Below are 116,093 nucleotides of genomic sequence, written 5' to 3'. Positions count from 1 at the left end.
AACAAGAAGCTTTCATGCTTTGGTTGTTAAGTTACAGCCAAAACTCAAGAGGTATCACAAATTAGAAACCAGCGTATTTAGCCAAGTGTGAACACATGAAATTAATTTAACTCAGGTGCAAATTGCCCTTTAAACTCCCCCCAAAAATAACTGAGGACTGATGCAAAAAGACATTCAGTGAAAATGGACAACGGAGATATGTACAATAAAAATAAAATATAGCCTACATACAGGTTGGATTAAGAAATATAGGCCCATATTGATACAAACCAATACATTGCCTTTACAAGACTAGAGTCTCTGTTTAAATAGAAGAAGAATAAAAACATATTTCAGATGAGAACTCAAACAATAATAACATATTTAAAAACAGTGTAACGTCACAAAACCAACTTTACATTTTTACAAGAATGAAAGACTAATACTTTTACAAATACATATTCAGATATAAAATAATACTGTTGTTACTTTTTAGTCCTTTCAGTTTGAGATGAAAGTAATAGTCCTAGTTTTAATCATTTGTTTGTGATGCATTCATCACCAGGTGGAAGGAGGAGTGAACAGGCGACAACAAGGCCTACACTGCCTCCAAGTGGCCAGTTTGAGGTATTGAATTAGAAGTACATTTGTAAATGTAAAGTACAGTTGAGTGAGATCTTAAAACAATCCAGGCAAGTCCACAAGGTTTCACAATAAATAATATTTAATATTATGCTTAAACATATAGCCTATTGTTCCCAAAACGAGAATGGACCATTATTTTATTCTAAGTTACATCACTCAACAGCCTGGAACAATCATGCAAGTGGATTGGAAAAATCTAGGTTGGACTTTAACCTGAATTGCCGTTGAATTTGACCCGTACTGACCCCATTAACAGCCAGTCAGCGTGCAGTAGCTGGGTCTGTTGGGACTTCGGTTGGGAACCAAACGGTAGCAGATTCATGTCCCAGTATGGACCAGATGTGGAGTTTGTGGAATGTGGCATTTTACTCCCCAAATACCTCTAAAGTGCACTTGAACAAGGCACTGAACCCCCAACTACTCTGGGTGCCAGTCCCTGAGCACCCCCCTCACTCTGACATATCTCCCTTATTGTCTATAGGTCATGATGTGCTTTCAGGCTGATGTGTGTGAAGCGTGTCTCACAATAACAGTAAAAAGTCTGATTTCCTTCAGGATTAATAAAATATACACATATAAAATTAAATTAAATTAAAAAATGCAAAAACAAATTGTTTGTAAGGACTGTGGTTGAAAATAAATTCACCCAAATAGAAAAAAAGAAAAACAAAGACAAATTGATTTAGGTCGCAAGTCGTGTGGCTATCAAAAACTGCTACCCTAATGTATCAGATTTTATATGACTGTTTCCAAAAACATATAGTGTGGACCATCATGGCTGGTAGTTGCATTTCAAGTCCAAAGAACTATAGACTAAAAAAAACAGCAGTAAAAGTGTCTTCTACTGAAGCTGAAGAAACTGAGCCGGCCTCTGCACTTGGTCTGAATTGATCATTTTAACTGGTAAAAATGCTGACAGCTGAAAAATGTCTGTTCACATATCTGCATCATCAGCCCCAGCTACGCTAGTTATGATTGTCATAACTCAGGATTAAATCAGAGAGGCAAGCGCCCACTCGATGAATAACAACACTCAGTCACTCAGATGGACTTATTAAGGCAATGAAGGATTGTTGCTCCAGCTAATCTGACAAACAGTTTCCATTTGCATAAGACAGACTTGAGAAGAGGCCAGTATAGGAGAGCCGCAGAAACTCGAGTCATTGATGTGCAGCACATTTTTTAATCACGTTAGATACGTGGTTTCCAATCTCTTCTTCTGTCAGATAACTCCCCACAGCCCTCGAGAAGAGTCTAACAACCCCTCCATGGATATCATCGATCATGTTCTGAATATGATCATTTTACCATAGATTTGACCTGGATCTCCTATCTCCACTGTTTTAAGGATATGTTTTAAACTGCAATCTACTTTCAGCTTTGTTGTTCAACAAATTCTCCATAACTTTTAGAATCAGTCATTGCTATGCCTATCATTTTGACCACCATACCACCACTCTTGCTGTTTTCACTGTTTATCTTTCATTTTAGCTCTGCTAACCGTTTATCATTAGCGTAATTCTAGGTCACATTCCAACCTTTTTTCTATTTTCTTTTGCACACTGTGCTAACCATTTAGCCGATCAAATAATGTGAGCTTTTTCAGCAGTTTATCCTCAACTTTTGTCAAATTTGTAAAAGCCTTTCTGCACCATTCTCAAGCATTTATCCTTTACCACTGTTAACCATTTATCCATTTCTTTTGGCTTTGTCTATTATTAACCTAACAATTATACTGTTATCATCTATTTTAAGTATTAATCTACATTTGTTCAAATACTTCTCCTTTAAAACTTGGCTAACTATTTCAACCAGTTTCACATTATAAAACTAGGCCAACAAAGTATCCATTACTTTCAACAAACCATTTAGCCTAATTATCAGCTACCTATTACAACTATTCATTAATTCCATCTAGTTGACTTGTTTAACCATTTAACCATTACTCTTTTTTCTTTTTTAATATTTTTTTGGCATGGGAATGCCGGCAGGAGACAGTGAGGGAACCCAATGCTGCTGCAATGAGGACTATAGCCTCTGTACATGGGGCACGCAACATAACCACTAGGCTATTGGTGCCCCCATTTCTCCATTACTCTTCATTTTTTTAACAATGTCTATTCATTTGAAGGTTCTTTATTATTAATATTAATCAATTCATTAATTCCTTTTAGCTAACTAGTTCACCTATATTACATTTAGAAATACACTTCCATTACTTCCTACTATTTTTAGTAGCTAGTAGTTCCATTACTATTCTACTATGTTTTAACGTCTGAAATAGTTTTTCATGTATGCCCAAATATACAAGGTAGAACTAACTCAATATGTGGCTAATGCTAAAAATCATATTTTGGAAATCTCCTCTAATGCTAATTTGTAAAAAAAATAAAAAAAATAATCCATGCACTCTTTATAGGAACTCCCTATCAAATAAAGCTGTACCTCCAAGAGAATTAGCTGTATCCCAGAGAATAACTGATTCACATGATAATCTATACAGCATGTGTAATGAGCACATAATAGGAAGGTCAGTGAAACCGAACCACCACAGCATGTTGTTGTCAAATGACACAGTTCAGATCTGGAGAGGGAAAATGTGTAGCCACAGCTACTAAATAGTGATTTGAAATGTGTTTGATAAAATAATCTGCATAATGTATCCAAGCTGTTGTGAAAGATTTGGGAAAAAACAAAACTTTGAAAACAGGAAGAGTTTCAGATGAATAAACTGCTCAATACGTACACGGCAGTGAGCTGCAAAAATGGGTCAAGCACCGATTTGGGCATGACACTAAACCATTAGCTAAGGAGTCATTATGAAACATTAATGCAATGTTCTATGCAGCACTGGGTTACTTTCTTGTTTTGCTTTTCCATCTTCATCATTAGTTCCCCAATAAGGTTATAAAAAAAAACTTACTCGTGAGTAAAGGTGCCATCTAATTCGATTTCCCCCAAATGACCTATAACCTCAGCTGTACAAAACTTTCACATGTTCCTCTGATCATAAGTCTATTATTGTTTTACATTTCATGTTTAACTTTGTGCTTAGTTGTGTGACTTGGCTATGGTGCTTAGGTCTACCTTGAAAACATCAAGCACACATCAACTTTTGTCTCTTGTCGTTGTCACACTTTATAGCCCTGTGGCCCGTCAGCTTATCCACCATTCACTGTGAGGCGTACTACCTGGTCACTGTGAGCCTTTTGTCCACTACTGAGTCAGATTAGACGTTTTTGCATTTTACCATTACATTGATAACATGTCTCTGAATGTCCTATTCCAGTGTCCTGTGTAAGTGAAAGGGAATTTCACTCAGCCTAAGAACAGATTCCTCTAGAGCAGGGAACTAAAATGCTTATGTCATTGGAAGAAAAATGATCTCGCAAGGTTGAGATGTTTTTGTAGGAGAAAGTTATTTTGGCAGGTACCTTTTGGTTTTTCACATTTTGTTCCAGATGGATTTCTCACAAATGTATCGAGAAGGTGTTCTGTTTATGAACAAACCCCAGAGAACTTAATGATCCAGAATCCTATTGCGTCATGATTTAAATGCAATGTGGATATTATACATTCATTACTGATAATATATTGATCACAAAGGTCAAACTATCAGCTCAATAAGATCCCACAAAAACAAACAGGGCAGTTTAGTTAAAATGGCCAAGGACTTGAGGCATGTAGCCTTTCAATACATTTATTAGAATAACACCAGTTCAGTTAAAAACATAACATTTAGGCTATATGTTTAAAGAGAAAAGGAAACAGGTCTGCACACTGTTGATCTACAATATGCAATATTATTCAACCAGGGTAATGTTTTTCTCACCCCCCCTCCACATTTAAAGAGAACCAACGTCTTTTTAACCATTTAACTTTGGAATATAACTGTATAATTGCTGGTAAGTGCAATGCAACACCCTTGCCCATATTTAAAAGGAGGCCTGTCTTCATGTTGTACTCTACCTGCTTTGCATATCTGCTACATGACATTTAAATCATATCTGCGAACACCTTCTGTCATTGCTTTACAGCAGAAGCAGTCGTAGGAGACACAGAGGAGACCGTTTTGACCATGAACATGCTGAAACCTTTACTTCTGGCTCTTTTAATAACGTGTTTTTTGCCTTTCATGACAGCTTCAGTTGTTCAAGACTTTAATCACGTAGAGAGATGCAAGGACTCCCTCTACATGGGGACGCCACCGAGGGGGATCAGCAAAAGTGGACTGAGGAAGATCTGCCAGCGTTACGCGGACAAGCCTCGGTATGTGACCCTGTACGACCCCGAGGACAGGATTCCAGTTTATTCAGCGTACACCTTCAAGAAAACAGAGGGGGACAGACGTGTAGACTACCCTTGGATGTATGAGCCACAGGTCAGAGACAGATCTTTGAGTTGTATCGAGCAGTTTTTCAAAATGATAAATGATCAAGTTCTCAGATAATGAATTTGTGTATGAGTAACCATTGTTTAACATTGTTGAATGTAAAATCTCATAGATGATAATGTCTTTGTGTTAAACTACTGTAAGAGTGAGTCTTTGTCTCAACAGCTGGCAGAAATTGATGGAAATGGAAACATGATGCCCTTCCCCACTGGTTACCTGCACATGAAGTTTGAAGACAGCCAGGCAGTCCTGGATGACTATTCAGATGTGGTTCTGTACGAGAGAGGCCACCTGAACCCAGACCAGCACCAGTCCACCCCACACGACCGCGCTGCCACCTACACTTTGACCAACGTGGTCCCCGAGATAAGAGAGTTCAACATCGGGCCTTGGCGCGAGTACGAGGAGCGGATCAGGGTTCGCCTCAACAACTTCTGCAGGGGCACAGCCTTCATCGTCACCGGCGTGACCACCAAAGGCAACATGATCCGCCGACACAACCAGATGCGCGTGGGCATCCCAGAAGACGTGTGGTCCGCCTACTGTTGCACTGACTACGACCGCAACTCGCCCCACGATGTTCGCATCCTCTTCCCGTCCCACGCAGCCGTGGCCAAAAACGCCAAAGAGGGAAACAGCGTCACCGAGATGCCTGTCCAGGAACTTGAGGCCCTCCTGAAATTCAGCATGAACTACGGCGAGAACCTTCAGATCTTCTACGACAATTGTATCTCTCCCTCACCCCTTCCATCTTACCTCCAACATACCATCTGAAAGCTAGAGCTTCAATGTGCACGTTGGTGTCTTCTTACTTTCAAGATGAAATAGATAATATTAATAGATTGTTTTTTCTTGCTCAAAAGGAGTAAGAAATATTGTGTTTATTCTCTGTAATGCTAATTTCCCTCCCAGCTAAGGGAGGAAGGGGGAGGCTTAGTTGTGCTTTTAGAAACTAAACAGTTCTTTCTTTAATAAGATGTTTTTGAGGGATGATTTATTTCATTATCTCCTCTCTTACAAAAACAAATTAAGCAACAAAAAAAAACAGCTACTTTATCTGGAAGGGTGACAATTGAACTGTAATGTGTGTGGGAGTTGATGCTAATTGGCTAATTCAATAAAACATCATCATTTACTGGTCTTGGAGTTATCATTTGTACAGGACCAACACATCTGTAAACTAGCTCATTCTGTAGAGGGAGTGAACATTGTAGTGTCTTTGAACATATTACGTCCACATTTATAATTAAATACATGATGAATTATTGTGAATCTTCAATGTAAGGCTGCAGCACACTAAGAAAATTGCCTTCTTTCATCACAGATGAACATGAGCATATGTGAGTGAATGTTTGGTGAGTTATAAAAATTTGATTTGACTTTTATGGCCGACTCAGGGGTTTCAGTGTCTTTAATCATTCAGCTTATCTACTGGTTGTGAATTCTTTTGAATATAGGATTAATGAAAGCTGCATGGACAGTCATACATTTGTTTTAAAGCTCAAACTCGAATGGCCTAATAAATGATATCTTTCAGAGACGGTGCAAAACTATTTGAACATTATCTGTAGAATTACAAACATTCAAATACTGCTTATCACTCATGTGGCTTTACATAGGCTACTCTAAACTGTGGTAGGCCGTTTCTTTTATTTCTACGCAGAAAGACGGCCTATGTCATATGAGAGGCTGGTTTAGTCTGGTGGGAAGAAGTCATGTCAGGCCCTATTCTATATATTATAGTAGCACACTGCCACCTAGTGGGAAGTATGGGGGATTTTCTTTGGCCACTGCCTAAAGGTAAACAAACCAACAGTGAGGGATTATCTGCAGAGGTAATTGGGTTGAGCACAAAAGAGAAACGCAATGACACTACAGTAAGAATCAGTCATCTAAACAACTGAGCAATCTATTTATGATGTGATTTTGATCTATAAAGTTCATATCAACCATCACAGTTAATAGACCCAGTGGGGTTTTAATAATGTCCTTGTTATTGCAGCAATATTTCAAGATGATTGTTTGGAACCAAAATAAGGATTTGTTATTCCAGATGTAAAAAAAACTTTCAAACTTTATATAAGTTGTATATAAGTAGAATGTTGTTATTTGTTCAAGGTCAGAGTAGACTTTCCCCTTTCTCATTTAAGGAACACTTTCTTATATAATAAAGAAACTACTTGCAATGCAGCTGTAGGTGAGGTTTACTTATTGAAATGATCTATCTCCATTGTTTAGCCTAAAGTCTGCTTGTGATATTTATAATGCAAAACATGTAAGAGCTGAAAATGTGACTTTGGGGGTGTAAAGAAAGGTACAGTGTAGTATAAAAAAGGCTTATTCACCAGTGATAGCAGAAAGAAACACACAAAAAATGTGTTCAGTTATTTCCACATCAGGGTTTTAAAACAATGGAAAGTCCACATTAGCATGCATATCCAACAGGACCAGCATCAGTCTGCTAAAGGAGGCCTATATTTGCTGTAATATTGATTCATTGTGTGCAGCAGCTGAATAAACACGGATCAGAGGACGGGTCCCTTCATAAAGCTGGTGCTGCTGTTATTTTAGGCTCTGAAATTCAAACCCTTTAGATAGAGCACATACAAAGAAACAGACTTCAATTTGTGGATTTATTTATGGGAATCTAAGAATCAGGGCGATACTGAGGTGTCTGGAATAATGCAATACCCCCCCACAGTTACTAGACTGGACGATGGTAATGAGGCATATATTTATCAAATGTTCTATGTTTGTCTTATCCTTTGTAGTAGCTCTTCTCTCGCTTAACATCCACATCAATTTGCTTTTCATCTAAAAAGGAACAAAAGATAAAACAGCACGTCTTAAAAGCTCCAAAAAGGTAGATTTTTAATGTTTTTTTGTTGTATCTAATGAGGAGTCTTTCATAGTGACCTCACTTGCCAACTAGATGTTTTTATCAGTTTTACTGGTTCTGACAATTACCTGTAAATATGAAGGTTCTGACTCCCCGTTTGCAACCATTTCTGACTGTAGCCGTCAGCAATATACAGAACAAGACAGAAAAACGTGTTATCCAATGTGAATGCTAACAAATTGCTTACCGGTTAGCTATTTCAACAGAAATGGAGGTATCCACCTCACCTTCTCTGACAGTAGTTATGAGGACTATTTGTTCAGAAACAGTCTCCACCTTGTATTTCTTTTTTTAGAATCAGTCATGACCTTACTTGGACAAGAGGATGGAGCTGGAGAGTAGAAAAGGTTAGCATATGGTAAGCTGTTAGCTAATGCTAGTGCTAGCTTGGTGAGCAAGGCACACCCACAGCTTTTCACTAGTTCGGAAAAAAACAGACACAAATTAAATCTGACTTGTTGGAGTGACTTTGATAACAATTGTACAACCATATGCAAAAAATATATATATTTCATGTCCCTAACAACTTAACAAGGACACAGCTCCCTTTAACTAGCCCTTTTGTTATACAGTAGGCTACTCTACATGGACGGATTTGCTAAATAAACGTGCTGTTCAAAGAGAAAACTTCTTGCTAGAAATTGATATAAAACTCACAAGTTAAATATTATTAAATTAATTCTCATGGATTTCAACACAATCTGGGTTATTTTTTGCAACAAGTTCATTTTTTAGACATAAAGGCAATGTGCACACTTTATAAACAAAATGTGATTATACTGTATAAGGTGTGACAAGTTTTAGGGATTGTTGTGGGGATTGTTTTTTCTCAAGTGTTGAAAAAATATAATACGTTTAAATATTACACCCCTGACATGTGAAAGGAAACTACAAAGAATTTGTTTAAGAATATCTTTTAATGTTTTCCAGTTCATATACACAACATACAGTGTGTAATAGCCTCTATTTGAAATAGAAATATTAACTTTAATTCTTCAACCCCTTCTGATCATTATGCTCTCTCACAGTATCTTGAGCTTCAAGCAGGTTACTGAATCAGACTAAATGAAACAGACAAACAGGTGCAAGCCTTCACTTAACCATTCCAGGAATAAATGTTGTACTAAGAAGATACTTGGAATCTTTGTAATGCTTTTTTTCTTCTTCTTTTTTTCTCTGACCTCCAGCCAACATCAAAACTGTAGTGTAAACATGTAAACTTGGTGAGTGTGCTTCCATTACCTGTTGGCTGTCCAAACCCTTGTTTCGAAAAAAAAAAAAGAAAAAAAAACACAAGCAAAAAATCTTAGTAATGCTGTTCCTAGAAGCGTGGGCAACTCAAACTCACACCAAACAGCTGGGTCAACAGTCCCCAAAACAGAATGTGCAGACAAATATGCAAAAGGTAGCAAAACAACCATCACAATAAGAGTCTGAAATAAGACGGAAGAGTACAAAGGACTCTTCTACCTCCCAATTAAGGGTAACACTGTATGACGATGCTCAAGACAACGTGAGACACTGACAAATAGCATCATAAGAAAACAATCCTTGATTTGTGGTTTGTTTTGAGCACATTTCAAACACCTGTCCTATCTCTTGTTTTTTCTGGTGTTATCTTGAACAGATTTATTTGACCTGTCAGTCATATGTTCTATGCAGCTGTTCTTTGGCTTTTTAACCAATGAAAGAACTCATTTCACTCCGAAGCTGCCTTCATGACTGAAAGAATAAGGACAAGGTGTGGATATTCTGCTTTAAACAGCCATCCCTGCAGTCAGAACATGTTTACCACCACAAGCTACCCTGAGCCTTACGCGTTCCTTTTTTAGTTTCTAACTCAACCTAAACCATGCTGTGTTTTTTTCTTTTTTTAAATGACTACTGTATGCAAACAGGTGTATTCATGTTGTCAATTACCTGTTGGAACTTGCCCTTGAGATCTAGGAAATAAAGGAGAATCAAACATGAGTGCTAAACAAATCATGTACGTCGTCGAAACTTGCACCTGTTGTCACAAAGAAAAGATCCGGCCAATCACTCAAACCAAACGACAAACATAATATTTACAAATTCCAGTTTGTTCTCTTACACTTAAAAAATGTACAGTTTGTTTCATGTGTTGGTTTTTAGTTGGTTTAGTCCTTGCGCACGCTCCAGTCCAGTGTGTGGGATGGCAGTCTGGATCCAGAGTGTCGCTATCCTAAGCAGACAGGATACAGAGCATTGCAAGGAGGGCAGATGAAATCCCACTCGCCTTGTTTTTGTGGTATGTGGTGTACAAGTAATGTCTGTCAATAAAGATTTTTTTTTTTTTAAATCAGGTTTTTAGAATGCATCCTCTGTTCACTGACAGATCAGCTGACGAGATATGTCATCAGCATTTGTCCAGTGTTGTCCTAATGCCACTGTTTTTTTTTTTTTTTGTTCAGAATTGTCCAGAGTGTGACCCATCTCTGTGTTCAGTTGTGCGAAAGATGTGAAACGCGCATACAAGGCTATCTCACCTTTTGACCATCATAAATATCTTATCCTATCCCCCCCCACCCCCGCGTTGCTGTGGGGGGGAGAATCATGAAACAACAAAAGAGCAGACGTAAAGATAAAACCGTCAGGCAGTCTCCCAACACTTGAAGCTTGTGGTTAATGTCAGTCACAGACAAAAACCTTATTTAGACTATTCATGTAAAGTAGTTGTTTCTTTTTTTTTCTTCTCCTTGTAACTCAAAAAAGTGCTATCTTCAAGTGAGATTGAGATACAGTGACTGTAGACTTGACAGTTGCAAAAGATAGAGAAACAGAGCGAAAAGAGGGCGCAAAGAAAAAAAGTCTTTCATCAGTCTCTGGTAGTGTTGCGGCACAGCCTCAGTGTTAGGAAATGAAAAAAATAAAGAGGAAATATTTACTCTTTGTTATAATCATAGTTTTACACAATAGTTATCTCTTAATACTTTAATACCCTTTTCCAAGTACCACAAAGTGCAGCTGATATTAAAATAAAAAATAAAAATGATTTTCCAAAAAGAAAACAAATGAAGAAAAAAAAAGGCAAATCATCAAATGACAAACATACTTCTCCGTCCACACTCTTTAAAATAAAAAAATAATCATGCAAATATCCCACACAGCAAAGAAGTTAATAAAAATGTATATTATTATTTTTTTTTTAAACAAGGATATATTGAATCTGATTTCCCTTTAAAGAAGAGACCAGCCACAGTGCAACATTGAGTGTAGTAAAAACAAACTGAAGTGTGTGGATCAAACAGAAAGATGAAGGGGTTGGCACTTTTTATGATGGTATTTCCTTTTGTAAGATAGAGTCAGGATGGACCTCTCCAGGCGCTCCACTGGACGCCAGTGAAAGAGGAACTTGATCACAGTACTTGGCACCAAGAATGCTGGTAAAAACGAGATATCAGAATATCTTTTTTTTTTTCATTCATATCCTTACAATTTATTAATAATACATCATTTACATTTGTGTTTTTTTTTTCTTGTATAAAAGACTCCAAAAGGAAAAGAGAGTCTAGAAGTGATTGCGAGTAAAAGGAGAGAAGTGAAGATGGAAGTGGATGATGTCGATGGTTGAATTAAAAAGAGCTACAAGGGCAGATGTGGAGAGGAAAAAGGGCGGAAAAGAGAGAGGTGGTTAAATGGGCTGAAATAGGGACACAGACAGAGAGATAATGAGCGAGGAACAAATAAAGTAATGAATGCGATTACTGCCGAGATGCAGTGAGTTCTAATGGGCAGCCTGGATTCCAGGTTGCATCCCACAGACTGACAATGATTCAGGTATTTCCTGTATTGCCCAACACTTGAAGCCCCAATCTGGAAATGTCTCAAATGCAATACTTCATTTTTAATCTTCGATGGCATATGGAACGCTACAGAACTAAAAACAGGTACGTAAATTCACAGAAAATACTCTTTTAAATTTCCAAAAACCTAATACTTGAATGTCAAATAGATCCTCCTTGTACTTCTGGTGCTGTTGATTTACTTCACACTAAACAAATATCTCCAAAATCCAAACAAAGAGACAGCTGTTGGGACACTGCTCAACACTGGGTGCCAAGTTCCACTTCCAGATTGGGCCTTTAAAGCTGCAATTTGTAAGTTTCAAGAAATCACCGCTTTATGACAGACAGCTTGAGGGGGCATATGTTGCCTCATACAAAGCTGCTCGCTACTGTATTATCTTTCCACTAAATGAATGAGAATGGATTTATGCAGCTATGTCAAACATAGTTTTACACTGACCCAACAACACATGCGCAAAAAACAACCAAGCTACACAGAAGATTACTGACTGATTGTGTAAAGGGGGTTAAGATGCATTTGGTGGCTCTCATGAGCAAGACAACCTTAGTTGAGCAAAGCAGTATAAACCTTTAATGATAGGCTTTTGGCAAAGGAGCTTTTTCAATCAACTCCCCCTTGATTTATGCTTACATTTTTAGAGGTATTCCACCGCTTACAATCTTACAAACTGCAGCTTTATTTGAGGGCTGAATGAAAAAAGACAAAGGTAAAGTGAAGACGAAAGGGGAGGCGAGGGTGGCGATTGTATGGAGCAGTTTGTGCGGTTGTGCCTGGTCCTATACACGGGTGGTGGAGTGTTGGTGTGGCAGGGCATTGTTGCTGTGGCTGGGGACGGGTGTAGTGGACGGGGCTGGGACAGGGGGGTAAGTGTTGAAGGGGTGGAGGGGCTGCATGCCGCTGATGGTGCTCGGGATCATGGTGAGGGTGTTGGCTGTCATCAGTGGCACGTCCTCCGGTGCTCGCCGCAGGGCCAGCGTGTAGTCGGGCGGACACACCGGGGGCCGCAAGGGTTCCAAGTCGCCGTGGAGAGCGCGGGAAGGGAGCGGGGTGCCGTGCTCCAGCTCCACTCTCTGCTGCTTCATCTGCAACGACATGAGCTCTTCCTCCTGACTCAGCGCCAGGTCGTTGTGAGGAGGGGACCCGACCACGCCCATGCCGACTCCCATGCCCATGGTGGTGCCACGCTGTGGGGACAGTCGGCGGTGGCGTCTCTGCATGAGTTCATGGCGTTTATCTCGTTTGTAGTACAGCGCGGCAAATGCCAGCACATTCAGGAAAAGAAGCGAAGCGCCCACGGCCACCGTCACACTCAGCTCGGTGGAGTAGTCCCTCGTCTCGCTGGGGAAGGGGGAATAGCGGGGTCTTTCTGAGCTGTCGGGGTCAGGATCTGGCGGTGCGGGTGTGGAATGGCCGCCAGGGCGTTGGGTGGCCTTCCAGCGGTTGGTTCCTCCGGGCGGCAGTCGAGTGGTGATGGAGCTGATGATCTCCTTGTGGAGGCTGTGCAGATGAGGCACCAGCTCCAGCCAGAAGGCCACCTTGTTGGCGCGGTAGTTGTCCCTGACACGAGGCTTCAGGCCGATATGTAAATACTGCTTGTCTTTGGAGCTGAACTTTGTCCAGATGACCTCCTCAAAGCGGTTTGGCTTGGTGTGGATGAACGTGGTGTCTTGAGGAACAGGTAGGTTGGGATCCCTGGAGGAGAGAAATAAAAAAGTTATTAATCACTTCTAAGTTGAGCTTTAACTGTGCGGTTAATACTGCACTTTATTATACTGAAACACACACTGAGATATTGAGACTGCTCACTGGTGTGCTATTGATTTGAACATTAGGACAAAGAACAACTCAAGACAGAGCAGAAGCTGTGTTTGTTGTTTTCACACAGTCTCAACCATGGCTGGACAACACGGCCAAAATATGACCATGATCCATTTTCAACCACGACAGACGATAACATGCTAACAGGCTAACACGCTAACAGGCTATTTACTTTCATCAAGCTGAGATGCTCATTAGCTTAACTTTAGATTATGATTCTGCTCAAGTTGTTAACCTGTTCTTAAGTAGTCCATCTTAACAAAACCAGATAAATCAAAGGCAGCAAGCCAAACCGGCACTCACTTTAGCTCAGCTTGTTTCATTTTAGACTTCCAATGACTGAAATCCATTCAATTAAATTATATTATTTAAAATGAACCAGATCTACAAACTGTTTTGGATTGTCTTGTCTTGTTTTGCACGGAAAAATAAAGCATGGCTTTGACAAATGACAGAGGTACGATTCAAAACTAAACAAACAGAAAGACTGGCTGTTCACGTTTGTTTTCGGATCTATCAACGTAGAGTAGAAAACCAGCAAAGGTTACCACCATTATAATAAAAATCAATGAAATCCCTGCTCTGCATCGGTATTGTTTTACTTCCCGGCCCTACTTCAACCCAAATGTTAAGACCCACTATATCTTCAAAAGCTCAAAAAACTGTTTTATTTGAATTATAACTTCACATAATTTCTGACTTCAGTATACTTCAGTAGACGATCAGTATTCCCAGGATGAAAGAAAATCATCCAAATATGACTTTAAGAACAAAAAGGTGAAATCACTGCTGAGTTACAGTATGAGCTTGTGAATACAGTATACTCAGTGTATTACTTTATATTAAATAAGATAAACGCACTTCGTATCGGATCATCAAACTAACCCCGTCTTTGCAAAGTTGGTCCAGTAAGTCATGACCACGGCGCTGAGCATCACGTCGTTCTTGGAGAAGTTACAGGGAAACAGGTCAGTGGCTCCCACCATGGGGATACCAAACACGTAAGGGATCTCGTCTCCATGGGCCGCGTCCGCCCACTCGGGCCTGGCCTCGGTCTGACAGTGGTGGTGGAAGGTGTAGAAAAAGACAGGCGACTGGAACTCTGCGTGCAACTTGGCCGTGGCGACAGCGGGGGCCACCCACTGATGGTCCGTGAACAGAGCCAGGAGGGTCTTCCTACGCATGTCAGTGTTGTCTCTGTCCGCCCAGTCTGTATACATGAACTTTATAGTCTCCCTCAGGATGTCTTTACCTTGGAAAAACAGAAGTTCATATAAGTATGGATGCAGAGTCCCCTCCAATCAAACATACATTTAACTATTGGACATCTAGAATAATGGATTTAAATCTTCCAACCTCTGTTGTCATGGCTTTACAGGACTTAGGTATTGGTAATGACTAGGTATTTGGACTTTTTTTGTATCTTTGAATTTGTATTATCTTAATTTATTAATCAATTTATCTCCACCGAAATGGAACATGTATATGCTTTTTCCTTAGCTAATTATGATATTGTCAGTTTCCTGTTTGCCTTCATTGTTGTTTTACATTTGCTTTGTCGCGCTGTCTTTGTTATAGTCATGAATTACGGTAATGAACATAAGATGTGAATTTTTGTATATTCATTTAGTCTTCTCCTGTCTAGATGGTGCTCTTCAGTCAGACTATGCTATTGGAGAAGTACGGTCACCAGAAGTTGGTATGTTTTTTTATTAGACTATAGTTTGCAATTCTATCATCTGCTACAAAATGGTGTTGTTAATACGGCACATAAATGAAGTTAAAATAGTTCAATCAAGGACATCTTTTACAGTAGCATTCTGATCATTTCTCCAGTGTTTCAGTGCTACTTTTATTCAGGTAAGTGGACATGTACATCTGAATTGGCTCTGTTTTAGTTACAGTATCATTTTAAGTACATACCACCACCGTAGAGTTCAACAACATATGCCAAAAAAGATGTGAGTTTCAATCTAAAGAGTTATATTTAGGTAAAAAGGGTAGGATCTGACCATCAGGGTATCCATATAGATTGTCCACAAAGTTGGAGATTGTATAGTCAAACGATGCAGCAGATATTCCATCTTCTCCTTCACTGTCATCCACAAACTTCAGACCCTCTCCTTGGTTGACACCGAGCAGGATGTCGTAGTTCAGGAACTCTCCCTGGAGTCATGAAGAAAAAAAACACGCAGCATGAAGTGACAGCACTGAAAACATTCACACACACACACACACACACACACACACACACAGACACACACACAAACTGACTGATCAGCTCCGACCTGCTGCATGAGGATCTCAGGGTCGTCAGGCACCACGTCTCCGTCTACCACCGGCCCGAAGGCGATGTGGTAGCGTGCGGGCTGGATGTCTTGGTCCACCAGCTCCCGGAAATTTTTCCTCCGCAGGCAGTCCACCAAGGCGGCCATGTCCCCCAGAGTGCAGCCGACCTTTCTCGCAAGGATCTTGGTATACATGACGGGTCTGTAGTTGACCGCCCAGCTGGAGATGGCTGAGCCACTCTGTGCGATGGCTCTCTGGAACAAACCTGCACATACAAAGCAGAAACATCTTCAGATGGGAGATAGATGATCACTTTTTCTCTTGAAGTGTAGCTTTTTTTCTTCCTCTGACACACTTTTGCCAGCAGCTGACGGGGCCTTCAAGGCCTTATAGTGTGCATGCTTTAAATAATGCATATGTTGGAGGAGGAGCGATTGTAGAGAATTACATATGAAGCAAGATGAAGTAGATATCCTGCTGCTTTTTATAGCCAGAGCAAATCTTTATGAACATTAGGGAAAGGGAAATTAATCGCTTCCATTACATACAAGGAGAGACAGGAGCAAGAAAAATGGTGACAACTCCACACACGGCAGTAGTCTTGATGGCCGTGTTGGGGAAAGCGAGAGAGACAGAATGAGAGAGAGAGAGAGGGAGAGAATGAAAACTGCTCGCACTGTTGCACCGCTGCACTGTTATGTAAAGTGGCTTGCTGTCCCTCTGTTTTATCTGCAGATTCTGTCATTAATAATTAAGCCCCCCCATATTCTGCATGTGCCCCACCCCCGCTCCTCTCCCTGTGAAATCAATTAAGAAGCCTCTCAGCTGCAGCCCCAGCTCTGCTCCTCATCTCATCTCTGCTCTGTACATGCATGCACGCACACACACACACACACACACACACACACACACACACACACACACACACACACACACACACTCTGGCGCACAGTATCTTAAACTGTTCACCCACCAACTTTTCCTTCACTACGTGGTGTTACAGCCTGGCTTATAAATGGAGTAGAAGAAGATCCTTTGCAACAAATCTCTGCACACTGACCCATAATAATAATGCTGATGTTTTCTTTTCTTTCTTGCATTACACAAACTGTTAACATGAGCGAAAACACGCCATAATCTGGCCTAAAGTACACGACATTAACTAAAGACAATAAGCCAAACAGATCTCATTCCTGCAGTATTTTAAAGTAAAACATTGAAGCAAACCCAGAGAGTAATTCAGAGAGAGAAAAAGCTGCAGTCAGAGGTCAAATGTCAGTTGATGGTGAAGACGTAGGTGTGGTGTCAGCAGCATATTGTGTGGATTATGTTCACATGAAAATATGAGCTAGAACCAATAGTGAGAACCTGAATATGTGGTCAAATGGAACTGACCACAGATTTTCACTGACCATTCAGATTTTGTATGTATTTATCAGATTATTTGTCAGGGACATTACATTTAGACATTCTTACATACAATTAAAGTGCAAGAGGAAAAATGCGGTTTTTCATAGAAAACCTAAAAAAAGAAAGTGTATTTTTCAACATAAATGAAAGAACTGTATTTATCAAACTAGCATACTTGAGTTATTTTCATATGTGCACAAACAGAAAGCTGCTGGAGTGATTAAGAACAGGCCTCTATACATTTCAGTCTGTACTCCTGATTTAAAGCTTTACTCAGAAACCCTTATTGAACCAGGAGGAGTAGGGTGGGTTTATTATGACATGGTAAAATAATCCTGTGAAGGCTGTCATTGTTGGAAAAAAGTTTTGTAACAACTAGTAAAGTCAATTTCATGTTTGTTTTTTTTAACCCTTAAATTGAGTTCTGAACTCGTGGCACTTTTCATTGAAATGAGAGAATCAGACGAGAATGGATTCAGTATTTTCACTGTTGGAAGAACTAAAGATTATTGATTAAGAAGGATTTTTTAAACTGCCCATCTAGTAATTTAAGGGATTAGTTTGAAATGCATCTTTCAAAGACCAACAATCATCAGTGACACACGTTTATTTTGTGTCTGCTTTGAACCAATCAGCATGCTCAAAAACAACATTTAAAAATATCAGATTTAATGAAACCTGAAAAACATGATACTGTATATACATATATACTATAAACGTATATATATATATATATACACATATACTGTATATACTGTGTATATATTTGTATCCACTGAACAAAACCAGACAATGCTCTTCATTTGGAGCCCAAGAGGGAGATTTAAAAGTAGGTTAAATATAAATAGCATCTTTTCCTGATGCGTTGTCTGGACAGGATTAGTTTTAACAGAGAGGGACTATTTTGTCACTGTAGCTCCATGATCGTAGTCCCTGGTGGAATTACCTTTTTTTGGGAGGGATTATTACAGGCTTGTGTCCCAAGGTGAGTAATGGTTTTATTAAAACAACCTACTGCTTTCATCCATCTGTCGACTCCAGAACTGACCAGAATGACTTTTTTTTCTTTTTCTTTGAAATTGAATGACCCTTTTGTGTTTTCTATGTTTATTGAAAATATATGTAGAATCTTTACTGCTGTAAACAGTGGATGACTCATCCCCAAATATTGCCTCCTTTCGCTTTGGGGGGATGATATTGTGGTACATTTTGATGTGGTTGAGGTTGTTCATTGAAATTACTAACATGCTCTGGAGAGAGATACACTGCCCACACTGTCCTGATGTGTTAATCCCCTTTGAGCAGGGTATATGACTGCTAATGTGACCATGACAGTGAAATAAACTCACCCTCAGAGTGGTGGGAGAGGATGAGGAGGTTCACACAGGTGGCACCAGCTCCCGAACCAAAAATGGTGATTCTCTCTGGGTCTCCTCCAAAGTGGCCGATGTTTTCATTGAGCCAGCGCAGGGCCTGGATCTGGTCCAACAGGCCATAGTTCCCCTTTGCAGACTGGTCCCCTGTGCTGAGAAAACCTGCAGGGTAAATGAGAACAGACGCAGAGAGGAAAGGAGGAAGAAAATACTGATTATCTGTTAAAGATGGAGCAGGGATGAAATTCAAGGCCACAAAATAACACAATCCTGTGTTTTCATTATATCCCACATAAACAGAAGATGGCATCCTGTCATTGTCAGGTACGTCTTGTCTGAAACTCTCTGCATGTCTGAGGAGATTTCACACACAAAGCTTGTGCCAAATTACTCATTTTTTAATACCCACGCTGGAAGTACAAGACAGTTAAGAGAACTTGTCAGCAGAGAGAGGAGGAGAGCAACAGACGGCATGTTTCACCTACTTCCAGGACACACATTTAAAAAGTAGGTGCACACCCACAACAAGACCAAATAAACAGAACAAAAATGTCACAAACAGAATCCTTTGTTCTTATGATATTATAATTACAGCATGTGTTACAAGCAGTTTAACTGTGAAACCAGAGCAGCTCTTCAAATTTGGACTGTTCTCTTTTTACTTAAATACCAAGAGAACTAAAATATTAAAACAACAACACACTCCATATAGATGAGTGGTTGAGTACTTATTACCAAAAAAAAAAAGGGGGGGGGGGGCATGAGCATAAAAGTGTCATATCTGTCGATGAATTTCCAGATATGAATGGCTGTCCTCAGTAAACATTCTTATTATATTTTTCTGTCCGAAATGGACGCACATTAAAAAATAAATACGATCTCATGTTATACAAACATCTACAAACTAGCCCAAACTGAAATTTGAAGACAGTCAAGGTAATATAAAATGTGGAAATATTTGAAATGTGATGAACCTGTTAAATATCTTTTTACCAGCCATTATGTGTAACTTCAATTTCTACATTGGAAAACAACTTTCCTTTTTTCTTTCCAGGGTCTTTGGAAGCACGAACAACAAAATCCACCAACTCTTTCTTTATTTAGAAGACTTACTTAAATAGAAACTAGATGAAAGACAATACTGAACATTTATGGCTTTACACAGTGAACACATGGCACATAAACTGTCTTCTAAATAAGTATGGTAAATAGTAAATGTTTACCTTGCGTGAATATTGAAAGAGATTCTTGTTTAGTGAGTTTCCTTGTGTGAAGAAAATAGTATGGAGGTGCAGTGAAGGCTGTTTGGTGAATGGACGGCCATAAAGCTCAGTATAGGGAGTACACAGAGACAGATGGTATAAGAGGACAGGCAGCATGTTCTCAAGTGTGTTGAACAGCAAATTAAGTTTAATTGTTGATGATTATAATGTCAGCCGTGTTGATGATGATGATGGTGATGATAACCTGCCAAATTGACCTCTCTTCAACACTCTGTGTTACACACACATACACACACACAAACACACACACACACACATGTCTCACCGCACACTCTTCACTGTACTTACACTACAGTCAACAACACTCGGAATCTGGAGTGTTTTTGTTGGATTCCCCTGGTTTGGATATGATTCACTGGACAGAGCGCTGTCCAAATTCTATGCTGACTATAAAGCCAAACAGCGCTCATTTTTATTTATTCAATTTATTTTAGATTTTTTTGTCTTTGGTTTATATTTGGGAAGAAACATGGGATGGCTATGATTTGGATGTCCTCCTTATTTTTGTATTTATTTAAATGTGGCACGGAAGGAAAATGTGAAATGCCTTGGTGTCTTATTTCTGTTCATTTGAAAAGAGAAGGTTAAGAATCCTGGGTACATTTGGTCAAATATTTTTTAACCATAATTCTTTTTTCATTACATGCATTACACACTAAGGGAAATAAACACTTATGGGCCTCCAATAAATAACAACCTTGGAAACCAAGCCTACATCCCACAATGGGGACATTATGTATCTGACCTTCATAAACAAACTGCCTGAGTATTTTTTGTATCAACCGCCATTATTAAATCTTCTGTAGATTAAGGTCGACCTCTGCTAAAATGTTCACTAACTGTGTTTTTATCTAAATGCCCCCGAAGGGATGAAAGCACCTGGAAAATAAACATGTTTTCATGTTGGTGCACAGATTCAGTGACCTGGAAGTTGTACTTAAACAGCTAAAACACAGATGATAATTACAGCCATGTTTCACTTACGTTCTTCTTAGTTATCACTGGACAACCTTGAAGTCTTCAGAAAATGAATGTGTGTGTTTGTAGGTCTAATAGCAGCACCGTATGCCACCAGATGATTTTGTGAAAAGAAAATACTATAATCTTTTTGCTTTTTGATAATGAGATAATAATCATGAGAAACCATTGCTTGATTAAATTGAGATTAAATAAATCATAGGATAACCATTTTTTAAGTAACAGCATTAGCTCTCCCATAGTGCAGCGGTAAGTGTTGTATGGATAATTAAATACACAGAAATCTTGTTAGCAGAAGTATTAGCTTGAATGGGTGACTCCGATTAATCAAGACACACTCTGCATGTTTGCTGTGTAATTGTATTATCCTTAGATCATCGCCGCTGTTAGCCTGATGTGACTCTGACCTGGTAACGTATCAGCGCTGACCTGTGCCGCTCATCAGAACCAAAGGCATGTGAAGTGTGTCTGCTCCGCGGCTGCCCAGTTGAGTGCTAAGCCTCCCGCCACTGTTGCCTGGCAACTGTCCAGAGCTTCAGGCAAAATGATATGGAAAGACACTCACAAAAGCACTTGCATACACACAATCAAGCACTTCCATATTCAAGTACACAAACAGCTGCATGCAACACAAAGTCAGCGTCGAGTGTAGCATGCTAGCATGAGCTAGTGCCTCCTGGTGCAAGAGCAACATGAAGAGAGGAAATCTGGTTGATCTTCCACCATGAATGATAAGTCAAACACGTTCTCTCTTCTCCTCTCTTTCAGTTTAAGTTTTCTTTCTGATCCCCCCATCTGCTGAGTTGGTCTTCCTACTGACTTTAGCGCTGAGAGCAGCAGTTTATGAGGCTGAACTCATGCATATTCAACACTTGCTGTAGGTAACGGCCAAGGAACTGTGAGGAGAGTCATCAACCTCTAAGTAAAGATACAGGCTGAGGACATGAATGGATGAGAGAAAATAGACAGATAGTGAGCGACTAGTGGAGGGAAATGTAAAGTAGAAATATTGACTTAATATTGTGTCAGTTTCTCAACACAATTGATAATAACTGCTGCTTCTGCTGATAAATCTAGCCTGTCATGATTCAGAACACCTTCAAAACAGTGTATCTTTATCATAAAAGCATAATGAATGCTACCAAGGAGTGGAAATACAATATAAGAGCTCTTCTCTTATGTACACTGACGGGATGAGTCATAGCAAAAGCCATTATCCTATAATGATATCTTATTGCATTTGCAACAGAGGGACATGTTGCTACAGAGAGCAGACCAAAGACTTTATATAAAAAGTGGACGTAGCCTCTTGGTATCAAAAGTGAAGTCAAAGCTTTCTTAAGGCCAAGAGGGGGAGACTTACCTGGTTGGACAAGAAGTAGGACTGAATGAAACAGACAGAAAATGAGCTACCTGTGCTTCATTTAGCTGTGAGTAAACATTTTCCCAAACAGTCACAATTGCCCGTTTAAGTCTATATCAATCCAGCATGATGGTCATTTGTAAATTATGGTTCCATGTATTCTGAAATATAGAGCACGGTATAATTTAAGGTGCGGTGACCTGTGAGTGATTCGTTTTATTCACCATATTCACACAGCAGCCATTTCCCTCTGAAAGCCCCTGTCAGGGTGAGAAGCTAACAAGCTCTCATGTTGTTCTGGGGAACATCAGTGTTAGTCAAAAATATTGTGTGCCCGACATTCATATTATTTTGATACATATTTCGATGAATAAACCAATGAAAATACAGTCGACAGAGAAAATGTGGAGGGAACTCTGGACATATTTAAAAGTAAAAAAACACATTTGCACACGCATAAGCTACCTTTAGACTTCAGCTAATGCTAGCATTCAACTACTACTACCCACAGACATTATGTTGGCTACAAATGTAAACCTCTCCTTATTTATCCTGTAAAGCAACTGTCAATATTAAATTTCAACTACTCCCCTACAGCTGGCAGTAATATTATCTTAGAGGTTGCTGGATGCTAACGCAAGCTGTTATTTGACCAATATGAATGGATTATTCAAGATTTTTTATCTTAAAATATACCCAGATTTTATTTTCAGTTTGTCACTTTATATGGTATTTTAACTTTAAAAGAAATATGAATCATATCAGTGCCATATTATAGCAGCATTTGAGCTTCTAACCTGGGCATGACATAAAATAAAATGGCTGCCATGGAAATAGTAAATGGACTTGAGCTTGTGTAGCGCTTTTCTAGTCTTCTGACTACTCAAAGCAGTTTTACACCTCGGGTCACATTTACTCATTTACACTCATTCAGACACTGATAGGCTGCTATGTAAGTGTCCATCAGTATTAACTAATACTGTTCATACACATTCAGAAACTTGGGGTTAAGTGTCTTGCCCAAGGACACATCGACATGTGGCTGGGTTAGAGTTATTGGGATTGAACCCCGACCTTTTGGATGAGAGACGACTGATTCTACCACTGAGCCACAGCCGGCGATGTAATTAAGGTTCATAGTGATCTCGCAATCAGGATAGAGATGTTACAATGTGTATCCACCCTGTAGTCCACACATGGAGGAGACTCAAGATGTCATACTTTAGGCTTCAATGGAGGGTTATGGACCAGTGGTTAATGTCCACTTCTCATAGAAACAGACGTTTATCAAAAAGATTCCTTCTTTAAATAATGAGAGGTGCATTGTACAAACTACAGGAAGCAGCTCCACATCAAGTTTTCAAACTCACTCACAGTATATTAAGTGTTTTATTCAGTACAACTACAATTTCTGTAAAAGTCAACACCATTCACAAACCCACAGTCCAGAACTGAAGTGCGGTCAGTCGACTCTTTGACTACTGAGACGGGAACATACATCTGCAGAGTAATTTTTAGGACTGAACAGAGTGACTGCAGTGGGTCACTGAACACATTTCTGTGCACAAAGACAAAAAAAAAAGAAGGACGGGAGAGGCGGGGAGGGAGTCGGAAAAGAGAAGTGGATAAAAAAAGAACCCACAGACATAAGACAGGTATTAAACCAAAATATTGCCCAAAGCTAATGTCGTTGAAGGACATATTATATAATCCCAGCGTGACGTCAGACAGGAGATGATGAAGGATGTCAAAAAATCAGAGCGAAGATAATGTCTTTTTATACACGTAGACAAGGTGATTGAAGAGAGAAAACAAGGCGATGTTTGTGTGTGTTCAGAGTCACGAAATTAATCAAGCAAAAGTAGATGCACTGTTTCAGAAAAGAAGAAAAAAAAAACATTAGCAGATGGTGAATGTCTCCTGCACACTGAAGAATCTGTTTGGATGATTGGAATAAAGTGGATTTGCACATTCAGTGTAGTGGGTTCAACCTTGAGGCTTATCTTTTGTGTATGAAGGTAACTGTGAACACAACCTTTCTCTAAACTGTATTTAGTGTGCACTTATACCAGAACATCTTATTTTATTGATCTCTATTTACCTTCCCTAAAAGGCAGTTTAATATCTTACACAAGTTTCAATCTATGTTTAAAGGGTTGTTTTAATGATGCAGTGTTTATATTACTGTGAATAAATATGATGGTTTTAAATGATTTATTTCTGTATATGATGACACTTAAGCAGAAGCTTAACAACCATTGAAAAGATCTGTAACTTTAGGTCCCTCTTAAACATTCTTAAACTTGGATTATCAACCTTTTTACACAGCTCTCCTTGTTGGCAGGATAAAATATATCAGTCTGTATAAATTAGTAGATACAAAAACACAAGACAATTCTTTTGTAATACCGGTAGGTCTTCCTCCTGCTGAACTAATGTCATTTCAGTCCTTCGCAGATGGGCTTCCAGTGTCATTGTATTTATTAGCTTACTTATCGCACTCATTTTTTACCCTCAAAGGTCCATTCAAAGGCACCAAGCTGTGCAATAAAACCAGGCTGTCATGCACATTTGAAAAGTAATGCTTCAACTTCAAACTTCACACTGCACACTAAGACCTTTCAAAGCCGTTCAAAGAAAGTTTCATTTCACAAACTACTGATCCATGATGAAAATGTCAGACGATTTGAAAACTGATCAAAATATATGAATTAAAACTTCAAACAGAGCCTCGTTTGCTGCCAGAACATTTAGTCACAAAGATAATAGTATATACTGTACATGAATCTGCTTGAATGAATTACTGTAAAACCTGGAATACAAGTCGCACCGGTATATAAGACACAGTATGATTTTTTTTTTCTTTTTTGGGGAGGGCGGTTCCTCTGAGAGAAAAAAGGTTTAAACTGGCTTCCTGCTGCTGACAATTTATTTTGTGTTCTGCGAGGTCTAAAAAGTGCAGTTTCTGTACAGCTGTGTAGCTCTTTTCATCTGTTTTCTCTTTGTAGAGTTTGAACTCCTACTAGCTACAGTACGGTAGATGAGCTCTCAACCGATGCCGCTGGTCAATATTTAACTTTAACATAGGAGTCTTATACATCAGATTTTACGGTATGTGCTATTATAATAGTTTAATTTAAGTCAAAGTCTTCATAAAGCACCATCAAACAGGTTACAAAGGGATGTACGTCTCATGTAACATTTCATGTTATAATGTGTATTTTCTCTTAACAAGGACTAATCTGACTGTACTTTTTGTTTTTAAATGTTATGTTGTATTTACTGACTAACTAGTTATCTGTGAGTCATAAGAAGGATATTACACTGTGCAGAATTGATGAATGGTGGATAATTGAGCCTTGTTGTTTAGCTTGTTTGTGTACATTTTGGTGAATTGGCACCATTGAAAAAAATGCAGATTAAGATTAAAATAATACACCGCAAAGAAAATAAAAAATAATAATTCCTGTAAAAATACCCTGGATTACTTCAAAACTAAAAAAAAAAAGCTTTTCAATGGAATATTCTCAACAAAGTTCTGCAGTTATAAGGAGAGCCTTTATTCCATAATTTGAAAGTGTATTTATGGATTTTTATTTACAAGAAACTTCTATGATGATATCTGGTTAAAAGTCACTCTTAAATATTTGTCTCAAGTGTCTTGAGATCTGAATGTGTCATCAGTCCTAAAGGAGTAAGAATGTGACTCAAATTGAGGCATTCCCATCAAGCAATATCTTTGTATCCTCAACTCTTGGCTCAAAGTATTATACTTTGAAAATAGTCCTATTTCCATCTGATATGATAAATGTGTATACGGTGGTCTAGAGCAGTACACTGTGGTCTTGAAGGTACACTTGATATTTAAGGTTCTACAGAGACCTTGAGAGTTAAAATCTGATTTTGAAACATGTGGCGTGTAAGATGTTGAGTCTCAGGTATGACTAGCTGCATTAATTATCTCCTTGTATTTGATTGGTCCAGCTGTGCTGCTGGCTGCCAGCCTGGGAGGCAGATTGGTGTCAGTCTTGGTCTATGTACCCATAAGTCATTACTGTTCAATGTGAACTTTCCCTGTACGATGGAAGCAATCCTTCTATTACTTCTTTTAAAACCTTGAAGCCTCCAACACATCACAATGAAATTATACACAATCACATTAGCAATAAGGTCCCTGATAGGAAATGCCTTTTTTCTTTTTTAAAGCATAAGGCAGCCTTTTCTGCAAAGGGGAATACATAACTTCTAGTTTTAATGTTTGAATTGAATTTGTTGGTCCAAATTTGCGTGAACCTCGTCACAATCAGAATGACACGCAAGCAAAAATGATTATGTTTCCCCTGTGCTGTCAACACAGTCAGTGCACTCACTGTAGGCAAAATGTGGAGAGAGAAGTGTTAATGATTGCTTACGGAGTGGGAAGATTGGGTCCCTGAGCAGGGAGTGGGAGGTGTGTTTCATTTGTATTTAGGGACGGCTGAGTTGTGACAAGGCGGCAGGCTGAAATGAATTGACAGCAAAATGTGTGCTGGCTAAAAATACTGTCCATGTCACATTTTTTAAGGGGTGTATTTGAGAACAACAGACGACACAATTTGAACAGATGCCCAAAATTCACTGAGCTAAGTAGTATTCGTGGATGCAGTGACACTGTTTGATTTGACTCATGCTTAAAATGATTTCAAGAGCATGAGCCAGTAAAATCATATTTATTAGGTTACATATAAAATGGTGTTTACTGGTGCGTCACAAAGAGGGTACATGAGGACAATATTTTTTGCACACATCATTTATTCTTAATCGATCTGTGCTTGACAACGAGCCAAAAATCAACCTATCATAGTAATAGTAGAAGAAATAATAGTATAATAGAGTCAGCATATAAGATAACCAAAGGCAGGATATGTACAGCTTTCAAGAAAAGAACGACGAAACTTCAGCAGATGTTCTCTAAAACTCAAAACTGAAATTCCTTCATTAAAAGAATTATATGGCAATGTAATCTTTATCCTGAGACATACTATGATCTAAATATGTCTCTCCTTATTTTAGTAACAGGTTTTTCGGATACATGTCATCAGCCAAGCTTTGCCAAATCACTTATTCTTGTGAAAAAAAAATACATGAATAGGGTAATAAACAAGACGCCAGCCTCACAGCTGCTCTGATCGATACTTTCAACAATAATGGATGGAATTACTGAGCACTGTGGGGTAGTTATTGTCTGTTTTGGTTTTATTGTCCAAGAGTTTTTCTTTTGCCATGTTATATGTAAACTTCCAAAAAGTGTCGATGGTTAGCGTCAACTGCGGCATTCAATTCTTCTGTGCATGCTAAAAAAAAAATCAAGAAAGATGAGTTCTCTTGCTTAAAGAGACGCTCTGACTGTGCTTTCATTTACCAGGATGAATTGTGCATTTGCAGCTCCTACATTGGAATTGCTCCTCTGCCAGTTCATTGCAGTAAAATGTGTCCTGTGAACATCCTCACCACTCATACTTTGGAGAGCCATTCTTTGGTGTAGCTTTGCAGTTAGCTTGCAATTAAATTGAATCTGGAGAAATTAATCTGTTATCAATTATGATTCTTTCTTTGCAGCACTTTTTTTTTTATTTAGTCGCAAACTGGTGAACATATTGGAGCATTAGACGTTACAGTGCCAGGTATTTTGCACATGGTTTGGGTTCGATCGAATTGGTGCTTTAACAGAGACTACAAATTGGAAATCAATTTCTAAGATGGTCATAAACATGAGCAATGATTTGTGTTGTGAATGCTAATGTTGCTTTGTGAATAGAAGCTCATCCAAATGAATGTTAATGTTACTTTGCTGGATGTGTGAGGGGGCAGCTGTTTGCTAACACTACACATCATTTCAACTTTAATCGGTGATAATACGTCAGTGTTGTGTTTACAGCTTGTTGCACCTCTCCCAAGCGATTACTAAATCTCATAAATAAACCAAACAGAGCAGAACTGATCTATTTTGGTGTTAGCATTTACAAAACGTGTAATTTTCAAAACATTGATGGCAAAATAAATTGCTTTTGATGACTTCTAAAACATGCTTTTACCTAACTGAAACAGAAGGAAATTGAGTTGTGTCAAGTCACCGCTTGGACACCAAGCATAACATTGCACAGTATTAAACAGTAAAAGAACATTTTGGGCAGGATGAAACTAAACAAATGTTACATTTATAGCTGCTTTGTGTCAGTGTAAAAGATGGGGCGCTGTTTTAGAAGCAAGAAGCTGAAGCTGGGCAGAGAGTCCAGAGAAACGTTTCCAGAAGAAGCGTTTCATCTCTCTTCCTGAGGTGAAAAATGTTCTCACTCTGCGAGCCCACGATGGTGGGCCTTTCCCCAGAGTTCATTAATTAGTTAATTAGTTAATTAGTCTGAACAGATGGCTATGCAACACAAATCAGAAGGCTCTTTGGAGCCGGGAGCAGGAGGAAGGTAGGAGAAGGTGAGCCGAGTAACAATCTGGTATCTCAACTGTCACCAAACCTCTGAACCAGGCCGTGTTCAGCAGACATTTTCTTCTCATTCACCCATTTTACTCCATGACGACGGAGGGGGTTATCATAAATTTAGAAGAGCGCCCAAACAGTATATAACTTGCTGAAAAATGACACCAGGACACGTTGTAATGAAGGGAGAGCAGAAGGCATTAGACCATATGTAGGGTTGCTGTGGTCACACTGCAGGAGCATTCATTAGAATGAATACTTTGCATCAGTGCCGATTTTAAAAAGCATTTCTGACGGTTTATTTTTAGCCTGCTCCCATCTCCCCCCTTCTGTTTCCTTTCCCCTCACTGTCTCTCTGTGAGTCTTCCTCTGCTCATCTGTCTCTACTCCCTGCTCTCTCTTCCTCCTCTCTTTCTCCTGACTCCCCGTCACTCTGTTAAAGGCACAGGCATTGAATGAAATGAGCTTGGCATGTGTAAGCTCCTGTGTGTGTGTAAGTACAGGATAATACCATAGATTAGAACATAAAACTATTAAAAAGACGGTATGCTTGTGTTTCTCACTTTGACTCAAATTCAGCGTCAGAGAAGAGGAGCGCCATTAAAAATTCAGATGGATGGTGCATTATTCATATATATGTTTTACGCACGGCACGCAACCAAGTTGTGTGCACACACACACACACACACACACCAGCGCCGTTACAAATACAGATACTTGTGTGCAAACATGCATGTTTATGTTACACAAACATACAAGGATAATCTGCTTAGTACAGTAACCCATTTAAAGCATATCAGAGAGAGAGAGAGAGAGAGAGAGAGAGGGAGGGAGAGAGGGAGAGCACACATTCGCCCACATAACAAAATTTTCAACAATGTTCAAGGAATCGAGGACACTGCGTCATCCCTCATAATCACTCAGCAGGATCGCTCTCCACCTCTATGTGCATATATTTTATGTGTATTTTAGTGATTGTGTGCGGAGGATGAGGGAAATAAACATACTGGAGGATGCATGAATGTATTGCAGACATCTCTAATCGTAATTTAAAAATCATAAATGGACCAGGTTACAGGTTTGGTACAAGGTAGAGAGGTCTTTTAAGGAAGCATGCAAAGATACAGCTGCAATCAGCTCTAATTGAATACTGCATTTGAACTACAAGACCATTTGGTTATATACAAGGCACTCTATCTTCTCTGATCATCTATTCTCAGCCTTCTATCCATACCCCTCTCAAATTGCAAAACAAGGTGATCGTGCCTTTGCTTTTCAAGTCTAAACCCTCTGGAATCATCGTTCACAATAACTAAAATCCGCTGAGACTTTGAACGTTTTTTGTTACGAAACGCTGTTTCTTGTTATGCTTTGTAAGGCGTGATCTTTTTTTTTCGCTCTCCACTTCTCTGTGTATGTATTTTCTAGGAATTTTAATGGACGTTTGGTTCAATAAACACACTCTGCGATGCATGAGTTCACCTCAGACATCTCCCACACGAATCACAGCAACATGGTAATGTACATGAGCCAGGGTACGGTGTAGAAACATGGAGTAGATGTCTGGAGAGGAAACGAGGATACCATGACGAGGGCATTAAAAATTGTGTCAGTTGACAGTCATCAATTCTTGTTTTATGTTGTAACAAAGTCCAAACCTCCTGTTTAGAAAAATGAAGCCAATGTCAAAGTGCAAATTAAAAAAAAAAAAAAATCAGTTCCTTCAGTCTCCACATGAGGCTGGCTCCAAAAAGCCAAGGAAGTAGAAATGGTCACGTATACAGGCGCGTTAAAAAACTTGTACGGGGATTCATATTTTGTATCTCATGTTTTGAATATATTAAAGCTAGGAGTTTTGCAGAAATGTGCATACATCTGAGCATGGCTGATTTAACTGACGGATGGGTGTGTTTGTTGTAGCAGTTTGCCATGATGCTTAAGGCCCAGCTCAGCTCCAGCTCTGTCTATGTTACTGGATTGACTGATATGTAGGTAGAGTTGATGACATCGCGTAGAGACAATGAGACTAATTCCATGTTTAATAGAGTCTATGGTTGTAACTCACCCTTCCCTCTTTGGATGTGTGTAGCGTTACCTCATGCCTATGTGTTTCCCAGAGTGAGTGATTGGCCCAATCCCAATCTCCACACTCACGGACTCACAGACCTTGAAGTGCGTTCCTGGTAAGTGTGTGAGTGCTGTCTTGTCAGATCATTATATGCATGAAGGCTCTGATGGGGACTTTACAATGCCAAATAACACACTTTCCATGAGTCCACATTTCTATACACTATCCTGTGAGGCTGACTCAGATTTGGAAGATGACATATAGGATGTGATTGTCCAGCCCCCGAGTAAATGTTAACTAATTTTACAACATTTAAACATTTTTTTTTATAGGTAAGCATGGATGCAATGGGAAAACTGCAAATAAGTTTCTCTGTAAGTGAAAGGTAGTGAATGATCTTTGTGGTTATTTACAGAGTTGTAGATATAAGAGTTGTTTATGTGTTTCAGTAAGAAATTCACAAATGACCATCATTGATGGCTTTTTTTTTATCAAATGAAAGACATACAAAAACACACTGAAGATTGCCTTTTTCATTGTGCGTCTTGTTTCCAGGCAACATGTGATGTCATTATAGTTAAGACTATGAGAGTTGATTGTTAAGGTTCATGGTGGACATATGGAATGAACCACTGTGTGCTATGGGGGGAACAAATCCAGTGTTCCCTCTTCCATTAATTTGAAGCAGCCCAAATATTTTTTTTCTCTGAAAGCATCAATACCTTTGAATATTGTTCACTTAATTTACAGTCCAATCATGGTTACAGCAGGTAGGCTCAGCAAAATGCCGACCTATTGTATTGTAAACTATCTCAAAAATGTTATATTATTTTTAGCTCTAAAAAGTAACACAACAGATGTTGTGAAACATTAAAATCTTCTGAGCCTAATTTTCTAAAGACCAAATAAGAAGATAAACGTCTGATGGCACAATTTAAAATACTAACCAAAAGAACTGTGGATCCAGTGGATCTTGGATCCAGTGAACTGTGGGTTTTTGTTTCAGGTTAGTGAATGTGCTTGTAGCAGAAAGCTGGTGAGGTAATCTTTGAATAATGTTAGCCTCTTAGCATTAGCCGTGGTTAGCTGACACACTGCTGTACTTTAGTCCATTTATCTGTTTGCAGAGCTGTTGCTGTGTGTGGGTACTAGTACGGTAGCCGCTGTACCCAGTGTATTCACGGTGTATTCACGGTGTATTCACGGTGTATTCACAGTGTATTCACAGTGTATTCACGGTGTATTCACGGTGTATTCACAGTGTATTCACAGTGTATTCACGGTGTATTCACGGTGTATTCACGGTGTATTCACAGTGTATTCACGGTGTATTCACAGTGTATTCACGGTGTATTCACGGTGTATTCACGGTGTATTCACGGTGTATTCACGTGTATTCACGTGTATTCACGGTGTATTCACAGTGTTGATAAGTGTTTACTCAGCCGCTCTGAGCGCTACTACTAAAACATCTCATCCCTTACTGTTCAGCAAGTTGCTCAATGTCATTGCTCTAGGCAGCAAATTAAATACTGTATGGGGCAGTGGTGGGCTGTCAGGGCCAGCAAAACCTTCTCTGCTGGCCTAAACACGTTCAAAATCACAAACTTATATTTCATATATATATATATTTTTTCTATTAATACTATAAGTTTGTTTGTATTGTTGATTGTCAGAATTGCTCCCATTAGTTCATCCTAGTTTCATAGCTTCTCGCCTCCTCAGTTGCACTGCTTCCACTGCAGCCCCTTTTGATGACAGCATTTAATCCAATCAGATTTCACCTCGGTGTTGTCTCCAGGTCAAAAATCTGCCCTGAGGCCTTCAGAATTTCAAGTGATGGTACTACTCATTCCAGTAATGAGGACAATATTGTAGATTGTCAAATTAATCTACCAATCAGATTTTGAGTTCAACATATGTGTATTATCTGACATGCCCTCTAGCTTGCCTTGCCGAGTCTGGCAGAATTAAGTGCGGCTTGATTGTTCAGTGGGCCAGGGTAAGGTTTGTGAAACTAGCTCGCTTCACATCATGGAAGGAGAAGTTAAGGTAATTGTGAGTTGTTGTAATTTTTTTTTTTTTTTTTTTTTTTTTAAAGATTTATTTTTCGGCTTTTATTGTACAGATAGGACAGTGGATAGAGTCAGAAATCAGGGAGAGAGAGAGTGGGGAATGACATGCGGGAAGGAAGCCACAGGTGGGAAGTGAACCCGGGCCGCCTGCTTGAGACGACAGCCTCCATACATGGGGCGTGCGCACTGATCACTGCGCCACCAGCGCCCCGAGTTGTTGTAATTTTGGTAAAGTTTAGATTTGAAGCACTATCCAGGCCAACATGGAGTGGCACTATTTTTTTTTTTGTATAAAAAGATAGATTGTTTAAGATAGTTCAGTTTATTTAAACACACAAGGAGAAGAAACAAGGTTGTAATGGATTTACTAGCAAATCCTTTTTATATTATATTAAGAAGGACGTTTCAAGAGAAGCTGGACATCCTGAAAAAGGGTTCACCAACCCCACAGCTAGCACCCCTGACCCAGCCAGTGACAGGTTTTGTGCCTGTTGAGTGTGTGGTGGCATGTGTGTTTTAGCGCACCAGGAGGCTTGTTGAAATCAGATTTTTAGGTTTTATGGCATTGTTACCTATTTGTCTGTCATGGAGTAAATGTGACTGGTTGTTGTGAATGTATTCTTGTTTTTTGTTATATAGGGTGGTAGGTGTACAAGCCTGGTGCTAGCTTGTTCAACTTGGCCGGGACCAGATATTTGTGATCGATGTGACGCAGATAGGACACACCTTATAATGCTAACATCATACTAACCGTAAGGTCAGTAAGCAGTATGCAGTATATACTGTTTGAGCATGTAGAGGGCAGTAAGTTAGTATGTGGTTTGAGACACAGCCTGTCTTCACCGGTTTATATGCAAGATCGTATTCAAACTTTGTTTATAGGGCTGAGGTCATCCTCATGTTATTCTCTGGATACTGTGGTTTTCTTGTGTAAGTTTTTTGTCCAATGGAGAGCATTTTGCCTCCTCTTTGTTAAAACCAAGCCTGATGCTTTAAACTGGAAGTATTGTACATTTTCTGAACAGTCACGATTTCTCTGAAAACTGTGAAAGAGGCCATTTAATGAGCTGAATAGGAGCAGGATAAAGCTGCAGGTCCAAGGTTCCCCATTTCACTAACTCTCAGTTTGTCCTTGTCCCTGTGCCTCTCCATTGGCATGGTCAATAACAGTCTGGATCATGTTACCCTCTGTTAACGCTCGCTGCAACTCTTGGACGGCATCCTAAACATCTCCCATTTCTCTGTTTATCATTATTCTGAAATGTTGAAACAGCCGTGATGCAATAAACAAGATCTGATTACCCAACCTGGCAACCGCAGTGACAGTCACAGATAGTGTGTGTGCAAACACCTCCAAAAAGATGACTGAGAATGTAAATACTTGACTCCACTGATATCCAGCAGCAAAAGGGCTGGATACACACACACACACACACACACACACACACACACACACACACACACACACACACACACACACACACACACACACACACACACACACACACACACACACACACACACACACATGCACACACTCAGCCCACACTAACAGGCCAGGCAAGCACAGCAAAGCTCCACCAGAATGGACAAATAGAATAACCCTTAATCCAAAAATACACTGACAGCAACAGACACATTACAATGGCTGAATGTACACCAAAGGCAGTAAGTGGTCGCTCGTTTCTCTGAAGTACAGTGAGTCAGGTCCTGGCTGTTTTTCCAGCAGACCTGCATATTATTGCAACAAATAATTGATGAAAATAAATGTCATTTTCAGGATAAGTGACCACAGTAAATACACCTGTGTGTACTTTATTGTGAAATTCCTGCTGCATGGATTTAACAGTGAACGATCCAGGAACAAGTGGTCTGGTCTGAACAACATTGGAAGCGAAGTGACAGATAAGGATTAAAAAGGCATCACTGTGCTTGATTTTTGCATACAGTTTGCACAAAAGCAGTTTGCATGATTGAGCATTTCTAAGTCACAGAGCAGTAGTGAATTAAAGTTTTGTACAGTCTGTATTGTCTTGTGTGGACCGGATCCTTAAACTGTTACTGTTACTGACATATGTGGGTTTAGGTTGGGTTTTGTTGACACAGCATTGTTAAGAGTAAGATTGTTTTTTTAATTTAATGAGACATATAAAGTCATCCCATTCTCTCTGACTCATTTTTGTCGAGGTCTTCTACTTTGCAACTAGATGCCCTTTGGAAGAAGAAAAGAGACAGGAAGAAGCCAATGCGTAGAATTAGCCTCGCAAGCTAACAGTGTTGTGATGGTATAAAGCCAATATAATATGATATAGTAAAATATTGCTCTGAGTCGCAGGTCGGATTCTGGTCTTAAAGTGAGGAGCACTTATAAGTGTTAAAGATGTCTGGACAGGCTCAGGCCCAATTTCCCAGGAGGGTCTTAAAGACTAACTTTACCAAGGTCCACTTTTTTGAGTTGAACAAAGTTTCATATCAGTAATAAAGTTACAGTCACTTTATTTAGTGATTTATTGATCCTGGTGCCGCTGTGTCAATTGCAACAGTATTTAGTTTCCTTTCTTCAGAGAAATTCCAATTATTCAATTCTCTACAGACCCTAAATCTTTGAAAATCTTAAACGCGATGCCCCAAACGACTACAAAACAAGTTTCAGGTGTTTTGAGTCTATTGTTGCAGTAACAAGTATTAATTAGCTGTTTTGCCAGAGTTCATGACATGTTTATATCCCTTGGCAACAATATGCATCTTTCCTGTAGTTGGTGTTGCACTTCTATAGTCGGTTATGTTGAAGCATATGCAGCTTGTTTTTCTTGGTTCCTTTTTCGTAGAGCTTTATATTCTGACCGACGTGCATTTGTAGTCAAAATATATGAAGATGTTTTCTTGATTTTCTTTCTTATTTTGCTCTGAAAGGCCAAGAACATCACAAACTCCATTTTACAAGGTGTTCTAATCTAATAAGGTGTTTCCTTAGATGCAACCTGTTTCTACTGTTGTTGCCTATAGTTAATAGTTAAAACCCTAGGGGAGCTCTGTTAAGTGAACTTTGATGTTAAATGACTTCTATCCAGCAGAAAACTGGAATTTGTACAGTGTCAAAAGCACATTGATACAAATTGATTTCAAGTATAACATGCCGTATTTAATATTCAGAAACGCACCAATTACAAACAGTCAATTACACCACATTACTTTAAAGTGTATTACAAATGTCAGTTAATGTTAAGAAACCCCAAAGGCCGCCCGGCACTTCTCCCTTAACTCATAAATCTCTCCTCACTTTTAATGGGGGGTTTGGGAAAACACATTTAAGGACTTAAGAGCATTTGTGGAAAACTCTGGGACCCCCCCCCACCCACCCATGTCTTGTATCGAATCTGCAACAGTGGCACACAACAAACCACTTGTAATTTCATTCTTATGAGAGGGTTTTTAACACATTATATGTTGTACTTCTCTTCTTACTTCATTACATTTTAGAAGGTAATGTACATGTGTTTAAGTAAGATACTTATTTTTTTTACAAATTATTATTGCACTGCTGTGTTAAATACTTGATTGTGATTGGCCAATTAGCATAGCAACAGTCTGATATACACCGTTGTCGAGAAGAATTAACCCTTGCTAAGAAATGCAGACGGTTGCTAGGGACACTGCTCTTCTCACAGACTCTGGAGGACTAACTGTAATGATATCAATCTGTGGAAAGAAATCTGGTTTATTTGATGTTGGTCTGTTTACTCTGAGGGAAAAGAGAAAGGAGAGGATAATAACCAGAAGAGAGAGGTTAAAAGACGCAAATACTGCAGGCTTTGACGGAGAAATCTACAGAATTGAAGACGGCACATAAAGTGAACATGGGACGTTTACGTGGTATGAGATATGGAGGTGGTTGAAGACTGGTGAATGGAACAGAAAATGCCAACAGACGTCCACGGTGACGAGGCAGACACACTCATTCGAGTTGTTTCATTTCACCATCAGTGCAAATGTCAGTTTCATGTGAGTAATGAAAGCTAGGTTAGCTAACTTTAAGAAGGCTTTAGTTATACCAGTGCTATGACTGGATCTCTAACTGTGGATTCCAACTGATTAATGGTTTAGCAGGAGAAAATAAATAGTCTCGTCTCAGGGTCCTCACCCTGTCGGGGGTTCCATTGCACAACAACAACCTGCTCACCAGACATTTTCCCTTACATACACAATGATCAAGTACAATGTTTCCTGCTTTTGTTAGGATTTAAAAAAAAAATCTTTGGATGGGATATCGTCTCATATCAGCTCCCTTAAAGTCACGGTTTATAACCGTCTGTTTCTATGTGCATTCTGCCTGCACTTTCTCTGACATGTTCTCTAAGCAGCAGCATGTCAACAATGCTCAAATTATTTATGGTGAGTGGATGCTTCATGACAAAAACTCAAAAAGCATTTTTACAGAGTATGTTATTACAGGCACTTGGGATACTTTCATATAGAGGACAATATGAGACTTAGTAGGAGCCTGCATGTGGAGCTTTAATTTCCTTTCCTGTACATAGTTTGTCCTCAGTGATGTATGAGGGGACATGAATCATAATGCCTTCAAAAATGTTCTGTGTGCTATTTTTTATACATCGACCTCTGTGTGTGTACATATTTTGACATCATCCCTCTGACACACATGAGCTGGTCAAGGTCAGACGAAAGATGTTAAACAAAAGTTGGAAACATTTCCATCACATACACCGGTGCTTGAAAACGTCTGCAGGATTCTGCACGCCAAAACTTACCAAGCACACCGAGGCGATAGTTCATGGTTACCACGATGACGTTTCCATAGGCGGCGAGGACGCTGCCGTCAAACAAGTTCCCTGAGCCCTCCATGTAGGAGCCCCCATGGATGAAGAGCATCACAGGCTTCTTACGACGGTCCCGAATATCTGCACGACACACATAAACAGAGGTCAGCATTTGTATTTTCATTCATCCTTTATTTGGAAGTTTGGAAGGTACTGCTGTAGCTGAGGATGGAAAGAAAACATAATTCAGCCGGTTTAAAAAGGCCGGCCAAAAATAATGGAAGAAAAGAGAAAATAATCTTAAATGTATTGTGTATGTGTATTTTTTGTACATTTTCACCACTTCACCTTTGTGTCAGACAGCATTTTGCTTTAGCGCTCTTTGTGTTTTAAGTAACTAAAACTGTTCTGTAATCATACCCTTGCAGCAGACTTCATCAGATAGGCTGTTTGTATCAGGGGTTTACTGAAAATACAACAGATACGAAGAAGAAAACCTATCGTAGAAACAGCCTCAATGTGTATCCTGCATAGGAACACTGAACTTGTTTGCTTTAGAACAGGGCTGTCTGTAGGCAAGGTAAAGCAGTGAAACTCCTAAATATATTAAGTACCGGTACTCCTTAACAGTATTTATTTGTATGGTATGGTACCTTCTCAAACCTCAATGTGGGGATCAAACACTGCATCCACTTTTGATACCCCATCTGTTATTGGTGTCTTGGTACCTATACATGCAAGTGTATGTTGCTATGGTCCCCCCCTCGCTGTATGACACCCCCCCCCCCCCCCCCCCCCCCCCCACCCTTGCGTCTGTGGTTTGGTCGGAGTGGTTGCACATGGATAAGGCTGAGAGGGCTGCCAGTGCAGCCCATTTAGGCAGAGCTTCTGCACTGTGCAGGGCCTGTGGATAATTTGTATGAAAGCCAGACGAAGTGGAAACATAAATAACAGCCACAGCATCTGTTTACCCTGATGAGCTTCAGCACTCAGAAATGGGGAGACAGAGAGATAGGAGGAGAGAGAGATAAAACGGGGAAAGACAGTGAGAGAGAGGAGATGAAAATAGGGCAGTGTGAGAGAACGTGGATGGGAGCTTCAAACCAAAAACAACATGATGGAGAGGAGGATGAAAAAAAAAAAACGATATGCGATGTTACAAAGCAAGTCATACACATAGAGTCATGCTAATGAACACTCAAATTCACACACCGTATTCATCCAGAGACACACACACACACACACACACACACACACACACACACACACACACACACACACACACACACACACAAAGTCTTGCATAGGCAGCTGCGATGTTGAGTCGCTATGGAAACTGCTTCTCGCTAATAGAACTGCACCAGCCATTCCATCGCACCGACTCACTGAATGCCTGTTGCCTTGGTAACAAATTCTACTCACGCATTTGCACACCCGCCTGCATCACCACCTGAATCTCAGGTTACACATGCACTTGGGTGCGTCACTCACAGCCCCCCCCCCCACACACACACATATATAAGTGAACACAGCAAAATGGCACATATGGCTTCACACATGCGACACAAGAAGACTGGCTAAAAATAAAAGATATTCAGTTGTACACTCCAACATGCTGCTTTTTTTCCCTTTTCCTCTCTGGTGTATTCTGAACCCGGCTGATTTCCCAGAGGATATGTAAACAAGTTCAATTATCCCGGCGTTACTGGGACAGTATGGAGGCGTGACATACTGTAGCAGGCCATCACGTAACATTCATACCATCACTTTAATCCTCAGAGGAAAGGGGCACATGCAGTAACATGTAGCTGCCGTTTACAAGCACCAACTATTGTATTTATAACATGTAAATCAATATTTCAGTGAGTTTACATAGAGTACTCATGAAAACTTACTTGATGTAAACTTACCTGTTAAAACATTAAAAAGTACTCCAATGATTAGGCATTGTGCTCTTATAATGATTTTGTAGGACTCATGGTGGATAACATTAAGACTATTGTCAAAAAGCAGGTGCATGGTGTGCTGCATGGGTGTGATTGATAGGTGTCCCTTTGGTGCTCCACATTTTGAATTATTAGCCCCTCTCACACATGAAATGCACTTGTACAAATTTCATGCCAGCCCGCAATAAATTTCCACAAGAAGTCAGGGTGAGCTGATGTGTGAGCACAGCAGGTAATATTCAGGATAATTCGCTGTGAGCAAGCAGGATGGGGTTATGACATTTGTATCATGCGACTGGTGCGCGTCCGGTACAATCGGCGTGCATGTTATGAAGCTTCTTCATACTCTTTTCTTCTCACCCCTGCTTCTTTTTCCAGTCTTTTATTAATACTATGTATTAATGAATGAAAGTTTGTCCAATTACATTGATATAAAGGAAAAAACAGTCTTCATAGAGCCAGACTTGGTTCCTTTTTTGGCCATCTTGGATATGTTCAGGTTCAGGTTACTTTATTTGTACCCATAGGTGGATTTGTTATAAACATTATGGACTTCAAAAGCACCCTTTTCACCCCACCCACCATTACGCCTGCTGTAAATTGTTCCTGTGCTGTGTGTCCCTTCTCTGTTGTCTCCTGCTCTGCCTGGGTGAAGCTACTGATTGCACAATGAGGTGCAGCTGGCCCCAGTGCTTAAACGCTCAGTGCTAAATTCGGAGGCTGAGGCATTTGAAGTTGGGACTACTGTGTTGTCACCTCTAACAGGGATTATGTGTTGTTCTATTGTGTTAGCCTTTAGTTGATCTTTATAATTTAGTTCCTTGTTTGTCTATAAATTATAAATTCCTTGGTTTTTCGGTGTTTTAAGTGCTCTATTGAGTCCCTCTGTGCATAGTTTTTGGCCCCATAGGGCCGGCTTAGGGTGGGGCGCAACAGTAAGGGTCATGTGTGAAAGGGCAACTGTGGAAAATATCAGGGGCGGGATGTTTGAAAGGCGCAACTGACACATCTGAGGCCCTTCTAGGAGTAATTATAAAAAGCCTTCATTTCTTCAAGATATCACACTCGTAATATAACATGCTTCTGACGTATTTGAGCCATTAAGACATTCATCAGGTCAATTACAAAAAGGTTGCCCAGCTGCTTCCTGTTAAGGTAAGCGGGCAGTCACATGATCAGTGTGGACAAGCAGTAGTATTACAGTAGTGCAGTATGATTAATGTAAATACTGTAGGTCAAGTTATCCAAACTTAAATGTGTTATTTGTATGATTTTACCTATTAGTCACATGGAAAGAAAATTTGTGTTTTTTAATCCAAAACATTCTTCTAGTGAAAGCATGCTACCTTCATAATCCACAATGCAACTTGACATCCTCCAGCCTAGTTAAGAATTGTGAAAAAGTTAACAATTCTACACCCTAAATTAATTACATTCTTATTAAGCCAAAAGAAACACAGGCTCAAGTGACATCACTTGAGGCATTTTATTAGACTTATGAAGACACAAAAGGGCTCTATTCCTTGTCCTACCTTGAGTTTTATAGTATATAATTGTCTCTCTGTGTGCTCTAAAGCTCTGTCAACTGACTGTGTTGTGTATCAGTGCTTTAAAAATAAAGTTAAGTTATAAAGTAGTAAGAGTTAAATGTCCAATGGTTTCTTTGGCGACTGGTTCCAGGAAGCGCCCTCTGCTCCATAAGCAATGACTAGACATTGTCTTTTCACAATGAAGCTTCATTTTGTTTTAACAAACAAACAAACAAACAATCAAAAAACAAACAAAACACGATGGTTGCTTTTATTGTCAGACAGAACTTGTGATGTTGTGGAAAACTTGATTAACATGCAATTTTAACTTTGAAAAATCAACCACTTTTGTTAGCATTTCAGAATGTCAGCTCTGACTTTCATAAAGGGACAACGTATTTCAGTTCTTATCCTCTTATATATCAAGGTCAGCACTGTTTGACGTAGATAACTATCTAAGTCAATTCCAAATGGGAACTCCTTTACGTTGAAAAATTGTGAAACTGTGAATTAAAAAAGGGAGGAAAACTATTTTTTTCTAATAACCTAGATCCAGCAAGACTTCTGAAAACATATTAAAGTTGTAACTCAATCATTTACTAAGCTCAAGAAGTAAAGGAGTAGAAATAAAAATCCAATCATTTTGGACTGGAAGATAAAAAGCTCATGCATACCTACAATGCTTTAATGAAAGGTAGTCTAAGGGTCTAAGTCATGAAGAAGAGGAAAACCTTTTTGGCTGTCTTTTCCCATCACTTCTGACAACATTTGTGGGGCTTTAGACTTTTATCAGGTAAGCTTGAACAGAACATTTGGCTAGTTTATTTCATCAAAACCCCGGACAGATGGCAGTATGGTGAGAAAATGTGAATCTGTCTCCGGTGAAACTAACAAGCTGAAGATACCGTAAATTGCTTGAGATTTTTAAAAGAGTCTTTGGTGTACAAAAAGAAGAAGAAGAAGAAGAAGAAGAAGAAGACGAGTAGTGGTTTGATGGGATGAAAGTTGTACCATGTTGTTAAGGGGCTCAGCACAAACAGAGGGGTGTTTAGGGGTGCAGGGTCGCAGGGTGAAAGTGTCTCACTCAGCCCAAATCTGAGGCCAACAAGGAGCTCACTGTCTCTCCTGCCTGCTGGCCTCAAAAACACTGGCACATTATCCACTCCTCTCTTCTCTACCTAACCTGCTATCCTCAAAATCCACCTCTCCCTTAAATATATTCTCAAAGTAATGCCTTACCTCCCAATGGAAACTGCTTATTTTTCCATTAGTCTGCTCCTCTCTAATATATTTTCTTATGGAAATCTCAATTGATTTAGGCGTAAAACTTTCGCCCTGCATTATGTTTGCGTCCAAGACCAAGCAATTGAGTTTCTTTCTTTCCAAAACAAGACACCAATAATAGTATTTTACAAAAATATTTGGAAACCTGTTTCCCTTCCACACCCGAGCAATTAAGCAAGGAATTCAAGCCCTACCCGAGCCCTCCCGATCCTGTCAAAATCCATCAGGTGTCGGCATAAATGTCAAGCTCCACCAGTCTCCTACTCATCCACCCTCTCAATCTCCCTTTCCCTACATCTCTCTCACTTTCAAAGCTCTATAAATGTCATTTCATCATGCACTTGTCTTCATTATGACTATTCCCCCCCCCCCCCCACCCCCTTACTCTTTCTCTCTCTCTCACTCTCTCTCTCTCTCTCTCTCTCTCTCTCCCCCTCATTGCCCTCCCTGGTGCTCTCACAGGGCTCAGTCTTTTTTCCTTTTCTTTCATCTCTATTCTATCATTCTGCTCCTCTCCTAGGCAATCCTGCATGAATCCTTCCTTCTGTTTTCACCGTTAAGAAACCACACAATTGGATTAGCTACATCTGTCTCTTTTTAAACCATAGCAATTAGAGATGCAAGGGAGAGAGAATTCAATACCTAAATAGCACAGAGCCTGAAATACAAAAAAAAAAAAAAAAATAGAGGAAAAAACCACACACACTGGCACAAATTAGAGCATATGCACTCAGGCATACACTTGCACATGCGCTGAGTTTGAGTAGACCTACATGCACAAATGCAAATGCAATGCAATCTATGTGTGCATAATGCTATGTAATATACAGTACGCCGAGGCACGTGTACAGGAACAGATGCACACAGTGTCTACACGGATTCAGAGAGGGTAATGAGAGTGTCTCCTTTTGAATGCTGTGAACTTGAAAATGAAGAGCAAAGGCAGAAATAAGCCGAGAAGAAGAAGAAGAATTGGAGGATGCCCAATAACATTATGAAGGACAACAATTTAGAAGATCGTTTCAGTAAAGACTTAGTACAAGTATAATAGCAAAGGTGAAAAAGGACAGAATATTGATTTTCAGTGGTGCATTACACAGGATGGTCAGGACGTCAGCGTGTGGTTGATCAACCACATAGCAACCGAGAGAGGAAGTGAATTAGCTCGGTGCACGAAAGGCTGCGTTTGGAATGAAAAACAAGTATTTTTTATACGGAAGTCTAAATAGGATTTAGCTAAAAGGAATGATAGATTTGCGTTCAAAAGGAGGGGTTAACCCGAAGACGTTATAATGTGCACACAGAGTGATGAGTCTTAGATGATTATTATTATTATTAATACAGATACAAACACAAAATTCCCCACAGAGTTTGAAAAATGGAGCACAAGAAAGGAAAGAAAAAAACCATGCATTTTAAGTACCTTCATCCCGTGGTCTGTTCATCGTAGACTCATCTTGTTTTTTTGTGAGCGGCCCTAAAGGTGAAGAAGAAGAAGAAGGAGGAAAATTCAAAAAAAGGTGGCATTTACAGAAAAACGATAGAGCAAAACACGGACAGATTCAAAGAGAAAAGTAGGCAAGAGATGAGATCTTTTAGTGGCCAAATGTTCAAAAGGATTACATTCTGTTTCCTCAAAAGATAACCCCCAAACTCATCTGTTCTAACTGCTTAGGATCTAGTCACGGACTGCCTCGTAAATGACCCCAGGGGCCACTTCTCCTCAACCCCTTCTCCCCAATCAGTCCTGACACTCTGCTACTTTGTAAAGAAAAATCAATGAGCAGAATCAAGCCATCACTCTTTTCAGTCAGGAAAAGCAAAGGAATGCCAAGACTGTGTGTGTGTGTGTATCCTGCTTGTGCTCAGGACGGTGCTGCAGTCCTCCGGCTAACAGTCCCCTGCAATATCCAGAGAGACTCTACACTGTCAAAACACACCACTGAAGACACACAAACACACACAGACAAGCACACACACTCATCCTGAAAACATGTGACAAGTACCTTCATTGAGCACAGAGAAATAAGCCTGGAATATTTTTTTTTCACAAATTTGTAAAATAGAGGCATCTGTTCTTAATAATTAGAGGGCCAGTGAAGCCTTGTGACAGGATTCCCCTCATCAAGGTCAAAGAGGGGCCCTACAATGAGCTGTAATGGCAAAGCCAGTTAAATGCTCCACAAGGCACAGCCAATAACAAGCATTCATCACAGTGACCAAGAGACGCCCCGGCACGTCAACCTCTGTAAGTCTTAACTGATAAGGATCCCATTAATTTGTTTTCTCTTGGTTTCTGTCAGTGGAGCTTTCCATCAGCCCGCAATTACCTCTGCTTTTCTTCCTCCACATCGTTCGAAGCACTGTCTACAAGCGCACGTCTTAGACACACATTAAACGTCTACATGCTACTCAAGGCATGCTAACAGTGTCCTTATCATCTATTGCTGTCCTCCTTAAACCCACCCAGCAGCACATTCCCTGCTCTCCAGCGGCGAGGCGTCACTCTCTCACATTTTAAAGAAAACTCTACGTGTGGTTGCCATGGGGTTTTATCACTCTGCCAGTGTGACGCTGACATGTCTGTTTCATCCATTCTGCAGGAAACCTCAAAAAGAAGAGACAGTGTAGACCTTTTCTCTTCTTTTTTTTTTTAAAGTCTAATGACAAAGGAGACAGAGAACATTATTGCACTCCACCATCATAATGCTGCTTTCTCACCCTCCATGAATATGGTTTCCTGCTATAAAATGTTTATCTAAAGTCTAAATGGAAAAGGATCAATGCTGAATAGATTTTCAGCATCCTTAGAGTAGCACCATGCAGGCGCCGGATCCACAGAGAACCTCCTTCCATGGAGGGAGATGGCACAGTGTTTGGTCCTGAGATACAGAGCTAACAGGTAGGCAGACCGGTAATGGATAAAAAGGAACATTAGTCTCCCGTCTTGTCAGCACTTCCCAACTACTCAGCACCACTCTAAAACCATACCTCGCCGCTTAATGGAGACTACTCTGATTTCATTCCTTTTCTAATGCCTAATAAAGACAGAACCTACACGAGAATAAAATGGGCCCGACAGATAGCCTAGTCGCATGCTTTGAAACAGGCCATCACACCTGAGACTTCATGTGGACAGAACCTGAAAATAAGTACTGGAGTGTTTAGAAAGTCAAAACATTGTTGAAAGGTAAATCACAGTTTCCTTAACACGAGATGAAAAATTAAGAGTCCAACAGGGTCTCCTCAGCCCATAAACATCTCTATGCTAAATGCTAGCAATGGCATGCTAACATGTTCACAATGGGATTTTCATTATAGATCTAACGATACTGCAAGCAAGGCTACAAGGTGTTCAATTTGAAAAGATATTAAAGGGAGAAAAGCAAATGCTTTACATATACGAAAAGAGCTTGGTCAATGACTTTTATCATTTTTCAATAGCTATTGTTCCATTGACTACAGTAATGTTTAAATCACTTTAGGACAATCTGTTACTGTAGCATTTTTTGGTTAACTTAGAGCTTGCACTTCTCTAGAGATGTTCAGCTTGGCTAGATTCTAAATATTTAGGAGTTCATTACCAAAAAAACTATATAAGGAATTTATCAGACTAAATTATTTCTTTGAAACCCATGTAGGTCAGGACTAGGACTTCTGACACTGAATTCAGACTTTTGAAGAATTATTACAATGAGTGAGACACAAATTAGGAAATAGCCAAAGGGAAAAACACTTAGGTTCAGAACATCTTTCCCATCTGTCCTGTTAGAGTAGCCTGCCGGTAAGTTGGCTGTCACATGCTGTAATGGGCCACTGGTCAGTGAAATTCATTGGCCTAAACAGCAACATTTAGCTCGGGTTGTCCCAGTACTGTGTGACCTAACGCGTATCCATCTCTCAGTCAACAGTGTTTCTGTTCGGTTCAGTGAGCTGGTGGCCAGAGCGCAAGCTGTCTCCCGTCCCTGTCCATTTCCTCAGCACAGTAAACGGGATGAAGCTGCAGTATGTCAAGTCTATGGTGGCCTGTCTGCTTGACAAGGTGTCAGACACAGCTTTGGTTCAACCCTCCTGCATGCAGGCGGCTTCCAGCACATGCAGTCCTTTCCTCACGCTCTCCATCTTTTCTACCATGCACCCCCTGCCCCCAGCTCCGTGGCTGCCTCCACTGTCCTGCCTCCTGAAATATGGTTTTTAATAAAGAGCACTGTAAATGGCTGCTCTAGCGGCAATAAAAATGAAGGATCTTAGGCCCTTGGCTGAGGAGTGTCTTGAGGAAATAGGAATGCGGTGAGACATTGCTCTGGCCACAAAGGAGAGTCAGGGAGGAAGAGTCACTGTAGGAGGGGGCGAGGGAAAGAGAACAGGCGAGTTTAAAAATGATTCCTAAATTCTCAAGAACATTTGCTTTATTGATAATACTGTACAACTTATTTGAGTTAATTTGAGTTCAAAAAGTAGCAGGCTACATAGTGGCCTGGTGAGAAAGGGCAAAAAACCTATTTGCATTCAGAACAGTGACCCCTTCTACCGCCATCTGCATAAAGATGGAGGAGAGGAGAGAGGAGACGAGGCAGGGATGATTTCAGGGAGGAGAGAGCAGAAGGGTTGAACAGATGCAGAAAGAAAAGAGAGCAATGAATTTTCTTTTGTCCAAAGAATAAAGCTGAGAACATGTTCAGTAGGAGTTTTTTCGGCTCGGAAACCGATCATATCAGACACGGGCCTGACTTAAGGTAGAAAGAGAGGGTAATAGGATAATACATAATGTACTTTTGAGATTAAATGTGTTGAAATTAAGTTTCACAGGCCAGATTTGGCTCCAAAACATTTTGATCTGGGCTGCATATGATTCTGTGCTGCCAATTCATTTTGGCCCACCTACATTCACCAAGAGTGGGGATGCAGCTGCTGGCTGCCAAACACAGCACAAGTTAGCACTGACAAGCTCCCTTTGAACATGACAGGCCTCATTCATTGGTACAGGGCTAGCAAGCTAACCTGCAGGCTAAACAGCTGTAGCGCCAGAGTCTATAGCCAACCATACAGTCTAAGAGGCTGAACATAGGCACAGTGGTGCTTTGTGCAATGGCATGTGCATCAGCATGCTAAAAGTCACTCACTGTCAGCGGTAACATTTGCTAACGTGTATTAAAGAAAGTAAATGCTTACAACCTACAACATCTGAGTTGATGGCAGTAACTATTTAGCACTGAACAGGATGTAGAAACTGCTTCAGCTGTCATTAGTTTGCAGGTTTTTGTTTTTTGAGGCATATTGGACTGCTCTTCATTTTGACCAGAAGGTAATGCTTAGTGAAAAGTAAAAAAAAAAAAAAAAAAAGACCAAAAGGGACATGGATCGCTTTAGATAAACGAATGTAAAAATATCCACAAACCACGATATCATCTGATTGTGCAGTGGTTGATTTGACTGAGGAGGTCAATGGTCATCAAAGTGATTGAGATACACAGTCGTACAGCTGGCCAATATGAATTATGGTCGTCCATTTGATCAAGGAAGTCAGAAATTCCGAGTTGCCACTCTGATACTTCATCTGGAACGTTCCCTGAAGTAGGAATCCTGAACTTCAGTAGCCCGAGTAAATATCCAACATGGCTGCTTTGAGCATCAACAGTGCATTGTAAGCTACGGTTGACTGACAACTAAGTAGTGTTTTAGTGTAATTCAATCGATCACACTGATAGTATTGTGACAATTCTATCAGGGGACATGTTGTTATGCTTCTTCTGCCAGAAAACTTGCCCATTGTGTGTTGTCATCGCCTTGTATTAGCGAACACAACAAAGGTAGTCCTTGACGCTTCATGTAGCTTGTTCAACTTGTTGCCAACTCGTAATTGAACGCAGTCAACCCGGGTTTGACGTCATTCCCAGCTCTGACATCCAACTTCTGAGGTAAATGGAATACACCATTAAAAGCAACTAAACAACTACAAGACGACACATCCGAGTTAGGATGTTGTCCCTTTTTTAAGATGCTTATGATATCTGCTTTTAAACAGCTACATTTGGTTTTTCCTGTCCAGCTCACCATCACACACTTCTACCACTTGTTTTTATGCATCTGTTTGAGACGCTGGAAAAACAAAACCTTCTGCTACTGAACATGCCACAAACTTACAAACACTTTACAGCAGACAACTTTGGCATGGATTCACATGATTCAAATTTGGCAAATTTCCGACAACTGAAGAGAAAGTTTTGTTGGAACAAACTTTTACTGGCCCTGATGCTGCCATTTTTAATTAAAATTTCAACCTTACCTGAAGAAAAAAGTTGCATTGGGATGGAAGTTTCTCAGAAACGTTTCATCTTTAAACACAGCCCTTGACCATGAATCTGTTTCTACTGATTGAAGAAAAAAAAAAAGGGTTTATTATGAAGCACTTGGTATGAAGTGTGGTGAAAGGATATTACCAACGTATTAGGAACTTAACCTCTGGGGATTATCAATGAATTTTCAAAAATTGGTGTTAAATCATTTAACAGTTGCTGAGATATTTCACAAAGGAAGTTCTCATGCACATGTCTGGCGCTAACCTTGAATGTCTATTAAAGTTGCAGGGATGTTTCAGTCTGGACATTACCATCCTGAGAGATGTTTGCTAGTTTTGCTAAAACATAAAGCTGTGCTGAAGGCAGACTATTTAAAGACACATTGGGGACAAAATACTTAAAATGTTTCACACTGTGCTGACAGTTCAAGATATTTGAAAAGACAGCCAGTCTTATATCAAACAAGGGGACAGTGTTGATTCTGACTTCGATATTTTGTGTGTCATCTTTAAGCTTAAAATGTGCTTATAAATGAGTAGAAGACACTCTCACAGTTCTGATTGTGTCTGGTACCTCATATAACAATACTTTAAGGAGCCTTTCTCCTGAACTCTAACTTCCTTGTTCATTTAGTCATGCACATTGAACGACATAACAAAATACTTAAAATTTGGAACAAAGTTTACAAGGCTTGAAGCTGGTACTTCTTACATATTCACAAGTCTAACATCATGTAAAATATTTGCAGGACTGTGACAGCAGTTACAAGCTAAAATGTAGTGTGTGTGTTTGATTTCAGGGGCACTTTACTCTCTTTCAGTCTCGAGTTCTCTCTCACACACAAGGCAAAACACGTCCTTGGGGACGGCATCAGCCTTGTGTAAGCAGTGACCCTTGACAATAAGTGACAGATTCTGACAAGCAGACAGGGCTACATGTAAAATCAGTCTCACTCATTTGCACACCTTCTCCTTTGGGAATGACACAGGAGACTGTACGTCCTGTCTGTGAGAATGTGATATATGTGTACAACACTGCGTGCATACTGTAACCAGAGAGCGTAGTCGACTCGCGTTAGTACACATTCCTTTCTTTTTAGGGCGGTTTAATTTATTTGACTTTTTTTGTTCCCTTATCTCTTGTTCAAAGCATCTCTGGTGCTCTGATTTTAATTCATACTACAATAACATTTGATATTTTCCCACAGCAATTAATCTGTCTCCATCTTTTTGTTGGCCCATGGAGGAACAATAAGCAACGATTCTCCTCACTGACACAGTCTAACTAAGTAGGTTATGCTTTCAGCTTCAGAGTTAAAATACAACAATGACTTTGTTAAGAAGCAGCCCTAATGCATAAACATGTGTTTTCTTGTGTACTCTCAGGTAACTCTCAGGTGAGCCCATTAATCGTAGACTTTTTAACATTTAATCATTAACCTTGCTCACTATCATCAGCAGCATATGCTTTGGCTCCAAACTTACACTTTGATCCTGTCTTTTTTACCTGCCCATCTGCTTTCTCAAAAGCTTTCAACTGGATCATTAATGCAAGAAGTAAACCCAGGCAACCCATGAAGAGCTGCAGGTTTAGCTTCATAGTGATCTTCTATTTTTGACTAATTTTACCTCAGGCGGAGGGCCAAAGAATACTCTCTATACAGTTATATTTGCTGTTTTTTTGTCAGTAACTACAGTGCCACATCCATGCAATGCAGTCCATGTAACCAGTGTGTGAATCTTCTTAATTTAGTCACATGTCAACATGACCAAAAGCTAAATTACTACTTTTCTTTGTTGATCCAAAACGCAGCCTGGTTGAGACAGTTTGTAAGTAGGGTCAGGACAAAATATCCATACGGTGAATTTATCATCATCCTAAATACAATTATTCTATCACTGGTGCCATATAGCGATACTTTAGTTTTAAAAAAACAAGCTATGAGTTTCCCCTGCCAATTTGTTTCACCAATTCACTACTTCAGGACTCCTTACTGTGGAGCTTATGACATAAATGAGGCAAATTGAATGGAAGTTAATTGGCTGAAAAGGAAGTAACAGCAGATAAAAGAAGAAGAAAAGACAGTGGGATACTGTTGGATATCGCTGAAAAGAAGCTAAGAGACGAAGCATGACAGGAGGTGAAACTAGCATCAAATTACAGTGAACAACTACACTATTCTGCACTCTCCTACCTTTTTAGAGGAATTTTGTACTTTGCAGTTAATCAGAGATTGTGGTGGTGTATCATCATATAATTGTCCTGCGATGGATTAATTATCGCAGAAGAGCCGTATCATTTTGGGTATCATATGTTATTGTGAGTTACCTATGATTCTCAGCACTATTGTAGCTAAAATAAAGTCAGTTCGTCACAAGAGGGTTCATCCGTTTGTTCAACAATAATGCAATATCAGAAAAGGTGAATGTCATTTCTTACTGAAATAATAAAAATAGTGCAGGTTAGTTGAGTATATTTGTTGGCAATAAAATGTATGCAATGACATTTTTAATATACTCTAAAACAAAAAGAAAAAGCTAGTCCAACAGCTAATGTGCTAATCTACTAGCATGATTTTTTGCTAACAGTTTTGAGCAGCACTTTCTCAGATATTTGACATTTCTGTAGAAATGTTGTACAAAGTTATTAGAAGTCATGAGCTAGGGAGGGCAAGACCAGCTGAATATTAAACTATAAAATAAAAATAGGCGGCCAATTTATACGAAAGGGATTCTTTAATGTAGCAGTGGATGGATGCTGGTTGCAGTATTTTTTTTGTTTTTCCAATGGAATTATTTACATGGATACATTTTTGCTTAATTTACGTTCAGATAAATATTTGAACAGATTTCCATCCAGGGCAGTTTATATGCAGTTCTTATCTAATGTTTAAAGGTCTTTACAGTAGAAATCACAAGTCAGCAACTCTCTTGAAAAAACATGACTTCATGACTGGCACAATCACTGAATTAATAAGCAGTGAAACAGTCCACTGATTGTTGCAGTCATGTCACCATCTGCCTTGTTAGCTACTTACTGTATAGGCTTTCTATACAACACTTCTGTTTTGTCACATTAAACTATGACAATCAGTATTTTAAGATATAATGTTAATGCTTGGTTTAAACATGTCAGGACAAAAGGTAGCACGTGTCTATGCAGCTAATTGGTACAAAATCTGCTTAAATTTAAAATGAATTGAATGAGAGCAATACAGTACGTGTAGGAGATTAAGCATAAGAAAGATTGTCTCTGTGACTTTGCCGCAGTATGTATATCCAGAAAATTATTAGACTCTTTAACAAATAATCATTAAGACTGACATTAATACAAGCCCAGGAGATTAACACAGAATATATTCCTCAGTAATCTCCTGGGCGTCTTTTTGCTCACCATAAGGGCTCTTCTTCTACTGGATATAATTGAGTCAAACTGGTACTGCAGAAGTGACAATACATGAAATTGATAAAAAAAAAAGTACCAAATGTTAATAAAGTGTTTTATCCAACATAGAGGCTAATTTAGTATTTTACTCTTACTGTATGTTGACATTTCTCTGGGCCGTTAAGTCCATCTCTTCCTATGTTTAGTATAAAAGGTGCGTCTAACTCACCATCTTCAGTAGGTATGTAGATGTTGAGGTAAAGGCAGTCTTCGCTCTGGTTCTGGACATAAGTCGCTGCCGCATCCAGGTTGTCTGTGAACCACACGGGTAGCATGATCTCAGGTAAAACCCCGTGCACATTCTGGGGACACACTGGGGCAAACTGGGTGGCGTTGCGGATCTCTTGCCAGGATCCTGGAGCCTCAGGAGGCTGGAAGCGACGCTCCCCGATAGGTGCAGTGGCATATGGCACACCTAAGAACTGTTCCACAGGACCCAGGATCTCATTGTTCAGCTCCTTTCTGATCCCACGGACTTTCCCGTAGCCTGTGGATACTATGGGGTGCTTCAGGTCGACTCGTTGACATGTGGAAAGAGTGAGGTGTAAAACCAGTCCCAGTAGCCACAGCAGACAGTGATTGGCGACCTGCTGTGATGTATAATGACGCTTTCCACCATAGCCCTGGTGGCTGGCAGCATTGAGAGGAAAAAACAACATGTCCAAAATAAAAGCTCTCTTAGTCATTTCACTTCAGGAGTGGTGTAGAGAGGGACCACAAACTCAGAGGTTTACTGGGGATAACGAAGGAAAAAAGAGGATTTGTGGATGGGGACAGGTTAACAGTTCTCCTATAGTGACATGGTGAGGCAATTGGACAGGTAGCATTCTCAGGTAGACACTGTGGTCTCATCCGTCTTCCTCTTTGGATCTCCTGATGGGTCCAGAGCTGCAGTCAGGAAGCCAATTACACCTGAAAGACACACAAAAGTAGCAGGGTTTCAGTCAGTGTGTGTGTGTGTGTGAACAGGTGTGCTCTTTAAGACCCGTCAGTGTGTTAAAAAAGGCACAAGAGGACAACATGATTTTACCAAAGATGAAGTGTCTGCTCAGTAAAAAAGGAAGTGATAATGATACTTGACTGCAGAAGTCTCCTTTGTGGAACGTTCAAATTATCCCCAGGCTAAATCTAGGTAATCTGTCGACTACAACAGACACCAAGAGTTATATCTGTAATATGATTTGATTAAGTGCTCTTCTACATAATTGATTTAACCTGGCAATATTGATGTCAGTGAGAATGTAACCTCCTAGGATGAAGTTCACTTAAATCTAATTCTGTTGTGTCACAGTACCGCTAATGCAACAGAACTAGTAGTTCATCTGCATGGACCCCGACGGTGCAGACTCCATCCATGGAGTAGCAGTGAACAAACAAAGCATCATGTCTCAACCTTTGAGTGAACACTGCTGTGTGTCCTCAGGGCTAACTCATTTGTTGTTGTTTTCTGTTGTGCAGTCTTGCATCTTATTTTTTAAATGTTTATAACGTATAATTCCAATGCTATCTCTACGCTTAAAGACAGGTAAACTTGCCATGCTCACAGTTGGCTCTATAGCAATGTGAGTTTAGGCCGACCAGTTGACTGAAATGTTGCCGATGCTAATAAGCTCCAACTAACCCATGCTATGCTATAGGTTTTCTTGCTGATAAGCTAATAATTTCAGAATGCTAACATGCTAATTTAAGATGGTGAATACGTTGAACTACATCATTATTTTTATTGTGAGCACTTTAGCATGCTGATGTTAGCATTTAGCTTAAAGCACATCTGTGTCTCCACAGAGCTATGAGCATTGTATAGAGACTCTTGGTTGAATGCATTCTGAATCATGACACATTAATTGAGTAACTTCTTGTTAGCCTGGCAGGCTATACCCTTTGTGTCATTAAGGATCTTTTCAAATGGTGTCTTATCAAAATTGTGTTTACTGAGAGAAAGACATAAATATATGGGATTTTGAATGATCAGAAGTAAAATAAAGAAGGTTACTAGTGCCCATGATATTCTGTTTTGTAGCAAAAACCTTTATTTGCACTCCAAAGGAACACTTTTTAATGACCATGTTGTATTGTGGCTGCTGCTCTCTATTCCTCGCTCAGGTAGTTACAGCTCTTTGCAGAGTAACAACACTTGTCTTGAAATCAACTTGAATCCACAGAGAACACACAATAAATCAAAGCCTCTTCACACATTAATCTGAGGATTGAACAAGAAAAACCCTGATGGCCCTGCGCCCCTTTCAGCCATCTACACTGTGTCAGAGCTAGCTTTTCCCTCTCAACTCAGTTCAGGTTGGGTCTTGCTTCCACATCATTACAGATGAATGGGCAGTGCTTATCTCACTCCGGCTTTGGGAGACAGAGCCGTTTAGGTGTGATAAAGGCTTTATGTGGCTGTAACTGTTGGTTGAATGCCACCTCATCCCTCGCACCTCTACCCTGCAATATCCACACTCCACTTAAAGACTGCAGACACAAGAAATGACAGGAAATGTAGCAAAAAGATGGCATGCAGCATTGCCGGATGTTCAGAGTAAGTGATGTGAGTGCTCCTCTGCTTCATAAGGATAAAACAAGAACAAGTTGTCTGGAAAAATACTCAGTTCATTAAAGCCCTCGGAGTGAGTCCATCTTAAGACGCTTTGTGAGGAGGAGGTGAGAAGTGTAAGGACACCCTGAGTCCTCATCAAACAAAAGTTAGTGTGCATGCATAGTCTAGCTGAAAATACAATTTAAGATTAATGAGAATTATACACAGTGCATGATTCTTGTTGCCCTGATGAGCTGTTGTAAATGACTCATTGTGAGGGGGTGAAGATTTTTTGATCTAGAGAAGCCACATCATTTTATTTATTTATTTATACAACAAAGTAGACTTAAAGGCAGGGTTGGTCATTTAAAAAAAAACTAGCATGATTTTGAAGGTAGCATTCCCTCAGTGCTCTGTCTGCACCCACCCCCTCCCCTCTGTGCTCCCTCAAAAGCCACGCCCCTCAGTTACATGCACAAGCGCCGTTGGTACAGAAGCGGACCTCAGCTCATCGCTTTGAGTGTGGACTCGTGCATGTATGGGGTCGATAACGAGCAGGGAGACAGGGAGGCTGTGATTGGTTCATCAGATTGGCACCTCGTGGCAGACATTGGTCAAAGTTTTTACAGGCTTACAAACTGCTACAGATGACGGATTTTCTTTGTTCCTTCTTTCTGAGTTATTAATGTCTGTCAGGACCTAAAGACATTCAACCAAAATCTTAAAAAGTGTATCTGGAGAAAATTAACCTTTAAGCCTTTAAAGGAATAGTTTGATATTTTAAACAGGGTTATGTCTTTCCTGCTGAGATTTAAAGGGAGTATGGTGATACAAAACATGATGCATTTATGCTAAAGATTCAAAAACAGCAAGCTTAGCTTAGCATAGCATAAAAACCAAAACCATGGGTAAACGTCTGGCCTGGCTCCATGGCACTATTTGAAAAAAGTATCTGCTTTTGTTTAATTCTAACTGAAGTTAACTGATTATTTAAAGGAAGTTTGGTGTGGTACTGATCGTTGGCTGGGGTTGTCACCAACGTGAGAAGGCGGGGCAACCAACCAAGTCCATGTCTGTAGCCGAGGAGAGTCCAACCCGAAAAACTCTTTTAAACTTCAGACTGTCTTCTGTGTCCTCAGTCTACACGTTTATCTGATTAATCAAACAACATATAAAGCTTGAAAAAGTGAGCTTTGCATGCAAGCAGGTTTGCAAGATGTTTCCCCCAATCATCTGTCTTTATTCTAAGGTAAGCTAGCGAGCAGCTGGCTGTGGGTTCATAGGCTATTTGCATGACAAATATGGGAGTTATACGACTTCCGAGCTTCAAATTAAATACCATTAATAATAAAAATAAAAGGCATGTATGAAAAGTTGGTAAGCTCCCAAAGAAGACAATATAATTCAGACACAACATAAATGTTGAAAGTGAATCCCAATCGACCTATATGGCTTTTGTTTTAATTGCCATCAGCTACTAAATCCTCTTTTTTCCCATCAATTCTATTAAGGCTGTGGTTCCAAACACTGTTAGAATGATATAACACAGATCTGCTGTCACTGCTCACTGCTTACATTTCAATAGTTACATTCTCATGTTGATTTTAAAGCAGCCAGCGGTGCCTTTATTCTGCCTGTAAATGTGACTGAACACAACACAAAGGTCAGAGCACCTTCAGTAGGCACAGCATTTAGTAGTTCATTTCCTGGGATGCACACAATCCTTGCCGACTTGGATACTATAGGTGTGATTTAAGTGTCTGCAGCCTGTCAGATTGTGCTCTGCAATGCTTGCCTGACTGCATGTACAAGCACTGATGTTCACACACATGCATAAAACCCAGTGAGGCATCAGATGTTGCATGTGAGTAAAGATACGACGATTTGTACTCAATTTGTTCTCGACCTCTCACATGTGACTTATAAACGGTAGTAACCTAACATCCCTAACATCTGTTCACAGCAACCATCCGTGGCTGAGTACACATGGAGCATGTATCTTCTCACATAAAAAGGATACACTCGTGCACAAATCACCACGCTGATTCCACCTGCTCTCTATCGTCTTCTATATAAAATGCAGACCTGTCAGCTCGAGCTGTTTTAGACGGTTATGTCTCTGAGTTGTATGGGTATTTTTTAAAAACTGGTACGGTCAGGGTAGTTTGAGAAAACTTTTGCAGAATGGTGGTGTTGGGGAAAATGCCCGCCCTGGGATTTTCTATTGCATTGTCTTCGCTTTGACTGTTAAAAAATACATGCACTACTTCAGCTGTCAAGACGCTCTCCTCTGCTAGTCAACATCTGGAGATGACAAGAGGCTTAGCAAGTCAGAAACAGCGTGCTGAGTTTTTCACTCATCTTGAGCATCTGCTAAGTTCTGTTAAAGTGCTTAGAAAGAAAGGACCATTTAATTAAAAATAAAACAAAGCTCTAAAGGTTTTTGTTGTATTCTTCTGCAACAAAGTAGACTTTCTTTATCAGTTTTTGTCTCCATGCATTGTCGTTTTTTAAGCAAGATAATTTTGAAAACGACATTGGCATTTAGAGTTATTAAGCATTGTCATTAAGGGCAACTCTCACCTTTTTTTTTTTTATAACCGTGGATACATTTTCTGTTTATCTCTTTCACTGAACCAGCATCTGTCCAAGGTATGCTGGCCTTACAACAAACAACTTTTCCAATGATTTCAACGTCACAGAGAAATTTCAAGTCAGAATAAAATCACAAGAGTTTGGCTAGAGCTGGGACAAGCTTCTGTGATCTCGGGTCATTTGGTTTAAGGTGGTCATAAAACTCAATCCAAGCTGTTTTAAGCAGTCTTTTTCTCGCCTTGGTGTTAAAATCAAATCAAACATGACAGGCACCTGAGAGCGGAAGTTGGCTGTGCAGGCGGTATCCTGTTGGTTGTATGTTTAATATTTTGAAGGTATTTAGTCTGGTTTTAGGCAATTTGTGTTGTTCAATGATGTGACCACTGTCAACAACCAAAATGACCTGGAGGCAAAATGGACCAAATCCAGAGAATAATAATGATTGAGTTCTTATACATGGTCAGAACCGGGGATGTCATCAGGGATCTCGAGGGATGAAATCCCAGATGAGGACCAAAGATTTCCCAGGTGAGTATGCTACAGTATGGCTAGCTAACTAGCTAGCTATAGCATACTCACAGAAAGCAAAAGCAAAAGCAAAAGCCACAGCAATTTCTGTCCACCTTTTTATCCTTGTCCACTCTATCAGGGTACAAGGAAGAGGGCACTTGAAAAGGCAATCTTATGCTCTTCTTAGCTCCACCAGGTTCTCCTCCTTTTCCACAGTCTAGGAGAGCTGCATGTTCCTTTGCTTGTGCTTTTAATAGAAATCAGAAAAATGTTGATTTGATACATTTGAATTACAATTTAAAACTAAACGAGTCAAGATGCCACAGTCATGGCAATGGTTGCTCAATGAGATGTAAAATAGTCTGTAAAGATGTGGACAGTATAGAGATTTAGAAGACTGAGGCTGTGTTACTTCTATCAGGTATGGTAAGAAAGACTCCTGCTGTTTAATTGAAAGAGCTGTTTAGAAGCCTTAATGTTCCCTTAAAACTTTAATGAACTGGGCAAGATGAATAAGTTCTCCTGTTGATGAAGCGAGAGGCGAACAGAAGAAGTGAGGCTAAGATTAGACTTGTGAGGCTGCATATGTAGGCCTCATACTTTTTTCACACTAGACATAGAAGCCATCCAGAGTGCGCTCGATTGCCTCCATGTGCAGTCTGCCAGGGTGCACTGGGTGATAAAGGAATAGGCGATGAGGGAAGAAATGGCTACTACTCTGGGAAGTGCTGCATGATATCTGAATTCAAGAGCCAGCGATAGAAAAGTCGGCTTCTCCTTTTTGTTATGAGTAATAACAGTATGAGGAAAAGGATCTGACAGTCCTTCAGTACTTGGAAAATTAATTTGTGAAACGTCTTTACAGACAGGGCAGTTTCAGCCTTTTCTAATTAGGATCACGGCTGATTTTTCTGCATTTACTCCCCAACAAGTCACCTCAAATAAAAGCCATTTTGTGCTGTCATAACAAGCTACTTCTGTCAACTTTTTTATAATAATATGGCGAACAGTTCAACTGTTTTACAAAAGTGCCTTTTCTATTTTCTACCATATGACACTTCACATAACGAAGACTGAAGCCCTCGAAGACAAGGGGAGAGCAGCAGAGAGAGATTCTACAGACTTTATGTCAATCGAGCTTTAAACCATATTAGGATTATTGTAATAGGATCACTGGAACATCAGACGAGAAACATATTTATCTTGTGGTTAAAGCTTTATCTTCATGTAGCTGATAAGACTTTGACTTAATATTCAGACAGGTTGATGAGAAATTCTAGTCTAAACTAGCCATGAGGGAACGTTTAAAGATCCCCATGACAGAAACATGATGTATGTTTTGTTCTTCTTCATAGCAACAAATGTTGTTTTTAGAGCTTAATATTAGCTTCAGTAAATGAGTGTTTGGACTTGAGTATCCCGGTTTTTTAATGTATACGGCACGTATACACCTTGACGACTACCTGTGCAGCCGTGGCCTCAGCCAAGTGATGTATCAGCGAAACAAACGTGGCAATGAGAGCGTCTTCTTTGTGGAGCAACAAAAGCATTGAGTTTTGTCTTTCGGTTGTGAAAAACTTAAATATAATTGAAAGTTTAGATGGTAAAAAACATAGACATTTTTTTTTTTTTAAAGATTTATTTTTGGGCTTTTGTGCTTTTATTTGAGAGATAGGACAGTGGGTAAAGTCAGAAATCAGGGAGAGAGCGAGTGGGGAACGACATGCAGGAAAGGAGCTACAGGTTGGATTTGAACCTTGGCCGCCTGCTTGGAAGACTAACCACTGCGCCACCAGCGCCCCAAAACATTTTGACCTATTCCAGTCTGTGGTGAGCAGGCTACAGGACGCCAGTTTCCCAACACGTATGGTGTAGCAAGACAGGCACCTGCACGAATAATCTGAAACCAGAATACTAGCATTTATCATGTATACAGGGATATGATTTAACCAAGTTTCTATCTGTGTTCTTACTAACGTCACATCCTGGATTAATCAAACCTGGACAAGGCTCATAACCTGGATTCTCAAGTCCATGTAAACACACTCAATATCTTAGGTCAGGTTGTCACTCAGCATTGAAATGTTCAGTTTGTTGATCTGGATTGATTTGGTGGATTTATTTGTTGGTCAAAATCATCAGCTTTTATGGACTAATCGCTGAAATAAGGATATTGTTGTATAGGTTTAATGTATTTTGTGAATTTACCTCCTAAAGTCATCATCAGTCTGATAAATCCCGTATCTGTCTGGACATTACTTTTGACTACGGCCCAGCAGTGACGTGGAAAACATTACCAACGTTCAGAAAATCCCTGGTTGTATTAAGAAAGTTTGAAAAAGAAAATACATCTGTAAAAAAGTAAATACATTCAAAAATATGCAGCTTAAATAAAGTAATGTTAGAACTAGACAACAACTTAACTGAGCAGTGAGCACAGACATTTATTTTAATAATCACAGTTCAGAACGTTTAGACAGATGGCTAGCTAGCATTAGCTCGACTGCAGTTAATAATATACTGAATTAAGCTAAATTTAGTTATGTCCTGCAACTTCAACTCTCATAATCCCATTATGTTCCACAATACAAACTGATTGTGCATATCAGGGCGAAAAGCCCAATGTCCCTTTAATACATGCATCTATTTGATGCTTTGGTGTAACGCCAGGAAAATCTAGCTTTGTTCATAGGAGGAGCACCTATATAACAAACTATGATGCAGATTGAAGATCATTTTTAAGATCAGATCATCTAAACTCCCTTATAAATATATATATATATATGCTATCTTAGTGTAGCGAAAGAAAACCATGTTTTCTGGATTCCTGATTCATCAAAACCACAGACTATAAATATTAATGGACGAAGCCTGAGTGTCGTCAGCCATCTGTTAGGGCAGGGGGGCTCCGGAGGCTCATCGGCAGCAGCGGCCATGCTGGAAATCATTTCTTAATCTAACTTTCTGTCAAACTAACGACAGGCTTAGAGCCAAAACTGAGGCGGGTTTTAAGCCTCTTGACGAACCGTTACATCGCGTCCACCTGTCAATCATGCCAGCTACGAGATAACACATATCATTTTCAAAATCAAAACAAACAGTGTGTGCCAGTGATGACAGACCTATTTCGTTTTTTGTACCAGGCTGTAAACTTGTTTGTTTCTGCTGTAAAAACTTATTTTTTGCCTGTTGTGTAAATGTGACTTCCGGTGTTCCTGGAGCCCGCCTCATGCGGACACTCGACAAACTACAGGATTTTGCACTTTCGCATTGGCTTCATTTTTCAAGACCGGAGGTCACCGCTTGATCAAACTCCACAATCCCCTCAACAGCAGATGTAGGCCTGTGTGCACCCTCAAACGCCCACAACCCCCTTTCTCTTCCTGTCTGGATGGGAAGAGATAAACATCAACTCTCTGGTTTAAATCTTATTGGGATTACCTTGATGGTCTTCAGAGAAACAATGGATCCTTGTTTATATTTTTTCTTTTCTTTTATAAATGTTGTTAACTCAAGAAAGAGACCTGTCAGCCTCAATGCCTCTATCTTGAAGACAAACTGGATTTCTTATCTGCACAGACCCATTAACACCCAGACACTTGCTTGCAGAGACTGCTTTCACTCACACCACGGGAATGAAGCTTCAAAGGGCTCAGAGACCTGAAAAATACCTAAAGCTCAAATGCCTTGGTTTCAGACAAATATACCACCACCATTAAAACATATATCTCATGATGTTACGATTCAAATGATACGTTTTTTTGGAAACGGTGCAATGTAGAATCAAGGAATTCTCCTTGATTTTAATAGAGGAGGCATTCATTTGGATTTCATCTACGGAGCAAGCTTGCCCCTTTGGGCCACAGTGTTCAACAGCTTATATGAATTAAAAAATGTAATTTATAGAATTGTTTTGTGTAATAAGATGATTCCCTTTATATTTGGAATAAGAGACGCATGTTTATTTTACTATTACTTTAACTTGTATGCCACACGTGGTGTTGTTTTTTTGGTTTAATCGATATCTAAACCAGTCTGAGGATGGAATGTTATCCTTTTAATGCACAACTGTGTTGATGCAATATGTGATGATCTGCCTATATAATGTTCTGCTTCTCATTATCAATTGTTTCTGCAAAAGTTTTGAACCCAGGGTTCATTTCAAACAGTCCAGGTGTGAATGCAACTTTAGTGTTTATTAAACATATCTTCACACAATGAAGAATACATTCATTTGAATGCTTTTATAAATATAATAAATCACATTGCACTTTTCTAGCCCTGCAGAGTTTCTAAAGTTTCTTTACACATGTAGCCTTTGTATAGCTGATGTGTAATTTAGAATACATTTTATAGGAGATGAGGGAAGAAATGGTCATAAAACACATTGGCACAGAGCCAGAAATCAGCATGAGCCAGCAGAAAAGAAGTGAGGAGAAGGGTGTTGCTCGTTATGTTAGATCCTTTGTCGTTATGTTTGTCTTTTGTCTCGATATCTGCGCGCAGGAATTATTTCGTCTTCAAGTTTTTTTCTAAAGTTCCAACCGCTTATTTTATCTCGGTGTAAACCATTCGCCTGTTATTTTACCCTTTAATTGACTTTCTGAATGAAGGCAGATTGTTTATGGTAAGTTATTTTTGTAAGCTCCAAGGCCCAACAGAGCCTTCTTCTATCAGCCTCGACGCAGCAAATCTGAACATAATTTAATAATTTTTTCTCTTACGGGCAGCTCAGAGACAGCCTGACTCCAGACTTTCCACCTTGTCCACCACAGTGGACATTGGGTTAGAAAATCGACCCTTTCAAAGTGCCTTTCAGATAGGACGCGATGGGTGCTGCGTCGGGTCCATTGATTGTCTATTGTGTTGCTCTGTGCAAGAGAATATCTCCTCGCCCCCTGAGTTAAGCACAGCGCAGGGTCGTGCTCGCCGTACATTTGCTGCCTGAGCGCAGCGCTCAATGACGTCACCTCCCCGCGTCCAATAGGAGGGTACCTCAGATCACAACAAACAGTGTCTCACTTTCCTGAGCTCTAGTTTAAAGACCTACCGGGACATTGGCAAGAAAGCTCTTGTTTGGAGGGATATGTCCAACAGTTTGTAATAAATATTCTCCTCAGATCAGGTACTTTGTTGGTGTCTATGACGGAGAAATTTCTGACTTTGACATGATTGCTCATTTATTCTTTGATTTTATGTTTTAAGCTTAGTTTTTAAACTAAGTAAGTACATAATATATTATAATCTGTTGATGACAGAACATCGACTGGTGCACCACTTGTTAAAACTAGGAACAATTATGAAACATAACTTATTTTTGCCACTCATAGCTACACTTTATCGTATTGTTTTTATAATCTTCCATACAGCAGCCTGCAGCCACAACGCCAACAGTATACAAATACCAAGCTCATCACACCTACAAACAGGTACCACTTATATTTGCTTTCCTTCATTATAGCTTGTTATAAACCCTTTATTACATCTCTGTATGCTGCTAATAAATGCTAAATAGGGGACTGTTATCCGTCAGAGAAAATAAACAGTGTCAGTTGTAAGTACTTGTCACAGTGTTAATTTCATGGTGACCCCATAATTGCAGAGAGCCACTATGCTGTTAGTGCTGATGAAGGCCGCAAGCTTCATCCCTCAATTTATTCTATTCGCCATAAGCTCTCCAGACTCAAAGAGCAGCTCAATCAGATACCATGGCTGCTCCATCTGCCACTGCTTCCCCATCCTCATCACACTGCAGCCAGAGAAGTGTGGGAATATCCACCAGGAAATAGCTCTTTACACTTATTATACAGTGATTTCAACTGACCTCAGAAATTACTGTAAACATCTCACCTCAAAGGGGAGATTCTGACTGAACAGAAGAGGTCTATAGCTTAAAGTATGACACATGTAAAAACCATTGACACCCATTGGTTTTATGACTGCCCTGTATCTACTTCAGTGTGGCACTTTAGATGTATATGTTGTTTTTGGAGTCAGAGGCAATATCAATGTTGTAAAGTCTATGCCCATGGCTAATTCAAAAGATTAAGTTAGTTATCCTTTATCTTTCCAAGTGAATATATTTATATTTGTAGTGATGATTAACTGGAGCTGTTTATTTAAAACACTAAAAATGCTAAGAGAGCATGCAATGCCGTTCGCTTACAAACTTCTAGGTTCGGGGTTACTATGGGGTAAGGGTTCACTGACATGAGGAGGGTTACTCATCACTGAAGATGTCTTCTCTGTCAACACCAATCCAGACTCCTATGCATGGGTCGACACCTAAATGTACGAGAAACACTGAACAAGCTAAAGCGCCAGGTATTTGGATTGACAACGATATGTGTGATATGTGTATGCTTACATTTCAAAATAAAAGAGAGATTCCCCCTAACCTAAACTGGACCACTTTTTGTCCCACACTGTTAATGTTTTTAATTTGGCAGTGAAGTTGGGCATTTTAATATAGGGCTAAATGGGGATTGACTCCTTTTTTGAATCCACCTCAAGTGGACACAAGTGGAACTGCAGTTTTCTTCACTCCACTTGTGATTTTGGCTTAAATTTCAGCCCCAGAGGTTGCAGCTGTGTTAAAAATAACAGGTCAATGTCTGTATTGCTGTTTTCTTTACTCCACCGCTTCATGAGTTCACCCTTTATAATTAAAACATGAAAAAACAAGTGAAGATTGAAAAAGGTTCAAGGAGAAGTCAATTAAAGGATCCCTAATGAAGCATAAGTGCAGGTTATTAAAGGAGCAGCAGGGAGCATAAAGCAGCAGGCAGCAGGGGCAGATAGGACATGTTAGACAAAAGGCCCTCTGTCACAGCTGGACCAGAAAATCAATATGTTGCTGTTTGTTACCACTGTTCTCTGTGCTTAACACCTGTAGATCACACGGAAAACCACTTTATCTTAGGGCTCTCCTGCCCAGCACACGAACAGTGGAAGATATCCCAGCAGCTACTGGCCACACACTCTGAAGATTCAGAATAGATGAACATGTCTGCCTCTAGGGGGATGTTACTTACTATTTAGCTGTGTTTTTTTTTTTTTTTTTTACGTGTTTGGGTAGTTGTGAGTGTAAAAATGTGTCATAGCGAAACCGAGTAGTGTGTGCAATCTGGTGACATACTAATTAGCGATGATCTAGGTGAAATGCTAGCTGTGTTAACGTGTGTCTAGGTGTCTGTGGGCAATACACACAGTTTGAGGGAGCAGTCTGACAGCTGCTTTGCCTCAAGCTTAAAGCTAATTTAAGAATAAAATGGCCCACTAAGTTAAATGGGGAAGGCAGTTTAGCCATGTTTACATGAATGCCCCGGCTCACTGATATACTGTTGAACGTAAAATCTCATACAATAATAATGATGCTGATTATTATCCCTTTTTCAAATCTACAATGCGAGACCGAAGCAGAAAATGTGGATGCAAAGATGAAAACAATACTTAAAAGCACATCCAGAGGGGTTCAATTTTAAAGGAGATTTGCTGGATAACATTGAATTAACTAGCTCACGTTCCTCAGGCAGGCACGATCAGCGCTAAGCACCACCCCCTCCAGCGAGACGCAATCAGCTTTATTCTTGACTCTGCGAGAGAGTCAAAGGAGCGCGAGGACCTCAGGCTGACAGGAAACTCCAAAGTCAGACTGTAGCCACGGGCCTGATGCTGCTGCAGCCTGTTATAAATGTGATCATTGAGGAGTGATGACACCGAGCCAGAGCCACACAATATCGCACAAAGTTTGCATCATCTCTTAGCCTCCAGTTAGAAGGACTGGTGCACTGGTGGACAAACCCCACCCAGCTCAGTGCTTCCTAAAGTTTGCATGTGTCTGAGGACTGCCAGTAATGTACTGTCAATGTGCGTCTCATGTTGTTGATGTGGATGGGTTACGAACGTCTCGCTGGCAATGTGCAAGTCTGACTAATTCATTACAGTGTGACAGACACATCCGCCTGACAAGCACATCCTCTGCCTTTTCTATAGAGGACGTCTGGATAGGACGTGTAGGAAGTTGGTGTAATGCAACGCCATAAAAGCCATCACACAAATCACTAATAAGACATTATCACAATAACACCACGAGGAAAAACTTACTACTCAGTGAAGAACTGTAAACAGTCATTTTCAGACTCTGAGGGAGTCAAATATCAGAGAACCACAGTGATCAATTAAATAACCACTTTTAACTTCTGCCTTCAGGGAAAGAAAGGTACAGAGTCCCCTTAGCAAAAAAAAACAACAACAACAACAAAAAAATGTTTTGACCTAGTTGCTATAAATATCTTAATCAGTAAGGACAATTTAAAGTCAGCTTGTTTCCTCATATTGCACATGACACCTTATATCACAATGTGTGTTACATACTGATATCAAATTGAACGTAGATCTATTGTGTCTATTTTTCATTTGTATACGTTGTTTTAACCAGTGTTTTTTTTTTCTTTTTTTTCTAGGGTGTCACTTTGTGTAAATGTGTTACCTAAGACTTGAACGCACTGATCAAAGCAAAAAAAAAAAACATCTGCATGTTTCATGCCAAAAGTAGATTATGATGTCGTTTTTTTATTCTCTTCTTGGCCAGTTTTACAGGACTTGTAGAAATAGAATGAGTAAACAGTTTTAGATTTCACTTTACTGTATGCCCTACGGTTTAACATGATTGTGTAGCGCTGCTGTGAAGAACATCACGGCTAATATGAAGCTACAAACATGAAATCAATCGAAGGTCATTTGATTAGAGAAAACAAGTTGATAGAGCCCCCGATTATAAACCTGAAATACCCCAGTACACAAGCAGCCATGGTTCAAGTTTTATTTTTTGGAGAATTAATTTGTAGTCTTTGTGGGGATTTACTTCAAATTTAACTTTCATTTTTGATCATTACCTCAACATAGTTTTGTACACATTTTAAAATCTCTAATTTCCTGAACTGGAAGCAGCGAATCAAGTCTGTACTTTCGAAAGAAGTATCAGACTGATTTTTGGATCATTTATTTAATTTTTCACTGTATGTATATGGTCTATATAAATGTCTACATTCTCATGTAATCATTTTATATGTGCTTTTCGTTGTTCAGATGCGAAACCTGCCTGCACCAAAACACTGAAGCTGGATTCTGTTTGAAGGAAGGAGGAGACTGTGTGCAGCTGTGAGGGAGTATGACACGAGCCAAAGGTCACGATGAGGATGAAGAGGAGGACGGCTTAAAAAAGGAGAGGAGGGGGTAGACCAAAGACAAGAAACGCAGAGGAGAAGCTGCCACGGCTGAAACAGAGGCAGGTGCAGGTAGCAGGGGTGACATGCGTGGTTAAGTGGTTTTGCTGAATGTCAAGTTACAGCTCATCCCGTAATCCCCTCTCTTAACATGGCAGCTGTAAAATGCACGGTATGTGTGTCATATGTGGACCAATGCATGTTGGATTGTACGAAATTTGACACTCATTCAATGCAGCTGAAGGATATATTTTTATATTTATATTTACGGCCTGTGCAAAGAAATTAGCACATTAGGGGAAAAAAACACCACATCAGACGATTTCCATCAAATAATCAAATATATAAATCATTTTAAGTACAACACGCTGCGTGAAATAGATTTTTCACAGTATTAATTTGACATTGGATTTTGTGGATTCATTGATCCGACCTAACTGCTAGGCCATCTGCGCCCCTGTTTTAATGTTGCGTCGTATTTTTAGGAACAAGTGGTGTTGGGCTTTATTCAGGGCCTTTCCCCCTCAGTCTGGTCTGACAGGAGTGTAGCCCCTTGTAAAACTGCTCACTGCTTGACTTGTTTCAGTGTTTCTGATCGATGTCCTGCTCATTGTTCTACAGTCGGGATATTTAGAGCGATGAGAGACCCTGTCCACAGAGCAGATAGTCTCCTCTAACCTTCATAGCATTTGTTTCATCTCACATGAAATGTGCTGGAGCACAATCAAACCACGCCACTGTCCCAATACATTCCTGCTGCCGCTGTGCAATTTCTCCAACAGCCGCTCCGCCATCGAGTGCCCCCGCGCAGCTCATTTCAAACTCATTCAATTTCAGTCATGTCAAATACAACCAGCTTGGCTGTTTACTAAGCCACATTCGACAGAGAGAACATCTGAATCAAGGCAAACACTATTTTACCAAGCACTTCTTTTTTATTTACATTTACACATTTACTGCAGGGCTTTATTGGACTTAATAAGCACCTCGTCAGGTGAACTAGTTTTTCAGGTTTTAACAGAAAAAGAGAGACAAAGTTATTCATTCAGAATCAAAGGAAAGTCAAAATATAACCCATTTTGTTAGGCACACCCCATCTCCTGCCAGCAGTGTGTTACATAATGAAGCTATTTTCAGTCAATTAATCATCAACATTGATTTTAGGGCAAATTGACAGCCCTACATGACAGTGAGTATATTTATGTCTGCACTAATAGCCATGTGTACTAATTGAGACATTAATCTGGTTGTTGCTCTTGTTACCTGAACATATATATTTTTTTAATCTCAACGCGAGGGATGTGAGAACAGCCTGATTTCAGCTCCTTATTTTCTTTCTTTCTTTCTTATGTGCTGTTGTTTTGTAAGGGACACTGAGGGATTTGGAGTGTTTGTTTACAGAGGGGACGGAAAGGTGAGCCGGGGACAAAAGCCCACATTTTGAAGTGAATGTTTTGAGCTAACAATGGGAATAATGACGCTTTTATCAACATGTACAAATGGGGGTGCGGAGGAAAACATGGCTATTCTTCCTTCTTTTTTCACTGATACCTTGTGCCAACTCTCTCTCTCTCTCTCTCTCTCCATGCTAACCATCCTCAATGTAATCAAACCTACCCCTGCTGTGTGAAATCATTTTAATTTTAACTGTGCATATGCTTAATTGAACTATTACTGCTATGGCTGTTGTCATAGCAACAAGCATACCTATCATTGCTCCTGTCATGTAATAACAACTAAAACTAAGTCCTGCCTGTTGTGTTAAAATACACAATGTGATGAAAAGGGGGAATTTATTAGCATTAGCAAGCTACATCATTTGGATGTTTTGAACTTTTTTTTTTTTCCCCCCTATTATAAGCGTGAAAGTGGAATAATGATTATCCTGAGGGTGGTTGGCTGGGAGACACATGTTAGCCACATAGGTGCCTCTCTCTTAAAAAAGATCAGATGAGTACATAACGTCCTTGTTTTGAAAGAACACACATGGTCAGCCCATTTACACAGAAAAACTTAATGTAACAGAAGAGTGCAGTCAGAGGGGATACAAAAAGAAGCAGTTGCGGTCCGGATACTGCACCAGTGTGTGCAGATAAGATGTGGTGTGAGATTTAAGATGAAGTGACAAGAGCTGAAGCTGAAAGGTGTGAATAAGGCTGAGCTCAGACTGCAGGAGTTTTTTTTTTCTTCTTTTTTTTCTCTACCAATTTATACTTGATTCCCCCTTCCTGACATTTGGAGGAGAAATCTGGTTTGAGATCTTGGTGCTGATGTTAGGCCTAGATAATGTGTGAGAGTGAGGGCTTTAAAGATTCTGGGCCCTATCACAAATCCCGCGCAAAGAATCTTGGCTTGTCTTTCCTTTTTTCCTCCTGACGCAGTTGTCATTTTAACGCCCAGGTTTTAGCGCTCAGGTTGATTTAACAGCAAACGAACCTGCGCTCTCATCAGCACCCAGGGTGTTTTTTGATTTTTTGTAAACGAGATGAGCTCAGGTGAAATGCTGGCGCGTTCCTATATTGACGATGCAAAAAAATGACTGCGCCTTCCACCACCAAAAAAAAACATGTGCAGTATGTTCCTTATATTAAAAGAGTACAATACACACAAAAGCACATGCAGAGGCACATACACTCACACGCTCCCGTACAACAGTGAGTTGGATTCATAATAAATCTCATACATGAGTGCCACCGACAATACATCCCACAGATATTAATACAGATGGTCCAGTGTCCACTGAAAACAGAGAAGTTAAATGGGCCGGCTAGGGTTCGGTCTATCTGAGAAAAAGCTGAAATCTGCTGTGTAAATAGCTACGCAGTATCAGATGGCACACTTACACTAGGCAATCCTTAACATGCCTAAGCACGCTTCACCCCCTAAAGTCCAGTTGGTTTGACTAGCCACTTGGAAGAGGTGTGCTTTAGCGCGGTACAGTTCATGCACGAGCACAAGCACGGGAACACAACGTTGACAGTCTTCATTATTGAGAAATCTCTGAGTGTTACGGCTGTATCTGACTAAAATGACTTAAAATTAGCCACAAAATCAGTTAAGTAGCTGTGATGGTCTCTGTGTTGTACTCCCATGTGCGGACGAGAACTCGACCACGCGTCCCTTTTATTTATTTATTTATTTTGAGTCTGCCTGTCTTGTAAACTGAGCATGTTTCATAATTACGTAAAGCCATGCATGTGTTGTATTACAACGCTGTGTACAAGAGGTGGCTCAGACCCGGTTAGTCCTGGAGCAGTGTGAGTGCAGGCCAGTGGGGGGAATGGGGAGGGGGGACAATCATGCCTAAACACGGTATGGAACAACTTTGCCTTAGTGCGCCCTATAAGGGAATGAGAGCTGACACACCCAAACTCACCTATGTATGATCAAGCCAAATAATCCATCCTCTCTATGCTCTGCGTCTGGCTCTGCGCACAGATGGTTCGGCATGTAAATACCAAAATATAGTCAGACTTGCCCCAAATCACTGTGTGCCACACACTTTAGAGAACACGCTTTATGATGTCAAAATACAATGTTTTAAAGAAAATTCCAGTAATCTAAATCATAAAAATGCTCTGGTCTCCCTCCTCTAAAAGTGAACAACTGCTTTTAATAAATGAAATGCTTAATTGTCCAATTTGAAAGATATCGTGCATGAGAGCGTTAAAAGGTACAATGACTGAGCTCCACTGGGGTGAATGAATTGTGAGGGGATGTGGAAAGTGATTAATTTCAGCCTTATTAATTCTGTTTCTTGATTTCTTTTTTTTTGTGCTATAATAACAAAAACAAAACATTCATGTAATGCAGATCCCTATTTCAGCATCTTCCCTGCTGGCAAGCTGCTGTGGTGACGGCTGTAGTCCAGCTTTGTTCTGACTTTCCAAACAAATGAATAATTTAAATGTTTTCAGCAGTTCTGGGATAACCTGCATAGTGTTTTTTCCACTTCGGCAACACAGCACCCTTTAGCACTGAAAATAAACCAGAGTAGCTCTATATGTGTAAATGCAGTTACTCTCAAAGGATCGACAGGGGATTCCAAGAATTTGTTGTTTTCTCTTTTCTAACTGTTGTTTGTTTGAAAAAGTGGGAAGTGGCGCGTTCAATTACTGTCAGACGACCACACACAAAAAAATCTGTTCAGTAAAAATCCGTCTGACATTTTGATACACTTTAGAATGACTGAGGAACGTTGAGACTTGAGACTTAAGATTTAAGGACACATCTATGGTGAGAGAAAATGGCCTTTTTATTAACCTGAGCTCAGCTCAAGTCTTTCTCCTTTATTAAATAAAAACTACCTTTTGTGTTTCGCCTCAATGTACATAAAACATAGTGGAAGGCCAAATGTTGGTTTCAGATTAAGAAAGTAGTAACTACATACGTATTCAAATTTTTGGCAATTATTGCAATTCTATTGATGTTGAACTCCTTTAGACCAGCCTCTTGTACTGTCATCTGGTAAACTATTTAATGGCATTAATACAAGGCCATTGTTAGGATTTAGCATCACATGTGAATTGCCAGTATGCTATTTTTTTCAAAATGATTGTAATCTAACTTTTCAAGTAGCTTAAGTTTACCAAACTCGATTTCTTTCTGGAGAAGTAGAGCTTTAGCTCATCTTCTCAGTGTGAAATAATTGGGAGCATGAAAAGCTATGCTTTCAAAGTAGCATCTCAACATTGGATAATCCTTAAGTACATTTTTAGATTTGGACAAATTTAGAACTATAAGTCTTCAGCTATTCATAGGAAACTTTTTTGTCTTTGTGTGTTTAGTGCAAAAGCCACTTGTGGGTCTGAAACTTCATATATGGTTTCAGATTCCCAATTTACTCAACATGGGTACACTATACACAGGTATGTGCATTTGCCACTGCACATTGCTGCATAAAACAAAATGCAGCTTTTATTGTGAAGACGCCGTAGGACATTTTTGTATTTTTCAACAGAGTTAGCACTGATGGCATTTATTAATCTAAAATATGTCTGCGAGTCATTTTAAGACTGCAGTTCAGTTGTTAATATTACAGGGAGTAAGAGTCCTGTGAGGAGCAGCTACAGAAAGATGAGCTACAGACCGCTGGCTGCACTTCTCAGTCAAACCTCTATGTGATTTTTAGCATTATGTGATAATAGAAAAAACCCAATCACTGGCTGACTTCTTTTTCAAACCTCATGGCTGTTAACAGGTCTGTTTTTCTTTGGATGTTTTCCTTATAACATCACTAGCTAAGACCCATATTAGATTGAAATTGCTTCTACCAAGAATGCTATGGGTTAAGTTGGCACTGAAATCTGGATTACAATTTTTAAGTTTTATGGTTGAAAATCAAGCAGGGGAATGTGTGATACTGCTGTAGATGTAACTCATAATGTGTATTATTACACTCAGGCTTTAATCAATGGATACACAGGACAAATCAGCATTATAATGGTTTTCCTGATCATAGTAAGGGCCTTTAACCTCATAGAGGTGGGGACATTGTAGAGACCAGCTGGGGAAGGAGCTGTAGTTGTTATTTAATTTAAATCAAATTTTAAATAGAGTATAAATCCCAAATGGAAATCCCAAAAATAATTTGCCAGATGTGTGGGGAGATAGCAGGTGCACTATGTTTGACCAATCATAATAATGGCTAATACAATCTTCTCCGAGCCATACAGCTGGTCCAACAGCTCCACACTGCTCTTCTGTTCAGGGACGGCAAAGCAAACTGGCTTCTTTTTGTTGACAGAAAGAGTTCAGCTACAGCATTGTGAAACATAAGCACCCTGTATTGTCTCACACTGGGGGGAATTTTGACTCAGGATCATCATTCATTTGAGTAAATACATGCAGTTTACTTTGCAATGCTAGTCAAGCTGCCACAACACAAACGGCTGCTCGAATTTAAATGATGTTGCCTTAACCGGCACGTTCTAAGGAAAGCGTACCTTGACAGATGGGCCGGCTGCACTGACGATGTGTAAGTTAGCTTAAGTCAAGCGCTGAGACTCGCTGTATGTGATGTATGCTGCCGAGATGATTTGTATGCCCGAACGTGTCGAGAGGCCTCCTGTACTCCAAAGGAACTGCTCTCAGGTCAGCTGAATAAAAGATGGGGAATGGGTTTCAGTGCAAGAACTGACTTTTAAAAACGGACAAATCATTCAAAAAACATTCAGGACTTTGTAGCTTGCAGAAAATTTTGATACCTATATTAATATGTATGATTTCTCCTTTTCACTGTTTACTTTGAATTTTATCTGCGCTCCTCTGTTCTTTTTAGAAATCCTTTTTTGAAAGGACAAAACAATGAGTGGTTGAAAATATTTCAATAAAAAGTAGACGGCAACATTAATTAGCACCAATTGTTCATCAATAAAAGCTGGCACTGAATCCTCAAAGGTAAATTGGACGTCATGTAGCTTCATTAAAGCTGATGACTTAATATAAAGAGTTCAAAACTAAAGGGGGGTGGGGATGTTAATTAATTGCCAGAACATTAATTGTTTCACCTTTGTGTTCAGGAGTTTAAACGATGGACTTCTGTTTGATGTTTTAAATGAAGTGTCTTGTTTTTTTTAGTCAGGGCACTGGGCTCCATCAGCTGATCACTATCATCATCACTCTCACTATCAGATTAAAACAAGGTATTTAGGTGTTGTCAATATCTGACAAGCTCACACTCTCCCTCCTGTGATCATTCATGTCACAGTCTCTCTCTCTCATGCTGCTCTGAGCGCTGTCAAATGCAGAGCGTTTACCTCCAAGTGCATCAGTTTCGAGGTCTATTTGCAATAAATCGTCCCGAGTCCTTTGATGTAAGCGTCTGCCTGAACTGCCTGACATTTTGCAAAAGCACTGCGCAGTGTAATGGTCTTTGTAGTCCACAATGTAACCCCTTCTATTTGCTCATATATTGACCTGGTATAAAAGACAGCACTTCAACTGACTTTGATGTTCAACAAGTTCAAGTGATTTGACCATGAACTATATAAACAGATGGACAACATTACAGCTCTCAAAAAGTGAAGCCCAAACATTTGGAGCACCCCCTGTTGACTGTCTGCAAGATAGGTCATAAAGCTCGCCTCCTCCATGTTGACAGATGAGAAATGGGGTATATGAACGAGATCTTAGATTGGCCCCAAAAAATCCAGCCCGACGTAACCCTGTGCACATTCTCTAAAGGCCCTGACACACCAAGCAGACGGCAAAGAACTAGTGGAGACGAAGGCCGCCTTTGTCTTGGCCAAAAAGTTGTACTAGAACACACCGCAAAGACTACAGCTGACGGCCAATCACCACGTACGTTCTGAGCATGGGTGAGAGGCAATAACTCTCCATGCCAGCAGGCGGCGGTAGTCTGTAATCGTCATTCCGAAAAGGGGAAACCGGAAGAGGACGAGGAAAAACGCGGATAAATAAAACGTTGTGATACGAGAAGACAAATTTCAACATGTGGAATCTGCCAAAAAAAAAAAAAGGCCAACTGGGGCCGACGGGTAGCGACAGAGCTGGACACTGCAGAAAATAGGGCAACGACCACTCACCGACGGCCGACAGTCGACTAACTCCTTTATAAGTTGGCTTCTATAATTAAAGTTTTTAAGTTGTTTGAATGTAAGGAATCTGTTCAGATAAGATCTTAATGAGCGCCTCACAGAAGCCTGTATTATATAAAAAACAGCATATTTCCACAATTTCCCAGTTTGGGATCAATAAAGTAATTCTATATTTATAAGGATCCTTTAAAACACAGATTAAAACAAACTATTTTTACAAACTGTCTGCTCGTCTCCAGGATTTTGCCATTTCTAAGCGATGTTCTATTGGTGTGAGTGTACCTGTCCACTGTGGATCCCCGGGGTTCTGTGTCTCTGCATGTTTTGTTGTGCTTGGTCTCGAGCTTTTCTGCCCACCGTCTGGCTTTCCAACCCTCCGTCTGGTTCTGATCTGCCTTCCCCTTTTGTATTGTTTGCTAATAAGGACTGCTTCCCTGTTCCTGAACGCTTCGCTTCAGGGATCACGTCCCCTTGTCAGCTACACAGTTTCCTTGTGTTGAATTTTGTGTGTGATCGTGTATGTGTTACTCCCGCTCCTCGCTCTTCTGTTTCTGGGTTGGACCAGCCAAAAGGACCAAAATGGAAGATGCAATTACACTTTATGAGCTATTGCTCCATTACATCCCTTTAATATATGTATAAACTGCTCAACAAGGACTTGTTTACACTAAGATTTGACAAAGACGTCAATGGAAACAATGAGGGCTGGGAATCTTTGGGTGTCTCACAATTCGCTTAGATTTTGATTTCGATTCTTGGGGTCCTGATTTGATTAGGAATCTATTTTCGATTCAGAATCTATTCTGGATTAATGGATCCATTTTCCGCACCCCTAGAAACAGTTATTTCATTTTTGAATTAACTGTGTGACTGTACTTTCTGTAAGCTAGCTTCCAAGATTGCTTATTAATTTAAGTAAAAGAAAAAATGTCTTGCTTCTAGCTTTTAGAAGTGTCACCTCTACTTCGCAAACAGAGAATACATATCCGACACTAAGCAATGCTGTAAATGTTGTATAAACCATTTGAAGTGCAGTAACTGAACAGTCCTTTCTTGGCTGGTTTGTGCGTTAATGCTTCCCAACTGCCACAGTACCAACTGGGCATAAGAGAGCAAGTAGTCACGTCATCACCAAGCTTTTTAGAACAAAATCTCTGTAAAGACAGATTCACTGTGAGGCTTTCTGACTTTTCAGAATCTAAAATATGTATTTCACTATGACACCTCAGCTGCAATGTTCCTAAATGAAGTGTGTCCTGTTCTGTCTTTGAACTTCTCAGGATCAGCGGAGCTTTCTTTACTTCAGAATTTCAATTTTACTTAAAGATAATTAAGACTAATTAAGTCTTAAAACTGATGACTTAAATGATAATTTAGCAGGATTAAATGTTGATTAAGTCATTTATTAAGATTGGATTGTAGTAAGCTGTATTGTTCTGTCTTGTTTAAAGATGACAGATTTAACTGATACATTCTATTTTTCATACAATCCATTGTCATAATGCACAAATCTTGTGCTACTTCCCTGATATAATGACCTAAAACACATTTCATACTAATTTGTAATCCATTTTCAAAAGCATAGCAATTTTGTCAAATAAATCATGATGAAGTGGTAAGGCCTTATCTTTTAAGATGATTTGGGACCAAGTGTCCCCTCTCTTATTATTTTCCTTCTACATCAGATTTAAAATCTACATTGCTTAGCTCAGTTTATATTGATCAACTTGCACCATCCCAGTGAATTTACACAAAGCTTACTCACATAAACGTTTTTGCCCTGAAACTGTAGGTTATCCCTTTTGAGAGTAGAAGAAAGCCGCTTCTTGCTTGTTTATTTTTTAGCATTAAAAACATACTATGATTAGGGGAGATTTGAACCGCAAACGGGAAAAGGCTTGGTTATCCTCAAGCACTAAAAAAAAAAAAGGTGAAATGTTGTATAGCTTTTTAGGGCCAGACAGTTCAGCGTGGGCACCAAATGTCCAAATCAAGAGAAAACACAAGGTTAAACCACAATGATGTTGTGAGAATGTGGATGAAGAAAACTGAAAAACCACCAAAAAGAGGTCACTTTAATTGAATTAAAGTCTCTTGTTTACCATTTAAATCCTTTATCTAGTGATCTGAGTTACAAACAGGAGCCATGTAAGAGACCTGTTGTCTGCAGGAGGGCTTTAACAGAGCAGCAGGTTTAACATCTTAGTCATTTAGAGGTCAAGTAGAGTACCTTGTTTTATTTGAAACAATAAACACTTTTATCAGCTCAAAACAATAAAAAAAAAAAGGGTTATTTTCATTTTGAAACAGGTTTCACACTCAAGGTTTTTCGTGTCTCCATTCGTAGGAGTGACATAACTCACTGTTGTTGTTGTTGTTTTGTTAATACTATTAAACGATCTCACAATTATGTGACATTTTAAAGTAAACCATATGATGAATGTTAAGGCATGACTTTGACTCTAGTTGGGAGATCCATTTCTCTACTGCAGAGCACAGGATTACATATCATCATTACATGTGTTGAATATGTTCTTCTATGTTGGGCATGTTTTTAATGGAACCTTTATGATGGTTTGACACAAGTGCTTTAAGAAAATATTCTTTAACCAAAAATATAACTCTTTTTTTTCAATGTCGGCTCGAAATTGTAAAGACTTTTTAGGCACCAGTATCTCTGCCAGTATGGCTCATTTCAAATACTGTCAGTGTTTGACTCAGATCAGCTGTTTGTTAGTCATGTAAACATCTTACTTTCATTTGGTTTGGTCTTCTGTGTAAAAGAAGCTGTGACTAGACGGCAGAGGCTTGGTATCTACTTGTTGTTTCAGTCATTTTCGTCCCCTATTCAGATCTTTACACTAGCCATACTGCATTTGGACAATGAATTCATGACCAGGCACCCGACAGGAACGACATACTCATTTTCCCCACCACAGCTCTACCGATAGTAAAGACTAGGTTATTAACATTTCTTTAAGCATCGTAACTCACATTTGTTCAGCCATTAAAATTCCTCAATATTCAAAGTTGCATTAGCTGACTTCATACTGCAACATTAACTAGCAACCATGTGAAAATGTAGAAACTATAACATTTAATGGGCTGCCTCCCCCGGTCCATTCTGCAGGCCACATTTCAAACTGCTTATCAGTCCCATTCATGTCACGATGCCCACACCTTTCTAAAGAGCACCAGCTGCCTGATGGTGTTCTGTGTAATAAGCAAAATGAATTATTGTCTGTGTAGTTCAAGGATACACTGCTTGAAAGAAACAGTTTTAAAAGAACACATGCTATATATAAAAGGCAGTACCAGCTTGAATATCTCTGTCTAAACATATGAGAGAGTTTAATGTTACAGCTGCTTAATGGCTCATGTCTGATGAATTGAAAGATGGAACTTTGTGATTCAGGAAAGGTCACATGTCCCGTTTTAATGGGCTTGTGTCTGTCTCTAAAATAAGACACATTAAATTACCAGATTCTTTAATGGGGTTTGGTGTGATATTCTTCTCAGACTTTACAAAATGGGATGGCACTTATCCCGGCTTATCTCTTGGATGACTGTTATGTGATATTGTTCACAGGAGGTTGCACAAGATGGTTACCATGGCATTTACACAGGCGTTTCTCCAGCTTTACTTTGCTCACAGATAATGGGTCAGGTCAAGCCACTCTGCTGCTTTCTCTCCTCCTCACTCGTGACGCGACTGAGACCCGGGTCATTTTAACCTCCCTCCACTCTGACTCGACGTCTTCACACAGAAATTAAAACCGCCTAGCTGCAATTTACAGCAGCTACATCATATTCCAGGAATACAGTGAATGATTTATTGAAAGATAATGTAGCCTGGTGAGAAAAGAGGTCGTTCAGATGGTTAGAGGATGTATGGATAGTAACAGCTGCCAAGCCTGCAAGCTGCTCAAATGTAAGGCTGGATTTTCAAGTTGTTTGGTGGCTTCAGTGCAGCTTTCCTTGCTTTATGGCAGTAGTACAAAATCTAAAAACACAGAAAAGGTCACACCTGGTGTTATGTGACTTTGTGAATGTGGTGTGTTGTGCCTTATGTGTAGCTTTATGGACATCAAGTCACTTGGGGAATGCGGATTACACCCAGTCCAGATTCTACTCTCAGTCCAACAAAAATGACAACTTTTCAAAGGATGTTTCTTGATACATCAGTGAGGGCTCAGGAAAGTTCCAAACTAGAAAAAACATTGGTGATCCCAGAGGGCTCTCGTGTGGTTTTTTTTTTTTCAGCCCTTGAAACACATTTTATTGTGAGTGCACAATCCTACAGACACTCCTTAAGGGACTGACCCACAATTCATTGTGTTAAAGAATTCATGAAAAGTAGGAGTGACACGGGAACCCCAGAAGCAACCCCAGAAATAAACACAAACAAACAAAAATGATTGAGGATGTTGGCAAAACTCATGATGGAAATGTGATATTACAGTGATACAATTGGGAGGGAGTAACATCCCATAATTATCACAGACGTTCTGATTGGACTGATAATGGTACTAGTTTTTTCATTTGAAACTGCCTTAAATGTTGCGTAAGGTATCGTCAGGAATGCCAATCAAAGTACAGATCTGATGCAATAGCATATTAGCCCCATAGAAAAAAAAGGTTTGGGTAAATAGTTATGGGACGATTAATGACAATATCAGTGCGATGCTAGCAGAGAGCGTCATTTTCAAAATGTCAGTATCTGATGGATACTTGTTATCTGACAATACAGAAGGTTTCTTATTTAAATTTCCACTAATAGCCCTTGGATCAGTAGTCCAACATTCAAATGACATTCATCAACTGCTGTAGGGTCCAATATTTCAGCCAAAGTGTGGACATCTAGATTGGAGCAGAGTTATTACAACACCCATTGGCTTAAAACACCAGAACTGACTCCACTAGAGAGGCCCATGGAGTTTAGTCAAGAACGGAAAATCTCTCTATTCTTTTCTGAGGCTGAGCCAGGATCTGCTGTTATTCATACATTGGAATCATACGGCAAAGGCCCTTTGAATACATCTGTACAATATAAGTCAATATGACTACATATAATCGGATGGGAATGGGGCCAAATATTGCACTTTTCAAGGTGAAAATGGGTAATTGCTGTCAGTCTACTTGTTTTTTTATTCAATGTGGCATCTTGATGTAATGGAAGCAAAATGATACTGTACAACTTGTAACGATTATTTTTGGAGGGAATTTTCTTGGTATAAATGCCCATAGCTTGTTTTAGCTTCCCTGGTAACATCATTGTTTGTAAAGTGTGAATTATTGTCTTCATCAGTACTGACAGCCTCATCTTAAATACTTCAGATAGCAGAAAAACAACGAGCAAACTATAAACTATGGCGTTCTAGAAAATAAAGGAGTAAAAAGGCTGAAGTAATCTATGTTGTCACAAATGGAATTAAAAAAACAGCCGCCTTTGATGAATCACTTGCAATCTACATATTTTCTTGCATCTTTCCCCCAAAGATCTCAAAACCAGCGATAGAATCTTTTAAACAAACGTTTTTCTACTCATGAGGCAACACTTAAATGAAGTAACAAATAGCACTATAGTTTACCACCATTCACAGACGAAATTTAATAAAAGAAACTTTAAGAATGAAGCCGTTTACAGCAAGCAGCCTATGTGTATTGACTTCTTTTTTTATGGAGAAATGTATCGTCATCCATGCAGCACTGAGAGCAGGATAAAAGGGCCATTTCACCAATCCAACTGCAGAATCGATACTCTTTATATGTACGCTTCAAAGGTATTACTGTGTGCAATTAATTCAACATCCATGACCTCAGCCTTGGTTAGGACAGTTATCATCAAAAATAAATGGTGCGGATGAAAGCTGACATGGCAAATATCACAGCGTTAATGAGGAAATCAAATGTTTCATTTGTTATGCTAATAATGTATTAACCCTTGGCTAAAATCAGAAACAAGAAAAATTATCTCCTTGATAAATACAAATAGCATTTACATAGCCATCAGGATACAAACATTTAGAGCAAACGTATGCCTCAACACTGCCTGAAATACAAAATATTGGAACACCATTTTATTAATGCACACCATCCATTTGCTCTCAGCATGTTAACATTTGATTTAACTGACTTAGCCCTGCATACATGGGCCAAGCGATAACAATTTTCACAGCAACTGGAATTAGAAAATTAGCTAGAAAGTTGGCCCGAGGAAGGAGATGTGAGCAAGGTAGATGAGGGATGATGAAGACGTGTGGTGAAAAGAACAACCCTTCTTCAACTTGGAATTATTTTGGGATCAAGAGAGACGACGTGTTACGAGCACAGGTATTGTGCAAACCCTGCGGCATGCATAGAATCCCAGAAGGTAAAAGCTTATATACACACTGTCATTTCTGTATACTCTGCACATCATATCGCCATGACAATATAGAACAATGTTCTATGCTGACATTAGGAGGATATAAACACTGACACTTGACATGCCAGCAGTTTGTCATGAACAGTCTATACTGTAGAATCATAGAACTAGATATGAACCATGTCCTTTAAGAGAGTTTGTATAGATCTGAAAGAATATTATATAAACCATCACTTGGCACTCACAAATCAACCAAAAACACTTCATTAGATCAAATTTTTTAAAATTGATTTTCCATTTCCATTTTCAATCACTCTTTTTCTTCCCTCTTCTAAATTCCATATCCATTTATCTCTTCCTTACGTCTCTGGGAACCTAACGACACTGCCGACCAAAATATCCGCTCTATACTGATCCTTTCCTGTAGTTTATTGGACACAGTAATCCTGGGCTCACGCAACTTATTTCTACGATATCTCTTTTTTAAGAAGCAGTTTTGAAAGTTCATGTATTGATGTTATATAATGTTGGTTTGATTACAGTAGGTGATTTAAGCCACTGCACTGCGAGCTTTGGTGTAGCTTTAAAGCTTCATCCTTGACTTTTCCACCAAATCTTGAAGGCCCACTTTCTCTAATGAGTACTTGGATCCATTTCAGAAATAGATATTCAAATTGTTCATTTGAAGGGAATACATTTTTTAAAAATTAAGTACAGATCTGAAAAGAATATTAAGTAAGGGGGTTCTACATTTCTGCCATATTTTCTCTGCTTTTTCTTTTTTAATACCATTTACTTTCCTCTTGAATTAGAATGAATTAGAAATGAACATATTTCGGCAAACGCATGGCCCATATGAAGCCCATGCAAGTCTTTTAAGTCTGCAGCAGTCTTCTGATGTATTCGAGCGAGTGTCCAAATGGCAGTATCTTCTTTGACATGATGCCGGCCTTATAAAGCAATCACAGCTATGCCAACAGTATAACACGGACAAGGGGTAACACCAAATTCTGCAAAAGTCTACAAAATGCCTTTATTGGTTTTCTGATGGATTCTAAATGTCACTGCTCGATAGCTACAGGCACTGTGTATGTGAGTAAAAGAAAAAAAAACACATTTATACCCTTAAAATGAAAATATACCATTTCTCATCTGTGACCTGTCAGAACAGAGGTCCTGTTGTCTGCCATTAACTGAGCGCTGCCCAACATCCACTGAATATTAATGGAGCCTTGAGTGTGTGCATTTAATTCACAATCCTATCTGCATCTTCTAGGGCACAGGCGCTGTGTGTGTGTGTGTGTGTGTGTGTGTGTGTGTGTGTGTGTGTGTGTGTGTGTGTGTATCTCCGAGCTTCTGTGGGTTTGTTCATTAGAGAGGACATCTTTTGAGTTCAAGGCCTGTCACACACTCTGCTTGAGATTAGTCCTTTTGCTGCATGTGTGTCTTATTAAGCAGTCATCAATAAACACAATGAAAAGCAAATTATCGATGCCATGACAACCAGGGGATGCAGGACACTGTAGAAGCCAAATTGAGAAAACAGCCGGTTTGATTGACAGCCTACACGATGAGCTGATCCCAATTAAATCACATGAATCTCATCTTGTTAGCGGAATGCTCAGGCGACACAATCATGATTCTGAAAGCTCAAACTACAGAGTGATCATGTCAGGATGTGACAGCGTTTCAACAGGCAAGGCCAGTCGAAGGCTCCAGCTGAAAATGAAGAAAATGTGTGCTATAGCAACAAAGTGGCACGAGGATTTACATTGAAATCTCATTCCCCCCCCCCCCCAATTGTGACAGTGCGCCAAGATGGAAAACGTGCGCAATGTGCGAAGTCACCAAAGCCCACAGATTGCGCACACATCAAAGCCATGAAAGAGAGAAAAATCTCCAGTCACGTCTAGGAAGGAGGGGGTAAACATATGTCTTACCTCAAAGACTCGATGCAAGCACCGGAATTATGATGATGACGATGATGATGATGATAATGGCCCGTCCATGTATCTAAACACGATTTTCTTCTTTTCTATCCTCTGCCGGCGTGTCGATGGTGTTCAAACTAGGCCATTTCTTCCCGGATCGCAATTATTTCTCAGGAGGGTAACGAGTCGCAGGCTTTCGCACATCAGTACACCTTCTCGGTGTCTGTCTTTCTCCGGCTTTTCCAAAAAAAGCACACCTCATACTGCCCCCTCCTCCTCCTTCTCTCATCCCTCGCTGACAACACCCAGCGCTGCTCCTTATCCACAGATATTTGACTTTAATTATGTTGAGATGCAGCAGCGAGGGCAATTCAAACAGGAGGGGGGTAAAAAAAAAACAAAAAAAAACACTCACAGTAAAATAAATGCGTAACGCTATAGCGTCAAGACTCGACGCGTTGCTTCAAAAGTCAACGCAGTGATCTGTCCTCTTTTCCCCATATGTCCATGCTGCTTATAATCCACTGTAGCTGCCCCGCTACAGCACGAGAGCCTTCCAAAAATAAAACACGGATTTTCTTTCAGATAAAAATGTAAATAGCGCTCTAAAGTCACCCGACAGAATCAGGTGTCCAATCTCTTCTTTGCGCGCGTGCGTGGTGCTCTCTCCTGGTTTCACTTGGTATCTGATGCTCGTGACAGAAAGTCGAGGCTCACACTGACAAACGGGACGGGGATCTTCCGTTTAGCCTTCATGCTTTTTACAACAGCAACCATAAATGCTTAAAATACACGGATGCAGTGGTTTTTATTTTGAAGCCCGGAGCCTGCACTGAAGAGGATCCCACGGCTCGTGCCACAGCTCTCTCTCTCTCTCTCCCCCCCCCCCTCTCTCTCTCTCTCGCTCTCTCTCTCTCTCTCTCTCTCTCTCTCTCTCAGTGCGGTCTCTCTCGCTTATAGGACACCACTAGCAATATTTCAATCTCACAGCTAGTTGTCATGACGAGGATGTGCGACGCATAAATCAACGAAAAGGCGCCTGCTCTGTTGCTATCGTCATGTGAGAGGAAAAAAATCAGCATGTGAACACAGGGTAGAGATTTGCTTTGATTGTTTTTTGATGAGGATCTGCACCATGCTGACGTCAGAGCTCTCTCTTTTTTTTTTTTTTTTTTTTGCTTATTGGCGCCAGGCAGCCATTTATTTTACAACCTTAAAACATAACCCATCAACAGTGGTAAGAGAAGGCAATGCAATGTTCAAAATATACCAGTGCCACTTATTTAATGAATATTCATAATATGTATGAAATCTATTTCCATAGCCTAAAGTAACTATTCTCGCGGGGAACTTTATTTTGCAGGTTGTATAGTCCTATATAGATTTCTCTAAAGTTTCTGATGTTTAAATATAACTTTCATAATAAAGTTCCTGGAAGTTAATTTGCAATTTGATAATATTTCAGGGAAAGGGGGAGACTGTGCAATGCTTTTACTTGAATGTGCAATAACTTGATTTGTCCACTTGGAGGCAAAAAACGTGCTGTAAACTAAAAAAAACAGGATGGACTTAAAGATGTCACAGGGAACAAGCATGTTTTTTTTTTTACATATCAAAAAGAATAAACTAAGATTTTTTTGACATATTATAGAAATAAAGGCATACATTAACTCTCTTTTAGCTCTGGTTTGTTTTCCACCAACTTCAGAGGGAAATGGCTTTATACGGTGGCCAATGTGTGCAAATGCACTGCAACAGCCAAAACGATTTCCAGTAGGAGAAAAAGGCTACAAATGTGATGCGATTTAAAAAACTCCTATGCCTTCGTAAGTCAACAACAAATAAAATCAAAAAATAAATGTAATGCAACTGTAAAACAAACTGCTACAAACAAGACAAATGCGTTGACAGCAAACGTGTTAAAAAAAAAAAACAATTCAAATTCAAAACCACAAAACAAATGCAACAGAGAAACACTGCAAATCGAGTCATCACATTGAAAATGTTCAAAGCCTGCAGGAGGTGCTAAATGGAACTGTTTTTTGGGTGAAATGTATATTATGGAAAAACAATGTACTGTAGATTCGGGCTGCCAGGAGCTCAATATCCAGGACCACTGGGGGAGACATGGCTGGTCTTTGGGAAACACAGCCACCTAAAAAAACATAAAAGCTCAGCATAAAGAGAGGGAGTAGAGTAGCAAGGTCGTTTCTTACTAGGGGTTGACTCCTGGTACCTTGGGCTGACCGAGCCAAGCCAAACTTAAGCTTGTGATTTTTTTTTTTTTTTTTAACTGTATCATATGTAATAGAGAAATGTTTACTGAGAGCTTAGCTAAGTGTAGCCACGGCCGCTAGCTGCAGCCTCCGTTAGCTTGTCAGCTCGATAAGCTAAGCAGCTAGCTGTACTAGTTGATTCCACCTGAGAGCTGTGAGCACCTGGAAAGAGTTGGTGTTCACTTTTGTAACCAGCAAGAAGCTCCTGGGGGTTGACGTTGTAGGACCAGGGACAGGGGAAGGGACTCTTGAGAGAAAAGACCAAGTTAGTAGACCAACCAAGACTCTGATACCAAGGATTATGGAGAAACAGTGGGATAAGGGATTCTAATGGGATGCCGGATAGAATCATTGCAAAATGCTTCCCACCTCTTTTGCTCTTCACATGTTGTTCTCTGTAAACAGCCTAAGCCAGCTGACATGCTATAGTGGAAGATACAGTACCACTCAACTACAAACAGAAACTGACACTTGTGATACCAAAATCCAGGCATGTGCTCAGATTCTGCATTATTATAAGAATCTGTAAATATATAGGAGAGAAGCAAGAGGGGTGTCGTGCAGGAGTTTCTGTCAATCTCTAGAGGCCTACCTTGGACAGAATACGGCCTCACTACTATATTATGCGTCATCCAACTGCCATACATTGGTCTCTGGGGCTGTGTTTTTCTGGAGAAGCTGCAAGATGGGGAGGGTCTGGTTTCGGTGACGTCAGCATTTCATCTTGACTTTAAGATGGTAATGTACCTTTGATAGCTTCATTGCACTGTAGTAACTCTGCTGGAGAATAGCACATTTCTTCCTGTAGTGCGGGGCTCAAGTATCTTGGGCTTTACTTCACTAACGAGGCCCGCCTTCTCGAGGGAGATTGCTTCGACGTCCACAGAGATGCATGGCTTGATAGATGGTGAAGGCAGAGATGAATCTGAAGGTCACACTTAACTGTTCATTCATGTAATTTTCCAAATAAAGAAATTGAGGACACAAATGCCAAAAACAAGCTCCTTTCAGCAGGTGAAGACTCTAGTATGCGTTACAGAGCTCAGACCTGATGAGGCTTTGTGCTTCAGCGCCTGGCACACTTCCAGAGCATGTCCCACTGGAAGGTGATATGTGGAAGACACGTGAGGGATGAAATATCTCAGGTTGCATGAATGCCTTAGGATATGCAAGGAGACAAAATATCTAGAAAAGAAGGACGTCCAAGTCTTATTCCCACACAACCTAAACCAATATAGAAGACTGGACAGATAAATAGTAACAGGACTCTTAGTTTTATTATTTAATGTGATCATATCAGTTTTTTGTTGCTCTGTCATTGTTGTTTTTCAGCGTTGATTAATGTAAATCAGTTGATTAAATACTATGCAGTTGTGGAATACACCAAGGAGATATCTTGACATGAATTGAATATTTAAAATATGAAGAGCAACATAAACCATTTTCTGACAATGTGGCAACACAATTAGACACTTATTTATCCATAAGAACAAAATGAGGCATATTCTCACCTGATTTAGAAGTACAATTCTGTATGTGAGTGGTTACTGCAGGGTAAGCTTAAACTCTCCCCACAGTTCTTACTTTCACCATCAAATGTGGATTTAATTACCAAATTGCAGCTCCCTATTGTGATGACATGAATAAGATTTACTTTAGTTTGACTTAATTGATTTTAAATCTTTAATTTGTCGACCATGTTCAGTGTTTCTCACAGCGTTTTTATTGTAAAGGCAGCCCCCCAATGCAAACTTGTTATTCACAAAAATATGTATTTTTATTTTTTGTAAAGTTGATGTCCCCCAGCAAACAATCCAGCTACCCCCTTAACTGGTGATTACTGCTGTTATTTCTTCTTCTATTGACGTTTTGTCCTGGCTGTAGCCACTGAAGGGTGTTAGAAAATGTTTTGGAAAGACTTTCCATTCCCAAATGTAACTTTCAAAAATGGTTCCAAATAAAGAATTTTTGTCTTTCTGAAAGGATTTACAAACTTAACATCAATTAAGAGATAGAGGAGATCTTAACGTGACAGCTAAAAGCTGTAAACCACAGGGATCATTACAGAGAAAAAACGATTCTCAGTAGTAGCTGTGTAGGTCAAGAGGTCGCTCTTATGGGTTAAGAAGGATATTATGGATCCAACAGAAGCAGGACTATCATCTGCTTACTGAATATAATTCCTAAATCAATGTTTTGCAAAGTACACTCTTGAATATCTTGCATAAAGTAAGAGTTGATTGGATGAGCTGATAAGGCAGATGTGCTAATTGCTGGAAGATTTTGACTGATTGAGAATGCCATTATCTATTCTGATGGCTGACAGTCCTGACAACAGAGCCCTCTATTATAACAAAACGATCATTATCATTCACATCATCATGTGCCTCTTTGCGCAACAATTACTCAACAGGCCTCTGATTAGAAGCCAGTTCAACTATTGTTAAAGTCATCTTTACATGATCATTTAACTTCCTTCAACATTTCAAAGAGACGTCAATTATTAGGGTTGGGAATCTTTGGGTGTCTCAGGATTCAATTCAATTTCGATTCTTGGGGTCACGTTTGGATTGAGAATGTATTTTTGGATTCAAAACGATTCTGGATTCATGATTCATGACTCAAAGTCTATTTTTGAATTAGTACATACTTCAGGATCTACTCCAGTCATCTGAGAGACTGGCTGAATTTCTTGCTGCTCCATTTGGCATTCTACTGAGCTAGCATTAGCACTTAGCACGGAGTGGCTGATTAACCAAAATATATATCTTTTTTGAAGTTATGAATCTTTTAAAAATCTCAGAAGATAAGAATGGCAGAATTTCATCCCACCTCTATCAACTGTAAGTGAGTAGCTGCAACAGGAACAACAACAGTATGGTACCATCTATTAAATTTTTTCTAAAATGCTGAATAAATGTTTGAGCTGAAGCAACATTTTCATCTTGATTGTTAAATAAAAATAATGACAGTGTAAATGTAAAAACATTTTGTACTATACTTTAAAATGACTGACTATTGTTTAACTGTTATGTTTATGCTTTTTACCTGACTATGGTTTATGAACTATTGTTTATTTGATTGTAATTCTTTTATTATTCTAGGGTCTTATAACATCTGGAGGAAGGCCTACAGATGAAAATTCTCCTCACAGGTAACTCAGGTGCTCATCATCAGTTTTGTATTGATCATTTGCAAATGAAGACATATTTTTAGTTCTATAAAAAATAAGGATAATAGCAGAGAATAATGAGACAAGGTTACTGCTGTTACTGTGAGTCATATTCACTATAGACTTAGCTATGAGCCACAGGACGCAGTTCACAGATGTGCCTAGGAACAGCTGAAGAATTTCAGCTGTTCAGTTGTTGGAGAACAGCCCCCTCTACTGGAGTAGGGTTGATGTTGCATCTCTGGGAACTGAAAGCAGCACCGGTGCGGTATCGAGCAGTAAGAGATGGTTGTTTTGGATGAGCCTTGAAGAGACTACTCAACTTGTCGTTTCTGTTTAGGAAGAACAACAGGACAACAACCCCCCACACCAAACTGCCATCCTTTAGTGACAGAGCCTTCAGCGCCTCAGACCCCCACCCTCTGGAACTCTCTTCCTGCCCAAATCCGCACTGCTGCATCTCTGGACATTTTCAAAACTCTTGTCAAACACCACCTGTTCACCAAGGCCTTTGCCCCCCCCCCCCCCCCCTTTATAATCTTGCTTCAGATGACATAATGTGCCAGCCTTTCATGTTGCATTGTGGTACACAATTTCAAGATGATAAATATTTTCAGAACGTGGTTCATAACTGCTCCGACTGAACCCATACGAAGAGACCCGAAGTTTCCTGTTGATTCTGGAAACAATGGAACAAATATCTATATGTTTTAATCACTTGTGTTTTGTATACAGGCAACTGCTTTATACTGGCTATATCTCTGGGTTTCTGTCCATATGTTCCATTTCTCTATATATTTATACATATATGAAATAATATTCAAAAAGTACTGAAAAGTAGTTCTATTTAACCTGGGTCATCTATGAGAAAAAGATTCCTAATCTGATCTTTACAATGGCAACATGTTATTATTTTGTAGAGAAAATGTGGCAGTGTGACTCAAGAAATTATTAGAAAATGTTGAAAAAGTAGTTTTTAAAACAAAAAAATGTATATTATGGTCATGATTCAACAGGTCAAGATGGTTTAAAAGATTCATTGAACTGAAGAGAACTACTGTAGCTGCTCAGAAGAGACACTGCGATACAATCCCAAAAGCCCTAACAGGGAGAGAGAGGGTAAAAGGGTTCAGTGAACAACTTCAAAGATGCGATGGGTACGGGTACGGCACTCATTGCTGACATCATTATTCCAGTTAAGATTTCACAACTAGAGCAGCTGCAAATGTGTAACTTTAGGCTACAACTGTATAACTCAGGTGTTTTATGTGTAACTCAGGTTTCTCGCGTCCCCAGATTCAATATATTTAATAAGAAAATAAGAAATGTTATAGAAGTATAACTTCCCCAGCCACTGCTTAAGCTTTATTCAACATACACACCGGATTACAACAACACCACACACAGAACAATCTGTAACACATGCACCATTTCAACTGTGACAAGGGAAAGTGACGTCTGGAAGTGTTTTGACAAAAAAGAGGGCGGTACTGCCAGATATGTGGAGCTAAACTTGCATACCATAGAAAAGCTAGTTTGATGCTTACCCACAAGCTTAAAGCAAAAGTAGAAACTAGCAGAGACAGTCAACCGGCAGTCTGTCATCACATCATCTGCTAGCCCTGTTGGCAAACGTTGTTGTGATGATACCAGAGCAGAGGAAATCTGCCTGCTCATAACAAAAATGGTGACTGGAGATATGCTCCCATTGGAAGGCCAATGCTTCAGAGCACTGTAGGCGTTTCTAAAGTTTTAGTACAAATCACCATGATGGCCAACATCAGCAACAAGAGAGGAAAAGATGTATAAGGCAGCTCATGGAAAGCTCTAACCATGGAGTCATATGTAGCTGAGATTTGAAGACCGCTATAAGGACACACAAAACTGATGAGTGGTAGAACCTCAGAAAAGCAGCTGATGAGTAATGGGTCCAGGAGCTCTGTGTCAGACTAATTTCTTTAAGGTTAAAAAATATAGAATTAATGAGTACTCGATTACTCACTCATTTTTTCGAATACAATGTTGACAGAAGGAAAACTGAAGCAAAGAAATAATCTGCTTAACATTTTCTGTTGTACAGTTCTCACTCATTGGCTGTCCATGATCTTCTTTATAACTTACACTCATAGTGTAAGGGTTACCATAACCAATAGTCACATTGGGTGCTCTGAATAAAATGTGGTTCATTAAAAGATAACCAAAGCAGAGTCAGTAACCTTTTAGCCTTTTTAAGGATATTATTTAATACTGTGCATGTGTTCATCTGTCAATATATTTTCTTGTGCTTATGGCAGCAAGCTGAGCAGCTCAGTCAAGATATCATCCTCCCAAAGAACATTTTCCAGCTCCTCCAATGGGATCCCAAGTCATACATGTCCTGAGAAGATAAATAACCCCTCCAGGTTGTTCTGGGTCTTCCTCAGGGTCTCTTCCCAGATAGACCTGCCAGGCACCCAGGAGGTCCTAATTAGATGCCCGAAACCATCTCAACATGCTCCTTTGGATGTGATGGAGTAGCAGCTCTACTCAGAGCTCCTTACTCTATCTCCAAGACGGAGCCGAGCCACCCTGCAGAGTGTATGTGTGCTAACTTAAGCTGTAATACTGTAGTTTGCATATGCAGTAATGTAGCTTAGTGGTTCCCAAACTTTGCCATGCCATGACCAGCATATAACATCAACCTCATTAACCCCCCCCCCCCCTTGTCAACATTTATTTGATCTCTTAACTCTATCAACCTCCAGACCGAGAACACATTTGGTCACTTGGCTGCTAGTTTTCAGTTTACCGATCAGTGTCCCTCAGAGCAGCTTCTCGATTCTGATTGGCTGTTTGTGTGTTATTATTTTACATACTGTCATTTAAAATAACATATATTCACTATGCAGTGATTAATAACATCTAAAAAGACACTTTACTATTTTATTGTCACAAATACTGTTATACGTTCTTTATTCTTGTTCCATTTAACTCCCTCTTCCCTTCAAGTTTTTGCGACCCCCCCTGGCACTCTCTGGCGAGCCCCTGGGGGGTCTGGACCCCCACTTTGGAAAACACTGACCTAGCTTACCGCCTACAGTCGTGATCCAGCATGAAGCCAAAGAGGATCTTCTTCCTTAGTTGACTAAAATAATTGCAGACAGCCTGTTGATGTTACAGATGCACAAGCCCCACCTTAAACCAGCACATGTTCTGTGTAGTGGGGATACACAATATGGCTTGTACTTTAATTACCAGTATCAGCTACCATGTCATTTCATTGTCACCTGGGACTTTCCAGTCTTCACCCATGTGTTAACATTTATGTGTATCCACCATATTGCAAAAGGTGCATGAGTAAATAGTAAACTGAGGTGTCAAACAATTTGTCATTGAGCATGCTCTGCAATTATTAATGCTAATATGGCAACATGATATGGTGAGGTAGGCCAATATATATCTTTTTATGTTCCATGTTTGACAAAATGTTTACATTTTTATCTCAGCCTTTCTTACCTATGTGTATGCAAAAACTTCAGACTATAAACTTATTTTCATAGTACAACTATGTGAAATTATTGGTTATCTTAGCAAGATTGACCTTGGTTGCCATAGGGAGGATGAGGGAGGATGGGGGTGGGGGGATGGTTTTGAAGTTTGATTGTTCTGGACTTTTGCACAAATCCACTTTATACCTGTATTAAGTGAACTCTAGAGGTGTGAGGGGAAGAAAAGGGAAACAATGTGTAATACATGATGTTATTTCTTTGCACATTTCTAAATGAAGAACTGATCACAAAAAAAAAGATTGACCTGGATCGGAAGCTAATTATTAGTTATCAGAAAGTTTAATCTTACATATGCCATTCAACCAATCAACATATTTTCTAAATCCTAATTAAATTTGTCTCATGGAACTTCACAAAAAAGGGATCTCTGAACGTTTTCTTATATCATTTACAGAGACCCATCATTAATTTACCATGGGAAAACACTTGGCAACTGTGGCAAGAAAATAATGTATCAAGTCTCCCTGCATGCACATTAAAACCTCTGCAGCCCTCGTCTTTTACCAACTGAAAACAGCACACGTCACTCTGCTATTCATCTCCCTCCACTGCATCCTGGTTGCCGCCTGCAGCAAATTCAAAACCCTTTTGACTGCTTTCAAAGCAGAAAAAAAATTAAAATAAACAGCCCATACCTACCTACCTAAACTTCCTTATCCAGGTCTACACTCCCTCCCTTCGACTTTACTCTGCAATTGAAAGGCGCCTATTTCAACCTTCACAGCAGGGCCCTAAGTCCTCCAGTGGTGGAAGAGGGTACCAAACTCAATTTGATCAGGAGAGTCCCTTTCCACTTTTAAGAAATAGCTAGAGACCCAGCTCTTTCATGAATGCCTTCAAACTTTATAATACCATGGGACTGACGATGATGATGATATCGATGACGTTAATGAGGGTTGTGTTGATGTTGATTAGGATGGTCATGATGATGTTATTGACGATAAAGCTGTTGATGTTGTTGTTGATGATGATGACAAAAACAAATCGGCTTCTATACAGCCTGTGCACTGCCTGTTAGCACCTGGATCTGAAGCACTTGAAGTAGTTTTCTCTGCACTTACTGACATTGTTTTCTCCTGTCTAGATCCTTGCTTGTGTTGTACTTACTCTCAGATGTACGTCGCTTAGGACAAAAACATCTTCGAAATGAAAGGGGGCGGCAGAAGCTCAGTCTGTAGGGGACTTGGGTTGGGCAGCAGAGGGTCACCAGTACGGACCAAGTATGGATATTGGGACTGGTTGATGGAGAGGTGCCCATAAATTAGATAATTTCATTAATCCATTAATATCCTGGTAATGACAACTAAATACTATCAACAGATCACTTTGTCACAACTGTTAGAGCAGCTGAGAATGCCACAGGTTCTTCCTGAAGTCGTTCACATTGTTGTAAAAAACTAAAGTTACATAAAAAGTAATGCTAAAATTAGACAATTGTTCACTTCTCAGGAACGCTCACATTCAAACATGTAGATGTTTTAGGGAGACGCCGTTGCAGTGATGGGGGCTTCTTACATTTTCTACTGGATTCGTCTGTACAGTAGGTCATGTCTGCCATTTCAGGGCTATGCGTGAGGAGAATGTCTCAAAATAACAGAGTGAAAAGTTGCAATTTCCCATGTGATAAATAAAGTATAAACATTTGAAAACATTGCAACATTGTGACTTCTTTCCAACAGGCAGACATCTTGAGCAGAAGCAGACTGATTTGTGGACAGCTGCGTGCCATAACCACGCTCAACAGAATCCACTGGTCATCAACCTATAGGCTTTTTCTCCGGCATTGTTTAATATACTTTTAAAGTCCTACATTTAAGAGGAGGGACATAAGCAGCAGAGCAGAACAACCAGGTATGCAAGGGGAGGGGAACCAGGTATAGAATGAGAGTAGAATGTCCTTTGATCATATATGGATGGCATTGTTTTCTCAACAGATTGAGATATGGAGTTAAAAAAAAAGTATGACGGATGTGAGGTCAGTGTGACTGACATTTCTGCAAATAACAAGCAAAATCTTTCTCATGAATGTAGTTCATCGATGATTCCGAGTGGCCAATTGACACAATTCTAAGATATCGTTGCAAGGAATTCCTGATATATCACATTTGCAAAGAGTTATAGCCAGTCATTTTTTTTTTTTTTTTAGATCTTAATGGCTTTGCAGTGAATTTGACCATGACACTTTTGACTTTAAAAATGTCATCACACCATCTTTTGGCCATATTCAGCATTATAATGACACTGGGTCATAATTAGCATTGAATTCTTGAGTTATGGCCAGAAAGCAGTGTGCTTCACTGTGAACTTAACATTTGGCCATCCAGTTCGAATGAGGTCATCCTTGAGATGTAATGGACTTTAGTGCCAGATGTAATAAATTTCCCTCCTGGCCTAGCTGGGATATTGTGCTGAGGAGAATGAACCCACATTAGATCTCAGCGACCGTGACTTTTGACAAACAAAGTCTGATTAATGTAGAAGATGTTTGTGCCAAATAGGATAATTCTTGTATGTGATCATGATTTATGATTTATGTATGATATTCCCCGTATTTCCCCACATTCTCTTTGCTCCACGTCTGCTGGGGTAAAACGATCCCAAATAAAAAAACATACAGTAATTAGCATCGGAGCAGTGTGGGTCATACAGCAGCCGTTGTCAACAGACTGTTGTCATAGAGACAGGACGGACGTGCAGTGCTTTTATTCTCAGCGCACCAAAACGTTTCATGCAAGCGCTTCAGAGCGCACAGCCAGCACTTTTCTCCCAAGAAAAAATGCTAGGTGGACACCGGACCTAACTGATCAGATGTATAATCATCATCATCTCAATAAATTCATATTTGTTTTTTAATTTTATTCTACAGTCTCCTTATCTGTTTTAATTCACCCTATCAATTAAATTAAAAAAATATCGAACTGTCCTATTACATTTCCTCTCTTGTTTTTCAATCATTACTATTCTTTATTGTTCTGTTTTCTTTTTTTAAATCATTTTTTAAAATGAATTATTAATTAATGTAATTCATATTTTTTTATTATCTGGTATTAATAAGTTGGTTAATTTATATAATATTTTCTCATTGTATTCCCCAAATGTATTTACTGAAAGATTCTTTTTTTTAAAGATTTATTTTTTGGGCTTTTTGTGCCTTTGATGGAGGGATAGGACGGTGGATAGAGGTCCAGTTGGAAATCAGGGAGAGAGAGAGAGAGCAGGGAATGATATGCGGGAAGGGAGCCACAGCTCGAATTCGATCCTTGGCCGCCTTGGAGGACAATAGCCTCCTTACACGGGGTGCGTGCACTAACCACTGCGCCACCAGCGCCCGCACTTCAACATTCTAAGTTGAAGTTCTATTTCATTTTCTTTAATTAGCTTTCATGTTTCTTAAGCCATGATTTCTCACATACGAAAGGACTCTCATTTAAAGTGCGCTGGGTTGCATATTTTGCCTATTGGTTGATGAGTTGATCTAATGAGAGTGCAGAGATCAGTATACCAGCTGTAGTCAGACAGCACCAAAAGATAAATGGTAAATGGACTTAAGCTTTTCTAGCGCTTTTCTAGTCTTCTGACTACTCAAAGCTCTTTTACACCGCAGGTCACACCTACACATTCACACACTGATGGAAGAGGCTGCTATCTAGTGAGACTGAGGTAACTTATCCCATTCATATGCATTCATAAGACGCTGATGAAGCAGCTGCAGCAATTCAGGGATAAGTGTTTTGCCCAAGGACACATCGGACATGTTGCTGCAGGAACTGGGGATCGAACCCCTGACCTTCCAGTTGAGAGACAGAACTGGGCCAGACCTCAGATAATTCAAGTGGTACGCACCCATCTAGGGGGTAGGAGCGCAACATAATTCAAACTAAATTAAAGATGTTCCCTCCAGGGCCGCAAAAACCAAACGCTGAACTGAGTTTTAAAGAATTATCACAAATAAAAAATCTCACCGAACACAAGACCAAACACTTATATGAAAGGCTCTTTATCAGACCAAAAAAAGATTGCTGCAAGGAATGCCCTAGTAGAAGTGAGTTTTATACCTATAAACAAGTGGTCATTCACTGAGCATGTTATTTCCCCATCAACAACTTTAACACTACTGTACATTATACACTGAGCTTTTTCAGCCACTGTTTTGATGTTATACCATGCAAATGTCATTGTGTCATCTTCATCTATTGTTTAATTCAAAAGGTGCTAAGATACATTGTGACGTGTTTAAACCCCTTCCCAAAGCGAGGCGTCCATGTGAAGAATAAGAACTGATGGATTGGAGCAGAGTAAATAATGAAAGGTCATCCCGTCCAATCTACGAGAGAAGGTAGAGGGAACATTTAGAGGCCTGGTAGCAGATAGAAATGGGACTGGAATGATGATATGTTCCCTAAAATTTAACACCCATTTAATCTCTCTCCCTCCTGCTTTCCCTTTCTCTCCTTCTCACTCCCCCCGCCCTCCCCTCCCTCCTGTACGTAACACTTTACAGTTTCCCTATCCATAGCTATGTCTTTAATAGGATGAGGGAAATCATGTTAAAGGATTTAAAACCTCTGCAGTGAGACGCTGTAGCTTTGCCAAGCTCACTCTCTCTCTCTCGTTCAGCTTCTCATTCTCTGCACCCCCCCCCCCCCCCCCCCCCCCCAAAAATAAAAAAAACAGAAAACACTCTGGTCTCTGTGAATTACTGAGCACAGGCTCTAACTGTTCTCTCCCACAGACTCTCAGCTAATAACACGGGTCCAACAAGGACAGTGCAATAAAGACAGGAGTGATAGTAAATGTTTGCACACTTTGAATTGAAGCACATGCCGCATGAAAAGTGCAGGAGACAGGCGAGCGGTGGTGGCTGGATCATTTGTAGGATTTGTAAGACTCTGCTGTCTCGATCTGAAACAAAGAGACTGTCTGTGCGTCGCTCTGGTTTGGAGCGGCTCGACTTGAGGCTGCTGCTGCCGCTGCTGCTGGATTTCGGAGTATTGAAACACAAGACAGCGCCGTGTCCCAGTTTCTTCATTGTATCCAAATTTTGCAGAAGACCTTTCAAATCAGTCGCAATCCATTCTCAGTGGATTAAACACGGATACTGAAATAACATTACAATATGAAAGCTCAGGGCAGAGCAGTGTGGTATTATATCTAATCGTAGTTGTTAGAATAACAGATGGAAAACAGGTCATATGGGTCAGACTTTGATTTAGTTAAGTAGATGGCACATTTGATTAAAACATTTTTGCTTTAATTCCCCGAGGTTAATTCTGTATTTGCATATTGAGTTGCACACTGTCACCGTTTGTCTTTCATTTGTCACGAAATAAAAATAATATAACGATTATTTCCATCTCATGTCATGGAGCTCAAGGTGATACATTTAAGTGCCTTTTTTTTTTTTTATCAAATAACAGTCCGAAAAAGATCACTTGAAGATGTGCACTTCCATTTACAAAAACATGGACAGAGAAAAAGATGTACAAGAATTAAGAGGCTAAAGACGGAAGATGTTCTCAAACTTAAAAATGAAAAATACTTCCTTTTTATAACTTTTAACGGTAAATCGACAAAATGTGTAGGTTTGCATCCTAATACTCACTTTAATCACAAGGTTGGAGATGTTATAATCTTCAGAAGTAATGTTAAAATGATCCTACAACACATAATCTCATATGACATCAGTACATATCAGTAGACTCGACTCCCCTTCAGGGCTCGCGTCACATCAGATGTGAGCATTTGAGGGTACAGAGAAGCACTGAGAGCTTTATCATGATTCACATGATAAGCAGGAATGCAGTTTGTTATGCATGTTGAATAACTCCGAATTTAAACCCCGCATTTTCATCTTCCTTATCATCTTTTTTAAATTAAATCGGCCTGAGGTCTTTGGGTTTTTTTTTGTTTTTTTTTTCCTGGGACTGATTCTCTTGTTTTCCATTTGTGAATGAAAGAGCCATCCGGTGTCTGATTCAGAAATGCCCTTGCTGTGATTTCTCAAGGATGCAGCAGACGTTGTGTGAGTCAGTAGCGTCTCGCGTACAGCAGGAGGTGCTGGCTCACTGCGCTCGGCTCGGCTCGGTACTTCTCTAATCCGGCAGCGGCTCTGTCAGAGGGAGATAGTCACGCTCTGTGAGTAAGACTATCAAGGAGGAGAGGGAAACCAGGATCGCAGAGGAAGATGGGAGGATACATGCAGACCGGCAAGGCAAATGGTGCTTTAGTAAGGTGTTAAGATGAAAAGTGGGGGTAGAGGTGGGGGAAAAAAAAGAGTTGTGTGTGTGTGGGTGTGTGTGTGTGTACATGGATGTGCGTGATTGTATGTGTGTGTTTGTTCTAAAGCTGGATGGGTGATCCTTGAGGACATGGTTTGGTTTAGCTGAACCACTTTTCTTTCCAGCTGCTGCCGCTCTTCTTTCTCTGTCTTCCCTGACTGGCTTCAGACCAAACCTCATTCTAATGTTACACCCTCTCTCATGCCCTCGATGTCCACCTCACCCCCCCCCCCCCCCCCCCCCACCTTCTCTGTTTTCTTCTTATCACCCTGTGAAATACTTCCTTATCCTATTCTCTCCCTGAGGCCTTTGTCTCCTGGAGTTGCAGGTGAAATTAGAGGATATAATTTCCCACAATCAGCAGAATCTGGTCCGGAGCACCCCACACCTACCTCTCTCCTCCTCCTCCTCCACCCCTTCTCTCACCCTTCCAACCCCCCCTCCCTCCCCCCACCCACCCTTTTCTCACACATATCCCCAGCATGTCCAGGGGCAGAGGAACACCAGCAGTCTGAGTGAGGAGAAACTCCCCTTTCGTTCTGCCGTCTCTACTTTGGGTCACTTTCATCTTCTGATCGCGGGGAAAGAACAAACCGACACGGAGGAAAAAGAGGCACTAATGAGGACGAAAAAGCAGATAATCTTGATCTGGTGTGTGTGTGTGTGTGTGTGTGTGTGTGTTGTGTGTCCGCACATCCGTGTGTGTGCTGAAATGGAGAGAGTGTGAGGGAAGGTGAGGGTCAAATAAATGGAAGAAAGGAAAAGAAAGCAAGTGAAGGACGGAGAAGAGGAGGAGCAGGAAAGGTGTGAAGGAGGACAAACAAACACACGGGCACACATGGATGCGCGTGCACATGGCACATTGAACCAATCTGCCATGGATAAGAAGATTATGCCTCTGAGTTTCCTGGAATGTTCCCTGCTGTACCCCCTTCCTCAACTACCACCACCCATCCCCCGCCCACGCAAAAAAAACTCTGTCTGTCTGTCTCTCTTCCTCCAGATTGCTGCGGTGGTGGGGTGGACTCAGGCTTGGATGCCCCCGTCTTCCACAGCTCTGGTTATATAAGCCCCAGCCCCATCCTCTACGGTGTCCCTACCATCCGGGGCCCCGTCACTCAAACACAGTTTCCTCTGGCCTGACGTTGGCCGGCCTGTCAGAGAGCCTGTTTATAGTCAATAAGCCTCATGTAGCATCTTAGCTATATGACACAGTCTAAGACGCTTTAATAGCCTCAAAAAACAAAAGCTTTTGCTATCTTTGGAAGATGCAATTCTCAGCAATTCTTTACTCCTTTTCTGTTCTTTTCCTCCAACTTCATCATTTTTTGTTAGTCTCTTAAATACTAAGCCAAACTCCACCACACAAACAAACAATCAACTTATTATGTCTACTATTTAGAGATGCACCGATCCACTTTTTTTCAGTTCCGATCCGATCCTGATACACATGTACCGATACTGACTCCGATATTTTTAGATCATAACTAATAATATTAGGTAATGTTGAACGTCGTCATGGAGACGTTAAGTGGACACTTCTTACAGCTCAGTCTGAATGTCTTCAGTGAGTGTTCGAGCTGAGAATGTTTAAAAAGTGCCCAACAATCTTTCTTGATCAGTGACGCCGATCGGTGCCGTCAGTCCGATACGTAAATTACTTAAAGGGGCTATATGTAACTTTCAAAAATACTGCGTTTGTAGTGATACCGCATGCTCGTCATACGTGCTCGTACGTACACAAACGAGCATCATCATCGGCCGTGAAGCACTGGATATTTACCGGCATAATGTTTACAGAGGAGGTAAGTGTTCATACACATGTGAAAGTCTGTGAAGGAGTCTGTGTGTCTGTATTCATTCTCCATCCTACAAACGACGGTCTCTGCAGGCACTGGCTGAGAGCGGGAGTGTGTGATGAGTTTGTACTGTTGATCTCTGTAAGTGGAGCGAGGAGTGAGGAAGACGTTGAGAACGTGCATAAAATGTCACTTCCTGGAGCTTTTGCGGAAAATACGACCCGGGGAAACTTTTTATACAGGCAACACAGATAGACAGTGAACATCTACTTTTTCACATCAGTTAACCGTTCGCTTATTAATGGTCGATAAAAAACGATTTATGTATGTAAAAACTTACATATAGCCCCTTTAAATATTGGACCCGATACTGATATAAGATCGGATCGGTCCCATCTCTACTTCTATTGGACGGTCTTTTTACATATGAAGGTTGGTTTCACCTGAGAAGTTAGCGTCTCCTTCGCCCTTCTATCCAGATCTATCCATATTTCAGTGTGTCCTTGTTGTTACCCAATCACAGAGCGTGATGGTTTCTCTTCTGCTCTGCCATGTCTGTTTGTTGGCTTTAACCATTCATCTCCATTAACACAGAAAGAGTATTAATAGTTTCTGGGTTAGAAAATAAAAAGATCGCTGCTGGGGGTGTAAGGGCCAGATGACTGTGGTCATTGGGCGGTTAATTTACATTTTCTCTCACTTTCTACTTTGCATCTATTGAATACATTTTACCATGCCTTGCAATGGTTACTTCTGCTGCACATGAAACCTGTAGGTATACAGATATGTTCTTCAATAGTACTGTCAATAACACTAAAAAAGGTACTTTTAGTCCTACTTTTCACAATAAAAATGACACTAAAACTTAATTAGTAACATTTGATACAAGAACCATGTACTTATTTTGTAGCAGTGAATAAAGTGAAATGCTAATGTGAGAGATGGAAAAATGAACAAATCACTATTTATATGCAAAGTCTTATTCAGTGTCAGACACCATACCCTGTCAACCAACAATACCTCCTGCTCAGATTTGGATTCAGCCGATGTGTCAATGAGGTAATGTGTAATCATTTTCTTATTCTCAAACAACTCATTCAGTCTTTCTCTCTCCTCTTTGCCTTGCATCATCCCCCCCCCCCCCCCCCCCTTTGTCCAGCTTGTCAACTATTTTACTTCCTGCTCCCTTTTTCTGTATGAGTATTTCGATTCGAGTAGGTCTTGCAGGAGAATATTACAGACTACAGTGCAACATTTGCTCCCTTCAAGATTATTAACCAAAGTGCACCACCAGAAGTTGACAAATTGTCATCCTCTCTGTGTGTTTTGCTGATATTTGTGATCATACAAAGGGTTGAGAGAGATGGAGATTTCATATTTACTGTATTGACATCATCATGTAATAGTTTGGCGCATTCAACAGACAAATATTTGGAATCAAGTTAAACATGAACTAATTAGTAAATATAAGATGTTAATTTGCTCAAAATAATTGACTTGATAATCAACACTGTGTGAGAGAAAAAATGAGACTGAACCATTGGACGGCACAGACAGACTGAGAGAATTAGAAAGAGACAGAGAGCTTGAGAGAGAGAGAAAACAGACTGTTATTGGGGTGTGACGAATTATTTCTTAAGCTCTGACGCACTGGATGGGCTGCAGTCCGAAAAAAAAATGGCAGCAATTAGTGGAGGAAGCCCTCTCAGACCAGTATGTTTCCACTTGATCTTATAAAAAGCATAGTGGCACTAAATTTAGTACAGAAAAGAACAATCAACAGCAGCTAGGTTCAGTAAAAACTGAAGCAGTTCTGTTATTTTGAGCCCAGTGTGGCTCTACATGTTTATACTTGCGTATAAGGCAAAAGCCCAGTTGTAATTCGATGTCAGTTTTAATGGAGTTTGGACTTCCTCTGTTAAGATTTACTGTATCAAGTCGACTGCACAGCAACTCTGGAGTCTAATGCATTTTATGGCTCCTCTTTCCAGCAATTTGTGACTAGAGATTCATCTCAATTTATAATGCTTATTGCCAAAAGCTTATGAGGGCTACTTTAGAGGCAGATTCAGAGGGCTATTAAACCCCCATATAACCAGGATGTAAAATTTTAGTGCTCAATTTTAAAGCAAGAGGTACAATATGTGCTCACATTCTGAAATAAAAGCTTCTATTCTGCATGTAGCGGCGACAAACAGCTTTCCATGTGTATGCCAAAGAATCAGTTGAAGCGCTGCAGGAGTCAAAGTGCCACATAATTCATTTTCTGCAGAGGCTCAATGAAGACTGATAATCACTGAAGGTAAATCTCTGAGGAGTGTTCAAGTCCTTAGCCATTATCATATCAATGAATATGTCTATTGATCTCTCTGAGTCAATATTAGCCACATAAGACTCATTCAAGAGCGTTATGAGGTTTGGGAGGATTAAAAGCTTTGAGTTGAATTGCAAAATGTTTGTATTTGGTAAAGAGAACCTTGGTAATATTTAGTAGCACTACTACAAAATATTACCAAGGTTTAACTTTAGTACTCTGGCAACACCTGACTTTTTCTCTTGCACTTCAAGGAGATTCATATTTTTTTTGTTCAGAGTGAAATTTACCAATAAACATCGAATAGATTGTCGTGAAAGTTGGTACAAAGATTCTTATCCCCCTTCTTTGAACATGTTCCCACAACAAACACATGTAATAAAGGTCTCTAGCTGTTATGATAGGAACAAAATAAGAAGCAAGGTGACGTTGTCATAGAGCCACAAAGTTGAAGTCGGGAGAAAGTCGGAATAAAAGGATGACTCAACAAAAAATGAAATAACTGTTTCCTGTTAGCTTTCCTTCAAGCATACTGTAATTTCTTAACCTTTACCAATATTTTTTAATTATATTCATAACAACAAAGGATTTACTTACTCCATCAGTGATTAAGCAACTAAGTAATTAAACCCATAATACTTTAACCCAAAATATAAACTTTCCCAAGACAAGCACCGTTCTCAAAGATTGGTCTCTGCAATTATTACACTAATCCTTAACTGAACATTGAGCTACTTTCAGTCTCTTTTTATGTCTTTTTTATGTCAGGAATTAAGAGAAGATAGAGTGAACACTCTCCCCCATTGGTTAAGCTCTGTATTTGTACAGGCAGAGGTTGTGAAGCTACATATTGTTTTAAATAAGGTTATTTTTACTGTTATTAAAGAATAGGCAAATGTTTTACTTCAGCAGCGTCTTAGAGTGTCCTGTGTTTTGCTGCCAATCAGACGCTGCTTAGTGTTTCACCTGACAGGGGCAGAAAGCAGCGGGAAGTCAACAACAACAACAATTATTCACTACACAACTAAGAGTGGAACCAAGAGCAGGGAGCAAGCTGAAAGAGTCTTTATTGAGTTATTTGACAAAAGAAAGGAACGTGGCATTGGCTTCTCCAAATCAACAAACACTGGACAATTCTCTATAAAATACTATAAATAACATGAAGGATCAGCTTGGATAGTTTTTTTTTTATTCATTGCAGAGCTCTTTAATTGTCGAGGCTATACATCTGATAACCTTATTTACTCAAAGTGTGTGTTACTCAGACTGTGCAGCTATGTTTTTAGATTGAGATATCTGAGTGGGACTTAACATTAATACTCTAGTGGCTCAGAACTTGATCAGAGGCATACAGAAACACCTGAATCCCGTGTCTATTTCCCTTAAGTCATCTAATTGACAAAGTTGTCATTCTGACAGCAGCATCAGATTCGAAATGTTCTCTTCCTGTTGAGGGACTGAAGTTATTTTTTATTCATTGTTTTATGAACTGTAATCACTTTGGTTGATCCCTTTAAATTTCCTCAGCACCATCAGGTCAAAAATTCAAAATGTCCAATGCAATGCACAGCTAAAAATCAAACCTTAAGGATAAAAGAAGAAGGAGCAGGCATCATCTCTATGCACAGGGGGTTCACTGAGTGTCACTGAGAGACAATCAGGAGATTCATATCCACACTTAGGGCTCATCTGATAAGCTGACATACATATCCACTCACTTTAAATGTGTGTGTGTGTGTGTATGTGTGTGTGTGTGTGTGTGTGTGTGTGTGTGTGTGTGTGTGTGTGACTGTGTGTGTGTACAAGGGCACATCTGCACTCTGTATGCACTCACCACACATCACTTGTGTCAGTGTGAGAGAGAAGCATCTGTGGGGATATTTCTGGCGATCTAATGGTGGGAGTAAAAGGTATCATATTAATATTTTAATTTGCAGGCAGTGTCAGGGCTTCTGTTGAGAGACAGGCTTAATGTGGTGACAGATGAGGGTTAGGGGTAAACAAGGATTTGGCCGTCCTCCACGGGAATTGAGAGGACAGAGTTGGTGGATTAAACTGCAGTTTTGGCTCAAAGGCACCTAGCCTGTGGCGGCATGGATGCAAATCCAAAGGCTGATTACCAGGGGCATGAGTATTAGACGCCACACACAAGTTCGCAGCATGATTGCAAATACTCAATGTCACATTTCAGGCTGATAAACACAAACATGAAGTGGATTAATTTAGGATGATTGGAGGAGAACCTGCATGAAGGAAACAGTTGTAGCAACAGAAGCATGCTGCCTGTGTTTCCTACCAGTAAACTTCTCAGCAGAGGTGTTGACAAAGCTGCATTTGGAACAATTTGGCCCATCATGGTGGCTAAATGAATTAAACACAGCATGAAAGGGGATGTTTCCTCAGAGGTGAGAAAGTAACTGTGGTCGTGTGAGCTTTTTGATGGAAAGCCAGCCTGACCAATGCATGATGGGATTAGCCGTTTCCCTCTGTAAGGTAAAGGTAGGTCATGTCATTGTATCTATTTTAAAGTAATTTTCAATATGAAATATGATACATTACTTTCAAACTAGAATAGCCACCTTATGTTCGTAAGCCTCCATCAACTAGTCAATCAAGTTTACATCCGTCATTTTTCCCAAATGAAAGAGCATTTATAAAAAGGGAAAAAATGTTTTTTGTAGAGCATGTGACTGTCAGTAGACCCCTTTTCAATATCATTAAAAGAAAAGAAAAAAAGGTACAAGAATAAGAACAAGGTTTTTTTTTTTTTCTAACTTATTGATAGGGGATATTCACAGGAATGGGATGGCCTTAAGAACTCAGTGATCCGGACTTTTAAACATCCCAATTACAATCAATTTACACCTGAGTCCAAGTGGACATTGCCTCCAAATCTGCAGATATTCCCTTTGGAAATTCCTGAGATATCAAGTTCATAAAAATGGTGTGGGAATTATGACAAGAACAGTGTTCTCCAGGGCATGGCTGTATCACAGGGAATAAGAAATTTGCATTATTGGGGGAAAAAATGGCATCACTTCCTTTCAAGCATTAGCGTGAAATTTTGTCGTTATGAGCAAAGTCATTCTTGAGACAACATTCTCAGAGAAATCAGAGTGACCTTGATCTTTGATTACAACATTTGAATCAGCACATCCTTTAGTCATTGGATATTCGTACCAAATTTGAAGATATTCTCTCCAAGCGTTTTCAGAAGAATGGGACAGACACATAGACGTACTCAAAACACAACCTAAAACATGATGTCTCCAGTCACAGCTGACACACCTAACAGGACCTAATATTCACTTTAATTTAACAAATCGCAGCTGATCATCCTTGCTCTGAGTGTTTTTTGGCTTTACTGCAGACCCAGGACTGATTTATCCATAATGTATTCCCTTGGTTGAACTTGAATTACATGACAGGGAATGACACAGCACCCCCTACAAACAAAAACACACACACACACACACACACACACACACACACACACACACACACATAACACACACACTTACAGTCATGTTCAATTTGTTCCCTGCCATGTACTTCAATGCACCTAAAGCCGGATTTAAAGTTGGCTCAGGTGAGATAAACAGCCCGCTCTGACCACTACATTAACCTTAACCTTGTCTATTCCCTCACAGCCAAAAGAAAATCTGAACACAACACTCAAGAACACTTTGAACTAAATAAAAACCTGGCTCTTATTTTGGAATCAAAAATATTTCTAACTAATCTCAAGCCATGCAGACAGAAAATCCCCAAAGAAAAGCCCTCGGCGACACATCAAAACATGAATATAATGTTCTTCCTGAGATTTGCCGCTAAACATTTCATGCTTTGCTCTCCTGATTTGTAGCAGCAATTATTAGGTCTCCTCTTGCATGTCATTTAATTGAGCTTCACAGGTGGGACGGTGCTTGCTCAGTGGCCTGCTAAGGTGGATCTGACAGAGCAAAAAGGAAACTATTTTTACCACTGTCAGCATCTGTGTGTGCGTGACAGTGAGTGTCTGTGTGTCTTCATATCACAGCAGGTAATGAATTATCATACGCCTGCCACCTTGTGTTGGTTCAGTCATGCGTAATTTCTTTCTGTGGTTTTTCTCAACCTAAAATCGGCGTAAGGAATTAAGAGAAGATAGGTGTGTCAAGACCGGCTACAATACTATTAATGTACAATTTAGGACTACAGATGTTCCGATAACTAAATTTAGAGACCTCTGATTTGAGCATTGCCAGGTATCCAGTACTAGGGATGGACATTTACAGTAATTTCACCAATTGAGAACTCTTATGAACTAGTATTTGAGTACTCACTAATTATACATGTTTAAACGTAAAAAAAATAATTAAAAAATTGTTGGACTAATCTTCTCCACTCTGGTATCTTCACATTAGCCAATGCTAACAGGGCTAGCAAATATGTGTATTGAGACTATCTGTTGTCTGTCTCAGCTGGTTTCTCCTTGTGCGTTATGTGGTTAAGCATCAAACTAGTATTTCTATGATATGAATGTTACCATCATTTTACCTGTACCTCAAGTACTTTTTTTGTTCCCCTATGACATGGTGATTGGGCAACAGGCTGTTATGTTTGTTACATGCCATTTTAGTAATGTGTTCCTTGCGAGGTTACCACTACTGCTGTGCGCAGTGTGGAACCAATCCCCCATCCCGAGAACTATTTTATACAAGAAGCCCAAAATTTGGTGGCTTCATTTACACTAACATTTATAATATTTCATGTGGGTTTGCTTACCCAAGTATTAATGTCCAAAAAATTACTTAATTTGAGGGTATGGGTTTATAAACTATGGTATTGGGTCAGTGCCTTTCTGGTGTAAAGGCAGATACCTGATACCCAGCATCCCAGCCAGTATTAAAGATGCTTCTGAGACTGGCATGACTATTGGAACAATTTTATTGCTGACTGCTGATATAGTCCTTGATACAACTCCATTACCCACATGTACTCTGGCGATACACACTGTCATGGAATCAGAAACATGGATAACAATGTCTTCCCATTTCCATTTGCCCTGAGAATGTCCTTGTCATAATACTGTCTTTTTTACATCTGAAAAACAAACATAAGAGCCTGTGGCGTTCCCCTCTCACATGGCCATATGCGTGGCTTGTGGTAAGTTGATAATAACAAAGATCGGCGTGGTCTTCTCACAATAGCAAAAGCGAGCCCCCAGCATGGGACTTGAATGCAATATCCATTAATCCACTGCAGTTTCCCACTGGTTCAAAGGCTGTCTTGCAGCGGAGCTCTACAACATCAAAGAGTGCTCTCTTATGAAGGGTAGCAGTGAAATGTGGAGCTCTCAGCTTAGCTATCTGCCACGCTGCAGAGGAGTCTCTGGGATTCACCAAGAGATGCAATTAAGACTTGTGTGATTGGACTGACCTCTGCATTGATGACCTGCTAGAGGTGAAGAGAAACTGATAGTTAGCTGCTTCTGCTTCTAGCCCTCTAATGATACTACCAGACCTCAAATGTATGGTGGGCATGCAGACAATCAATGTTGTTCCCCAAATGAGTTTCATATTATCTACAACAATGGCAAAGGGCTGGAAATGCTATATTTGAAAACCAACAGGATTTGGAAATGCAATTATTATTGGTTTTACCTAGAATTATTTACAACCTTAAACCGGTATGTTTTTGATAAAGAAATTTGTTTTGATTCATTTATCTTACCGTGTCATAGCAATAAAGCTCCTGAAAAATCTGAACTGCTCTGCAGATTCAATTCAATTTCAATTCAATTCAATTTTATTTGTAAAGCACATTTCATACGAACGTAAACTCAATGTGCTGTACATTGCAAGGGAAAATGCTCCGTTGGTTTAACATTAAGAGTGACCCATTTCACAGTGAGATACTGTATTCTCGTTTAGGCTTCTTTATTAATACAGTAAAACAAAATTATATTGTGGCCTTCTTATTAGTTTATCTATCATTCCATCTCATAGATAGGCTTCACTCTTAAAACTCTCAAGGGTTGACATTAAGTTTTTTTTTTTTTAAGATCACTGACCCACCATTATAACCACCGACCCCAGGAAAAAACAGTCAAGAATTTACTCTTGAGATGAAGAAAATTAACAAATCTGATAAAAAAAAATGAATTTCTTCAAAACCTATTTTAAATTCAACTTTGTAGCTGCATTGTGTTCCAGCCAACATCATCAGTGATTTTTGTCAAGCTTTGTGCTGGGAACTGGTAGTTTTGAAAAATGGCCACATATTAGTGTGGTGGGTGGTAAACGGTTATCAACACCAGGAACGATTCTGCCACAACATGGATTTTTTCCATACTGTCATATACCAGTTTTAAATACACTCATTTGGTTGTAGTGCACACATGAGGTGACATCAATTGTTTAACCCGCCAGCCAAAGTGGTGGGTAAATAAAAGTATCATCTAGTAGTGATTTGTGACAGACGATGGCTCAGACTGAATCCCCTGGTCTGCTGCTTGTTTCTTTCTGACACTCAGCCACCACTGAGGAGAGAAATGAAACTTGAAGCCACACACACTCAGTTAGAAGCTACAATGTACCGAGAACTGAACAATAAGTTTTGTATGGCATTGGAGCTTTGTTTGAGGAGAGACGGGTTGTTGTAGTGCATTAACATGCATTTGTATGCGCTATCCCATAATATGGAAGTATAATACAGCTACTGCAAAAAGCCAAGAAAAATACAGTGATATGCATCTCAGTTCATTTCGCCCACCGACACATACTAGTTTATGAGAGATGATTTAGTGAAGTTGAGCTGTCTTTCAACTATGACATGCACATGTCATTCTGAACTGTTGATAATGTAGCAATTATAAACGTGACGATCTCACAAGAACCATTGAGAAAATATCAATAGTACAGGAAAACAACTCGTGAATTATTTGTACCAGCCAGCAGGCTGGTTGTAATGTCGAGCCTTAACTCCATATTTCCTAATTATATTTGACCCAAAAACACAAGTCCTTGATAAACTCAGGGTCTTTTGATTATTAAGATACATTAACAAACTCAATATGCCCTTGCCACCACAAAAAAACTGGCATGTTGAATCTTCTGAATTTCATACCACATCAATTATCTCCTTAAAAACATTTACAGTGTAACAAGTGGATCATATATGCTAATGCTTGAACACTTATTAGAAGCATGTTAAGTCTCCAGTTAACCCTCTCCTAGGTGTACAACAGATTTGGGGTATTATGCAATAATCTGCACCAAGGTGGAGGACAATATAGTAACTTGATTCCTTTCATTAGAAAGAAACCCTGTGTTTCAACTTTTAGTTAAGAAGATCTATCTTAAAATACAGATTATAATACCTCTAGGGGTGTCCCGAATAAGGATACATGGTCAAATCTGATTGGACCAATTTTGTCTCTCTTCGACTTATCCTCAAATTATTTTTTCTTTTCGCTTTGGCGCTCATTGATCCATATTCTCATTTGCAACATAAGAGATAAACCCCTCTGCTTGTGGGACATCAGTGTGTGTGATTTATACAGATATAGGTGTAAGGCTGAGTAGGGCTAACTGATAGATCCAGTTTTTAAGATATATCAATATATTTTTAAACGATAAATAGTAAGACAATATTGTTTATTTCGATATAATTTGTTGAAAAAAATAAAAAAATAAAAAAATACATTTCTTTTGTAGATCCACCAGTTCGTCTTTTTCTTATCTCCCTGTCGGTCCCTCTTCACCCTGCACCACCTCTCTCCCTCTGTGAGCAAAACTTAAAATGCAGGAAATTAACATTTAATTCATTGTGTATTCTGTATAATATATTTTCATTTAATGTTCTTTTTTATTTCAAAAACAGGTTGTCATTTTTTCATTTACTCGTTGCCATTGTGTTGCTGGCTGTCATTAAAAGTGCCTATGTGACATTTTAGACTAAGAACGGACTATTTTTGGTTGAACATGAATCGACATTAATTGGTACTTGTCTTGTTTCTCTTGTGGATATGTTAATATGAACATGCTTTGTATTTGTATAAATAATTTTGGATGCTCTTCTTTCATATTTATGTGGATAAATATGCTATGTTCGCACATTAAGGTTTTCATTTGAGGCTGTGACCCGGTATCGTGTTTATTGTGATGATTGGTCATGTGACCATTTGTATTTAACGCACCTGTGTATGCCCTGTGATTGTGCTACAGGCGAAATGCGTTGTTCACACAAAATAAAATATAGTAAAGTTATTTTCAGTGTGCCAGAGTTTTGATTTAATTTTTCATGGTTTGTTCCTGCAACTGTGTGCACCTGAGTACATGCACTGGGCACCCTTTTGGCCATTTGGACTTTTTTTGGTATTTATTTTTATTTTTTAAATATGGCGATATATATTGTGTATATCCATTCAGCTAAACAATATCGAGATATGATTTTCGATTCATATCCCAGCCCTAGCTATGAGTCATGTTTTCATAAGAAAACCGACACATAATTATAAAATTAGACATTGAACACCCCCACTTAACTGGAATGGAACGATCCCTGTGTTCCACTGTGAGATTGGCAGTCGACAGAGGATCTTTTGAACGAATCATTGAATTCCCCAAACAATGTAATTTAATTTGTATTTTTTTTATTTTACATACTTTATTAATCCCTGAGGGAAATTCTGGTTTACACTCTGTTATTGAGAGTGGGTCTGATTTAAACACATGCACAAACAAGACCTGTAGACTTGCATTAGCAGAGAGATGTCAGAGTAGGGCTGGCACACACTGCTACGCAGGGAGCGCACCAGAGCCTTTCGGGGTTCAGTGCCTTCCTCAAGGGCACCTCAGCTGTACTCAAGAAGCTATCTGGCAACTCTCCAGCTACCAGACCAACTTCCATATTTTGGTTCACACCGGGACTTGAACCCGGTTCCCACCCCTGTCCCTGCAGACTGAGTCACTGCCCCTACCCAAAACTACAAATAACTTTGACACAACTATTGACCTGACATCAATATAGACACCTGAGAACTATGGAACTGTTAATCCGAATTAATGAACTGATCATGACATTGATTCCTAAAATGATGACTCACACAAACTGCAGCGTTACCCTGTTAGTTTCATCGCTCTCTGTCATTGCCTCACCCTCACAGCACCTCAGCCTAAAGGTCATGTTTGTTGCAGGGATGTTCATGAGCTTTACAACACTGTCCTGCATTATAATCCTGCATGTGCCTCCTCACTGTGAACACATTATGTCTCCAACTGTAATCTGACTAAAAATACTCATTCCGCTAAGCCTCACACAAACCACTAATACTTTTATATAAAGCTCTTAATATATATTTAATTAAATGAACAAATTAAAGCAGTTCATTCTAAAGGACTATGCTCACTGTGATGAAAAGACACGGTAAATTAACCGAAGTGGGCTGCTTTAAAGTCGCAGCACTTGTCAGAAGCAGAATATATTACAAATGTTTTTTTATCCAGATCTCACACATCTATCAGCACAACTGACTGATTGACAAATAACTGCCCATAGGTGCACTAATAAATGTGATATACCTGTGTTCATCCACACTCACTTTCCTCCTATGGAGACTTAAGGCCATCAAAAGTAGTGCTTAAAATAATTACTTAAGTACGGAGGCATTAAGTGGATTTGGTCAATGGCTGCTGTGACCACCTGACATGTGTGACAGATGACAGAGACAGCTGCAAATAGACTCTGTAGTGATCATAAACAGAAGCCCATGCCAGCAATATTAATGACACAAACGAGCTGTACAGCTAGAGGTCATGGGTGGGAAAAAATGATGTGCTGTGATATATTTGTATTACTGATAATTTTGCTGTAGTTCTGCTAAACAGTGAAATCAAAGAGAGCCACCACTTACAAGAGCATTATATCGATTTATACCTGAGCATTGTTGCTGACCATGTCCAACCCTTTACGACCACAGTGTTCCCGTCTTCTGATGGCTACTTCCAGCAGGATAACGCGCCATGTCACAAAGCTCATATCATATTAAACTGGTTTCTTGAACATGACAATACGCGCACTGTACTCGATTGGCCTTCACAGTCACCAGATCTCAATCCAGAATAGCACTTTTGGGATGTGGTGGAACTGGAGATTTGTGTCATGGATGCGCAGCCGACAAATCTGCAGAAACTGTGTGATGATATAAGGTCAATAGGGGTCAAAAGGGCGTCCAACCCGGTACTAGCAAGGTGTACCTAATTAAGTGTCCGATGAGTGTATGTGTACCTCTCTTTCAACGTACATTCACAAGTTTTTTTATTCTTCAGACTGGAGTACTTAGAATATTTGTATTATTTTGCTAATCTTATGGATATCATATTTTACAATGTCAGAGTCACATATGTTCCAAACAGGCTAAATCTCAAGGTCATTGTTATTCTTGGGTCCATGCTTCTGTAAAAACCACAAAAAAATTTCAAAAAGCTGGCAAGGCTACAGAGAAAGATGTCATATTTAATAGAGTAACATAAGAAGCAAAGCACTGACAATACCTGATAGTGGCTCTTTTGAGGTTGTACAGTATATAGGCGGGTCAATGACGTGACGCTCATTTTTTTGTGTCCATAAGGTTTAGTTAACTTTTAAAGGCTTAAAATTTAAAAATAAATGCACAAATGACATGCTTTCATCCTTTGTTTTGAGGACCTAGTCTAAAATGTATATTTATTATACATTTTTAGAGAATAATTGGGGTATTTAGGCAAAAATGTCTAAGTGGTGTAACCGTTGAAACTTCGTACCAAAGAATTGCTTTAAAAGGGTTACATTTTCATATAACACCCTATGAACTAGCCTGGCATAATCTTACAATAGAACTGTTCAATAGTAAATAAAAGTAATGGAACATCATTGTTCTTATTATTATAATTATTTTAGGGAAATCGGGTCACCCAGTCAAGTACCAAATTGTCAACATGGTGTAACCACCATTGAAGGAGCCATTTTGTTAATATATTCATCATATCATTTGACAAGAAATGATATCACAAAGAAGAACCCCTGATGGTCCTAACTGCTGCAGGCCAAGTTTAGCAAATCTCTTTAAAACATGAGATAATTGGACATTTTAAGGCCATTTGACATTCAGGTACGTCAAATGGTATGACCTCAGAAAAACATTAACAATTCATGATAATTATAAAAATTTGTATTCACTTCGAAAATTAGATTTGAAATGTTCACACCAGGAAATGTGCTTACATAGGTCTCAATCATAATGCCTGTCAAATTTGATTTGAATTGGAATTGTCAAATGGTGTAACCCGTTACACTATTTGACTTTTATGACAAGCCTTTCTGTTAGAGGCCACTTTTGTCAAATATCAGTATTTTTTTATGTTGATTAAACCTTATTATCAAGGGTCTAGGACAAAATGCCCTGGCATTTTGTAAATGTTTAGCTTCACATTGCATATTTGTGTTTCATTCACTTACATTTATAAAGGTGCACCATGTAGTTTTGGTAGAGAAATGTGAAAGTTGGAGAAATTTACAGATTATGTGGTATATGTCCATCATAACTCTAAACACAAACTGTCCTCAGATGAAAATTTGGTCTGTGTAACACTGTTTGAAGATAAAATGCTACTGGATAAGTTATGGTGGTGGGCCCGCAACAGTGAAAGCATAACTCTCCTGGCAGCTTTATATCTCCAAACAGTGTTCCAGGGACCCATTTTTTACTTTGAATAAAGTTTGTGTATTCAGTGTAGAAAATATATCCAAGAATTGTTTCACTTCTCCAACTTTGAAATTTCACCACCAAATCTACATAGTGCACCTTTAAACATGTATGATCTAATATATGTATGTATGCTGTAATATTGGCACCAGTAGTTGCATTTTAGATGTGTCGACTATTAGGGGCCATGTGGTAGGTAGTATCAGCGTGTCACTACCTGGAGCTTGCTTGCCAAAGTCTGGTACTATAGAAGGTGGCAATGCTGTTTGGGCTGTGATGGCCATGATGTAAAGAAGGAGAGATGTAAAGTGTTGCCTGTTGGTATGTTATCCTTTGATTAGGGCACAAGTACCTTGAGTTTATTCCAAATACTGAAGAAATGAATTCCCCCTGAAGATTTTGGTCAGATGTTGTAATTTACTTAAGATATGAATTAATTAAGGATGCACTGATCCTGACTAAGACAGCTAGATCAGGTATCAGTAAGAATTTGCCGATGTATGAGACCCATCCAAAAGGCCGATCTATTCACTTCAGTTTTATGCTATTCTGTGTTTAAGACAAATGTGCTACATTACTGTCATCAGCGTACTGGTATTCTGTGCACTTTGGTAGGTGGAGCAAACATAAAATGGAGGAAGCTAACAACAATTTCTTCAAGAAACAATGGCCTTTGACTGTAGAAGCAGCATGATCAGTTGGTGTAACTGGTTTGCGTCAATTGGTGTAACCAGTATTTCTCATAAAAATATAATAAAATACAGGACAATTAAAGTTGAATAAAAGTAGTCCTCTATTGCAGTGAAGTAACATGTTTTTTAACAATTTTTACATAATTTGCCAAAAATTAATTAGAAAACAGAGGTGTTTTCAGCTTTGTGCCCCGCTCAGTATTGAAAAAGGGCATAATTTATAAATTTAGGGATAATCCTAATAAAATCTATTTTCTTGTGCTATTTTAAAATGAAGTAATTACAATCATGAGTACACTTACATATACTCTAGATGTATAAAATATTCAATATTCTTAATTTTTCAGTGGTTACACCACTTGCCATTTTTAGGTCCATTTAGTCTTACCTTTTGAAAAAAAAGGTTTAAATGTCAAAAACACAAAACCAACATGAATACAAATCTCACATTTTAATGAACCTGATGTATGCTTTCAAATTGTGTTTTTAAAAGATTTTTGAATTAGTTATCTGAACAACCCTTATTTGTCACTGACCCACGCACAGATTTTTAGCCTAATGCTAGTGTCCCCATGCTAACATTTTCAAAGTGACAGTATGCTGATGCTTAGAAGATACTGTGTCAACTTTTATCTGCTGTATATGTTTAATGTAGTGACATGGTAACATTTACTACTTAGATGGAAACCAAAAGTACAATTGGGGCTACATTGATTGTAATTAGTCCTGTTTTTATTTTGTCAAGTCGTGCATTCACCTTAATAATTATATTTCATTCAAAAAGTCACAAAGGTCTTCACCAAATTCTGTGAAAATCGATCCAACTGTTGTTAAAAAATTTCACTCACAGCTCAGAAAAAAAGGAAAAGTCAGGGGATAAAGTAAGACATTTGGTTGCATCCTCTATTCACCATGAAATTCTGTCAAATATTATTGCAATCCATCTAAAAGATATTGAAATAAATATGTGAGCCTAGCCGGTGGTACTAGATGAAAGGTCAGGGGTCACCAAAGTTGGTGCACTTAATCCTGGGAACCATCAATGTGTGAACACTAACCAAAGACAATCAATCTATTAGTTGTTAGATAAACAGACTGACAAAACCGTCAGGAGCTTCATGTCAATAGCATGGCAAAAAAAAAGTGTTCAAATATTAACTCGCTCTAAATTTGCTCTATATCATTTTTAATCTGTGGGCTAAAACTGTCTAGAGAAAAACACCTTTTGAAGTGCTTCTCCTGACTGATCTTAAATATGAGGAGGTGGAGTTTGTTTGTGCTTCTCAGTCCGCCTGCTCGCTGTTCCACTGATTCACTAAGCTGCAGAATCTTGTCATGGATTTGGCGATTTTGGCGTGTGGGCATGAAAGCCATTGTTTGGAAAATGTTAATGCTAGACTAATGAGTACAG

General features: G+C 39.6%; 2 protein-coding genes across 3 annotated transcripts; one reads left to right on the top strand and one right to left on the bottom strand.

Moving 5' to 3' along the window:
* Positions 1 to 4,472: 4,472 nt before the first annotated feature.
* On the top strand, positions 4,473 to 6,152 carry LOC132988307 (endonuclease domain-containing 1 protein). Its single transcript, XM_061055637.1, has 2 exons — positions 4,473 to 5,005; positions 5,183 to 6,152. The coding sequence occupies exons 1-2, from the start codon at positions 4,703 to 4,705 to the stop codon at positions 5,789 to 5,791; spliced, it is 912 nt and encodes a 303-aa protein (XP_060911620.1). The 5' UTR covers positions 4,473 to 4,702; the 3' UTR covers positions 5,792 to 6,152.
* A 2,662-nt stretch (positions 6,153 to 8,814) lies between these two features.
* nlgn2b (neuroligin 2b) lies at positions 8,815 to 83,781 on the bottom strand. 2 transcript variants are annotated; one of them, XM_061055635.1, is made up of 9 exons: positions 82,885 to 83,781; positions 52,323 to 53,065; positions 43,834 to 43,887; positions 37,643 to 37,792; positions 18,611 to 18,796; positions 15,851 to 16,116; positions 15,575 to 15,728; positions 14,448 to 14,808; positions 8,815 to 13,436 (listed from the first exon to the last, which is right to left on the bottom strand). In XM_061055635.1, the coding sequence occupies exons 2-9, from the start codon at positions 52,837 to 52,839 to the stop codon at positions 12,521 to 12,523; spliced, it is 2,604 nt and encodes an 867-aa protein (XP_060911618.1). In that variant the 5' UTR covers positions 52,840 to 53,065; positions 82,885 to 83,781; the 3' UTR covers positions 8,815 to 12,520. The 2 variants fall into 2 exon arrangements, with proteins under 2 accessions (XP_060911618.1, XP_060911617.1); XM_061055634.1 differs by having other exon boundaries at positions 14,448 to 14,814; positions 82,885 to 83,780.
* Between the last annotated feature and the right edge of the window lie 32,312 nt (positions 83,782 to 116,093).

The sequence above is a fragment of the Labrus mixtus genome, chromosome 14, assembly GCF_963584025.1.
Source record: "Labrus mixtus chromosome 14, fLabMix1.1, whole genome shotgun sequence".
Taxonomy (NCBI): domain Eukaryota; kingdom Metazoa; phylum Chordata; class Actinopteri; order Labriformes; family Labridae; genus Labrus; species Labrus mixtus.
Note: the sequence above shows the minus strand (reverse complement) of the source record. Positions and strands in the feature narration are given on the sequence as shown.

Excerpts from the sequence above, each read along its gene's own strand:
- nlgn2b (XM_061055634.1), bottom strand. The coding sequence starts at position 52,839 with ATGACTAAGAGAGCTTTTATTTTGGACATGTTGTTTTTTCCTCTCAAT. Across the intron at positions 18,797-37,642 it reads CTATCGCCTCGGTGTGCTTG|GTTTTCTCAGCACAGGGGAC; the intron begins GTAAGTTTTGGC and ends TTTACCCTGCAG. Across the intron at positions 13,437-14,447 it reads ACCAACTTTGCAAAGACGGG|GGATCCCAACCTACCTGTTC; the intron begins GTTAGTTTGATG and ends TCTCTCCTCCAG.
- LOC132988307 (XM_061055637.1), top strand. The coding sequence starts at position 4,703 with ATGAACATGCTGAAACCTTTACTTCTGGCTCTTTTAATAACGTGTTTT. Across the intron at positions 5,006-5,182 it reads CTTGGATGTATGAGCCACAG|CTGGCAGAAATTGATGGAAA; the intron begins GTCAGAGACAGA and ends TTGTCTCAACAG.